A 116,954-nucleotide genomic window follows, 5' to 3' on the forward strand; every position below is an offset into this window, starting at 1 on the left:
ACTATCTCAAGAGCTGAGATCTGCAGAAACTGCAAAAAAAAAGTTTTGTTCAAGCTCTAGTATTTCCTTTAAACACAAGAAAGTCAAGAATCTTCAACCTAAAGCCTAATGCTCTATATTTATATTGTTCACACAAAATTTTTCCCAATTAAACAAATTCTCATTAGCCTCCAAGAACAATCTCTTTCATACTTTTTTTTAAAAAAAGGCTACACCCATAATTACAAGTTAATCATTAAACCTCGTCACATAAACAGAAAGCCCATGCCATGCATGCAAAAATCCAAAATATTGTATTAATATATATAATATTATATTATAATATTAATATATATAAATAACACACTTTTCAACATATTTTGGAAATGATTTTTGATTCTATGATTTCTTTAGTTCACTATTCCAAATGGCTTCATGAAGAGACAGTAGTCACCTTTTCAGAACTGAAACTATTTTATTACAATTTTAAAATCCAAGTACCTAACTGAATAATAACAATAATAAATTATACGCCATTATCACACCAGAAACTTCACATCCCCATCTCAGCAGCCAATTTCGCCCTCATACTATTACCCTCTTGCACCCATGTTACAATCACCATCCACAAATGTTGTCTTTCTATCCTATTCATACAAACCATTATGACACTCATAACTCTCTCTCTGTTAACTCACTCTGTTAACAGTGGCAGAGAGCACACAACCTCAGGGAAAAGCAAAAATCTGCAGGGTGACCCTTCAGTGATAGGCATCTATGCAATTACTGGCAATGCTTGTCCACCTGGTATATTGAGAAGGAGGTCTTGTTTTGGGAGATTCCAGTTGCCACTGGTGCTCAATCATGTTGGGAGAGTTGATAGTCTACCTAAAGATGCTGCTTTAGGGACCTCATTTCCATTTATCTCTTTAGCCCGTGAATTGGCATGTGACTGTGGTGGAGTCAACTGCTGCTGATATTACTCCATCAGGTAGCAAGGAGCAGGGATGCTTACACTACTCCCATTTTTTGGTGAAGTTTGGCAACTGTGGTTGACTGGAGCTGTAGTTGAGTGGCGTGCAAGACACATGAAGTTACCTCCAAGATCTTGGCAATTATGTGCCAAACACAGGAAGCACTTTGAGAGTGACTGCTGTGATCCAAAGCATCTCGCTTGGCCATGGCTGCAGTTCTCTAGTTTCATGGATAAAAGGCTTCCCAGCCTGCCAGTTTCACTGAAACTCTCCTGCCTCTGCAGTTGTCTTTGTGACCTTAGCGAGTTGACAAATCCAAGAGGGTTTCCCACTCACCTCCAAACCAACCCGTGTGAAACTCAAAAGAGGGTAAGTTGATTTTAGATTCCTAACCAGATGGTTCCTTGTTAAGTCATACCCTTTCTTGGGGGACTGAAACTGTACACAGTACTCCACGTGTCATGTCAACAATACCCTGAAGAGATGCAACATTACTTCCTTATTCATGTTCTTTATCCCTCTTGCAATGAAGGTCAAAACATCCTTTGCAATTCAATGTGTAAAGTAACAATTTTGATGCAATATTCCCACAAAAAGCAATGACTAGATAATTCATATTTTTAATGACGTTGGTTGAGGGATCATTATCAAAACTGTTGTTTCCCCTCCAATCCAGAAACTCTGAGAGAAAACACCCAAGTGGGACAAAAGAATGACAACTGATCACATTGTTGTGGGAGGCCCAATAGGATTATTGGCAGAACTACTAATCCGGCCACCCAGGAAATGATCTGGTGACCTGAGTTTAAATCCTGCCACGTCAACTGATAGAATTTGAACTCAATTAAAAAAAAATCTGGAATTAAGAGTCTAATGATGACCTTAAAAATGTTGTTAATTGCTTTACTAATGTGCTTTAGGGAAGAAAACTGCCTTCTTTATCTGGTCTATGTATATGTGACTCCAGACCATCAGCAATGTGGTTGACTGTCAACTGCCCTTTGAGCAATTATAATGGGCCATAAAATGCTGGCCCAGCCAGTAGCACCTATATCCTGAGAATGAATTTTAAAAAGCTCAATTTTGATGCCGTCTATAGCGTAAGAATTTGCTAGCACACTTTCTCTTGTGGGTATTTGCATAACAAACTGTACCCCTCTGAGAACTCATCCCTTCCAGAAGAGATAGAAATAAACAGATAAAAGAACAAAGGTAAAAATAACCACAGTGAAACCCCAGAGCACAGCAATACCTTATAAAAACATTTTACTAGATCTATACCCAGTCAGATATAAAATTACCAAGATATAGATTTCAGCATTACATAGTTGCAGTAAGATTGACCTTCATTATTCATAAAAACAAGATAAATCATTTATGATTCTGTTCAGGAGTCTCTTGCATTGCAAGTGAGATTGCTTCTTGAGTGTGCTTTCATCAGGCAGAAAATTCCTAGAAATTGGAATTGTTATCATGTCAACATGTTCCTAGTGTTTTTGTTATGATTACTTTGCTATACAGTAGGCTACAATGAATCAGTTGAACGTCCTTTCTGTCTGTACCAGAGTGCAAAACAAAGGAATGGATTGTGGCAATGTGACCCAGAGAGAGCTGTTTGTACAGTTTTTGCAGTCTGGTACATCTCCAATATACACTGACAGTTTTACCAGCAATCAATTGAATAGTTAAAAAATGAACTCATCACAAAATGTGATTTTTCATTTTTTGGGGGTGGGGGGGTGTGGGTGTGGAGCAGTAATAATAGAAAATTAAGCTGTGTTTCGAGGGTGAACAAGGGCAGCTTGGTGGCCAGTCAGCAATTTGTGGCAGGCAAATAAACTGAATCTGAGTGATGATCAGCTCAAGTATGAATTTACTTTTCCTCAAAAGTTAAGATTACTTTATTAGAGAAGTTTAATTGTGAAACTAAAGGTAAAGTTATAAAAATCTGCCATTATATTACATTCATACCATAATACTTCCTAACTTTAATTTTGATTATTCAATTTCAAAACAAATTGCCAAGAATGAAGAGTTTGAGAAGAATCTTTCCCAGCCTGAATGATGTAGACAATGGCAAGAAGTTTGGGAAAATTACATCAGAAGTTGAGTATAGCCTTTCTCAATGTCAGGAGCAATAAGCCACATTTTCCAACTAAGTTCTGGACATCAAGACAAGATTCTTTTGAGTGACCCACACAAAAGGCCTATTAACAAGGATTATCACCCAGCATCACTGTCATTACTACTTTCCCTTGGTTCTTCTCAGTGATGTCCTGAACTCATGGCCTCAGTGTGGACTTGGACTCTTGGCTTCAGCGTGGCCTCCAGGCCCGGTGTGGTGGTTTCCCGACCTGGCGTGATAGTTACTCATCGACCGGGCAATGGCAGTCTCTCAGCAGCCCAGCATGGCATTCTTTCAGCCTGGTTTGGCCTCGGCATGGAGTTACAGCCTCCAGATCATTCCAGTCTCCTGGCCTCGAAATGTAGCATGGCATGTTCTGGAGTATGGCATGGACTGGAAGCTCAGTGGTGGTATGAAGGTTTTGTATTCTGAGCTTTTTATTTCTTTATTTTTCTAACTTATTCCTATTATCTGTAATGTTGAACACTTTATTTCTTCAATCTTCTAATTCATTTCCCTGAAAACTTTGTACTTAAGTATCTATACCTAGGTATCTTTGTGCCTAAGATGACACCATAAGTGGTGACTTGTAAACTTTTCTCTGTAATCATTTGAGTACAAGTGACAATAAGTCTAATTCTAATCTTATCTCAGCTCATTAATTTACACATTCTGTTCTGCTACCCACCGGGCAGAAACTTGACTCAGAATTCCTGACATTAAAGTTCAGAGCAGGTACCTGGTGACTCCAGCTCACTCCAGACTTCCATCTTTGACACCTGGCACCAACATCTCAGAGTATGCTCCATGGCAGCACCTGCATACAACCTGTGTCCATGAATGGCAGCCTCTTCACATTATCATGGCACATCTCCGATGCACATTCACAACATTACTGCACTTAAGTACAGGTCATTCTGCTAATACGCACATTACTGCAAATTTGCAGTAACGCAATTGACAAATTGGGGACACTGTTTCTAAAGTACAAACTTTTAAAACATATATTGGCTGTACTTAACAGGCCAAATAATAGGTGTGTTGACAGGCCGAATAATAGGTTTTACAGTTGATCAAGACACCTGTTGACACTCCACTCACCATTTGTATGATCATTTGATCTCTCTGCCCATTCATCTCTGTGCCTATAAATTCTATGCCTGTATGCTTCTCTCTCACTTCAGCTGACAGGTAATGCTCCAAAAGCTTGAGATCTCAAAAAACCTGTTGGACTATAACCTGGTGTTGTCTGACTTCTACTTTGTCCACTCTAGTCCAACACTGGCACCTCCACATCTTCTAAGTTGAATCTATTGTTCTGTTTCAGTCCTACTCCAATGCTTCTCTATAGATGCAGGAAAAGTAGGTAGGAGTGGAAGCTCACTTTGCTTGGACAAGTGTTTTAGCAATGAATGAACCAAATCTCCCACTCAACACATTCTTGAAATGGACAGTAACCATTGTTAATGAAGACCAGTATTTTTGACAACATAGAAAGGGACAGCTGAGGACCACAATACCATGTCTTGAGCACTAAACCATAAAGACCGCAAGCAAACCAGCAAGAGGTTCAGTCCAGATTCTGAGATAATTCACACCAAAGTGCCCAATGTTCCAGTCAACTCCAGTTGAAGGGTAGGATACCACTACTGGTGCACCAGATTCACAACATACCTTACAGTGCCCACTGTAGCACCAGGACAAATTATCACAGAAATAACTTAATTAGAAGAAAGAGATACTTTCAGCAACTCAGAAGATGATCTGATGGGGGTTACAAATATTCAGAACCTATTTCCATCACAGATATTAAGTGGTGGCTTTCCATCATTTGTTTTCTATTTTTGTCTAAATATCGTTATCTCCACATACAAGGATTCAGAACTAGCATTCTTGTCTCTGTGCCAGGAGGTCGAGGGAGATGCTCTGGGCAACATTTAAACACCAAAGAAGCCAAGTGTGCAGATTGGAAGAATATGTCTGACTACTTGAACACAGAAGATAAAAAAAACTCACCAGATTATTTTTACTCGGTTTTCATTGGAAACAATAAAGAACGTCTGTTTTTTTGTTTGCAATTCAAATGAAAATTAATTACAGTCACTTAGAATACAGCAGGCAATGCAAATTCTGTTGTTATGATAGTGTTTTCAGGCTTCTCACTGTACATGAGATCAACTTCCACTCAAGGACTTTATTCATCCATTTCTGGTATTTTTGAAACATTGTTTTACTGTCAGTCATACTTGCATTGCATGATTACTATTAGTTGCTATTGTAAGCACTTAACATTATTTATAAAGTCTTATATTTTATTGAAGTTTACATTTAATTGGTTCAAAAATGGGTTGCTTACAGTCTAGGTCACTCTTGGGAATTTTGATATATAATTGTGATAAAAACATGAGTGATTGCCATTGCAGATATCCCCATGCTAGACGTTACAACAGTTTTGGAATGTATCTACCAGTGCTATGTGAAAGCAACTCCAAAATTAATTCCACAGTCCTGCTGTATCCACACAGTCCTGTTTCAAACATATATCCAACTTTCCTTTATGGGTTATAATTGTCTCTGTTGAAGAACTCTCTTGTAAATGTTCTCCATGATTCATCAATCCTCTGGATAAACAAGTTGCTCCTAACCTTCCTCCTTATTTTCTTACAACAGCTCATATGTATATAACTTTAACATATTAATACATTCCAAGGCAGTACACGAGTGTATTAGCACACAAAATTTGACACAGGCTGCATCAGGAAATATTAGGGCAGGTGATCAAACACTTTGCTGAAGAGATCAAGTAGCATCTAAAAGCAGCAGAGAGAGGAAGAAAGATTTAGGGAATTTCAGAGCTTAAGGCTGAGTTAGCTTGAAGGCACAGCCACTAGTTGTAGAGAAATTAAAGTTAAAGAGGCCAGAATGGAAATAGTGCAGTGATACTACAGGATTGTAGGGATGGAAGAAGTCACATAAATAGAGAGAAGCAAATTCATTGAAATTCAAACGCACAAACACTTTTCTTTAAGTCAAGTTGCTGCCAGAGAGTGAAGGTGGTTTAACAAGCTTAGAAGTGACAGGTAAATGGATCTTGGTGTGAGCTAAGATACAACGAGCTGAATTTTTGATGAGCTCAAGTTTGTTGACAAATTCCTGACCCTTTGTCACCATGATTAACCACCACTCAGAAGCAGTTTTTATCTCTATCAAAACTCAACGTTAAAATCCCCTTCAAAGATTTATTTGGTTCACATGGAAATACTAACAGTGTTTCAAGTCTCTTCTCATTAACACAGTCTCCATTCTCAACATAATCCAATTAATTGCTGTACCATCACTTCTGCATAGGGGACTGTAAAACTTCACCATCTTACTTCTGGCCTAACCAAAATTCAGTACACATTTTATTAGTTTATGCTTTTATTTATAGAGCTGAAATTTACTGCAGACGTTTTCTTAGTGGCTTTATCTACCACTTGGGTTAATTATGTATTTGAATTGCTGGCTATCTTTCCATTGAGTATATACTTCCGTTTCTTGTTTTTTGAATTAAAGTGGTTGAATTGCATCTCCACATGTATGTCTTCTCTGTTAATCTTTTTTTGAAGTCTTCCTTAAGTATTTCCTGGTCCATGTGAAGGTTGTCTGTTAAAGTACCCACTTTTGGATTATCAACAAGTAGGGAGAAACAAATTCATTGAGGGATTCACACTGCCATCCAGGAGATCCCAAATGCTGCAGCCATGACATACTATTCATCCTGTTATCTTTAATGTGGTTTAAGTAACTACTTAATTATTTATTGAATTATTCATTTTACATTTTTAAACATGCTATAAAGCTTGTCACCAGTTCCTATACTATTTTAAACTATAGGAATAGACTTTAATAACTTACTAGGTATGATGGCCCAATTGTATTATCATTAGACTATTAATCAAGATTCCCAGCTAATGGTCAGAGAACCTGGCATCAAATCCTGCCATGGCAGAGAGTAGAATTTGAATTCAATTGCAAAATCAAAAGTTAGAATTAAGTGCCTAAGTGTTGCTAATTGTTGAAGGAAAAATATATCACTCATGTCCTTTACGGAAGGAAATATGCCAACTTACCTTTTCTGGCCTACATGTGACTCCAGACCTCAGCAATGTGGGCAAATAACAATGGACATTAAATGGCAACATCCAAATTCTATGAATGAATAATATACTCAACAAAGAGTTAGCTACTTCTGGATCTAAGTTTGCTCAAAGAGCTAGAAGGTTCATTTTCAGATGTTTCATTACCATACTAGGTAACATCATCACTAAGCCTTCAATGAAGTGCTGGTGTTTTGTCCCACTTTCTATTTATGCGTTTAGGTTTCCTTGGGTTGGGAATGTCATTTCCTGTGTTGATGTCATTTCCTGTGTTGGTTCTGTCATTTGCTGTTCTTTTTCTCAGAGGGTGGTAGATGGGGGTCCAGGTCGATGTGTTTGTTGATAGAGGTCCGGCTGGAATGCCAAGCTTCGAGGAATTCTCGTGCATGTCTCTGTTTGGTTTGTCCTAGGATGGATACATTGTCCCAGTCAAAGTGGTGTCCTTCCTCATCTGTATTACAAGCTGCATTAGAACATTATTTCAATGAGCCACCACACACTGCAGCACAGAGGAACTACAAAGACAGAGGAAGATTACCTATACAGTGTATTCAAAAAGAACAGGTAACCAATGAATACAGTCCACTGATTTCTCAGCAACAAACTCAAACAAGCAGACAAAATATGTCCAGAAATCCCTGTACTCTCCCCTACATCAAAGACATCTCGGAAATGTCTGCCAGACTACTCAGATCTCTTGGCATTATGGTAGCCCACAAACCCACCAACGCACTAAAACAGCAGCTAATGAACTTAACAGACACTATATAGACAACAAGCAAAACTAATGTCATTTACAAAATACCGTGCAAGAACTGTAACAAACACCACATTGGACAAACAGGCAGAAAACTAACCACCAGGCCACAAGAACATCAACTAGGCACAAAAAAAAGACCCACCATCACTAGTATCCTTACATACAGATGAGGAAGGACACCACTTTGACTGGGACAACACATCCATCCTAGGACAAGTCAAACAGAGACACACATGAGAATTCCTAGAAGCATAGCATTCCAATTGGAACTTTATCAACAAACACTTTGACTTGGATCCCATTTACCACCCCCTGAGAAAAAGAACCGGAAATGGCATCACAAAAACAGGAAATGACATCGCCAACCCAAGGAAACATAAACACATTTTAAAAAGCGGGATATAACACCAGTGCTTCACCAGAGGTTCACTGATGATGTTACCTAGTATGGTGACAAAATGTCTGAAAATGAACTTTCCAGCTAAGCAAGCAAACTTACATCCAGAACCTCAACCTGAGCTATAAATCTTCTCAAGACTCACCAGGTAGCTAGTTCACTTGAAATACAGTAAGAACGAATTCATAAAGAGTAAAAAAGGCATAAGAGCACCACCTTTCTTATTTACCAAAATTTCTGCACTAAGATGCCTGGCTTTATAAAAATTTTTGATCAATGTGGAGCAAATTGGACTTGAACCTGGGCCATCTAGCCAGGGTTAGATACACTACCATTGTACTGCAAGAACCCCTACCTGGCTTTATATGCATCTGAAGAAAAACTAGTGGACCCAAATTACAGTGAAACTGTTTCAATGGCTGTCCTTAATCATCTAACTACTCTTCCACTGCAAACCTTGTAAAATTAGATTAGATTACTTACATTGTGGAAACAGGCCCTTCAACCCAACAAGTCCACACCGACACACCAAAGCGCAACCCACCCAGACCCATTCCCCTACACCTAACTCTACAGGCAATTTAGCATGGTCATTTCACCTAACCTACACATTTTTAGACTGTGGGAGGAATCCAGAGCACCCGGAGGAAATCCATGCAGACACGGGGAGAATGTGCAAACTCAACACAGTCAGTCGCCTGAGGTGGGAAATGAACCCGGGTCTCTGGCGCTGTGAGGCAGCAGTGCTAACCACTGTGCTACCATGCTGCCCACACGGTGCATCCTGCTTAAGTCTGGAAAATTTAGAATTGAAACTGTAGACTTCAGGTCATTGTGAAGTACAAACAAAAATAAAACTTATACGAAGAGATTATTCACAAACTGCCAGCATCCAGTCATCCCACAGGAGACAGTATCCTTTCCTCCAAGATGCCTCAGGATCTTGTATGTTTCAATCAAGTCACTTCTCACTCTTCCAAACTTGAGTTGCTAAAAGTCCAGACTGCTCAACCTTTCCTCAGAAGACAACTCACCTGTTCCAGGTAATAGTCTAGCAAACCTCTGAAATTAATCCAAACCATTTACATTCTTCCATTAATACAGGGATAAATACTCCAGATGTGATCTCAACAATGTCCTGTATAACATTCTTACTTTTGTATTCCATTCCTGATAAGATCTGTTAGCTTTCTTCATTATTTGCTGTACCTGTATACTAACCTTTTGTGAGACATGCGTTAGGACACCTGCATACTTCTGTATCACAGCACTCTACAGTCTCTGATGTTATACTTCCTTTTCTAAATTATTTCTGCCAAAATGGGCAATTTCACATTTTCCCACATTATACTCCATTTGCCAGATCTTTTCACACTCACTTCATCTCTTTATATTCTCTTCACAACTTACTTTGCTACCCATCTTTGTACCATCAGTATATTTAGCAACAATAACTTTGATTCCTTCATTCCCAGTCATTAATATTAATTGTAAAATGTTAAGGCCCCAGCATTGATCCCTGAGATAGACAACATCTTGCGCACATGAAAAGTTTAGGTATTCCCTTTTGAACGTGACATTGAATTGATGTTCCGCTGCTCTCTGGTGAACCTAAAAGTTCCAAAGAGTCATACGGGACCCAAAAATCTAACTTTGTTTTTTTCTCCATAGATGCTGCCAGACCTGCCGAATTTCTCTGCCACTTTGTGTTTTTATTTCAGATTTCTAGCAACTGCTGTATGTTGCTTTTATTCAAAAGATCGATGTTGCAGAACCGTAGGCCAGTCATCCCAGGCTCTGGCTTCTGGATTAGTGGTGCTGGTAGAGCACACAGTTCAGGCAGCATCCGAGGAACAGTAAAATCCACGTTTCGGACAAAAGCCCTTCATCACCCAGACATCCCGGACGTCCATCTCTCATCACTATTTTGAAGGATAAGTGAGCCATTCCTTAAACAAACAGACCAACAGATTCAAGAAGAGCTTCTTCCTTGCTGTTATGAGGCCTCTGAATGGACCTTTCAAATTGAAAATTTAATGTTGGGACCTCACTCTTTGTGCACCTTCTCCACAAGCACGGTGACTTGTGTTTTTTGCTCTGTTCTATCACTCTTCTGCACTTTGTATGGTAATGATTTGCCTGTACTGCGCACAAAACATGATGTTTTCACTGAACCTAGGTACGTGCGACAATAATAAATTAAATCAAATTCTGGTGTCCTGACCATCGCACCTCCCTCCTATTTTGAAGAAGAGTGAGTGAATCATTCCTGGTGTCCTGGCCATTATCACTATCCTGAAGAGTAAAGGAGCCATCCTTGTCGTCCTGGGTCATTATACATCCTTCATCCCTATTTTTGCAGAAGAGTAGGCGAGTCATTCCCCGTTGCCCCTCGCCACAAAAGAGGAATATCTCTCTGTCTGTTTATCACAGGAGAGCCTGCTACGTGCGAATTGGTTCTGGGGGGCTGGGGTGCGCGACCACACGGTGTGTGCCAGTGGGGGTGAGGGTGTAGTGTGTGGCAGTGAGCGCCGCTGCTTGTGTCGCTGTTGTCAAGGGCAGTGTTTGTGACAGCAGAGCGGATACATTGTGGCGGCTGGCGGTGGGGGATGGGGAGCAGTGCACCCCCTCCTCCGCACCTCCACACTGCCAGCACTAGGGGCGCTGGCGGGCCGGCCTCCGCCAGTTGGGAGCGGGGCGGCCGGGAGCGAAGGCAGTCCGCGGCAATCGGTTAACCGCTGTCACGGTTCAGACCCGGGGCCTGGTCGCCGGCTGCTCGTCGACGGTGTGTTGGAAGGCGGGCTCGATTGCTTTCCCCTCGCTGTGTGTGTGTGCGCGTGTGCGTGCGCGCGCCGGTCGGGGCGCTGCTGACGCCGCCGCCGCCGCCGCCTGGGCCCGGTCTCTAAGATGGCGGCCGGCGTGGAGTCGCTGGCCGGCCCGAAGCTGCAGCTCACCGAGGCGGTGGAGCAGTACCGAGGCCTGTCGGAGAGCGACAAGCATTGGAGGATCCGCCGGCAGTTCATCCTTCGACACATCCAGAATTACCCGGGAAACAGGATGGAGCAGCTGCTCGCCCTCTCCATGGTCTGGACCAACCATGTCTTCCTGGGCTGTAGGTGAGTGAGAGGGAGCAGGCCCCGAGCCCCGACCTCCAGTCCATCCTTCACTCCACACCATCCTTCACTCCACACCACCAGGATTTCACTATATGACCGACTACCGCCGCTCCTCCTCCTCCTCCTCAGCCCCCTCGCTTTCCCTTGAACCCCCTCTTGTCCCTCCTCATTCCCTAACTCCCTCTGATTTATCCTCAGCTCTCTCATCTCATGATCCTTCTCTTCCCCCTCCCTCCAGATACCCCCAACCCCAAATCAATCATTGTTAATCCCCTCACTGTCCCTGACCTCCCCCAAAACCTACCCATTCCTCTCTACCTTGATTCCCCTCAACACTCTCCCACCTTTTCCTCACCAACCCCTATCTTCCCTCTTTCTCACCACCCCCTATCTTTCCTCCTCTTTTCCTCACCACCCCCTATCTTTCCTCTTTTTTTCCTCTCCACTCCCTGTCTTCCCTCATCACCCCACCATAAGAACTAGGAGCAGGAGCAAGCAATCCGGCCCTTGGAGCCTGCCCTGCCACTCAATAAGATCACAGCTAATCTTTTCGTGGACTCAGCTCCACCTACCTGCATCTTTAACCGTATTCCTTTATTTTTCAAAAACGTATCTACCTGAGCTTTATAAGTGGTTACTGAACTAGTGTCAACTACTTCCCTGGGCAAGGAATTCATTAGATTAACTATCCTCTGGGTGAAGAAGTTCCTTCTCAGTTCAGTTCTACACCTTCCTGCAATCTTGAGGCCATGCCCTCTTATCCTACTTTCACCTACCAGTGGAAACATCCTATCTATTTCTATTTCTATTTTATCAATTTCCTTCATAATTTTATGTTTTTAATGATTCCCCCCTAATTCTCCTGAATATAATCCCAATCTACTCAGCCTCTCCTCATAAGCCAACCCCTCAACTCTGGAATCAACCTCCTCTGCACCCCCTCCAGTGCCAGTACATCCTTCCTTAAGTAAGGAGGCCAAATCTGCACACACTACTCCAGTTGCGGCCTCACCAGCACTTTGTACAGCTCTAATGTTATCTCTCTGCTTTTAAACTCAATACCCTTAGCAATGAAGGACAAAATTCCATTTGCCTTCCTAATTACTTGTTGTACCTGCAGACCACCCTTCTGCGATTCGTGCACAAGGACACCCAGGTCCTCTGCACAGCAGCATCTGCAACTTTTTACCATTCAAGTAATAATCTATTTTGCTTTACTCCTACCAAAATGTATGACTTCACATTTACTAACATTGTATTCCATCTGCCAGACCTTTCCCCACTCACTCAGTGTTCCTCTGCAAAGTTTCACAGTCCTCTGCACACTTTGCTCTGCCTCTCATCTTGGTGTCAAAATTTGCCGATGACACTATACATGTGGTCCCCAACTCCAAATCATCTACAAAAATTGTAAATAATTGTGGTCCCAACACCGATCCTTTAGAGACACCACTAGTCACTGATTGCTAGCCAGAGTAGCACTCATTTATCCCCACTCTTTGCTTCTTGTCAGTCAACCAATCCTCTATCCACGCTAATACTTTACCTCTAACACCATGCACCCATATCTTATGCAGCAGCCTCATGTGCAGCACCTTGTCAAAGGCCTTTTGGAAATCTAGATATACCACATCCACTGGGTTCCCAATTTCCACCTTGCTTGAAATGTCTATCAGTGCAATTATTGAATCCCTCCACCTTTGAGTAATAGATTTGTGAAGCATGGCCTACCCTTCATGAACCCATGCTGCGTTTGTACAATGGGACTATTTCTTTCGAAATGCCCTGCTATTTCTTCCTTGATAACAGACTGAAGCATCTTCTCCACTACAGAGGTTAAGCTCGTTCTATAGTTCCCCATATTTTGTCTACTTCCTTTTTTAAACAGTGGTATCACATTTGCTACTTTGCAATTTGCTGGGACTACCCCAGAGTCCAGCAAATTTTGGAAAATTACAGCCAGTACACCTATTTCTACCGCCATCTTTCTTAGTACCCTGGGATGCATTCCATCAGGGCCAGGAGACTTATCTATCCTTAGCTCCATGAGCTTACCCAACACAAGCTCTTCCGTAATAATAATAATTGTTTCCAGGTACTCATCTTACCTTCGCTTCTTCGTCACTGACTTGACCCATTATTAGTATCCTCCACTGTGAAGACCGATGCAAAGTATCTGTTCGGTGCCTCAGCTATTTCATTATATCCCATAACTAGCTGCCCTATCTCATCCTCTAAAGGACCAACATTTACTTGAGCCACTCTCCTTCGTTCTGTATATCTATAGAAATGTTTGCTATCTGTCTTTATATTCCATGCTAGTTTTCTTCCTCATACTCTATCTTACTTTTCTTTCTAGCTCTATTTGTGGCTTTCTGTTGACCACCTTCCCTTTTCTTTCCCTCATCACCCTACCACCTTTCCTCTTTTTCCTTCATTGTCCTCTGATCCCTTTTACCACATCTCTCTTCCTTCTCCCTCACATTGCCGTCCTTGCCACAAGTCTCCCAGGTGAAATGTGCCAGGGCTGGGCAATGTCCTTTTCTTAAAAATCTTTGGCTGGGCTTTTTAATAGGAGTTCTGTTTACCCTGACACACTAAGGGATAGGTGGGCAAGCATACATCCCAGAATGGGATGCTGTCGGTCCCTTGAATTCACTGGGTATGTTTTCAGTGTCTGTATTACAGTTTATCTAAAGCCTGCTTTGACATTCTGCTATTACTGAAAGGTGAAGGGATTCAATAATTGCACTTATTTTGTTCAGAGGTAACTCTTGAGGATAGTCATTCTGTTCTGAAGTGAAAAAATTTGCAGAGTTAGTTACCAAATGTCTCATGCTGTAGTTAGAAAGGAAGAAATTTTGAATTGCTTCTTTGCTGTTGTATAACATTGTAATTTAGCTTTGAGGAAGTAATAGTTTTGTTTCATAAATGAAAGTGTTTTTTCAGAGTTGAATGGAATTGGTGTACCTGTTAACTGAGGGCCAGGTATTGGTTGCTAAGTAAATCGGTCTTAATTTGATAATAGACAGTGGGATTTATTGTCAGAGAGCTGATCTTTCCAAAAACAATGTCTGCTTTTTGCTTTGTTATGATTATTGGTTCCCAGTGTTTCTGGGTATGTGTTGTAGTTTCTAAATGGAAACTATAAAGTTGGAGGACTAATTAATTAAAATTCAAGAAAAATATTTACAATACAAAGCAACAATCTCATTAAACATATACAAATCTTGCAAGGATCAGCAGGAAGGATCTTCACCCTGGCAGAGGGGTGTGGAAACGGGTTATACAGTCTCAGAATAAGGGGCAGGCCATTTAGAACTGAGGTGAATTTCTCTACTTGGAGGATTTACATGCACCAGAGGCTGTGGAGTCTCAGTTATTGAGTATATTCAGAACTGGGATTGATCTACTTTCACATGTTAAAAACATTGAGAGATAGGATAATGCAGGAAAATGATGTTGAAGAGGAAGACTAGCCATGATCTTATTGACTGGTGGAGTGGGCTTAAAAGGTTGAAAGACCCATTACTCCTCATGTCCAGATATTATTTTAACTCGGGTGCCTCAAGCAAAACAAGACTAATTGATTGAGATTTTGTCCCCCTCAACTTGTATTCATGACCACATTTGATGTCACCCAAAGCAAACTATCCAGAAACTCACAGGATTAGTTTATGCTGCTCTATGTTGCACCTGCCCCAAGTACAGTTGCGATGGTCTATGGTAGACACTACCTCCCTGGTCCTACACTCATCCCTGGAACATCTGGATAACAAGGACACCTACATCAGGCTCCTATATATTGACCTTATCTCAGCCTTCGATGCTATAATTCCAACCAAACCCACCTCCAGACACAGATCTAGGACTCTGACTCCCCCCTCTGCATTTGGATCCTTGATTTCCTGACCCACAGACTGCAATCTGTAAGGATAAGTGGCAACACATCCTCCTTAATAATCCTCAACACCAATTCCCTGCAAAGTTGTGTACTTGGATGCTTACTATACTCCTTATGCACTCACGACTGTGTGGTCAATCTCAGCTCTTATTCAATTTGTAAATTTGCCGATGACATCACTGTAATGGGTCGAATCTTAAACAACGACGCAACAAAGTACAGGAAAGAGACAGCTTAGTGAGATGGTATAAAGACAACAGTCTATGCCTCAGTGTCAGCAAAATGAAGGAACTACTCATCGACTTCAGGAAGTAGAATGTGGAACACGTCTCTGACTGCATCAATGGTGAGAGTTGGAGGTGGTCGAGTGTTTCCTAGGAGTAAATATCGCCAACAGTTTATCTTGGTTCATCCACAGCAACACTACAGTCAAGAAAGCATACCAATGCCTCTACTTCCTCAGAAGGTGAAGGAAATTCAGCATGTTCACAATGACTCTTACCAATTTTTATAGATGCACCATAGAAAGCATCCTATGCGGATGCATCACAGCTTGATATAGCTCGTGTTCTGCCCAAGACTGCAAGAAATTAGAGTTGTGAACGCTGCCTAGCCATCATAAAAACCAGCCTTCCTTCCATTGACTGTTCACACTTCCTGCTGCCTTGGGAAAGCAACCAACATGATCAAAGAGCTCTCCTACCCTGGTTATACTCTCTTCCATCCTCCATTAGGCAGAAGATAGAAAAGTTTGAAACAGATTCAAGAGCGATTTCTTCCCTGCTGTTACCAGGTTTATGAACGGACCTCTCATACTAGAGCTGACCTTTCTCTGCATCTTCTCTATAATTGTAACACGATATTCTTCATTCTGTTTTATTATCCTGATGTACTTACGTCAGGTATGATTTGTCTGATTAGCAAACACAGCAATACTTTTCACTGCATCTTGGTACATGGGACAATAATAAATTATATCAAATCTGAGTATCTTAAGTTAGCGAACCTACACTTAAGAACCAACGGTTGGTTCCTGTCAAATGTGTGCAGCAATAGCTGAAGCCTGACTAATATCCAGTCAAGCCTATAGCATTGGTGAATTTGGTTTTAGCTAAAACCACCATGCTCAATACAACGTTATTGGGCTGCTGGATTATTGAAAGCTGAATGGGAAGAATTCCATCACTTAGGGATTAATCTTTTGTTCTGGGTGCCATTAATCTTTATCCCATAGAATTCTAGTCTTCTCGTGGCTGTTTTTCCCATATGTTTCTATTTGCTTCTACAGTTATTGTGTATTAGAAAGTTACATTTCATATTTAATACAGTATTTCTGGAGTCTTGTTGGTTGTGTTCAGTTCCTTTTTGCTGTGAGAAATGCGAATTGTTGGTCTTGTCCAACAACAGTGTCCTGAAAAAAACTGTTGAATTACTTGATTCACTACTGGATAATGAGCCTGTCACAGATGGTTAAATGGATTCTAATTTTCCATCAACAGTCTTGTCATTTTGGAGTTATCTCAACCCCTAACGGACTCTGCTGTTTATCTTGTACATTAATCTTAAAACAAATGTAGATTTGAGTCCTCAGACTTCACTTAGCTTTCAGGAGCTTTTCACAAATTTAAACATCCACTGTGGCTGCAGTGTCTGTAGGGACCTCTTGGACTTGCTATTTAGAATAACAATCCAAGCTGGTTTTGTGCAAACAGCCTCACGTCCACATCCATATTTCCCATGAGAGCACATATCAACTTGTTTTGGACATATTTCATAATTCCTTCATAATTTCTGGTTCAAAGTCCTGGAACTCTAAACCAGATAGCAATCTTGTGGACTGAAGTGCTTCAAGATGAAGAGTCACCCTTAATTGTTTTTCCTCCAGGTTTTACATTACTCTGACAGAGGTAGTTTGACTTACATGTTCTTCTTAAAGACCAAAATCACGACTTTTCCTTTTAGTTATTCCAGGAACCTTTTAAAGCATTCAATATGTATGGTGTGCCAACCTGAAGAACCATTAATATTGTTGGTAGTTTCAGCTACCTGTATTCCTCCTGGGTGGGAACCGCCCATCACAGCTTTGAACCAATGGGTATCTTAGCATCAAACAAACTTGTTGTTAACTCCAAACTGATGTGACAGTACCTGAAACTTCTCCAAGGTGAAGTGGAGAATTGCAGTATGACAGCCTTTAAAGAGTACTGCAGGGTTACCATCTGCACTTCCAACTAAACCTTTTGCTTGAGAATGCAGTGCAAAGCTCTCTTCCTTCTGAACAGGTTAATTTATTCTTCTGATTGTGCGGCACACAGCATTCACTTTTCTAACTTCCGTACAGAAGGTTTCTTACCATGGCCTTCCAAACCAAATGCAGACTCGGCTGATGCTCCCATGTTATTTTTTGTTTTGAGCCCTGCAGTCGCATGTTATTATCTCTACCCAGAGGAACCTTTTTGAGCATGATTGACAGCATTTTTATGACAATAGGAAAACACAGATTTTTTTTTCATTATTTATAAGTTGAAAGTAATATTCAATGTAAATTACAAAGCGAGAGAATTTTTGATCACCTATGGAATAATTTAAATACACATTGACTTTGGAGGATGTTATTGATGGAATAAGGATGGCATGTGATTAGGGGAAATAAAATGGAATAGTCAATTAAGTGCTTTTTGTTCTTCATGCATTCTCCCTGTGATGTCTGAGCATTTCATCATTTGATGTTAAAGGGTGGAGCAACATTGGTGCTAAGAGCAGTGGGACCTGATGTCTTCCACATGGTGAATTTTTGGTTTTATATCTGTCCTGAGGTAATTGTAAAACAATTGAGCATCAGTTGTGACAACCTCCATGAAGACTGATAACTCTCAAAAAGAAGTTCAAACTTCAGTTAATAGCTGAAAGAATAACACCAGATTTCACATTTTAAAATATTTACTGTAACAAAGTCCAAAAGCTTTATTGATTAAGTATTATATTCAAAGGTAACTACCTAAAGCCACAGAATGAAATAATCATCTTCTTTTATCTTCAGCACAACTGAAAAACACATTTTGCACGATTCAGTATGTTGTTATTTAAGTATATGTTCAATTTTCCCAGAATCAGCCCAAGGTAATTTTTGTTTCAAATAAAAATATTGAAGTCATACTCAATACAAAGCATTAACTTGCTTGCCCTCTACACAGATGCTGCCAGACCTGCTGAGATCCTGTGCACTTCCTTTTTTAATTTGGATTTCCAGCATTCCCAGTACATTGCTTTTATTTGAATGATTCTTAACTCCTAAGGTTACTTTTGTTCTTTTCCTTTCCCAGCCTATTAGCTTGTAATCCTAGAATTGACCTTCATGTTGAAAGAGTATTATTGAAGATCTTCCTGTCATGGAAGCATGATGAGTCTTCCAGCTTCGATTCAAGTCCTTACAAATTTGATCTTTCAATCCAAGCGCAAGCTTCCCCTCCTGCTTTGACAGTAAACCATTGAGGCTTTCAGCCTTGAACTGTTCTGTCTCTGTCTGTCTTGTTTCTCATGCACTCTCTCTCTCTGTCTATGCCCTCCTTGTTTCTCCTCCACCCAGACAACTGACTGTGTGATTCAGTGATATGTCTCAAAGGAAAGCATGTCAGCTGACATCACAATTGCTTCCTCAATAAAGGTCCCATCTAAAAGCACTTTGGTTTGTCTCCTAGCATAAATATTTTGCATCCTCTTCTCAGGAGAAAGTGAGGACTGCGGGTGCTGGAGACCAGAGTTAAAAACTGTGGTGCTGGAAAAACACAGCAGGCCAGGCAGCATCCGAGGAGCAGGAGAATCGACGTTTCGGGCATAAGCCCTTCTTCAGGATTCCTGAAGAAGGGTTTATGCCCGAAACGTCGATTTTCCTGCTCCTCGGATGCTGCCTGGCCTGCTGTGTTTTTCCAGCACCACATTTTTCAACATCCTCTCCTCAGTAAAACAATCTAGATCCCCTTTAATCTGAAACAACCAAATCTCTCAGGCTTGCTGTCTGGCTGTCCCCAGAACAGGTCACATGACTCTTCATTTTTCAAATTAAAAATACAATCCCAAGAGCTTATAATTCAGCAAAATTGATTTGGGCTCCTTGCCTACTTTTCTGTATTCATAAAGTTAGTGTAGAGTTATTGCCAAGGAAGTTGGGTGGGTAGATGTTAGAGCGCATAAAGATTTGGTATCCAGTAGAGGGGTGAGTTCTTCTGCTTTATTTTTAAAATGACATCCATGCATTCAAATATACTCTTCGTACTTTCAAAAATTTTATATTCACAATACTTTTTAGACTTTGGGGTTATGTATAAACTTTTTAAAGTGACACCATTGATCAAGTTTTAATCAAAACATTTTCAGTAACAAAAAAAATCGTTGATGCAATTTTTTTTAGAATTAGAATTTCTACAATGTGGAAACAGGCCATTCGGCCCAACAAATCCGCACTGACCCTCTGAAGAGTAACCCACCCAGACCCATTTCCCTACATTTACCCCTGAGTAATGCACCTAATCTACACATTTCTGAATACTATGGGCAATCTAGCATGGCCAGTTCACATAACCTGAACATCTTTGGGTTGTGGGAGGAAACCCATGCAGACACCGGGAGAATGTGCAAACTCCACACAGACAGTTGCCCGAATTGAACCTGGCACTGTGAGACAGCAGCACTAACCACTGAGCCACCGTGCCGCCCCAAACAAAGATTTGTTTTGATTTCGAATAAACATCTTGGCTTAGTCACTGTGGAAGATTGTGGATTCAAACCACCGTGGACTTGAACGTAGTACTGATACATCTTTAGCATTGTATTTACGTAGCATATTCAGAACAAACTTGTGGACAAGGTATTAAGCCAAGCCCCTGTTAGTTTAAGTGCATATAAAAGATCATGTAGCACTATTTGCAGGTGATCAGTGCTGTCCTGGACAGCATTCCTTTCTCTCTCAATTTAAAGCAGATATCTAGTTATCTGCTAATTTATTGTTTGTGCACTTTTACAGTACACTTGACAACTGCTTTGCCCACATAACAATAGTGAAACTGTCCAGAAGTAATCTAGGATTTTCTGTGTATAGGCAATCTGTTAATCTATGGCTGTCTTTGTTTACTCCCATTTAGAAAGAATAGAAACAGTACTAACAAAATTACTATTATTCAGGAGGTTATAAAGAGGCATGTAGAAAATATCACTTTGTATGATTTTGGGAAAAGAAAATCATGATTGACTAGTTTACTGGATTTCTTTGAGGGAGCAAGTGGGACTAGATTAGGTTGGGATATCTTGTCAGCATGGACTAGTTGGATCGAAGGGCCTGTTTCCATGCTGTACATCTCTATGACTCTAAGTGATATATAAAGGGAAACCAGTGGATGGCTGTACTTAGATTTTTGGAATGCACTCGACAAGAACTTGTTGTATAGGGTTTACATGTCAGGATGATTGGAGAATTGGTTAGCTAACAGAAAGCATGAATAACTTAATTGGCAAGATGTGGCGAGTGGAATGCCCCAGGAATTGGAACTATTATAATTTATCTCAATGACTCAGATGAAAACCCTGAAGGTATGGTTGCTAAATTTGCTGAAGGTAGTAGAATGAGTTGTGAAGAGGCTATAAGGGGTTTGCAAAGAGAAATAGACAGGTTGAGTAAGCAAAAATTCAGCAAACGAAGTACATACTGTAGGAAAATGTGAATTTGTCCGCGTTGGCTGGCAGAAGGAAAAGCAGTTAATAATTTAAATGGAGAGAGATTGCAGAACCTAGATATGCAGAGGGATCTGGATGTCCTTATACCTGAATCATAAATTATTATTCAGGTACAGCAAATGATTAGGAAGGTAAGTGGAATGTTGTTTATTGCAAGTAGAATGGAATATGAGATATTTTGCTGCAGTTCTGCAGGGCGTTGGTGAAACTGCATCTGGAATACTGTGTACAGTTTGCATTTCTTTATTTAAGAAGGAATTTAAATTTGTTAGAAGCAGTTCAGAAAAGGTTTACTCAACTGATTTCTGGAATGAAGGGATTATCTTATGAGTAGAGGTTTGACAGCATGGGTCTGTGTCCTTTGGAGTTTACGACAATGAGAGAACTTGACAAGATAGATGCTGAAAGGATGTTTCATCGGCACTAGAACCAGGTGCCACACGTTAAAAATACGCCTATTTAAGATTGAAGGGAATTTTTTTTCTTTGAATGTTGAGCATCTTTGGAAATTGACTACAAAGGGCATTGAAGGGAAAAGCAGTCAATAATCATAAGGCAAAGGTAGATAGATGCTTAACTAAGAAGAGAGTCAAAGGTTATGGCGGTAGGACCACTGGCAGATCAGCTATGATCTTATTAAATAAATCGCTCATTCTTTACTTGCATTTTTATATCTAGGAAATACAGCAGACAACTTTTATGTCCATGTCTTGCACAAACAACAGTGATATTAGACCAAAGAACCAATTTTAGTAGACTTGGTTGAGGGATAAATATTGGCCAGGACACCTGGGCAAACATATTGTTTCTCTTTGAAGTAACGTCAAGTGATTTACTCCAACCATTTGAAGGAAAGGACTTTGGTTTGGCATCTCATTGGAAGGAATTTAAAAGATGCCTGTTTTGAAAGTTGTTACTTAGTCATAGGACCAAAAATATCTATCGATATGCATTTAAAGGTGTATGACACATGAATCAGTTGTAAAACACTGGATTTACAATTTACTGCAATTGTAATTGTTTAGTAGATATTTGTGCTTTTTATTTGATGAGCTATTTCTTGGTGACTTTCATTGGAAAGCACATATACTTTTCGTTAAATGGCAAGAGTGAAGCATTTGAATTTGGTCTTTGTTTGGGCTGTTGATATCTCACTTGAGACTCATGATTAAGATATATAAGGTTATGAGGGGCATAGATAAGTAGATGAGAAGGAAGGTTCCCCTTGGTGGAAGGATTGATCAACAGGAGGCATAGATTTAAGGCGAGGGGATGTGAGGAAGTATTTTTTCACCCAGAGGGTGGTGGGAATCTGGAACTCACTTGCCTGTAAGGGTGACAAAGGCAGAACCCTCATAACGTTTAAGAAGTATTTAGATATGCACTAATGATGTTAAGGCATATCAGACTATCAGCTGAGTACTGGAAAGTGGGATTACAGTAGTTAGATGCTTGTTTTTGACCAAGGCATGCTTGACTGGCTGAAGTGTGTCTTCCTGTGCTGTAGACCTCTATGTTTCACTCCTTTCCCCATGAAATCCCTACATATACTTTTTTATTATTCTAATTCATTATGTGTTGATACTTAATGCATAACTCTAAGTTCCCCTAAGAAGGGGGTGATGAACTGCTACCTTGATAGTTCCTGTAGCAAACAGTGCAACTACAGGCGGGTAATAAATACTGACCAGCTAGTGATGCCCACAGCTCTCAAGTGAATTTTAAAAAAGTACTCTCTAGCAGTGCTGTAAGGTGGGAAGTTTCTAGACTTTGATTAAGTAGTGATGATGTGCAGTCTGTGCAAGGTCAGATGGTGTGTAACAAATCTTGGGTCTAGTAGGTGTTGGCAATATCATTTACTGAAACATGAAAACATTGGACAAGATTCCCTCTCAGCTGCTAGGATGCGTTTGTCATGCTTTGGCAATTATTCCTGGTGTGTTCATGTTAACTTGCATGTGTGGTGGCGAAAGAGTGGGCCAAAACAAAGAGAAAGAATGTACTGTTGACCATGATATATTGATACACCTTTTATGTTCTAAATTTATTGTATTTTGCTATAATTTACCATGAAGTGTACTTATCAGATAAGAGGTGAAGGTGGTGATGGTGAAGTTATGCAAATAAATTTTGTTTGTTTTTATTAAAAGATACAGCCCAGACCTTTTAGAGAGAGTCTTTCGAATGGCTGAAGGTATTGATGTTGGTGATATTGGATCAATCGAGTTGGTTCCTGGGAGCGCAACAAACAAAAGATCCAATTCTGACAATGGTAAGTGAAAAAGACTGTCCTAATATGTTGGTATTTATAATATGGAAATAGGCAATTCAGACAAAACAATTAGTGCTCATCTTCTGTTCAAGCAGTATAGTCCTATTCATGTATTTTATAATAACTCCCTATTTTCATAAGAACATACAAACTCTGAACAATACTAGGCCATTGAGCCCCTGCTCTGCTGTTCCATAAGACCTTGGCTGATCTGATTGTAGCCTAAAATCTGTGTTCCCATCTTCCTCTGATAGCTTTGCATCCTTTGCTTATCGATCTACCTCCACCTTAAAAGGATTCAAGGACTCTCCTTCCACTGCATCAGTCCTTAAAACTAATGAAATTGAGAGCCCCTTTTTTTCAAGAGCTGTTTAAGAAGGGCGGTAAAGACAAGCCAGGGAACTACAGATCGGTGAGCCTGACCTTGGTGGTGGGCAAGTTGTTGGAGGGAATCTTGAAGGACAGGATGTACATGTATTTGGAAAGGCAAGGACTGATTCGGGATAGTCAGCATGGCTTTGTGCGTGGGAAATCATGTCTCACAAACTTGATTGAGTTTTTTGAAGAAGTAACAAAGAAGATTGAGGAGGTCAGTGCAGTAGATGTGATCTATATGGACTTCAGTAAGGCGTTCAACAAGGTTCCCCATGGGAGACTGATTAGCAAGGTTAGATCTCATGGCATACAGGGAGAACTAGCCATTTGGATACAGAACTGGCTCAAAGGTAGAAGACAGAAGGTGGTGGTGGAGGGTTGTTTTTCAGACTGGAGGCCTGTGACCAGTGAAGTGCCACAAGGATCGGTGCTGGGCCCTCTACTTTTCACCATTTACATAAATGATTTGGATGCGAGCATAAGAGGTGTACAGTTAGTAAGTTTGCAGATGATACCAAAATTGGAGATGTAGCGGACAGCGAAGAGGTTTACCTCAGATTACAATAGGATCTGGACCAGATGGGCCAATGGGCTGAGAAGTGGCAGATGGAAGGTAAAAACAATGACTGCAGATGCTGAAAATCAAATACTGGATTAGTGGTGCTGGAAGAGCACAGCAGTTCAGGCAGCATCCAACGAGCAGCGAAATCAACGTTTCGGGCAAAAGCCCTTCATCCTGATAAAGGGCTTTTGCCCGAAACGTTGATTTCGCTGCTCGTTGGATGCTGCCTGAACTGCTGTGCTCTTCCAGCACCACTAATCCAGTAAGTGGCAGATGGAGTTTAATTCTGATAAATGCGAGGTGCTGCATTTTGGGAAAGCAAATCTTAGCAGGACTTATACACTTAATGGTAAGGTCGTAGGGAGTGTTGCTGAACAAAGAGACCTTGGAGTGCAGGTTCATAGCCCATTGAAAGTGGAGTCACAGGTAGATAGGATAGTGAAGGCGGCATTTGGTATGCTTTCCTTTATTGGTTAGAGTATTGATTACAGGAGTTGGGAGGTCATGTTGCGGCCGTACAGGACATTGGTTAGGCCACTGTTGGAATATTGCTTGCAATTCTGGTCTCCTTTCTATCGGAAAGATGTTGTGAAACTTGAAAGGGTTCAGAAAAGATTTACAAAGATGTTGCCAGGGTTGGAGGATCTGAGCTACGGGGAGAAGCTGAACAGGCTGGGGCTGTTTTCCCTGGAGCGTTGGAGGCTGAGGGGTGACCTTTATAGAGGTTTACAAAATTATGAGGGACATGGATAGGATAAATAGGCAAAGTCTTTTCCCTGGGGTCGGTAAGTCCAGAACTAGAGGGCATAGGTTTAGGGTGAGAGGGGAAAGATATCAAAGAGACCTAAGGGGCAACCTTTTCACGCAGAGGGTGGTACGTGTATGGAATGAGCTGCCAGAGGAAGTGGTGGAGGCTGGTACAATTGCAAGATTTAAGAGGCATTTGGTTGGGTATATGAATAGGAAGGGTTTGGAGGGATTTGGGCCGGGTGCTGGCAGGTGGGACTAGATTGGGTTGGGATATTTGGTTGGCATGGACGGGTTGGACCGAAGGGTCTGTTTCCATGCTGTACATCTCTATGACTCTATATGTTCATAAGCTTTGTATTCTGAATAATTTCCCTTCAATGCTTTGCATCTGTCATTTGGGTAGGTTGCTGCGGACTGAATGTTCCGTGATTGCATGAAGCCCTTCTGGGTTTGTTAGATTACAAAACTAAATTGCACCAATAATTTCAATCTCTGAAGAGCAAAATTATTGAACCACCAAGGCACTTATTTCAAGTAACAGCATTCACTGTAATCTTTACTGAATTTTCAGTTTCTGCCAAATTGTGGGCAGTGTTGTTTCCTGGCCTGAAAATAATTATGGTTTCATGGTTGGAAGACAGAAAGAGAGGATGTTCTCCTCATTTTTTTCCACCACTTCCACCATATAATAAGCATTTTGGATCCTGCAGTAGACCTAGGTTCTGTCCTTACTCCATTTATGACATTTGGTTATTTTGCCATAATTGATTTTCTTCAACACCTGAATATGCTACCTTTTGAAATTAATTTCCCATCAAAAATTAATTCTGAAGTGTGTTGTCTGCAATAATAATGGTCTCCTACATATTTAAGCAGAAACTGATGCATTTAATGGGCAATTTTCAATTTTCATCCGAGTGCATGCTTATCCATAAGTGAAACATATTTTGCCAGTTGATTTATTAGGTCTGTGTAGGAATTCCACACAGTTTTGAGTACTGAGGGAGATTAACATTATTCTCCAGTTGCTGATCTTGCTTATGATCAAAATCAAAGTTGTGACATCAATGCTTCGGTATCTATTCTGTAAGCATCAGTCAGCTTTATTGCATTCATAAGTTCTGCTTCTCAGAAATTCCCACATCTAGAGTTACTAAAACTGTTTGGCTTAGTGAATGCCTGATAGTTTAAATACTAATTTGAGAAAATGTAATATTCAAAAGTATGGGAAAGATCCTGCTGTATACAACAGGAGTTGAGGTTTAATCCAGCATCTAGCTAAGTGCAGTTGCATGCTAAATGGAAGAAATGTGCAGCAAGTAACTTTGCAGCGTTTCTTTAAGTTTAACAAATAGCAGTTTTAATGAGGGAAATATTAACTGAATGATAGAACTATCAAAGTGTTTATTCTAAATCTCTGGGATTGATGCAGTGTTCCTAATAGACATATTATAGAAGAGAGATCATAAGAGAGTAGGGGTAGGCCATTCAGCTTTTGAGCCTGTCCTGCCAATCAATGTGATCTTGCCTGATCTGCACCAAGCCTCAACACCTCTTTTGTGCCATCTCCTTGTAGCTCTCACCTCAATATTTAAAAATTCTACTTCCTCTTTAAATACTTTCACTAATATAGCCTCCACAAATTTCTGGGCTTGAGAATTCTAGACATTCTGTACCCACTGAGAAAAGTAATTCCTTCTCATACTTTTAAATAAGTGTCGCTTTAATTTGTAACTATGTCCCCAATTTGGGATTCTGCCACTAGTGGGAATGTAACATAGAAAATAGGAACAAGAGCAGGCCATTCGGCTCTTCGAGCCAGGTTTGCTATTCAATACAATCATGGCTGATTATCCAACTCAGTGCCTCGTTCTGGATTTCTCACAAACCCTTTGATCCCAGCACCTTCCTGAAAACATCCAATGTTTTGGCCTCCGCTGTTTTCAGTGGTAGGAAATTCCACAAGCTCACCAGTCTGGGTGAAGAAATTTACTTCATCTCAGTCATAAATGGCCTACTGCAGATCCTTAGAATGTCACTTTGGTTCTGGGTTCTCTCAGTCATCAAGCATTTTCTTCCTGTTTGGTTCTGTTAGAATTTTATAGATTTCTATGAGATCTTCATTCTTCTCAACCCCTGTGGATATAATCCTAAATAATCTAGTCTTTCTTCATACATCAGTCCTGCCACCTCAGAAATCGGTCTGGTAAATCTTCATTGCTCTCCCTCTGTAGCAGAATATCCTTCCTCTGACAAGGAGATCAAAACTGCATACAATACTCCAGGTGTGGTCTCCTCAAGGGCCCTATACAATTGCAGAAAGACATCCTTGCCCCTATACTCTAAACATTCTATCCTGTCAAGTCCCCTCAGAATCTTGTATGTTTCAATAAGGTTACATTACATTCTTCTAAAATCACATGAATGAAGGTCTAACATGTTCTTGATAAATCAATTCCTTCATTTCCGGAATTAGCCTAGTGAATCACTTTTGTACTGCCTCCAGTGCCAGCATATCTTTGATTAAAAATGGGGACGGAACATTACATGTACTTCTAATGTGGCCTTACCAACACCATACAGTCGTAACAAGGCTTTCCCATTTTTAAACTGCAAGCCTCTAGCAATAAAGTCCAAAATCGCATTTGTTTTATTTAATTGCTACACTGCATGCTAACATTTCTGTTTCATGCATAGAAAGAGTCTGATCCCGTCTGTGATGCTCACTTTTGGAGTTTCTCTTTATTTAAGTTTTAGTTTGCTGTTGGATTCTTCCTGCCAAAGTGTTTGTCTCTCACTTTCCTAAATTAAACTCCGCCTGCCAAGTTTTTTGCCCAATCACTCAACCTATCTAAATTCTCTTGCAGTTTTCTTGTGTCCTTATCACAGCAGGCCTCCCCACTTATTTTTGTATCATCAGCAAATAATTACACATCACACTTTGCAACCCCCTTCCAAATCATTAATATAGATAGCAAATAATATGAGACCATAGGACTGTTCCTTGTGTCATTCCACTAGTTATTTCTTACCAAACTGAAAATTTCCCATTAATCCTGACTCTATCTCCTGCCCATTTGCCAATCCTCAATCTGTGTTTATACATTACCCCTAACACCATGAGTTCCTATTTTGTGCAGTACCTTTTTCTATGTGACACTTTCTTGAATGCCTTCTGCAAATACAATACAGCTGCAGATTCTCCTTTATCAGCTCTGTTTGTTACATGCTCAAATGACTCTAGTAAATTTGTCAAACATAATTTCCATATCCTTCATCTCCATGTCACCTGGCATATCAGATCATTTAGGAGTCTTATTCCAGAGTTACTCTTAAAACAAACTTATGCAATTTGACTGCAGAGAAAGGAGTCTGCACAGACAGACCCCAACAGGCATTGTCAAAATAGATATTTCCTTGACTCTAGCTTTTGTGTTCTGTTTGAAATGGTTTTAGCAATAATTGCATTAATACTAGCTGATGAGCAAAAGAGCAAGGAATATGTAGACGAATATGTATTGCTGAAGTTTCCAGACTTAATTCTTTAGAAATAAAAGATATAACTTGTTGATGTGCAAGGCAGGCAATGTTTTGAAAATATGAACTAACACGCTCGCTATCTGTGTCCATCTTCTTAGGTGAAAATCCAACAGCAAAGCGGAAACCGCCTTTATTTCGCCCTCGGTTTCGTTTTGAGCCAGTTGCATTTGTTAGCAGCAGCACCAAGGAGGAGGATGAAGTGAAGAAAAAGCCAAGTCAATCAGACAAGCCACGAAGGTGGGCAGATTTAGATGAAGATAATTCAAATTGTTTGATTAGAATGGAGGAGAAATCGGTAAAAGCAGAGTCTCAATCCACCTCAAAAACAAGCAAATCTAGCAAAAGTTCAAATGGCCCACTGGATCCTGCCACTTCTCAGAATTCTAACACGTGTGATTATGACTCCTTGTGCAAAACCATCTTCACAGATGGAGAGCAAGCCAAAAGTGGAAACTGCGTTAATGGGATAAGCTGTTTAAGCACTTACATGTCTAAAATACAGCAGAATTATTCTGCTAAATATGAAGCTTATCATTCCAATCCATCAGATCTTTATCCAACAATGAGGGGACCGGATTTTTCCAAGACCCCAGTTGCCAATAAACAGGGCTACAAGGGCCTGGGTTTCACACAGACCAAACGGTCGAAAAGTAGAAAATCTTCTAAGAAGAATGCCAGCAAGTCAGTCCTTCCAGAACCTTTGTCAAGCAAGGAATCTCCATCTGGTGGCTTTTCTCCATCTGCAATAAAGAGCAGACAGACTTTCTTTAATATGCTTCAGATATCTGTGTCAAGAAAGCTTAGTTCTATTGGAGGTTTCAGTAACCAGCTAAACCATAGTGACGTGCTAAGCAGCTGTATTCAGACATGTAAAACAAATCCTCAGTATTTCTACGTATCGCTGAAGGAGATCCCTCCAGCTGATGTACCAAAAAATAAGAAAGTCTTGACAGATGGCTATGCCTGTGAGTTGAGATGTCAGGGTGTCTACTTGGCTACAGGTTATGCTGGCAGCAAAATTGGAGCTCGCGATAGGGCCTCTGAGCAAGCCTTAAAATTGTTCCTTAAAGATGTGGTGGTTGAGGTTGTGAAGCGCAAGTGTAAAAGTAATTGTATTGATGATTTAATATTATGTGAAAAAAACACCCCTCGAAATGACATTCCTCCTGCTCTCAAAAAGCCAGATGAGAAAATCCCAAGCAAAGATACTAAAGATACAGCCAATAAAGGGAATGAAACAACTAAACAGAACAATCGGAATTCGAAGGATCTCAAAAAGAAGCACTGGATGGATTTTGTCATTTTGGAGACCGCAAAAAATGCTGTCTGCATTCTGAACAATTCAGCCCAATTTAACAGAATGACCGTGGATTACAAGTTTCAACTGACGCCCAGTCAGATCTGGCAATGTCGTGTTTTTGTTGAAGATCACTTTATTGCTGAGGCTTATGGAACCAAGAAGTTGGTGAAGCATACAGCGGCAGAAAAAGCTTTGACAATACTGAGGGAAACGCAACCTGTTGTAAAATCAAGCAAACCAGGAAACACTGATGCAGCCATCTCTCGAAGTGCAATTCTTGGAAGATCGGCTGAGGAAGCTCTTAAACAAAAGATCACAGAGGACAACATTGGCAATCAGCTTTTACGGAAAATGGGGTGGAAAGGAGGTGGTTTGGGGAAAGAGGGTGAAGGTATTGCAGAGCCAATCATTGTAAAAGAACAGTTCAAGAGAGAGGGCCTGGGTTTAGAGATGAGCAAGAGTGGTTCTAAATTAAACAAGCGTGATATAGAAGATCTTATCAAAAACTATGCCCGCTCGGATAAGCAGGAAGAACTGACCTTTTCCAAAGAGCTAACCAACGATGAGCGAATGCAAATCCATCAAATGGCTGCAAAGTATGGCCTCAAGAGTAAATCCTATGGAAAAGGAAAGGAGCGTTATTTGGTTGTGAGCAGAAAGGTCCGTGTAGATGATATTATGAACCAGCTTGCACAAGAAGGACAAGTTGGCCGATTTGAACTGGTAGTGCCCGGTTCTTCAACTTGATGCAGAACTCTGCCCAATTTTTCATTTTTATTTATGTGCAGATTTCTTCCGAAGTGAGACTTTCCCCCTGTAATCTGAATTCAGTTAATGTAAATGGTTTCTCAATTGCAATAGAAGTTTATCTACATCTATTATTTACAGTTTTGAAATCGTCATCAGTGAGGTAGATGTTCAAAACAAGGCATCCAAAATGAACTGTCTCAGTATTTCTGCATCACCTTTTTCCTTGTATAAAGATAACTGTCTGTGTTATTTACAAAAAATGGTAATAAACTGCCACTGTTCAAATTACTAGTGAGCTAATAACTGTTTTGATGTGGTTCATCTCAGTTAGGAGCAAGTGATGAGATACATTAAAATTATGACAGTTAAATCTTAAAAGTTAGTGTATATTTTTAAATCCCAGTATTTGTTTTTGATGGGGGGAGGGGTCTCTTGTTGATGTTCATGTTGCGCTAGGTTTTTGATTCTTATCACCATCTACACCACAGAGTGGAATAAAATGTAAGTCAAGACCTCAACTTGCTTCATCCTTTGTAGTCCCTAATCATTAATGTACTGGTGGAAACTGTTTGTAAAGAAATGATATTTTGGAACAGTTCTGTTTTGATTGCTCCACAGTGCAATATTTAAACTCCTAACTGCCCTTTTACAGTAATTCTCCCACAACATCCTGTATTCGTCCTGTTTGATATGTCAAGCAGCATTCTTTCTCCTCTGCTCATCTCCTTGCTAGAATTTGGGTGTTGGGTGCCCAAGTACCTTGCTGAACTGACCATTCTTCATGTGAGCCCATGTACTGGGTGACTGTACGCTCTTTGAATATAGTTGATTTTGGAGCCTGACCAGTTATGCCCTCGACTCATGTACATAACAAATGCACTTTCCAGCTGGGTTCCTGCACCCCCAACTCCTCCTTAACTCAGAATGCTAAGGCCAATTTTAGTGCCTTATTCCAGCCCTGAATGAGGATTTTTGGAACCTTGATTGTTTGTGGCCAGTAAGATGTACATGAACATCCCTATTTAGAACTTTCATTTTCTTTTGAGGACTACAGTGTGTGTTGAAGGATTAGATTCTGACCTCTTAGTCATAATGAGCTTCATTTAGTTCTGCACTAGGACACTCTGCTGAGATTATCACTATATGAGTAATGCTGGTGTGACGAAAATATCTCTTTCTCTTAATGCTCCGTCATCTGCCAGCTATGTCAAAGCAGCATTGAGCGATAAGGTGGACAGAATATTGGTCTACTTGCCAGCTGACATTTCCTTTGAGGGAAAAACAAGGTTCTAGTTGGTGTATTTTTGGTGTATTAAATGGCAGTCCAGAATGTCCTTTTGTTTTAAATGGAATAAAATATTTTTTACAATAAGCCTGTTACTGAAAAATAGTGGATTAAATTTGCATTGCTGCTTATGTACCTGATAGTAACTGTTAGCCAATGTCTTTGTCTGTTTTCATATTGAATTAATTCAAAGAAGAAAGGACAAATGTTTTGTTTCCCATGAACTGAGCAGCACACAATGTGTGCACTTTGGAAATTTAAGAATATTTGGCTAAATTCAGACTGCTTTGAAAAATAAAAAGATGTCATCAAAGTGATGGAAGGTGTCATCAACAATGCAATCAAGTGGCATTTGCTAACCAACAGCATGTTCACCAGTACACATTTTGAGTTTTTCAGGATCTCCTGGCTCTTGACCTCATTACAGTCTAGGCCCAAACATGGACCAAAGAGCTGCACTCTAGAGATGAGGTGAGAGGGACTGTCCTTCACATCAGGCAACATTTGATTCAGTGTGAGATCAAGAAGCTGGAGCAAAATTCATGTTGGGAATCTGACAAATTCCACTGGTTATAGAGTTATGCCTTAAACAAAAAGAAACGTGGTTGTTGCAGACCAATCATCTCATCTCCAGGATATCTCTGCAGGAGTTCTTCAGAGCACAATCCAAGGCCTAACTGTCCTTTGCTGTTTTCAGTGGTGATGATTGCAGTGTGTGTCGCCTATTTTCAGCTACTTGGAAAATGAAGCAGTCTGTGCCCTTATGCAATAAGACCAGGTCAGCAATTAGCCTTGACTGAAAGGAACAAGTAATATTTGTGCCATGCAAATCCTAGGCAATGACATTCTCCTATAAGAGAAATCTAACTTACTCCCCATTATTTAAATATTATTACCATCATCAGATTTCCCCATAATTAACACTTTGGGGGTTACCATTTATGAGAAAACTATTTGTACTGGCTGTAGACATCTGTAGCACTAAAATAGGTCAGATTGGTTAGTAATTCCTGACTCCCTAGTGCCTGTCCACAAAGTACAAGTCAGAAGTGTAATGAAATGCTGTCTGTTTGCCTGGATAAGTGCAGCTTGAGCAATACTCTTAAGATCAATATCATTACAAGAACAAAGCTGATTACTTGATTAGCATCCCATCCACCATCTAACTTTCACTCACTCCATCGCCAACAACTGTGGTTGGTACAAGATGCACTACAGCAAAAACCCATTGGCTTCTTCAACAGCACCTTCTAAACTGAGGAGCTCTACCATTAAAAAGGCAGCAAGGATGTGTGAACACTACCATCTCCAAGTGTGCCTTGAATTATGCAACAGTCTGATTTGGAAATGTATTGTTGTTCTTTATTTGGTCAAAGTCCTAAATCTCCTTACGTAATAGTATTGTGAGAGAGTATTCCTATGTACTGCAGTGATTTAAGGTGTCTCACCATGATTTCCTTGAGGATAATTAAGGATGGTTACTTGATACTACCTTGCCAGTGATGCCCACATTGTGTCAATGCATAAGAGATGTTCATAAACTGTATTTGTGATAAACCTTGGAGATACTATGTAAAGGTGTTTTAATTTTTGATTTAAAAAAAAACAAACTGAATCGCTGCTGTTTGAGATACTCATGCTGGGTATGTACTATTTTGTTTCTCCCCTGTTTTCCCCCTTCTTTCTAGATGACGCTTAAGGTGTTTACTCTTGGGTTTTGGATCCCTAGGTACCAGCAGCCCTTTGGCATCTCCTCCAGCCATTTTGTGTGAACCAGTGAGTATCAGCAATGTATTTGAAGAGTAGGGCAAACAAGTCCAATCCTGTTCTTGGCAGATGTAAGCAGCCATGCAGTTTCCAGCAAGTAATATGATCACCCAGTTACTATTTCCCAGCCCCTCTTACCGACATCTCTTGATCCATTTGGACTGAGGTCATTTGTAATGATCCAGCAGCTTCTTAGCTAATTTAATCCTGTCCAGTAATTGAAGGTAGGGCTTTTTAGCTTGAATGGTTTAATGGTTAATGTTTATTTGCTAATTCTTCAGGTAATACACAGGTTATTAAAACTGACTGACTGGTTCCAAGGGTTCTGGCTGCCGCAATACTGTTCATGACAAGACTGCACCATGTCTGTCAGCAGACGCTTTCACACCAAGGGATATTCCAAGTATGGGACAAATGGGGACTATGATACATTCCTCTCCACCAGACCAAGCTGAGATTAATTGCTGCATTATTTCTGATGCTAAGTTTGTGATCATTTATTTGTGTTCATTCAAAGTGAGCATTTGGTTTCCCTTGGGCTAGAGAGTGGAATAAAGGTTTCCTTCCAGATTTATACCTAGCTCAAGACAAAAGCTGAAATATTTCTGCCATATGAGTTGGTTTAATCAATTGATATGCCTTTAAAGTTCAAATCAATTCATTAGATTAGGTTCCAGGTGGTCTTGCCCTTCCTTAGCTCAGTAACCTCCAGCCTTGGAGCTTTTGAGAGCTCTTAACTGATATTATTCAAGTTTTATTTATGGGCTGATCTGCTTTTCTCCTAGCATTCAAATTCTAAAAGACAATTAACATAATCAACTTTTAAAAATCAATTTAATTACAACTCCTACTCCTTCCTCACTGTGAACGACTATTGCAGAGCTTCATGTATGCATGTCTACAGTTGCAAGTTTGGTTTTCACAGTTGTGATAGAAAGAAATCAACCATGCAAACTCACTTGTTCAACTATGTGTAAGTTAGGGAAACTATTCACTATGCAATTTAAAATGAAAGAACACTCCACAAGCACTTCTGACTGAACTTGTTAACTATATTCAACAGAATATTCTCAGGAAGTTTGTAATTTGAGTTCCTCTTGGTTATTTATGCTCCATGCTATAATTTGTCCCTGGTGGTCAATTTAATTTTTTTGTATTTTGATAATGTAATATTAGGAGATTGAACAATAAACTGTGTTTGGTATTTTTTCCTGTCAGTAGTGGGGGAAATAGAGGTGATGGTGTAGTCCTGTTTCTAAATTTTAACTTAGTTTGTCCCTTTGTTCTTCTAGTAATTTCTTGAAGTATCTCACCTTCATACCTTTCATTTAAAGTTCCTCTCTCACATCCAGATGTCACTCCAATTTCTAATGGAGGTATCTTCTCTGCCCTTGCAGAGTGTCGTCTTTTCCTATAATTCCAACCTCCATCTCAGCTCTTATTCCCTCTGAAGTTTTGTCCTGTTCCTTCTGAAATCTCTCCCCTTCTAAACTTTGATAACACCTACAAAACAAACCTACAAAAAATAGTTCCCAACTAGAAGGACAAGCTTAGCAGACATGGGAATAAAATCAGACATAAGTTTCCTTCCAAGCCATACACCATCCTGACTTGGAAACTACAGTGCTTTTCCTTACATACTGCTAGGTCAACAGCACGTGGATTATAGTGGTCCAAGAATGTAACTGACCAACACCACCTCAGCAGCAATTAGATATGAACAACAAATGTTAGTACTCATCCTGTGAATGAATAAAGGAAACTGTCATGCATGGACATGTCATTTGTTTCCCTTTTTGTTTTTATCACTGATCTAGAATTGTTTTATTGTATCATTCTCTATTCTCATTCCCCCTCCCAAGCCTCTTTTGTGTTTAGAACATAGAACAGTACATCACAGGAACAGGCCCTACGGCTATGATGCTGTGTTGAACATGAAGCCAAATAAAACTAATCCCTTCTGCATGCCCTTGGTCTGTATCTTTCCATTCCTTACATATTCATGTGCTGACCTAAAAGTCCCTTAAATGCCCTAAACTTTGCTGCTTCAACCACCACCTGTAGCAGTGCACACTAACTCCTCATGTCTCCTTTGAACTTTCCCCCCTCACCACTTAAATACATGTGTTGAGAGTGTGGTGTTGGAAAAGCACAGCAGATCAGGCAGCATCTGAGGAGCAGGCGCATTGATGTTTTGGGCAAAAGCCCTTCAGGAATGAGGCTCATTCCTGATGAAGGGCTTTTGCCCGAAACATCAATGCTCCTGCTCCTCGGATGCTGCCTGACCTATTGTGCTTTTCCAGCACCATACTCTAGACTCTTATTTCCAGTAGCTGCAAGCCCTCCCTTTCACCTACTTAAATACATGCCCCTAGTATTAGACATTTAAACTCTTGGGAAAATGATTCTGACCGTCAGCATAATTTTTGCATCTCATAATTGTTTGGACTTTGATCAAGTCTCCCCTCAGCCTCTGCTGCTCCAGAACAAAAAACCTGAGTTTTTCTGGCCTCTCCTTCTAGCTCATACCCTCTAATCTAGGCAGCATCCTGGTAAACCTCTTTTGCATCCTCTCCATGTCCTTCCTGTAATGTGGTGAACAGAATTGAATACAGTACTCTTAAGTGTGGCTTAACTAAAGTCTTATAAAACTGCAACATAACATCCTGACTCTTATACTCAGTTCCAGACCAATAAAGGCAAGCATGCCATATGCATTCAATACCACCTTATCTACTTGTGTGGCCACTTTCAGGGAGCTATGACTTGTACATCAGTGCTGTTCAGGGTCCTGCCTGTATACTCTTCCTTAACATTTGATCTCCCAAAGTACAGCACCTCACACTTAACCAGATTGAAGTCCATTTGCCTTTTCTTCACAATATCTGCAACTGATCTACATCCTGCTGTATCCTTTGACAGCCTTCTACACTATCTACAACTCCACTGATCTTTGTATGTTCTGCAAACTTACTAACCCACCCATCTACATTTGCATCTAAGTCATTTACATATCTCGCAAACACAAGAGGCCCATGCGGAACACCATTAGTCATGGACCTGTAGTCTGAAAAACACTTTTACACCACTACCCTCTGTCTTCTTTGGGCAAGCCAATTCTGAATCCATGTGACCAAGTCACCATGGATCCCATGCATCTTAATCTTCTGGATGAGCCTACTGTGAGGGATCTTGTTGAAAGCCTTACTAAAGTCCATGTAAACAACATCCATTGCTGTATCCTCATCAATTATCACCACCTTGAAAAATTCAATCAAGTTAGTAAGACAGTACGTGTCCTGCACAAAGCCATGTTGACTGACCCTAATTAGGCCAGGCGTTTCCAACTTGTATAAATCCTATCCCTAAGAATTCTCTCCAATACCATCCCAATCACTGAAGAGAGACTCACCGGTCTATGGTTTCTTGGATTGTTCCTATTTCCCTTCTTAAATAGCGGAACAATATTAGGTACTTGCCAGTCCACCAGGATCTTTCTAGTGGCTAGCAAGGTAACAAAGATCTTGGTCAAGCTCCTCGCTTGCATCTCTCTGTAATCTGGGGTAGATATCGTTGGGTTCTAGGGAATGATCCACCTCAATGCTCTTCAAGTGGTCCAACACCACTATTGGGGAAACAAAATTCTACTGAAAGTAAGTTTACCAATCAAGTTCTCACTGTGCTGCCTTTTGCCTTTAATTCAGCAGCTATTGATGGTCACATTCTCTGCACCAGTTTTTCCCTTGACCCCACGAGAGCTGTTGATAGTTTCTTTCCCTTAATTATTCCCCAGGGTATACCACACATCTATTTTCTTAAACCCCAGGATGCAGATTAAACAGCTTCAGTGAACAACGGTTTAACCAATTGGATCTGCCTAGATCACCTAAAGCTACTGCCTGTAAGTTGGGGAAGGCAGAAACCCTCATAACATTTAAGAAGTATTTAGATATGGGCTTGTGATACCAAGACATGAAAGGCTATGGGCCAGACACTGGAAAAAGGGTTTAGAATAGTTAGGAGGTCTGTTTTTAAACTGACACTGACTCAAAAGGGCTGAAGAGCTTTTTTTCTATGCTGTATAGACCTCTGTTATTTATCTGGCTGTGGTCTCAATGACAATATAACTGACCACTATTCAAGGATCATTCGGGAAGAAAAAACAAAAACTTCTACAAACAACTCCTAATCTCATCAAGCCGTTCTCCCATCCATGCCTTTGCTGCTTAATCTATAGAGTTTCCAGTAAACCAATTGTTTAATGTAAAATTTTTGTCTGTTTTCAAATTTCTCAAAATCTCTCACTTCGTGCAGCCCCATTAATCCTGCTAGATCTATATGCACTTTAAATTCTGGATTTTTGGAGCATTCCCAGTTTTAAATGCTAGATTATTGATGATCCAGACTTCAGTTGTCTAGGTCTTAAGAACTGGAATTATTCCTTAAATATCCCTGCACTGTTGCTTCTTTTCTCCTCTAAAACACTCATTTTAAAAAACACTCCTGTAAAACGGGGCTGTTTTCCCTGGAGCGTCAGAGGCTGAGGGGTGACCTTATAGAGGATTATAAAATTGAGGGGCATGGATAGGATAAATAGACAAAGTCTTTTCCCTAGGGTAAGAGAGTCCAGAAGTAGAGGGCATAGGTTTAGGGTTCGAGGGGATGGATATAAAAGGGGCATTTTTTCACGCAGAGAGTGGTATGTGTATGGAATGAGCTGCCAGAGAAAGTGGTGGAGGCTAGTGCAATTGCAACATTTAAAAGGCATCTGGGTGGGTATGTGAAGAGGAAGGGTTTGGAGGGATATGGCGGGTCATGGCAGGTGGGACTGGATTGGGTTGGGATATCTGGTTGGCATGGACAGGTTGGACTGAAAGGTCTGTTTCCATGCTGTACATCTCTATGACTCTATGATTAAAACCTAACCTCTTAATCAATCTTTGCTCCTGATATCTTTTTATGTGTCTCAATGCCTAATTTCGTCTCATCACGCTCTCAAGAATTTCCTTGAGTCATTTTATTCCATTAAATGGGTTAAATACATGTAAATTATTGAAATAGTATCCACATACAGGTCTAGTGACACTACCTGAGAAGAGTTTGGGCAGTCTCATGCTGTCTTGTCAGAGGGGCTTCACACTATAAAGCTGTCCTCACTCTATCAGGCCAGAATGTGAACTGGAAATTTCGCATTGATTCAGTTGAGGTAAGTTGCAATAATGAGCAGAGTAAAAGGAACTTTACTCACCTGCCTGTGTTAAACATGTTTGGATGCAAGATGCAAAAACTGGGACAATGTTCTTTCATTCCAAAGACCAACTTGTACTCATGATTTTGTGCCAATTGATGCAAATTCTGTGGATGGCCCTGTGTAGGAGCAACTAAACATTGGTAATGCAGCTGGCATTAGATTGTAGTTGGAACCAAGACTGAATAGGGAAAACATGATAGACAGCTGAACGCGGAAGGTGATGGAATTTAGTTCAAAGTTGTTAGTGAAAATGAAGCTTCCAAGAAATACAAACTGCTATAGGAAAATGAGATGGATTCAAATTCTTTTTTTTTGGAAAAGCAGTTGAGAGAACGTGGAAATTATTATGATAGGAATTTCAATTTAAGAAATAGAGTCATGCAGCATGGAAATAGACCCTTCGGTCCAACTCATCCACGCTGATCAGACATCCCAATCTGACATAGTCTCATTTGCCAGCATTTGGCCCTTAAACCTCTAAACGTTCCTATTCATATACGCATCCAGATGCCTTTTAAATGTTGTAATTGTATCAGCCTCCACCACTTCCCCTGGCAACTCATTCCATACATGCAGTATCCTCTGCAGAAAAAATTACCTCTCAGGTCCTTTCTTAAATCTTTTCCCTCTCACCTTTAAACATATATCATCTAATTTTGAATCCCACTCCAGGAAAAAATACCTTGGCTATTTACCTTATCAATGCTGTTCATGATTTTGTAAATCTCTGAGGTCATGCCTTGGTCTCTGATGGTCCAGGGGAAAATAGCCCCAGCCTGTTCAGTCTCTCCCTATAGTTCAAATCCTCTAATCACAGCAATGGTTTGTAAATCTTTTCTGCACCCTCTCAAGTTTAACAACATCCTTCCTTTAGAAGGGCAACCGGAATTGAACACAGTATTTCAAAAGTGGCCTCATCAAAATCCTGTACAGCCACAACGTGACATTCCAACACCTATACTCAATGTTCTGACCAATGAAGACAAGCGCACCAAAGCCATCTTCATCTTAAGAATATGTTCCTTTGGAGCTACTGATCACCCTGGAATGCCATGGCTTATGATGTTGCAAAACCTGTTAACAAAAACTGATCATTCAAAAGCTATATTTCTGGTGAACGTCACAAGGGAATTGCAATGATGTATTGAAATAATGCCAAAGTCTCCTGCTTGTCTCAAGCTGAATGTAATTTCTTAAATATAAGATGCTGCCTAAGATCAGTATTAGGCCATTGTCTACACCAAGACATTTTCTTCATTCAGTTTGACTAGCTGATTTATGTGTCAAGTTAATTTATTTCAAATCCCTCGATATTAATATCCAAAAGGATAATTTGATCAGTCTCAGTCTTGAAAATTTAAATTTACTCAGTCTTCTACTATCTTTTGTGGGAGTTTGTTCCAACCATCCACTACTCCTCCTAAGTGGCCTGATCTTATTTTAATATTGTTCTGAATGCCCCTTGCTTGTAAGCACTGAATTTATAAAGGAATCATTTCTGCTTGCTTGTTCTTCATTCTGATTCTTTGTTCTTTAATACTGTTATACTGACTGTTATGTACAGGTTACAATTCTTTGCACATTAAGTACCTGTCATGAGTAAGGGTACTACTTCAATTAGATCATTGCTAAACCTTGAGTGAGTTAGAATACAAGTCAAATTGATGAAAGCTGTCCATATAATTTAACTTATCCAACTGCGTGTTTGTGCTACTTTCTCTGTCTCTACCCTACCAAGTTTTGCTTTTCTGGAACTGAGTGTCAGAATCTCTCTCATCAGGTTTCACCCCTGCAATGGTACCAAAAAGATTCTTGTTGAAATCACAATGAAATCCTTTGTGAGTGTGATAAAGGTAAATTATTCTCTGCTCATCCTTATTGATCTTTCAGGCGTGTTTGATATGGTTGAGCACACCATCCTTCTCCATTATTTCATCCTTGTTGGTCTATTTGGGTGTAGAGCTACGTTCCCATGGTTCTGTTCTTATCCATTTAATCATAGTCAGAGGATCGCTTGCTATGGCTTTTCTTTCTGCTGTCACACAATTGCTCCTGATGTCCTCCAAGAATCTACCTTTGGACCCCTCTTGCTTTTCATCTATGTGCTGCTAGTTGATGGGATCTTCCAAAAACACTTGTCAATTTTCACGTGAACAATGCTAATGTCCAACTCAACCTTATCAACTCTCTTAACCCTTTCACTGTCCCAAAAAAGATGTTAGTCCAACATCTAGTTTGGATGATCAGACGTTTCCTTCAATTAAATGTTGAGTAATGTACAATCCTTATAATGTGGAAGCAGGCCAACTGGTCCATTGACTCCACACCTACCTTATCCCTGTAACCTTGCATTCCTGTGGCTAACCTGCCTATCTTTGGACTGTGGGGATAATAAACAGAGCACCCATAAGAAACCCATGAAGAAAGTGCAAACTCCACACAGTCGCCCAGGGGATGAATTGAATATCAGTCCCTGCCATTGTGAGGCAGCATTGCTAACCATTGAGCCACTGTGCCACCCATTCTCTTTGGTCCCTGCGGCAAATTTCACCCTTGAGCTGTAGATACCATCCCTTCTCTATGGAAATAGTCTTGTGGCTGAATCAGATAGAACACCCAGGGCTGTGAACAATCTTCTACACCAAACCCGCAATTCTGAAAGGTATCTGCTCTGACCTTAATCCCTCCCACAGCTGCCTAAATTCAGGAATTCTCTCTCTAAATTTCTCTCCACATCTTCCTTGCATTCCTCCTTTAAGACATTCCTTAAAACCTACCACTGTGGCCACCCTTATGGTTATTGGATCTAATGTCTAGTATTATTTTATTATGCCTCTGTGAAATGCCTTTGTATGTTTTATTGTATTAAATGTGACGTAATTGCAACTTGTTAAATCCTGCCTCATTTAAATCAGTCCCACCAATTTAAACATACATATTTAATAGGGACAGTTGCTGATATAAGTGAAAAAAATGATAATCATTCAAACGTTCAAAGTTGCTGGTTGTTGTATTTAAAGTGCTCCATATATTTTGTGTCAGAAACGGCTATGCTTATTCAAATTTTTATGTTCAATTAAAAAAGCAATCACATCTGTTTTCCAAATTACAATATTGCAGTAACGCAATATACTTGCATATGCAACCTCTGAACAACTGAAAACACGTTATAGTCAATGAAGTAGTTTTTGAAGTGTAATCAATGTTAGGACACAGCAGCTAAATTATCTCAGGCAGAGTGGCAATTATTGGATAATTTGGTTTTTGTGGTTAACTAAGAGTAATTATTGATCAAGAACACAGGAAATAACTCCTCTGCTCTTTGTGTTTGATTATTTTATGGCAATATCTTCATCCACTGGTCTCCTTTTTTTATAAAGAAGATTATTTACCAGCTGAGTTCCAAGGTATAAATGATGAGCTTGGATGCTAAGATTCATGGGTCCAGTGGCTGACCTTCAAGCCATACATTTTTCTGAGTCTATATGCCCTCTGCAGGTCGTTTGATAATTCACTTGTTCTTATATTTGGAGCAAGCCAATGTGTAAATTTTGAGTTAAAGTCCTTTGTCAAGGACGTCAATTCCATGGCTCAACATATAAATTCAAATGGTTTCTCAAATGTTTCTTTTTCAAATCCCAAGTACATAATTTTTTTGTTCAGCATATTGAACACAAGGGGAAACAATGGCCTTAATGATATTGTTAGACCATTAATCTAGACACACATGTAATGTTCTAGGTTCATAGTCCCATCATTACAGGTGATGGAATTTAAATTCAATAAAAATCTGAAATTAAGAGCCTAATGATGATCATAAAGCCATTGTTGATTGTTGGGTTTAAAAACCCATCTGGTTCACTGATGTCCTTTAGAAAAGGAAACTGCTATCCTTACCCAGTCTGATCTTCATGCAGCTCCAGAACCACAGCCTCTTAACTACTCTCTGGGCAATTAGGGATGGGTAGTAAATGCAGATCTGGATAGTGATATACTCTCATCCTGTGAATGGATGATAATAAAAATACTCCTGAAGACTTTGTTATTCACAAGGGATGGCTGGAAAATAGGAAGCCTTCAGAAATGAGAGTCCAGAGACAGTATATTCCTGTTAGGGTGAAAGGAAAGGTTGGTAGGTGTAGGGAATGCTGGATAACTAAAGAAATTGAGGGTTTGATTAAGAAAAAGAAGGATGCACAAGTCAGGTATGAAGAGTATAAAAGCAGGAGGAGTATACTTAAGAGGGAAATCAGGAGGGCAAAAAGGGGACATGAGATAGCTTTGGCAAATTGAGTTTAGGAGAATCCAAAGGGTTTTTACAAATACATGAAGGACAAAAGGGTAATGAGAGAGAAAATAGGGCCCCTCAAAGATCAGTAAGGCAGCCTTTGTGTGGAGCCACAGGAGACGGGGGAGATATTAATTGAGTATTTTGCATCAGTGTTTACTGTGAAAAAGGACATGGAAGATATAGAATGTAGGGAAATAGATCCAGGTTTGAAAAATGTCCATATTACAGAGGAGGAAGTGCTGGATGTCTTGAAACACATAAAAGTGGATAAATACCCAGGACCTGATCAGGTGTACCCTAGAACTCTGTGGGAAGCTAGAGAAGTGATTGCTGGGCCCCTTGAGATATTTGTATCACTGATAGTCACAGGTGGGTGCTGGAAGTCTGGAGGTTGGCTAACATGGTTGCCACTGTTTAAGAAGTGTGGTACGGACAAGCCAGAGAACTACAGACCCAGTGTGCCTGACAAACCATTTGGATACAGAACTGGCTCAAAGGTAGAAGACAGAGGGTTGTGGTGGAAGCTTATTTTTCAGACTGGAGGCTGTGACCAGTGGAGTGCCACAAGGATTGGTGCTGGGACCACTACTTTTCATCATTTATATAAATGATTTGGTTGTGGGCATAAGAGGTATAGTTAGTAAGTTTGCAGATGACACCAAAATTTGGAAGTGTAGTGGACAGCGAAGAAGGTTACCTCTGATTACAACGGGATCTTGATCTGATGGGCTGAGAAGTAGTAGATGGAGTTTAATTTAGATAAATGTGAGGTGCTGCATTTTGGGAAAGCAAATCTTAGCAGGACTTATACACTTAATGATAAGGTCCTGGGGGGTGTTGCTGACCAAAGAGATCTTGGAGTGCAGGCTCATAGCTCCTTGAAAGTGGAGTTACAGGTAGATAGGATAGTGAAGAAGGCATGTGATATGTTTCTTTATTGGTCAGAGTATTGAGTACAGGAGTTGGGAGGTCATGTTGGAGCTGTACAGGACATTGGTTAGGCCTCTGTTGGAATATTGCTTGCAATTCTGGTCTCCTTCCTGTTGAAAGATGTTGTGAAACTTGAAAAGGTTCAGAAAAGATTTACAAGGATGTTGCCAGGGTTGAAGGATTTGAACTATAGGGAGAGGTTGAATAGGCTGGGACTGTTTTCCCTGGAGCATCGGAGGCTGAGGGGTGACCTTTATAGAAGTTTATAAAATCATGAGGGGAATGGATAGGAAAAATAGACAAGGTCTTTTCCCTGGGGTGGGGGAGTCTAGAACTAGAGGGCATAGGTTTAGGCTGAGAGGGGAAGGATATAAAAGAGAACTAAGGAACAACTTTTTCACGCAGAGGGTAGTACGTCTATGGAATGAGCTGCCAGGGAATGTGGTGGAGGCTGGTACAATTACAGCATTTAAAAGGCATCTGGATGGGTATATGAATGGGAAAGGTTTGGAGGGGTATGGGTCGGGTGCTGGCAGGTGGGACTAGATTGGGTTGGGATATCAGGTCGGCATGGACAAGTTGGACCGAATGGGCTGTTTCTGTGCTGTACATCTGTGACTCCATGACTCTAACTCTGTGTCCATGCTTCTTTTTAGTATCTGGCTCCCATCCACACAATTTAGTATTTCCTCACTTAGATTATGAAATCTGATTGCAAAACTAAGTTATTAAATATATATGGAGAAGCTGACCATGTGGATAAAATCATGTTACAAATAAACTGAATTTTCAGAACAGAAGGAAAGTTCATTGTGAAAGAATTCTTGATCAGATAAAATGTTACGTTTATATATTTTACAACCCAAAATGCTTTAGAATGACTGAAGAAATTTGAAGTGTCACTGTTGAAATAAAATTAAGCAAAAAAATACGTTCACCTTTTGAAACTCTTAGACATGGAGAATATTCCATGTCTCCCTCTTGTGGATGGGATGTCTGTACTGCAAAATCTTATCAGGTGTTCGTACATCAGTGAGTGAACACGCACTTAATTTTATCGTGTGTTTAAAATTTTATGACTATTGGATTAATTTTGAAGTGCTGTCACAGTTATGTCAATAAATGTGGCAGATATTTTCTACACGGCAAGGTCCAAAAACAGCAATTAAACAGACGATGGATGATCTGTTTTTGGTGTGGCTGGTTGGGAAAGAATCTTGGATGGAACCCTCAAAGAACTTCATTCTCTTCTAGGAGTAATGCCAAAGTTGTTTTACTTCAGCAGGTAATGAGAATAATTTTAATATCATATCTGAATTAATTTATATAGTAACCAGTTAAAAAGAAAGTATCTTTGAAATAAATTGAAGGGAATAACTGAATTAATCTGTGTAATTACTAATCAGAGAGTCAATTTTCTTGCACTACAATACATTAAGTATAAATCTTGTATTATGAACAATTGAAGATATTATCTATCTGAGAAATAGTTTACTTGATTTTCAAATTAAAATATAATTTACAATTAATTCAAGTGTCACAATTGTAATTCAGAGCTTGTGAATTGAGTGCTCAGTGTTTGACATTCATATCTTTTCCTTTTTTTAAAATCATTTTGTTTATAAGTAGAAGCTGAAAAAGAATTTTCAAGGCAGAATTTCTTTTCTCAGAGGATTGGTAAATTCTCTTTCCCAATGATCTGTGGATCATGGAGTATACTCAAAGCTGAGTTGGACAGATAGTTGATTGGCATTGGAGTCAATGGTTATGGGAGTCAGGCAAGAAAGTGAATTTAAGGCCAAAATCAGATCAGCCTGGATCTCAATGAATGACCTAATCTGTCTCCTATTACTTGTGTTCATAATGGATACTCATTTTAAACCCCTGATCAGATCGTCCTTGGGATTTGTGATGATCTTTTATCTTGGTTCCCCGAATTATTGGAACTGCAGAAGAGCCTATATAATTTAATTTAGACTTGCACACAATTTACACTTGTATATCTTCTTACTTTGGCAGCTGGTTTATCTGAGGCACAGGAATTAATCAATATAATTGTCCATATTGGATAATCATTCACACATTACAGGGATTTGGGTTAATGACACACATGGTTAGACATTATCTAGGTAGTAGGATCTTGATGGTCATCTTTGCCTCTTCTCATATTTTGGTATGTACAGTCATTTGTATAGAAAGCCAGAAAGGCTTGGTAAACATTAAACTCCAATTGCTTGTCAGTAAACAGGTTGAAGACTCATGGAAACTCGCAGACAAACCTGTTGCAATGAAAAGTTACTATAAACAGAATGAACTTTTCCAATTTCAGTTCTGCTGAGAACACTTTACTAGTCATTTTGTCAAGCAATCCAGTAATTTAGGTTCCTGCAGAAATTGAGCAATTTAACTGTGAACCTAAAGCAATGAGAAAGTCTGTGAGGTGATTTGTCACTATGCCATCAGTTTATCAATGTCACTGGACCAGTAAACCAAAGATCCCAGGCTAGTGTTCTAGAGACATGAGTTCAAATCCTACCAAAACAGATGGTGAAATTTGAATTATATAAAATTCGGTAATTAAAAGCCAGCCTGATGGTAACTGAGATACATCTGTTTCACTAATACCTTTTGGGGAACAAAATCTGCTGCCCTACTGAGTCTGGTCAACATGTGACTCCAACAAAGGGGTTGAATCTTAACAGCCTTTGGGCAATAAATGCTGGTAAAACCATTTGATACTCAAGTCCTCTGAGCTAATTTTAAAAATATACAATCTGAATATGCAGGAGTGATGTTTTCAGCAAATTAATTTTAATGCAACCATCAATTTAAAAAGCAATTGTCTGTTGAGTTTGTGTTCAGCTGATAATGGTTATTGGTAAATCTCATTCTGTTTTGAGGATGTAGTAATACATAGTATGAATTTTCCATTGTCAGTATATTATGATGTCACTGCCTTTTTTTGCTAGAATTAGTAAATATAGGAATTAAGAGTTGTTCTTGTATGTATTTTTTATTTGACAACATTAAAGCAATAAAAATAAAACAACAGGTATGGATTAAGAACGTCAATTAGGATCAAAATCAAGGGCCATAATTACCTTAATTCTGCTGCATATGATTCTCCCCATACTCATTCCCTTTAAACCAATCAATCTATTTACAAAGCATTCGGGATACCGAACTGGCACAAAGGTAGAAGACAGAGGGTGGTGGTGGCGGGTTGTGTTTCACACTGCAGGCCTGTGACCAGTGATGTGCCACAAGGATTGGTGCTGGGTCCACTACTTGTTGTCAATTATGTAAATGATTTAGATATGAATATAGGAGGTATAGTTAGCAGATGACATCAAAATTGGAAGTGTAGTGTACAGCGAAGAAGTTTACCTCTGATTACAACAGATCTTGATCGGATGGGCCAGTGGGCTGAGGAGTGGTAGATGGAGTTTAATTTAAATAAATGTGAGGTGCTGCATTTTGGAAAAGCAAATCAGAGCAGAACTTATACACTTAATGTTAGGGTCCCAGGGGGTGTTGCTGAACAAAGAAACCTTGGAATACAGGTTCATGGTTCCTTGAAAGTGAAGTTACAGGTAGATAGGATAGTGAAGAAGGCGTGTGGTATGTTTTCCTTTTATGGTCAGAGTACGGAGTACAGGATTTGGGAGGTCATATTGTGGCTGTACAGGACTTTGGTTAGGCCACTTTTGGAATACTGTGTGCAATTCTGGTCTCCTTCCTATCAGAAGGATGTTGTGAAATTGAAAGCGTTCAGGAAAGATTTACTAGGATTTTGCCAGGGTTGGAGGATTTGAGTTATAGGGAGAAGCTGAATAGGCTGGGGCAATTTTCCCTGAAGCATCCGGGGCTGAGAGGTGACCTTTTGGAGGTTTATAAAATCATGAGGGGCATGGATAGGATAAACAGACAAAGTCTTTTCCTTGGGATGGGCAAGTCCAGAACTAGAGGAGAGGGTGAGAGGGGAAAGATATAAAAGGGACGTAAGTGGCAACTTTTTCATGCAGAGGGTGGTATGTGCATGGAATGAGCTACCAGAGGAAGTGGTGGAGGCTGGTACAATTACAGCATTTAAAAGGCATCTGGATGGGTATATGAATAGGAAGGGTTTGGAGAGATATGGGCCAAGTGCTGGCAAATGGGACTAGATTAGGTTAGGTCAGCATGGACGAGTTGGACCGAAGGGTCTGTTTCTGTGCTGTCCATCTCTGTGACTATTATAAAATGGTAACAGCACAGAAGGAGGCCATTTGCCGAAATGTGTCTGTACTGGCTCTCTGTAGGATATTTGAGCTAGTCACACTTCCCCATCCTTCCTCCATTCTTCCAATACAACCCCCCAGCCCTTACACAATCTTCTTTTGAAAGCTTTGATCGAAACGGTCTTCAGTACACTCTGCGAGGAGCGATATCCTGATCCTAACCCTTGCTGCATCAGAACGATTATCTTCTTGTTGCCTGTGGGTTTTTTTAATGCCAACCATCCTAAATCTGCATTTTGGTTCTCAACCTTTCTGTAAGTTGGAAGTTTCTTTCCACCTGCTCTGACTAGACTTCTCGTGATTGAGTATATCTATCAAAGATCGTCTTGAACATTTGAAGCGAGAAACACAACTTCTCTGATCTATTCATATACTGGAAGTTCCTCTGATGAAACCATTCTTATAAATATATTCTGCATCCTCTCTCAATCTAATTCTTTCTCCTGTTTTTCCAAGAATAAATCACAAGATTTCAGTTGCGGCTAAACGCAATTTCCTTGATTTTGTCCCACTTCAGAATTTTTAAACAACTGTGTCATTAGTTTCTAGGTTCATTCTCCATGGCAAAACCTCAATCAATCAGCAGTCCTTCTCCAAGCAGTATAAATTGTTGTTCCTTTTTGAGATTTATAGCAGAAAATTGGAAGTAATGTTCTACAAGGATCACTGCTGCACAATTTACATTTAACAATTTGGATTTTGGAATCAAAAATAATTTTCAGATGAACCTTTTGTTTGGAGGGAGGGGAAATCGAATGTCAAACTCAGTACTGAGGATTGACTCAAATTACGTGAGAAGATTTATAGATGGAAATAAAATGAAGGTCAACACAAAAATGTGAGGTTTTACATTTTGATAGGAAGGATGAGAATTTATTACTTGCAAGGTGCAAGCCTTGGTGGGGTACCAAAACGAAGGGGATTTCCTTTTAAGATAAATGTTCACAGCTATAAAGCACAACACATTAATGTCAATTACGCCCTTTTGCTGGCTCCCCTGTAAATAATTTCAGTACAAATATTGAGAATACAGAAATGGTAGCTATAAGTGTGTACTCAGAATGCAAATCTTCCACACCTTGGAAAACAAATTTAAAGGTCACATGAAGTAGTCAGCAGGCCCCAGAACTTGATGCCTATTCATTTAAACAAATGGAAAATCCTGAGTAGCGTGAATACCTGTACCTAAAGTAAAAGGTAAAGGGTTCACACCAAGAGTGCTAATTTCTGACTTTAGCTGTGAAACACACTAACTTACGTCAAAAAGAATGTGAACTTCTGACTTATGACTTGCCCAATAAGTAAATGCATTTTGTTGGAGTGCAAAAAATTTTAAATATGTTAGAATAAAAATACAAAAATAGTCAACGCTTAGCAGGTGAGGCAACATTTTCAAACACAGAAACATAGTCAATGTTTCAACTGATCTTTCAAACGATCAATTCTGCCATCAGATGGAAACATTTGCAGCATTTAATTTCAAATCTCCAGCTATGTACCTGTTTCTGAGTTAGTTTTGGCTTACCTGAACAGTCTTGATATCATGCCAGCCTCTAGGATTAGGAAACAGATTGAGCTTTTCAGAAATAACGTGCTGCTACAGTTGATCCTGAAATATGGTCACTTCTGCCATATATTCATTTTTGACAAGATGTTTGTTACTTTTGGAGTCAATTCTGAAGGAAACCTGGTTCCACAGAAGAGGAAAATTCAATGTTCATGTATTGCATTTTAAGCATTGGAAATAGGGCAGGTGAAAATCATTACAATTATCTGGTAACTTTACTGGTAAATGTTGACAAATGGTCAGGCTGCACAATTTATTTTTAAAAAGTTATTTTCCGTATTCTGCTTAATGTTTCATATTCTCTCTGCATTTGAAGAGTAGTCTTCTATTTGTTGATCATGTTTTCAAATTGGTACAAATGCACATTTGAGAAGTTGGTATTAAAGGACCAGGAGGCTGCTTTTAGTATGATTTTGGGAGCAATGTGCAGGTTACACTCGAACCAAGTTGCCACACATAGCTACATGGAATATAATACCACAAATTGCATTATACAGTGAAAGTGGTGATACGCTACATCTTAAGGGGAGTGTAAGGTAGTATTAGAGCCAAGGAAAACAGAGGGGTGGTATAGTTATACATAGGTTGTGTAAGTGTGCAAAAAAAAAACTTTGAAGATTTGAGTTTTAATGTAGGAATGTGGGAGTTCATGCACTTTGATAGAATGAATCAAAAAGCAGACAATTATTTTAAATAGAGACACTCCAATGAAGTGCAGCTCAGAGGAATCTGGCTGTTCTTGTGTATTATTCACAAAAGGTTCATATGCAGGTGCTACGAAGTAAAAACTAAGAGTTTTGGCCTTTATGAGCAGGGGGTTGGAGTTTTAAAATGGTGAAGTCTTTCTCCAACTATGCAGGGTATGAGGAGGCCACATCTGGAGTAGTATATGAGTTTGGTTCTCATTTAAGAATATATTGACGTTGAAGGCATACGAAAATAGATTCACTAGGCCTGGTTCCTGAGATGAAGCGGTTGACTAACAGGTTCATTAATGTTTAGGTGATTTTATTGAAACATGCAAGAAAAAGCTCCACATCATAAGTAATGAGCTGTTTCCAGCAGGGGTATATCTCAAACTAGGCAATATAATTTCAGAATAAGGGAACACTCATTTAAAACCAAGGGATGTGAAGGAATTTCTCTTCAGAAGGTAATGCATGTTTGGAATTCTTTAGCTCAGAAGATTGTGGAACACAGATTAGGGGGTTAGATAGGGTTGACAGTGAGAACCTTTTTCCACGTATGGAGTCAGCTATTACAAGGGGGCATAGTTTTAAATTAAGGGGGGGGTAGATATAGGACTGATGTTAGGGGTAGGTTCTTCACTCAGCGAGTTGTAAGTTCATGGAATGCCCTGCCAGTAGCAGTGGTGGGCTCTCCCTCTTTATGGGTATTTAAGCAGGCATTGGATAGGTATATGGAGGATAGTGGGTTAGTGTAGGTTAGGTGGGCTTTGATCGGTGCAACATCGAGGGCCGAAGGGCCTGTACTGCGCTGTATTCTTCTATGTTCTATGTAAAAGGTATTTATAGAAGAGTGGAGTTCTGAGATGGATTAACTATGATCTTATTTGAATGGTAGGGAAGGCTTGAGGTTTTGCATGTTCCTTTGCCCGATTCCTATACTGTTTGTACTTCCCTACACAACCTTGTACAAAATAAAACACTGTCCTCTTGTATTTAATTTCTGAGGCTAATTCTTCACGCAAGCCCAAAAAATGGGTATTGCAAGTTAATTATCTGTTTGGATGTTATAACTGTTCTCTCAACACTTATTAAAACAAAAGACAGTGGAGAGAAGAATTCCAAATTACACATCCTTTCATGAATGAATTACCAACGGCAAGTTTAGTGCACACCTATCTGACACAAGCTAACTTTACAAAATCTGTGGGGAAATCACTGATTCAGTCCAGTGGTACAAGATGTTTTTAACTCCTGTCAATTGCAAAATAGTCAATAATTTTCTGCCTACTACTCAGTATTCTGCAAGTTGTCTTTGTCCCTGCTGATCAGTTGCAAGTCTTGAGAATATACTCAGGCTGTAAATGCAAGTTAATGGCTGAATGATCTGCAATTTAGCCTCGATCTTCTCATTATGCAAGTTTGTAATCTGATACAAATGATTAAAAAATGCTCCCATATCCATAATATTGCAAGTTCCAAATATCTAGTCCAAAGTTAAAAGGGTCTGTTCAGCAATAGTAATTTTCAAACAATGCCTTCACAATATACTGAAATAATTGCCCTAGAAATAGTTGACAGACTTATGAACTAAGCACCAATGTAACCACTCGTAAGTACAACTATAAACTACCCACTAGATCTGAAATAAAACAGTTTAGACCATGGTACAGCATGAAGTGAATCTTTGAGATATTTAACTTAAAAAGCAAATAACCAAGTCTGCTGCTTCAGACTTCCCAAAACCTTTCCAGTTATATTTTACAATTGTGTGCTTCAATAATTAAAATGGAAGCTTGCTGAGCAGTTCAGTAAGCTAATGTCCAGTCACACAAGACACAATATCAAGGTTGCAGTTTTATTTACAAGTAGTGAGAAAATGTACAGTTTCTTACATGGGTTACTATAGTGCAAAGTTATACTGTCACTTCAAAAGACTAATGTGCAGGGAAAAAAAAAAGTACTTTAGAACATCAGACAATACAAGGTACAGGTCTCTTCCCATATCCCACATCACTGCATTAGGTATCTGAATATACAAGTTTGGTCTAACGCAACTAATGGGATTATTGATGGCTGTAATTCTCGACAAAGTGAAAAGCACTTCATTTAATTAGAGGAAATTAAAACAAAAGCATGCAGCAACAGCTCTCTCACACACACGCACACACCTACACTCAGAGCTACAGAGAACTAGAAACACAGTCACAAGAGTGACCACCCTGCTAAGCTCCAGTACCCCGGACATTTTATCAAAAAGTTCAAAAATTGCCTTTTTTTAAATATATAGACTAGCACCTTCTAGTAAAAGTTCTTCTGGCCAAGAACTAGAGTGCTGGCTTCAGAGAAGAGGCACACATCTGTTACATAAACAGAAGTGACCCACTGGTAATTTATATTTAAGACTTCACTGTTATGGTGGATTTTGGTTGGGGCAGATCAATGTTCTTCCAACCTTAAAATCCATTCACTGGGCTATACACAGAAGCTGCACAAAATATGCAAAGCAAATGACACTGTATCTGTTACAGCGCACCTTTATTCTTTTTTTTAATGTGCCTGATACTGCCCAGACAGACTATGAAAGACCATCACGAAAGGTGGATGACCATAGATGAAAGTCAAATTAAAAATTCCTTGGCAAGTGCCCCAGGTACAGTGCATGCACTTCAACATGTGTTTTGACTCAACGTCCAGGGAAAAAGGCTTCAGACGGGTGGCAGCATTGTAGCAGTTTAGCTTGCAAAATAATGCGATGATGCTAGAACGAGAAGGACTCAAATGCTTCATGATTCTCATGGCCTGACAGTGTTCGTAGGCACTAGACAGGGTCAACAGTCCCGCCAACTCTGTTCCACTATTGCAGATACCCGCTTTTCATATTCCCGTTTGTTCTCCTGGTACAGCTGTGCAGCCTGACTGTTCGCTGGACTATTCGGATTTGGCTCATCCAGTAAAGACTATAGAGAAACAAAAGAGGAGATTTAACAACAGCAAAACAATCGTGTAATTACACACAAAATATTCACTTTCCTTTTGAAGTAGAAGCACTTAAGATGATCTACCTTTGAATGCATTTACCATTCCCCCCCATTAAGTTCTCAACCTCAATATACAAATAAATTAGTCATTGATATCAAATGGAAAAACAGTAGTACAAGATAATCTGTCACCATAAATAGTCACGTTGGACTTGCAGTGGAAAACACATCAGAACACAAGTGAATTTCAATACATATACAGGAAATAAACAGGCTACAATGCAAAGGTAGATTCAATCATCATCAGAACAAGACGCTCATGAACCAATTGGCCATCTTGCAGCAATAGACACAAAAGCCGTTCCTCATCCACCGCCCAGACACATCCATTTACCACTGGGCAGTGGCACCACCCCTCACCCCCCAGTGGAGGGCTCTCTACGCGGGAGTCCTCCCCCTTTCTCTCGGGGATCTGGGGTGGAAGGTGCTGCACGCAGCAGTCCCCTGCAACCGCAGATTGCGGTGGTTCACGGACTCCCAGCCCAACTGCTTGTTCTGTGGCACCGTGGAGTCCGTGGACCATGTATATATTGGGTGTGGGCATTTGCACTCCTTTTTGATTTTCTTAAAAACCTCCTCCTCTGCTTTTTGGTTGCACTCCAGTCCCATGCTCCTGATCTTCGGGCACGCAGTACGGAGGGAGGGAGGGCGGGTCCGAAGACCTCCCCGTGGGTCTGCTCCTGGGCCTGGCCAAACTGGCCATCAACAGGTCCAGGCAGCGGGCCGTGGAGGGGGTCGTTAGGGCCGACTGCCTGCCCCTCTTCCGCGGTTACGTTAGGGTCCGGGTATCCTTGGAGAAGGAGCACACTGTGTCCACCAACACCCTGGAGTTGTTCAGGGAGAGGTGGGTGCCGCAGGGAGTGGAGTGCATTATTTCCCCCTCCAACTCTATTTTGATTTAGTCCCTGCCCTCCCGTTCACTGTTTGATCACACAGCATTGCCCTTTGATGTGAAGGGCACTGCTTGTCACTGGCCACTCGGGTGTTTTCCTATCTTCCTGGTGGTGGAAATTGAATAAAGATTCGTACACCTTGTGTCTCACCCCAAGACACACACCATGGGTGCTGGGGAAAAAAAATAAGCACTACCGCAGTTAGGTGGTAGTGTGGGGGTTAAAGGAAAGGAAAAAAAAAACAGGAGTTGATTACACAGCATTATAACCAGGAGGTCCCTTTGATGTGAAGGGCACTGCTTGTCACTAAAAAAGAAAATAAAACAAAAGCCATTCCTCATCCACCACCCAGACACGTCCATTTACCACTGGGTAGTGGCACCACCCCTCACCCGAGTGGAGGGCTCTCTACGCAGGAGTCCTTCCCCCTTTCTCTCAGGATCTGGGGTGGAGGGTGCTGCACGCAGCAGTCCCCTGCAACTGCAAATTGCAGTGGTTCAATGGACTTCTGGCCCAACTGCTTGTTCTGTGGTGCTGTGGAGTCCATGGACCACGTATATATGGGCGTGGGTGCTTGTTCTCCATTTTTAGTTTTCTGGAAAACCTTCTGTTTTTGGTTGCACTTCAGTCCTGATCTTTAGGCACCTGGTGCGGAGGGGGGAGAGTAGGTCAGAGGACCTCAGCGTGGGTCTGCTCCTGGGCCTGGCCAAACTGGCCATAAACAGGTCTAGGTAACAGGCCGAGGAGGGGGTTGTTACGGCCGACTGCCTGCCCCTCTTCCATGGCTGGGTGTCCCTTGAGAAGGAGCATCCTATGTCTACCAACACCCTTGAGGTTTTCAGGTAGAGGAGAGCACCGCAGTGAGTGGAGTACTTTATTTCCCCCTCCAACTCTATTTTGATTTAATCCCTGCCCCCCCTTCACTGTTTGATCACGCAGCATTGCCCTTTGATGTGAAGGGCACTGCTCGTCACTGACCACTCCAGTGTTTCCTTTCTTCCTGGTGGTGGAAAATGAATTAAGATTTATATACCTGTTGTCTTTTTACTGTGTCTCACACCTGCACACACATGGATGCTGGGGAAAATAATAAGCACTACTGCTGTTAGGTGGTAGTGTGGGAAAACAAAAAAGGAAAAATATAACCAGGAGATTTAGAATCTCCTCAGTTGAAGGGACTGACTCTGTCACAGTGTTTCTGCTACTGTTGGTTTAAGAGGAAAACAAACAAAAGCCATTGGCTCCAACTTGGGTTTGCATCAGATGTACCATACCTGACAAATCCCCACTAATCCAATCAATAGTTCAGCTTGACATTTCAATCAATCAGAACAATTGCTCAGACCGAATGCCCTTTGCTTGGCAGTGGAGTGCAGTTCAGTTAGCCACCTGCTTCTGTTCATTATCAAACTGGAAGTGAACTTCAGGAATGGAGGGGAAAATAAAAGTGATAACTGACATCAACTGCTGATGCAAATGAAGCATGTTCACTTGAGTAAACCAACAGACATGAAAAACAACTCCAAAATAAAAGGTAAAATCGCAATCAGAACATCCATATATCCTGACAGGTTTCAGGTTGACTTAGGGTTCAGGGGTTTTCAGATTTGTAACAGTGGCCCACCTAAGCAGATTATCTGTATTCATATCTACAAAAGTAGGAGTAGTTTGATTATCCTTAAAAAAAAAAATAGAATTGAAACAAGATTGAGTTGGGCAAGTGAGGAGTATCTTAAGCTCGAGAAAGTGAATTGTTTGTATTTAACATTTCAGTGAAGTTAGATTAGATTACTTACAGTGTGGAAACAGGCCCTTCAGCCCAACAAGTCCACACCGACCCGCCAAAGCGTATACCACCCAGACCCATACTCCTACATTTTACCCCTTCACCTAACACTACAGACAATTTAGCATGGTTAATTCACCCAACCTGCACATTTTTGGATTGTGGGAGGAAACCCACACAGACACTGGGAGAATGTGCAAACTCCACACAGAGAGTCGCCTGAGGCGGGAATTGAACCCAGGTCTCTGGCGCTGTGAGGCAGCAGTGCTAACCACTGTGCCACCCACTAAGTTTACTATTTAAATTCTAAATTTAAACCAGAATTGTACAAACTGTCAACTAGAAAGCAGATGAAATCAGATAATTAAAGGAAGCTAGCTTAAACTTTATTTTTATCTGAGGTGGAGCTAGATCCTTTAGTTTCGGAGCATATAAAACAGGACCTCAGTACAACTTAGCACAGAGTGCTAGCGTTGAGCGAATGAGAATTTTAGAAGAGGGAAAGGGGTGCCATTTTGCTTTCACTATGCATCGATTCGGACTCCACCACAAGAGGGAAAACCCAACTCTGAGTATCTCGTAAAGAGTTAATGTGAATCCTATTCATAAGATTTTGAGCTGTAGAGGAACTAGTAGCAAGGTTAATAGAAACAAATAATTTCATCAAATTAATTATTTTCCTTTTAAGTAGTTAATTAATACATTAAAGACAATAGGAGAAGTGATGTATCATGGCTACAGCACACGGGAGATCCTGGATGTGAGAGTGATCGGGCAAATATGCCTGCTGCATGTATTTACAACTCAAAGAACTTTGGCTTAGTGTCACTGAGCTAGAGGCTGCGTTGTTGACAGTGCAGCACATTAGGCAGGGGGAAAAGGTTACTTGGATATTTCATACCAGAAGAAAGTCTCACTTGTCAGCAAAGGGTCTTCTGATTTGATCAATGTGGAAAGACAGGAAAGAATTAGTAGGCAAGGGAAAGGAACAAGAACTTCAGCCTTTGCAATGATCTGGACGAGAATAAAAAGGAGGTGGTGTGCTGCAGGATGGATAACTTTACTGACCATGACACGGATAAGAGCGCCATGAGGCAGGGGTGAGTGCACACTGAAACGAATATTCTGGCAGTCAGGGAAAGTACAGTGAGGGGGAATTCACACTTCTTTGCAAACAGAAATCAAAGGGTCAAGCCAAGATAGGAAAGTGGAAAATGGTAGGAGAAATGACAGAAAGGGATAGTCAGTATGAATCCAAGTCACTAAGTCAGTCAACATAAGGCAAGGGGGCGCAAAAATAATGAAAAAGGTCACAGCTAAATGCTCTGTATCTGAATGCACATAGCATTCAAAACAAAACAAAGGAAGTGATAGTGCTAACAGAAACAAACAATTATGACCTGATAGCTTTTAAAAAGAAATTGCTGCAGGTAGTGAGATTGGGACCAGAATATTAAAAAAGGTACATGACATTTAGGAAGGACTGGAAGCTAGGACAAGGAGACATAGCTCTTAATTAGTCATAGTATTAGCATAAGAGAGAGAGAGAGAGAGAGGGAGAGAGAGAGAAAACTAAGTTTAGGAAAGCAGGATGTATAAACGTGATTGGAGTAGAAATTATAATGGCAAGATATCCCTTGTGGAAGTGGTACACAAGCCACCTAACAATAACCACACAGTAGGATACAGTATTTAAAATAAAAATGGAGCAGGTCAGAAAGATATAGTTAAAGCGTAAGGTACTATAGACTAAAAAAAATCAGATAGGCTACTTGAGGAATTCCTAGAACATTTTCAGTATAGTTTCTTAGAAAAGCAGGTTCTAGAGCCAGATATGCTGCAATGAGAAAGGAATTAGTGACTGCATAATGAAGATGTACCTAGGTGACAGCAAGTGTTATTGAATGACCGAATTCTAAATTCAGTTTGAAGGAGAATTATTAAGTTAAAGTATAGTCTATAGAGATGCATTGACAGACTTAAGATATTTCAGAATACACAGGATAGATGAATTCAAACAAGTAAAACTCCAATGTGAGGACTCAGCATCTGTTGTTGGCTTAAAATGTTTAAGACAGTATCAAACCTAAAGATGGCTGGTAGGTTAGATTAGAAATATAAAAACAAACTATAAAAAAGGTGGATTGTTTGGTTGTCAAGCTGCAGGCTTACAAATTCCTGGGTTCTGATGGACTTCATATTATGGCCTTAAAAGAAACAGCCAATAAGAGAGTTGATATGTTGAATTCAATTTTTCAAAATTCCCTAAACTCTATTAGTGACAAATCTATTAAATTAGAAAACAGCAAATTGCTCATTCAAAAAGGCAAACTATGTAACAGGGAAAAATTCAAATCAGGTAGTCACAATGTTCTCTGAAGGGGACAAAATTATGTTTGGCCAACTTATGAGTTGTCTGACAGTAAAATGCAGTGAACAAAAGGAGAACCAGTGGATGCACTATAGTTATATGTCAGTGAAGGCATTTGACAAGGTGCCACATCCAAGGGTTTTGTGGAAAACAAAAACTCTTGGTATGGATAGTAACATTGATTAGCATAGAAACAAAGTGGTTAGCTAACAGGAAATAGCAAGCATAAATGGATATGTTTCTAGCTGGCAAGATAGAAAGAGTGGTGTGCCATAGGAATCAGTGCCAGAACCTCAAAACATTACAACATGGAGGCAAGTACTGAAGATATGGTTGCTAAATTTGCCAATGAAACAAAAGTAAGCAGGAATATAAATTGTAAAGAGAACACCACACATTTTATTATGCCAGTGGGCAAAGATCACACAAATGGAATGTGTAGTGTGGGAAAATATGAAGTTGGGAATTTTGGTAAGAGGAATGCAAAAGGAAGTGTATTATCTAAATAGAGAGAGATTGCAAAGCTCCAAGATAGAGGGATCTCTGTGCCTAGTCATGAATCATAAATATTAGTACATAGGCACTAGAAACTAGAAAAGCCAACAGAATGTCATTGTTTATTAAAAGGGAAATTGAATATAAAAGTTGGCAGATTGTGCTTCATTTATAAAAGGCATTAGTGAGGCCACATTTGGAGTACTGAGTACAGTATTGGTGTCCTTATTTAAGGAAGGATGTAAATTCACTAAACAGTTCAGAAGTTTACTAGATTAACATCAAGAGTGAGCAGATTTTATGAGGAAAAAGTTAGACTAAGCTTGAATCTACTGGCGTAGAGAAAAGTAAAGAGCAACTTGACAAAAATACAAGTTTGAGGGGTTCTGACAAGGTGGATGTGGAAAGGAAGTTTCCCCCTTGTGGGAAAATCTAGAGCTTAGGGGCACTTTGAAAGTTACCCATTTGAGAGGAGATGACTACTTTCCAAGTTTCTCAATTCTTTGGAATGCTTTCTCAAATGGCAGCAGAAGCAGACTCCTCAGAGGTAGATGGATTTTTGATAAGCAAGTGGAATGAAAGGTGTTGGGGTTGGGAGGCAGGTGGTGTAATCTGACCTTATTGAATGGTGGAACAGGATCAAGGGACAGAGTGACCTACTCCCAATTCATATGCAGCTTACAAACATTAGGAGTTATCGACTGGCTGGGAGCCAGATGGCAAGATGAATTCTCACTCAAGCCTGGGTTCAGCCAAGACTGACAGGATAAAAATCTGTATTTACGAAGGATTCTTCTGAAAGAAAGATTGAGAAGTCTGATTCCTAGCAGGCTTAGCTTGCAACATGAAAAATTGTCTTTAACTCAGTACCAACTACCATTTAGATACCAGTCCTCCTGTTGCTGGGAGGAAAAGTATTATATCTGTGCCACCCTTTTCAAAAAGGAAGGTTTGAGATATACCAAAGTGCTTTCTGCTCTGCCCAGCATGACTGGTTATATTGTACCCAATCTGGATTAATATACTTGGCAGAAATACAATATTGTTTCACTACTGTACAAACATCCATCAGCTCACCAAAGAATAAGTTCTTTGCTATGGAAACTACACAGGATTTCATTCAACTCATCACACTTGCACTAGATTTTACACTGTGGTTGTCTATTCTTACCCTATTTCCCCAGTTTTTCCTCTATCCCTTAATATTGTGCTGAACTGCTGGTGAAAACAATTAAGTTGAAGTCTTAACTTGCCAGCCTTCCTGCAAACAAACCAACCATTTGCGTCAAATCCCACTCTAGAACTTAAGCACATAATGGAGGTCAACAGATCAGTGAAACTGAACGAGTGCTGCATTATTAAACTGGCAATCTTTCAGAAGAGCTGTTAAACTAAGGCCACTGTCTGCACAGTAGATTATCCCACTGCAATAGTACAAGAAAACCAGAATTTCTTCACTAATCATAGGCAACTATCCTCTATCACTATTATGGGACATGTTCATTGTTTAATTATCTTTTGGATATAATCATACATGACAATATTTTGTGACATTTTAGGTCGTGAATCCAAAATCTTTTTTTCCTGAAGTTGATGGTTTGCTTTGTGTTCGAGGTCTCACAGAGCAGGTTTCTGACCAAGATCACAGACCAAGGTGCCTCTACATGGTGCCAAACACAAAAATTAAGTTTCCAATAGTGGTGCTCCCCATATTGGGACCTCATTCATTTATTTCATTAATATCAAATGAACCAAATTTCTCAATGGCACAAAAACATTTGGAAATTGCAGAATGCATACTTTAAAATAGTTTCATGGAATGTGGGCAAGGCTAGTATATGTTACCCATCCCTAACTGCCCTTGAACTGAGTGGTTTGTTAGGCTATTTCAGGGGTAGATAAGAGTCAACCACATTGCTGCAGACTCAGGTGGACCAGACCAGGTAAGAATGACAATTGCCTTCCTTAAAAGGCATTAGTGAAAAGATTGTGTGTCTTTAAACAACTAAGTTTCGAAGTCACCATTACAGAGACCAGTTTTATTACAGATTTATTATTCAAACTTAAGTTACAATAGCTGTGATGGAATTATGAATCCGTGTGACCCAAAATTCTCAAGTATAGTCCAGGAAAAGTATTACCATGCTGTCTTTCCTAACTACTTTGGCTATGTCAAAATAGACTTTTCAAACATCTTATGATCACACTTTCAATCAAGCCAACATAAAATTCCCAAATTGCTCCAAAATAATTACTTCCCCTGCAAGTTTCACCTTTACAAAAAAAAAGCCATCACAAATATAGAAAATAATTTTAAAAGTTATTTTATTCCAGAGAAGTGTAACTCAAATGTTGAGCGTTTTAATCGACCAGATTCCCTGCTATGGGTCTGCCATCCGAAAATGATCTGAACTCTCAAAAACAGCTACAGAAATGTCCTTCTCCAGGTTCAACATGTAGCTGGCAAATCCATGATCATCAGAAGAGGGCAGACATATGGAATTGGATGTCTACCTTAATTGAAAATCTAGCAACAACAGAAGCACAAGGTTTGTATTCACTGTAATTTAGAATTGTGGAGGGATCTTGATGTAGAATTTTGAGGGGCTGGACAGTTTAATTGCAAAAGGGATGTTGCCTCTCACTAGGGTAGTTAAGAGCAAGGTATCTCAGGATGCTGGGTAGGGTATTTAACCTGAAGAGAAATTTCTTCATTTGGAGGGTGGTGAACTTGTGGAATTCTCTACTCCAAGGCTGTGGAAGAGTTGAACGAGATCAACCATGATATTGAACACCAGCATAAGCTTGTTGGGCTGAATGGTGTTTTGCCCCAAATTCCTTTGTTTCTTTGAGAAGTCATCTCCTACATGCTCAATTCTATAAAATTGAACAGTAAAATACTTCAACTGCTGACAGCACATTATTGCTGAATTGAAAAGCTTAAGGGCACATTCCCAGGATTGTCTAGTTCGGAACGACAGTATACAGTATAACACAATCCACAAGAGGCCAGGTTTAACATCACTGTGCAAATTTGAATCAGCTAAATTGATGTTGTGAAAAGCAACTCAGGTCACATTTAAGAATAGAGTCAATGGGGGTCAAAGGCAAGAGTGATAAAAGGATAATAGAAGCAGGGTGCGTGTGCAGGGCTATACCTGCTGGCTGTAGGAAAGATGCACAGACAGTTTGAGCTGGACATGGTGGTACCATGTTGTAATTTATAGGTGGATGTACCGCCTTACCTCAGTTTCTAAATAGTGAGAAGACAGCCAGCTAAGGCTTTTCCAGTCAATGTCCAACAGGTTTAGTGAACATCGAGTGATGTGAAACCCAGGAGAGCTAATTGCTTAGCTTCAGTCATTTCAGAAATTGAGAGAAGGCCATTGGAGTCAGAGTCTACGATTGTTGTAGAGCAATTTAGTCAGAATTAGCCTCTCCTTATAACTCAAGCCCTCCAGTCCCAGCAACATCCTGCTGAATCTTTTCTGAACCCTGTCCAATTTAATAGTATCTTTCCTGGAGCAGGGTGACAGTAACTGTACACAGTACTCCAGAAGTGGCCTCGCCAACATCCTGTACAACCTCAACATGATGCCCCAACTCCTATACTCAACAGTCTGAGAAATTAAGGCAAGTGTCCTTAACCACCCCATCGACCTGTGATGCAAATTTTAAACAACTATGCACCTGAACCCCAAGGTTTCTGTTTGACATTATCCAGGGCCTTACCATTATCTACGTGTCCTGCCCTTGTATGTTTACCAAAATGCAACACCTCACGTTTATCCAAATTAAACTCAATCACTGCTGGCAAATTTTGAAAGTTTACTCTGTATTCGAAGATCAAATATTAAAAAAAATAGCAAATGACAATTACCCTTGGGAACTCCAAGGATGAGTTGACAAGGGCCATTAGACCACTTGAGAAGAGTGAAACTCCTGAAGGTGATCAGTTTACCAGCAGTGTAGTAGTCAGCTGTTAATCCGCACAGACCTGCTGGAAGTGCACGAAGGTACACATTTGGCCAATACATAACAATCCACAAGGAAAGGATCAGCACTCATCTGCAAGTGGAAGGAGGGGGACGAAATTCAAAATTGGCAGCCCAATTCACTGCTTAATATGGACTACAAAATATTGTAAAAGGATCCCGTGCTGGGGAGCTAGTGGTCAACTGATCAAACATGCATCAGAAAGATCCAACTATGCCTCGGGTATTGGGAGGCCATGTGTAGTGCAAGGAAAGTGGATGTATGCCCCATCATTTTGCCTTTAGCAGAATACTGCACTCTGACACGATAGCTTTGCTGTCCAAAAGTTGCTGTGGGGAGAAAATCCACAATTGGACCAACTGCCCCACATCAGCATCAGTGTTTAAAATCAACTCATGTGAATCTGAGAGCTTTCTGACGAAAACTGAAGTCAGGCATGGGTGCCCCATCCCATTCAGGTGCTGCCACTACAAAGTTTGCTGAGTCAGGTCGGGAAAGATGCAGACATACTCAGGGGTGTCCAATGCCTTCTGACAAACAGCAGGATTAGAGGAGACATTTAGACTGGAGAGATGGACCTGGTCACATTTAATTGGACTGTGCCACTCCACCCAGCCCCCTCAATCTATGTTACAATCTCACGTGTCAATGAAATTACTTGTTGTACTAAACTAAGCCTCAACTTGTCTGACCTTCTTCAATACAATAATTACTTCAATCCCAGGAATCAGCCAAGTGAACTTTCAGAGCTGCTTCTAATGCAATTATAATTATTGCTGAAGCCATGAGATCTGAACTGTACACAATACTCCAGAATGTGGTCTCATCACCTCCCTATACAAGTACAGCAAACATTTAGCTTCATGGTCACAACCCCTCACAATCCACATTCTATTGGCCCCTCACAATTCCTGGATACTAGCTTTTGCTGATTTGTTCTAGGATACCCAGATCCCTCTGTCCTGAAGAGAGTTTTATAAGAACACATTTGAAGAAGTGTTTCTTTTATGCTCCCTGTCAAACTGGGTAAGTTACATCTTCCCACATTAGTCCACCTGCCAATATTTTGTCCTCAGTCTATTTACTTTCCTTTGCAGACTCCCTATCTACATTTTATAACTTACTCTCCTACCCAGAGAATGCAAACAGGACCAATGCTGCCTTTAGTTTTTTTTTATTAAAACTTCACTCATGGGATGTGAGGTCACTGGCTAGCCAGCATTTATTGCCTAGTTGCCCTTGAGAAGGTGATGGTGAGCTACCTTCTTGACCAGTTTCAGTCCATGTGCTGTAAGTAGACCCACGATGCCTTCAGGGAGGGGATTTTCCAGGATTTTAACCCAGTAACAATAAAGGATCAGTGATATCCTTCCAGGTCAGGATAAGGAGTGGCTTAGAGGGGAACCTTCAGGAATAGTAACTTGTCCTTATTAAATATGGGTGCAGAAATTCTTAACCACAGATTTATTTATTTCCAGTTACTATTAGTTTCTCAAGTTGCGCAATCTTCTGATCATTCAGAAATTTTTGAAGAATTGGACACTTTCCTTTCAACTTGATTCTATCCTTAATTCCCTTCATTAACCACAGGCAGCAAACATCTATAATCCTACAGCCTCTCTCTCTTACTGGAACGTATCCGTGTTGAGCTTGATGAAATATCTCCTTTAATGTCTACCGCTGCATATCCACCGACCTTTAACCTCATCTCCCAGTGAGTTTTAGCACAGTGTTACAAACTAAATTAAACAATTGCTCAGTTTTGCTTTTTAAAGGATTGTCAATGTTGAAATGTAATGCCAAACACCTTTACATACTTTATGAGTAAAGCACATTTTTGGAACATAATAATTGCCATTTGATCGCGATACCCAAGGGTTGCCACATCTCATCGAGTCAGAGAAAAAGTTTCTCTTTTCAAAAACAGAGTTACAACATGCATTTGTTTCTGCAATTTCGAAACACATTAAGTTCCAGTCTGAACTGGGACACAGTGTGCTGGCGCAGAGGCAAATACATCCTAACAAGGCAAAAAAGCAGTGTTGCTGGTGGGGGAGGGAATAAAGAATTTTCTGCACTTCAAAATGGTGAGCTACAGACTGCTGAAAGATTGGCAGAAGACTTCCTCCACAGTATCAGTCAAGTAGGAAGAGTAAAGGGTCATATTCAACAGGATACATAGTATACTTACCTGTATAGATGTTAAGATTGAAGACACGTCATATGTTGGACTCCAGCGATTCTGCAGTATATCCAAACATATACTGCCATCTGCATAGACTACAGAATAAAAAACAAAATAAATACTCCATGGTAATGGATTCAGTCTCCTTTAAACTATGGAAATTCAAGTTTTGTTTAGACAGCTTCATATATCCAAAAAAAAAATCAGAAGTTTTTGAAATTAAGCCACATACTCAAAAACACCTTCATTTAATAAAATAACAGCACTGAACTCAGCAGCATTTCTGGCCAACGTGAGATACAGTTGAAACTCCAATCTGGATGACAACATTCCTTTTACTTACTACACATTAAAGTGCAAAAGTGTATTTTGGCAACAGAACTGAAGGCAGCAAAACCCATCTGTCTTTCGAAGTAGTTTGTCCATGGAGACTAGAATTTCATGAGCTGAGAAGTTCATGTCACTGCTGAAAACACTTCAGCTTTTGAACCCGATCTCTAAGTTAAGCACCATTCCAACAGTCTGACACAAATGAAAGAATTACAAGTATCAGGTCTCAATAAAGATAACAAGATATTGTGGGTCTTTCTAATTTAGGAAAGCAAAGCTGTCACATAGGTATGATCAAAAATCACCCATCACAAATGTAAAAACAATCACTTTTCACAGTCCCTTCTGAAATGGTACATTTTTTAAAATATGGTCTCAACATATTTTTGGCAACATTTTTAATTTGCTTGATTGTCACTGACAGAACATTCAGTACGGATGGAATTAATACAATGAGTTGGCTAGAAGCTGAATTACAGATGCTGAGGTCATTGTTCCATACAGTTCATTTTAGACTTTAGAACTGCTTTCAGAGAAATTTCAAGAGACATTTCTTTCCACCAATTTTTCACTACTTCCCAGCTAACCAGATTGGCCAGCTCGTGGCAAACTTGGTTAGAGACAAAAAAACCTGCAGATGTTGGAATCCAAAAGTAGCCAGGCAGGAGGCTGGAAGAACACAGCAAGCCAGGCAGCATCAGGTGGCAGGGTAGTCAACATTTCTGGTGTAACTCTTCTTCAGTGGCAAACAACAGAGGAGTGAAAACCTGAAGAGACAGGCTACAGTCTTCAAGATGAAGCTCTTGCTGAAATGCTCATTTTCATTGCAACTGGAGGGACTAGGTCTCAAGCCAATAATCTTCACAAACTAAATATAAACTCTATTTGAGTCAAAGGAGAACTGTACCATTCTGCCCATCAAGTCAGCTCTGCCATTCAATATTCTCCTACTCACTCCCATATATTCAATGACTTGACCTCCAAAACCTTATGATACAGAATCCCAGAAAGTTCTCAACCCCCTCGAGCAAAGAAATTTCACAACTCCATCCAAAATGGCTTACCCCAATTCCAGAGCAAGACACTCCTCCTTCTAGACTCCCCCCAATCCCTGCACATCACAATTGGGGGAACATCATTCCTGCATTGTTTTGTTTAGTCCTGTCAACATTTTACATATTTCAACAAAATTCCCTCTCATTCCTCTAAATAAAGTGGATATAGGCCCAGTCGGACTCAATCTCCTCCTATAATCCTACCATCCCAGGAAACACAGTCTTGTGAACCTTCACAGTACTTCTGAGGTAAATATATCCTTACTTAAGAGATCAAGACTGAGTGGACAGCAAAGAACGTTCCCTCAGAGTACAATGGGATCTTGATCAGGTGGGCCAATGGGCTGAGGAGTGCTAGTTGGAGTTTAAGTTAGATAAGGTGCTGCATAATGGAAAGGCAAATCAGGGCAGGATTTATACATTTAATGGTAAGATCCTGGGGAGCACTGGTGAACAAAAAGATCTTGGAGTGCAAGTTCCTTGAAAGTGGAGTCACAGGTAAATAGGATAGTGAAGGCAGTGTTTGGTATGCTTTCCTTTATTGGTCAGAGCAATGAGTATAGAAATTGGGAGGTCATATTGCAGCTGTACAGGGCATTGGTTAGGCTACTTTGGAATAGTGTGTATGATCTGGTCTCCCTCCTAAAGGGAGGATATTGTGAAACTTGGAAGGGTTCAGAAAAGATTTACAAGCATGTTGCCAGGGTTGGTGGATTTGAGCTCTAGAGGGGTTGAATAGGCTGGGGCGGTTTTCCTTGAAGCATCAGAGGCTGAGGGCTGACCTGATAGAAGTTTGTAAAGAGGGGCATGGATAGATAAAATAGAGTCAGATGTACAGCATGGAAAGAGACCCTTTGGCCCAACTCGTTCACACCGACCAGATATCCCAAACCCACCTGCCAGCACCTGGCCCATATCCCTCCAAACCTTCACTATTCACATATGCATCCAGATAACTCTTACATGTTGCAATCGTACTAGACTCCACCACTTCCTCTGGCAGCTCATTCTATACACGTACCACCCTCTGCGTGGAAAGATTGCCCCTCAGGTCTCTAATATCTTTTCCCTCACCCTAAACCTAGGCCCTCTAGTTCTGGACTCCCTGACCCCAGGGATGAGACTTTGTCTATTTATCCTATCTATGCCCCTCATTATTTTATAAATCTCGATAAGGTCACCCCATAGCCTCCAACACCGCAGGGAAAAACAGCCCCAGCCTATTCAACCTCTCCCTATAGCTCAAATCCTCCAACCCTGGCAACATCTTTAAATCTTTTCTGAACCCTTTCAAGTTTCACAATATCCTTCCGATAGGAAAGAGACCAGAAGTGCACGCAATATTTCAACAGTGGCCTAACCAATGTCCTGTACAGCCACAACATGACCTCCCGACCCTTGTACTCAATACTCTGACCAATAAAGAAAAGCATACCAAAAGCCTTCTTCACTATCCTATCTACCTGTGACTCCACTCATGAACCTGCACTCCAAGGTCTGTTTGTGCAGCAACACTCCATACGACCTTACCATTAAGTCCTGCTAAGATTTGCTTTCCCAAAATACAGCACCTCACTTATCTGAATTAAACTCCCATCTGCCACTTCTCAGCCCACTGGCCCATCTAATCTAGAGCCCACTGTAATCAGAGAACCTTCTTCACTGTCTACTCCATTTCCAATTTTGGTGTCATCAGCAAACTTACTAACTGTACCTCTTATGCTCACATCCAAATCATTTATATAAAATGAAGAAAAATAGTAGACTCAGCACTGATTCTTGTAGCACACCACAAGGCACAGGCCTGCAGTCTGAAAAACAACCCTCCACCACTAGCCTCTGTCTTCTACCTCTGAGCCAGTTCTGTATCCAAACGACTTTCTCACTGTATTCCATGATATCTAACTTTGCTAGTCTCCCATGGGGAACCTTATTGAATGTCATACTGAAGTCCAGATAGATCACATCCATTGCTCTGCCCTCATCAATCCTCTTACTTCTTCAAAACATTCAATCCGCTTTATAAGCCATTATTTCCAATGCACAAAGCCATGCTGACTATCCCTAATCAGTCCTTTCTTTTCCAAATACATGTACATCCTGTCCCTCAGGATTCCCTCCAACAAATGCCCCCCCACCTCTCCCCCTGTCATCAGGCTCATGGTCTATAGTTCCCTGGCTTGTCCTTACCTCCTCACTTAAACAGTGGCATCACGTTAGCCAACCAAAAGAGCCAAGGTCTTTTCCCTGTGGTGGGGAGTCCCAAACTAGAGGGCACAGGTTTATGGTGAGAGGGGAAAGATTTAAAAGGGACCTAAGGGCCAACTTTTCCACAGAGGGTGGTGTCTGTATGGAATGAGTTACAGGAAGTGGTGAGGGCTGGTACAATTCCACATTTAATAAGCATCTGGATGGGTGAATGAGTTAGGAAGGGTTGAGGGAGATACAGGCAAAGTGCTGGCAAATGGGACGAGATTAGATTAGGATATCTCGTCGGCACGAACGAGTTGAAATGGTGTCTGCTTCCATACTGTACATCCCTATGCCTGTATGATCACAATATGGCAGGTGTGGTCTCAAAGGCCTGATGGAGTAAGGATTCTTGACTTCTGAACCTAAATTAAAGGAAGAAAGGTCTCTTCCTGTTCTTGGCCAGTCTTAATCCACCTGTTGTGGAGTAGTCCAACACAAAAAAAAACTTATGCCAGAGGAAATCTAGCATGGGAAATAGGAAGGATGTCTCACAGGTACAATACAGAAGGGTACTATACCGGAGAGATGTTCTATTCTACATTTAGCCAAGAAAGTGACCACAGATACAGCTTTCTACAAAGAAGTAAGCCATTCTCTAGCATGAGCATTCTGTTAGCGATTCTGACGTTCAAAATGCACATTTAGAACATGACTACTTGTATTTATTTTCTCCAAATGTAATACTAGAATACATGGCAGCAGGGACATGATCAAAGCTCGGTTCTGTTAGGCTGGACGTATCAGAATAGGCGACGTTCCACTGTTTAAGCAAGTGTGCTGGAGAAATGGCAACTCACAGAGGAATACGGAGACTGTGGCACTTCAACGTCACACAGAGGAGATCCTCTCAAATGAGAGCTGTCTCTCAGGAAAACGGGAAGGAAGAATGTGGACACAAGAATGGGTGCCAATGTGGACGCAAGACTCAAGGTAAAGAGACAATAACAGAAATGAGCAAAACTGCCCCAGTGATCGTGAAGCTGATGGCAAATAATACCAGGTATAAGGTCGCATCCATCTACCATGAGCTTGGTTTATCAATTATTCATGAGACACCCACAATTAAGCCACATAATTATATTTCAATAGACATAAATATATTTATTCACATACCATTTGGGTGAAACATTTTTGAAACAAATCTAACTGTGGGAGGCTTGTTTGGGTATTCTTCTGTGAATTCTATCGTGAGCTTAAAAGTACCTGGAACGATAAGGAGAGAGAGAGAGAGAGAGACAGGATTCAATCACTGATGTTAAATGGAGAGAGAATTGGTAGCTGTACATAACTAAGAATTCTGCAGTTTCCAAAGTTAATCCTCCATGATGCAACAGGGTCTTGGATCTCAATACATAGAAAAAGTGAATCTTTTCCCTAAGGGCACCTGCATATTCCAGTAAACAAGCAGCCCACTGGCTCCTGCCTCTATAGGATGGGCTATACGCATGCAACAGGGAGAAAGTGAGGAACCGCAGATGCTGAAGATCAGAGTCGAGAGTCTGGTGCCGGAAAAGCACCAGCAGGTCAGGCAGCATCAGAGGAGCAGGAGATTCGACGTTTTGGGCAAGAATTCTTCAACAGGAATGAGGCTTGCGAGCCAAGGCGGGGTGGGGAAAGAGGGAAAAGGGAAGAGGAGAGAGAGTGATAAGTGGCTACAGGTGGGGTGAAGGTGAAAGTCAGAGGGGAGGCTGGAGCAGATGGGTGGGAAGGAAGATGGACATATAGGACAGGTATTGAGGGTGGTACTGAGTTGGAAGATTGGAACTAGGAATTTTTTTTGTTGGGGGGGGGGTTGTGGTGATGAGGAGGAAACTGTTGAAATCCACACTGGTGCTCTGTGTGGTTGGAGGGTCCCAAGGCAGTAGATGTGGCATTCTTTCTCCTGGGGTCACGTGGTGAGGGTGTAGCGATGAAGGCGGTCCAGAACCTGCATGTCCTTGTCGGAGTGGGGGGAGGAGTTGAACTGTTTGGCCACAGAGCAGTGGGGTTGGTTGGTGCGGGTGTCCTGGAGATGTTCTCCGAAGTGCACCGCAAGTCGGTATCCCATCTCCTCCCCCTCCCCCCCCCCCCCTTCTGCCCAAGGCCCCAGAGGAGCCTTCCACATCAGTTTTACCTGCACTTCCACATGTCATTTACTGTGGATATTGCTCCCGACGCGATCTCCTCTACAATGCAGAGACAGGATGCCTACTTGCATTTCTCCTCCCCCACTACCTTATCCCAATTCCAACCTTCCAACTCAGCACCACCTCATGAACTGTCCTACTTGTCCATCTTCCTTCCCACCTATCTACTCCACCCACCTCTGACTTATCACCATTAGCCCCACCTCCATCTACCTATCACATTGTCAGCTGCCTTCTCCCCCTCCTATTTATCTCTCTACCCCCTCAGCTCAAGCCCCTTCCTGAAGAAGGGCTCTTGCCCAAAACATCGATTCTCCTGCTCCTCGGATGCTGCCTGACCTGCCGCGTTTTTCCAGCACGCCACTATTCTCATGCAAATGATAGAAAATAAAACCTCTCCAAGGAAGTTGCCAGGGTTGGAGGATTTGAGCAATAGGGAGTCCTCAACAAGCTGGGGCTGTTTTCCCTGGAGCATCGGAGGCTGTGGGGTGACCTTATAGAGGTTTACAAAATTATGAGGGGCATGGATAGGATAAATAGGCAAAGTCTTTTCCCTGGGGTCGGGGAGTCCAGAACTAGAGGGACATAGGTTTAGGGTGAGAGGGGAAAAGATAAAAAAGGGACCTAAGGGGCAACATTTTCATGCAGAGATTGGTACGTGTATGGAATGAGCTGGTACAATTGCAACATTTTAGAGGCATTTGGATGGGTATATGAACAGGAAGGATTTGGAGGGTAATGGGCCAGGTTTTGGCAGGTGGGACGAGATTGAGTTGGGATATCTGGTTGGCATGGACGGGTTGGACCGAAGGGTCTGTTTCCATGCTGTACATCTCTATGACTCTCATTTCAGTTTAGAAATTACAATTTAGTTAGGTAGTGCCAGTTTTAATAATCTGAAATAACCAAATCAGATCCAGCCTACAGACTAATGGAATAAAATGTAAGCAATATTAAAATACTCAGCCCATGGACCACCGATGCAAAGCCACCATCTTAATCCCATGTTGAGCTAACTGACCGTGACACCTCTGAGCAACAGTCTATCAGCTCGAAACTTTACACAGTGCTTCTCTCTCTCCCTCCAGAAATACTGCTAGAATTGTGGGGTTTCTTCAGCCCTCTATTTCAGATCTGCAGCATCTGCTGTATTTTGCTTTAGGTGATTGTAACACCACGCTGACTTGAAACCGTGTTGGTATTCCTTTACTGTCAACAGGATCAAAATACTGAAACTCCCTAACAGCACTGCTGGTGTTCCTGCACCAGATAGAATAAAGCAGTTCAAAGTAACAGCTCTCTACCATCTTCTTAAAAGGGCAATTCAGGATTGGCATCAAAAACAAGGCCGACCATTTTAACCCACATCCCCTAAAGATGAGTGAAAAATAAAAATCAGGGCTGAATTCAGACATCTTAGCTGGGAGTGGGAGAAGACAAAGCCAAAATATAATCCACCACTCTCTACCATGATATCTGTTTAGTGACTGTGCTGAAAAGGTATCTCTTTGCTCACTGGGCACAGTTGGAAATCTGACTCAATAATAACACCTCCTATTCAAATGGCTGGCCAATATTCACAGCAGTCATAAACAAAGTGGAATCATTTTGCCAGCAACTGCTCTTTGGTAAGAATCAAACTTGAGGAATAAGAAAAAAAACTTCCTGCCTCCCAGCTAGTAATACACAGAATCTTAGAGCCCAGAAGGAAGCCAGTCTTAAGAAAAAGTCAGCTCTTAAGAAAATGTTTACAATTGGCATCATACAGAGACATGCATATAATTAACAGTAATACCATAAGACATAGGAGCAAATGAAGCTGATCTAATTATCCTCAACTCCATTTTCCTGCTTTTCACCATAACTCTCAATTGCCTTAATAATTAAAAATCTCTCCCCACAGGGTTGATAAAACGTTAAAAAAGGTGAAACCAAGCATTGGGATTCACAAAGAACAACTGAAATGCAGGAAATCCATGGTAAACTAGAAAAACCTCTGCTGGAACACACTTGGAGGAACAGGGCATTATTCTGGTCTGTGTTATAAAGACAACTTTCAAACAGTGGCTATAAGTTACAAAAAAAAACACTTGACAGAACTGAGAAATAACAACTGTCTGAATATGCTGTCCAGAAAATAGAAAACTGAGAGGCAAGCGTTAAAAGGTAATGAAAAGATTCAGTGGGGTAGACATGGAGTAAACTTCAACATCTACTTAAAAGAACAAAAATTAATAGACAGAGATAAGACAGTCATTAATAAAGTATGTACCGTAATAACATGAAACTCATACCATAATAAGTTACCGAAACAAAAAAAATAAACAGATGCACTCAAGAGGAAGGTGGATGAGCATAAAACGGGGAAAAAAAAAGTACACATGCACGTCAATAAAGTTGGATAAAAACAGCAGTGTGCTGGCAAACAGAGTATAAACGCAAGCAGGAGCCAGCCTGTTTACATGTTGTGGAATTTCTGTAAGTAATACCTCACCCCTGCTTCCCAACAAGTTGTCATCTTTCACATGCATATCCAATTTAATAATATGGCTCAGGAGTCAACTGCAATAACTTCTCTTTCAGCCCTGCTCCTAACTCTTGTCTACTGACCATTTGGCTGCAGCATGGTGAAATAATGAATTCTGTTAACCCTTATTGACTTGTTCACCAGCAAAGAGGATGCATGCAACTGTCAAAAATGAAGCATGGCTACTTCCAATTCCACACAGCCTGTGCAAAAGGTCCAGAGGGAAAAATTTTGATTCCCTCTTATCTTTCTCAACTATTCAGAATGGCATAGCCGAGACCCAGAGCTCATCACTGCTGATGTGAGCCCGGCTTCCATCAAACTGTGACACAACATATACATTATGCAAGTGGCCCATCATAAAAATTCAGAACAGTTAACAGTATTCTAGTCAACTGTATTTTCAAGCTTTAGAAATATTCATTTTGATTTATAAGAACTCCAATATATCGACATCTGAAACCCAGGCTGAAAATTTACACCATTTGTTCTGTTCGTAAATGGAGACCCAAAGGTCACTGCAAATAGAATACAGTAGTTCATTCCCATTTTCCAGCTCCTCACTTCTAACTTTAGAGTTGAACAAAAATTTACAGACTCTCAGCTGAACTTAAATTTGCAGAGATTGTATTCAGTTGCTGTTTGAGCACACTTACATATTGCACATAGGAACCCACAAGCTGAGTTGTCAAATACACAACGTCCTGCATCACAGCACACATCTCTATCAAGTTAGATTTACAGAATCCTACAAATACAGGATTATACTTCACTGACACCAATCATTTTAATCCAGTTTGGTCAACATGAGCTGCACATCCACATTACAATCAAAAGAGCTTCACTGCTGTTTGTTTTTGCTTCAAAGCCACACTTCTACATGGTATTCTGCTCCAAGGCTGTGTTCCTGTCAAGTTACAAGGACGTAGGTGAGCAATGAGGTACCACAAACTACATCCCAAATTTCCATCTCTAAACTAGTCATGGTAAGTAAAAACCTGAATCTGTAACCCAACTGAAGAAATGTAGCTACTTAACAATATCCCCATACTCTGCAACACACAAAATCAATTTATTCTAAAATACACTTAACCTTGCAAGAAAACTGCTTCCTGGATGACAACCACCCAAACCAGGAAGTTGCTATACTCAAACTCTTAAGTTAGTGTTAAAGACTGGCTTTGTTTGAAAACACAGGAGTGATCTGCATTTGAGTTTAGAAAATCAACAAGAGGCATCATTTCCACAAACAGGAAATATGGCTGCTGCAAAACACAAATACGCACTTACTACCACTGTCCGAACATTATCCTTTCCCCCCCCCCACTCCCGCTGTACATTATTCCATTGAATTATATTTGCTCACTACCAAAACATAAGTACAAGTCTGGCTATCTTTTTTTAAATAGTCCCGTTGCCTTCACAGACACGGGCAAAAAAGAAAGTTATTTCACTGGATTTCAGGACAATGTTGTATTCATCAAGCAAACTTCACTCATTTCTTCAAGATGTTGACTTACCATCTTCGAAAGGGGTTCCCTCTGGCCTGCATGGAATGGAGTGGGGGGGGGGGTTAAGGAAAGAGAGAAAATAACATTATAAATGCGTAATAATCCTTCAAATCAATACTTTAAAAAGTCGATCTAACACACGGGGATGTACTAATTAAACAGGGACAGTAGTTTCCCCACAGATCCCGTACCGTCCTGTTTTGAAATGGATAAACAAATGTGTGCAAATAAAGTGTTTTAGAACAAGTCTATAAACCACCACCACCACAGCAGCTTAGTAACACCACTACACGAAGTTGGGAAGTATTTGATGGGCCAGGCGTTGACCGACATAGCCAGGCAAGAGGTGGGGGAAAGGGAGAGACAGAGGAAAAAAAGAGAATCTATCCCCCAGATCTCAACTCCTCCGGGAGGGGAGATAAAGAGAGAAAGGAATCAGTCCTTACTCACCCAAATATCACTGCATTCCACACCATGATGTTGTTTTCCGAGGGCGCTCCACTCACACCGGCTGGGGGATCCTCTTGCAACCTGAAATCCGGGGGGGGGGGGGGGGGGGGGAAGGGAGGGAGGGGAGAAGAGAAAAGAGAGCGGTTTAAACATGAACAGCTAAAGCGAACACATCTCCCTCGATTCGAGCCAGCAGGCCCACTGCGCTTCCATATTTAAAAGTCAAAGCAGCGCCATGTTAAGTGAGAGGGGAAGAAGGGAGGGTGGAAGACGAGAGAGAAAAAAGAAATTCCTACCCCAGCCCAGCCACCTTCCTACCGTTTAAAGTCCCTCATTAGACGCCTCCGAGCTGGGGTGGACATCTCTGCCGCGGTTTGTGGGTTAATAAAGGGACATAAAGAGCGGAAGGAACGCAGCGGCTTTTTGCAACACTCGCCGCCGACACGTATCAAAGAATATTCTTACTGAACGTTCGATCCGGCTCTCTGAACGTTCCATGGACAATCCCATTACCAGCGCGGGGGAGGAATAAAAGGGAGGCGGGGGGACACCTGACATTTATTTCATCCCATCCGACAAACGACCCTGACAAAACTAATATTCACCTTCAAATCGAACCCTCTCGAGTTTCTTCCCATTGCTTAGGGAGACTGGCCGTCACCTTGTTGCGAAGTCGCCTCCGTCAATGACACGCTGGTCCCACACTCCACACACACCGACGGATTGCAATGGTACCTTCCGCGGGGCTAATTATTGACGGTCACGTGAGTGAGATGGGACTTGACAAATAAGTTCGTCATCATCCGTTCCCCAGGCCCTTTCACAATCTTGTTTCGGGGTAACGAGAACGCGCCCTGAAACAAACAAATACCGCAGAAAACCTGCTTTCAAGCTCGACTGCCGTTTTTAACCATCCATCTTACCTTCGCCCAGTCTGCAAAATTAAAACGAGTGAGGGGAAAGTGATCCGGTTCATTGCTTTAAGCACTTCCCGTGTTCGGGTGCAAATCACCTCATGTTTAACATTGAAAACCTGTGCGAACTTGTTCCTTTTGCAGGCTCCAGACAGCCCCTCCCAATAAAACCGGCCACAAAGACAAACAGTAGTGTGCAAGTCCAGTAGATATACCTTTTCCATACAACACAAAGCAGTGAGGTAGGAAGTGTACACTCAAATAAAAGCAAAGTACTATGGATACTGGAGACCTGAAATAAAAAGTGCTAGAGAAACTCAGATCTGGCAGCACCTGTGGAGGCAGAAATAATGCTGGGAGTCTAGCAATGAAGAAGGCTGGCAAGGTGATGGCTTTCATGCTGTAACTAGAACAGATGGTGAAGGTGACCCACAGCACAAGGCATAGAGAATATTTCCTCTCCTGCTAACATTTCTGTCCTAGGCCTGGTTCCACTGAAGCCCACAGCCAACTGGAGGAACCATGTCTCATTTTCAGCATAGACATTTTACAGCCTGTAGATTTAGATTTATTTAATATTGTCATTTGTACCTAGATACAATGAAAAGTATGTAATGTCACTACAGTCTGGCACCATCTTGGATTACAGAATAAATTGCTGAATAAGTTTATAAATTGCTGAATAAGTTTATAAATTGTAAAATACTGAACAACTTAGTATAAAATTGATATTACTGAACAACATTGAGTTGAACAACTCCAGACAACGAATTCTGTCCTCCTTTTTGATGGCACCTCTTCACCTTCCCACCCAAGGCTTTTTTGCATGGGTTTGCTCTTAATAGAGCTGACCTATTTTCTCCTATAAACACCTACCCTGAATACCTGCACGGCATCTAAATTTCTCCTGTTTTGGGCACCTTCACCATTTGTTCCACTTGCTCCTACACAGTTTGAAAAATGGTTCTTACTGGACTCGCAACATTAATTCAGTTTCTCTCTCTATAATTTGGAGATGCTGGTGTTGGACTGGGGTGTACAAAGTTAAAAATCACACAACACCAGGTTATAGTCCAACAGGTTTTATTGAAAGCACACTAGCTTTTGGAGTATCGCTCTGAAAGCTAGTGTGCTTCCAATTAAACCTGTTGGACTATAACCTGGTGTTGTGTGATCTCTCTCTATAGATACTGCCAGACTTGCTAAGTTTCTCCAGCACATTTTTTTATTTCAGAAAATAGACACAACAGGTCAATTAGCATCTGGGAAAATGTGTTGCAACACGTGAGCGCAAGCAACATTTAACCTTTACTAAAAGTTAATATGCAGTTCATTGCCTTATGACTAAATTGAAAGTTTTAAATTAAATATTAACTAACTTCCTCTGAAAATATCTGGTGTTAGTTTCAATCTCCCCAGGCAGCCCAATTTAGACTGGCCTGCTGCGCTTTTCCAGCATCACACTTTTCAACTCTGGTCTCCAGCATCCGCAGTCCTCACTTTCTCCTAGCCCAGTTTAGACCCCAACATCTGTTGAATGAAAGTTGGGGGGAGGGGTGAGTTAGCTCAGTTGGCTGGATGGCCAGTTTGTGGTACAGATTCATGAGAAAAGCTTGGGTTCCAGTTCCCACACTGGTTGAGGTTACCATGAAGGTCTCAACCTCTCCCCTCACCGGAGGTGTGGTGACCTTCAGGTCAAACCTCTCTCTAATGAGAAAATTTATGCTCATCTTGTACTAGGTGTTGAGAAAAAAGAATTTGTCAATTTAGCAACAATGGAGAAGTTAAAGAAAACACATTTGATTCAATCCATTTGATATCTAGAACAGCTGAGAACACGAGGTAGCAGAACGAATATGGGCCTACCGAAATTCTAACTATGCATAGAAAATAGGATCAGGAGTAGACCATTCGGCCCTTCGAACTTGCTCCACCGTTCTGTGATCATGGCTGATCATCCAACTCCATACCCTGTTCCCACTTTCCCCCCCCCCTACCCTTTAATTCCTTTGGCCTCAAAACTATATTGAACTCCTTCTCAAATATGTTCAATGTTTTAGCCTCAACCGGTTTCTGTGGCAGAGAATTCTGCAGGCTCACCACTCTCCAGGTGAAGAAATCTTTCCTCATCTCAGTCCTAAATGGCCTACCATGTATCCACAGCCTGTGACTGACTGTCACAGACTCCCCACTCATTGGGAACATCCTTCCTGTGTTTCCTCTGTCTAGCCATGTTAGAATTTTAAAGGTTTGTTTGAGATTCTCCCCTCATTCTTCTATATTTGCTGGAATTTAGTCCTAAACCATCCAGCCTCTGTTCAGATGTCAGTCCTGCCCTCTCAGGAATCAGTCTGTTACCACACATTTATGCGGCGAAAATGAGGACTGAAGATGTTGTAGATTAGAGTCAAGATTAGAGTGGTGCTGGAAAAGCACAGCAGGTCAGGCAGCATCCAAGGAGCAGGAAAATCAACATTTCAGGCAGGAGCTCTTCATCAGGAAACATCTATTTTTCTGCTCCTCGGGTGCTGCCTGACCTGCTGTGCTTTTCCTCTATCACACATTTATCCATATTGTACTCCTGAAGACTGGTGTTCCTAAACTGCTCGAGAGTAGCCTGGCTGTTCCACTACAGTGACAACACTAGATTTACCTAACAAAATGGAACATTTCCCAGGTATCTACAGTTCACAAGAAGCAGGAGGATTTCAAACCAATTAATTTCTTGTGCCATTAGCTGACTCTTAATCATCAGTAAAATGATGGAAAAGCAACAGTTATTCAGCAACAGTTATTCAGCAACAACCTGATCATTGAGGTTCAGCAAAGATTCCACCAGGGAACATCCATATCAAATTACAGCTTTAGTCCAAACATCAAAGATCCTGAGACAGCACCTTCCAAACCCACTACCATTTTAAACCAGAAGGTCAAGAGCAGCCGATACATGACAACACTACCATCTTCAAGTTCCCCTCAAGCCAATCACCATCCTGACTTGGAAATATATTGTCATTCCTTCTCTGTTGATGCGTCAAAATCTTGGAATTCCCTCAAAGGCACTGTGGGTCAACTTACAGCATGTGGACTGCAGCAGTTCAAAAAGGCAGCTCACCACCACCTTCCTTAGGGCAACTAGGGATGGGCAATAAATGTTGGCAAATTACTTTGATAAGAGAAGTCAATGTCCTATCATCAAATTTGCCGATGATACAAAATAGGTGGAAAGGCAAGTGTTCAGGATGGCACAGAATGTCTGCAGAGTGTTCGAGATACATTTGGAGCATACATCATCATCACAAAGCCTTGCTTTTGTGAACGTTTATAAGACACTACTAGTTAGACCTCAGCTGGAGTATTGTGTACAGTCCTGGTGCCATATTATAGGAAGGTTGTGAACGCACTGGAGAAAGTATAGAGGCAGTCCATAAGAATGAACAAGAATAAGTTTGCTTCAACTACACAAGGCACTAGTCAGACCAAACCGAGAATACAGGGACCAGTTTTTATCCCCTTATTGAAGGAAGGATATATTGGTTGATCTCAGTTATGAATGGGTTTTCCTATGAGAAGAGGTTGAGTAGGTTGGGTCTGTAATCACTGGAATTTAGAAGAAAGAGAGGTGACCTTATTGAATCATACAAGATTTTTAAGGGGATTGAGAGATGTGAAGAGATTAATTGTTCCTGTGGGTGATTCCCGAACCAGAGGACATAATCTCAAAGCAAGGAATCACCCATTTAAGACAATGATAAGGAAGAATTTCTTTTCTTAGAGAGTAGTAATCTGTGGAATTCTTTCTACAGAGAGCTGGCGGTGCTGGGTCATTAAGAACATCCAACACTAAAATTTTTAATCAGCAAGGAATTCAAGGGGTTTGGGAAACAGGCAGAAAACTGGAGTTGAGGAACATCAAATTAGCCGTGATCTCTCAGAAAAGCAGAGCAGACTCAATGGGATGAATGGCCTACTTCTGTTAGCATGGCTTATGGTCTTCACATCTTAGGTGTCCTAGGTCCAATCATCTTAAGGTGCTTCATTAATGGCCGTCATTAGACCAGAGTGGAAGCATTCACTGACGTTTGCACGGTATTCAGCACCTTTTGTGACTTATCTAGTGATGGCACAGTCCAAACCTACGTTCAACAAAGCTAGACAACATGTATGCTTACGTTGACAAGTAGTGGGAAGTAACATTCACAGGAATGAAGACAAAAAGTGCAGTTTGGCTAAACCTATACAAGGGCACTAGTCAGGAGAAAGTGAGGACTGCAGGTGCTGGAGACCAGAGTTGAAAAGTGTGGTGCTGGAAAGGCGCAGCAGGTCAGGCAGCATCCCGAGGAGCAGGAGAATCGACGTTTTGGGCATAAGCCCTTCTTCAGGAATGAGGCTGGTGTGCCAAGCGGGCTGAGATAAAAGTTGGGGGGAGGGAATTTGGGGGAGGGGCGCTGGGCGCTGGTGGAAGGAGGTGAGGGTGATAGGCCAGAGAGGGGGTGGGGGCGGAGAGGTCGGGAAGAAGATTGTACGTCAAGAGGGCGGTGCTGAATCCAGGGGTTAGGACTGAGATAAGGTGGGGGGGAGGGGAAATGAGGAAGCTGGAGAAATCTACATTCATCCCGTGTGGTTGGAGGGTTCCTAGGCGGAAGATGAGGCGCTCTTCCTCCAGGCGTCGTGTGGCCAGATGATGAGACAGTCTTCCTCCAGGCCAAGGGCACTAGTCAGCCCACAGCTGGAACACTGAATGGTTTTTGGCCCTTTATCTAAGGAAAGACATGTTAACATTGGTGGCATCCCAAAGAAGGTTAACTAGGCTGATAGTTTTATTAGATGAGAAAGTGAGAACTGCAGATGCTGGCGATCAGAGCTGAAAATGTGTTGCTGGAAAAGCACAGCAGGTCAGGCAGCATCCAAGGAACAGGAGAATCAACGTTTTGGGCATAAGCCCTTCTTCAGGGCTTATTAGCAAAGATAAATAAGAGACAACCTTACACAAGGTTTTTAGTGAACGTGACAGGGTAGATGCAGAGAGTTTGCTTCCCCTTGTGGGACAGTCTAGGACCAGAGGGTAGCATCTCAGGATAATGGGTCACATGTTTAAAGAAATGAATTATTTATTTATTGTTACTTGCATTTTACAGTGAATAATACAGCAAAATGCAGCAAAAAGTTTCAACAATCACCACGATCCAGCACCATTTTGAATAGTTTAAGAATAAAAAGGATAAAAGATACAACTGAAATAGAGACCTGAGCTGCCTCACCAACAACAGCTGTGCTGTATTTAAAACAGAGACAAGGAGGAGGTTCTTCTCTCAGGGAGAATCTGTGGAATTCTTTACTGTAGAGCAGAATCCAGGCTGAGTGATTAAATACATTCAATGTTGAGATAGACCGAATTTTACTTAGTGAGAGAGTCAAGGGGTATGGGAAAAAGGCAGAAACATGGTGTTGAGGATTCAGATCAGCCGTAGTCTCAATGAATGGCAGAGCAGATTCGATGGACTGAGTGGTCTGACATCTCTGGGCTTACATCACACAAGTGCCAGCCAATGATCATCTCCAATGACAGAACATCTAACCACCTCCCACTGACATTCAATGGCATTGTAGCAATCAAATCTCCTATCGTCAATATCCGAGTAGTTACTATTGACCAGAAACTTAATTGAATCAGCCACAAAAATATTGTGGTTACAAGAGCAGGTGAGATGCTGGCACACAGCTGCATTTTGTCTTTCATTGTACTTAGGTGACTGCAGCATGTAGAAAAAAATTGTCCTTCCTGTAAATTGATAACTAGATCACAATGACCTGTAATTTGTTTTCTACTTTGTATAGAATATCTATAATACCTTTCACATTTTTAATTTGTCCTAAATGGGTTCGTCACCAATTAATTACTTTTGAACTTTTAGCCTCCATTTCACAACCTGTGATTTGGGTCCTATCCATGTACTTTACAGCCTAAGGATCTATTTGCATCACCTATTCCTGTGCCAATCTGGCAGATGGTCTGAACAGCAATAGCCTAAATCCCTTCCCTGTGCTATATCCTGCAGGTGATCACCTATTGGTTTACAGTTCCAATGGTTAATGTTCTTCAGTCTCTTTTTTTTTGGATGGTCATTTAATTTTAGTTGCTATTTCTTCAGCTAATTTCCCAATCTATTTAGGTCCATTTACCTTGATCTTCTTCCCTTCAATGTGGATACAATCAGCAATATTGTGTCTATCTTCAATTCCCAGTTTTTCATGCAGATGGTAAATAGCAATATTCTGGATTAGTGGTGCTGGAAGAGCACAACAGTTCAGGCAGCATCCAAGTAGCAGTAAAATCGATGTTTCAGGCAAAAGCCCTTCATCAGGAATAAAGGCAGAGTGCCTGAAGGGTGGAGAGATAAGCTAGAGGAGGGTGGGGTGGGGAGAAAGTAGCATAGAGTACAATAGGTGAGTGGGGGAGGGGATGAAGGTGATAGGTCAAGGAGGAGAGGGGGGAGTGGATAGGTGGAAAAGGAGATAGGCAGGTAGGACAAGTCCGGACAAGTCATGGGGACAGTGCTGAGCTGGAAGTTTGGAACGAGGGTGAGGTGGGGGAAGGGGACATGAGGAAACTGTTGAAGTCCACATTGATGCCCTGGGGTTGAAGTGTTCCAAGGTGGAAGGTGAGGCATTCTTCCTCCAGGCATCTGGTGGTGAGGGAGCGGCGGTGAAGGAGGCCCAGGACCTCCATGTCCTCGGCAGAGTGGGAGGGGGAGTTGAAATATTGGGCCACAGGGCAGTGTGGTTGATTGGTGTGGGTGTCCTGGAGATGTTCCCTAAAGCACTCTGCTAGGGAACATGTAGAGAAGACTGCATCAGGAGCAATACATACAATAAATGATATTAGTAGATGTGCAGGTAAAACTTTGATGGATGTGGAAGGCTCCTTTAGGGCCTTGGATGAAGGTGAGGGAGGAGGTTTGGGCGCAGGTTTTACAATTCCTGCGGTGGCAGGGGAAGGTACCAGGATGGGAAGGTGGGTTGTAGGGGGGGGCATGGACCTGACCAGGTAGTCAAGGAGGGAATGGTCTTTGTGAAAGGTGGAAAGGGGTGGGGAGGGAAATATATCCCTGGTGGTGGGGTCTTTTTGGAGGTAGCGGAAATGTCGTCAGATGATTTGGTTTTTGTGAAGGTTGGTAGGGTGGAAGGTGAGCACCAGGCGCATTCTGTCCTTGTTACGGTTGGAGGGGTGGGGTCTGAGGGCGGAGGTGCTGGATGTGGACAAGATGCAGGATGTGGACGAGATGCATTGGAGGGCATCTTTAACCACGTGGGAAGGGAAATTTCAGTCTCTAAAGAAGGAGGCCATCTGGTGTGTTCTGTGGTGGAACTGGTCCTCCTGGGAGCAGATATGGCGGAGGCAGAGGAATTGGGAATACGGGATGGCATTTTTGCAAGAGGTAGGGTGGGAAGAGGTGTAATCCAGGTAGCTGTGGGAGTCGGTGGGTTTGTAAAAAATGTCAGTGTCAAGTCGGTCGTAATTAATGGAGATGGAGAGGTCCAGGAAGGGGAGGGAGGTGTCAGAGATGGTCCAGGTAAATTTAAGGTCAAGGTGGAATGTGTTGGTGAAGTTGATGAATTGCTCAACCTCCTCGCGGGAGCACGAGGTGGCGCCAATGCAGTCATCAATATAGCAGAGGAAGAAGTGGGGAGTGGTGCCGGTGTAATTACGAAAGATCGACTGTTCTACATAACCAACAAAGAGACAGGCATAGCTGAGGCCCATACGTGTGCCCATGGCTACCCCTTTGGTCTGGAGGAAGTGGGAGGATTCGAAGGAGAAATTGTTAAGGGTGAGGACCAGTTCGGCCAAACGAATGAGCATCGGTAGAAGGGTACTGTTGGGGACGTCGGGAGAGGAAAAAATGGAGGGCTTGGAGGCAATAGTCCAACCACTGATACCTGGGGCATTCACTAATCATTTCCCATTGCTTTGAGGAGAGTCCTTGCAAAGCCATATTTTATTTCTTTGGGCACAGCTAGTTTTCAATTCATTTCAAATTTATTTGTTTCACAGATAAAGATTCTACCTGATTCTGTACAAAAAGTGTGGATATTTGATATTTCTGATTCTTTTCTTTATTCTTTCATGGAACGTGGGCATCGCTGGCAAGGTCAGCATTTGTAGGCCATCCCTAATTGTCCTTGAACAGAGTGGCTTGCTAGGCCATTTCAGATGGAAGTTAAGAGTCAACTGTATTGCTGTGGGTTTGGCATTACATGTAGGCCACAGCCGGTATGGGTGGCAGATTTCCTTCCCTAAAGGAAACCAGAGAACTGGGTAGGTTGTGACAACATTTGCTAATAGGTATCATGGTCACTATTTCTGAGTCTAGCTTTATATTCTAGATTTTATTATTTGTAAGCGATCACTTCTCTGCTAAAGTACCCCTATAAACAGCTTCTGAGGAATCTTTAATCTGATGAATATCCACCATGAAAGATGACTGTTCTGATGAAACTTTTTTTTTTCATTTCTAGTAACTTAGACTTGTAGACCAGGAAATTTAGTTTTGATTTTAAGAAGGTTTTTTTTTCGCAGTATCCTCAACGTTCAGAACAGATCATTTCCTTTTTGGAACCATGTCCTGAATCTGTGGCTATTGATCTGGTTTCCCGTGGAGTTATATGCAGATAATCTCCATTTTGTTCAAGCAAAGCTTTACTCTCAGCATACTGATAGATCTGTTTTGAAGGGTATAAGTTCTTTGCTTTAACTTTTTGAACTGATTATTGTGACATTGTAAACTCCACAACTTCAACAACTTCATGGATTGAAAGAATCAGCAACACTCTTTCTGGAATAAAAAGTTTCTCAAGATGATAGCGACAAGGAGGAGCCTTTATAAAGGAATTAAAAGTAACATGTTAATCAACCGTCCCTGGGAAGAAGCAATGTACACAAGCTGTTTCTTAGCAATGAGGCCATAATAACTGTTTAATAACCTACTGCCTCATGCCAAATGGGCAATTAAGACTGCCTGCAGAAATAATGTCCTGCAGTAAAGGTGTTAATTGCAGGAAAAGCTGTGTTTTAAACAGACCCCAAATGTAATAAGGGACAGGGGAGCTACTTCTGACAAAAAGGCAAACTTCAGATTTGGAATCTCCTGGAATGTAATCAATACACTGAAATAATCTATTGAATCATCAGAATGTCACAGTACATATTTGAAAGAGAGAAATTTTGTATAAGAATCCAACAATTCAATAGCAGAATTTCGAAGAACAACACTGCACAAGGATTGAACCCTGAACACTTCAAGAGACAGACATGATTGGTTGGAATCCTGGCCAGATTCCACCATTAATTCGGTAATAGTTTGGTTGGTTGTATGGTTTAACTTGCTTACTTGAGGGGTCTTATTTTGGTTACTACCTATAATAATGTTTAAACATTGTTTCAGTATTTGATTGTCTATGAGACTTCTTAATATGTAGCCAAACTAAAGGTAATTTGAGGTGATTTCCCCACAAACATATACATTTATTGGTTGAGTATAAGGGTTGGGAGGTATTATTGCATTGGTTAGGCCACTATTGGAGTACTGTGTGCAAATTTGGTCTCTCTTCTATAGGAAAAAACTTTGTGAAACTAGAAAGGGTTTGGAAAAGACTTACAAGGATGTTGTCAAGGTTGGAGGGTTCGAGCTATAGGGAGAGGCTGAATTGACTGGGGCTATTTTCCCTGGAGTGTCAGAGGCTGAGGAGTGACCTTATAGAGGTTTATAAAATCATGAGGGGCATGGATAGGATAAATAGGCAAGGTATTTTGCCTGGGTGGGGGAATCCAAAACTAGAGGGCATAGATTTAAGGTGAGAGGGGAAAGATATAAAAGGGGTCTAAGGGGAAACATTTTCACACAAGGGGTGGTAGGTGCATGGAATGAGCTGCCAGAGAAAGTGGTGGAGGCTGGTATGATTATATGAATAGGAAGGGTTTAGAGGCATATGAGCCAAATGCTGAAAAATGGGACTAGATTTTATTTTTAAATAAATATTTTTATTGAATACCTTGTAAAAATCTTTTACAAAACATTTATATATAAAAAAACCCATCAAAACAGGAAAAAGTACAAAGAACAAAGCCATAACAAAGTACCATTGTTACTAAACAACCCACTATTCTACCAAAACAAACCTATCTACTTAACTAAAACTAAACTACAAACATATTGAATAAATACTAGCTCAAATTACATTCAAGTTATTTAAATTAGATAATGTCTTACTACTTTATTCTATCTTACTCATTACACCTCCACCGACGCTCCCATCCCTGAGAATACCCCCACAGAACCCATATTCTTTTCCTTCCGGTCTCCTCCTCCTGGGGCCCCACGGACGCCCATAACGATTCCCATGGCTATACGACAGCTCTGACTAATATTGCCAACAAGTCAGTTTCAATATAATTTTAAAAGGGCTGCCATGTCCTATAAAACTGTTCCATTTTGTGGTGCACCATATTTGTGAGGCAATCTTGGGAAAAATGCTCCATCACCAGCTTACGCCACCCCAATTTAGTAAAATGTCCTTTCTTGTGCAACAGGCAAGGATATTACTCTTCCATGTTCCCCCAGAGAGGGCAAGTTTGGCAGCCCCAAAATGGATCCACGTTAATTTCAATCCACAGAATGTCCTTTAACTCCCTCATGATAGTACTCAAATATCTTTGGATCTTGCAACATGACCAATAACAATGTGTGAGCGTACCTATATTAATTTGACATTTGGGACATTCTGGTGACACTCCTCTCTTAAACTTAGCTAGACTTTCTGGTGCCATATGAGCCCTGTGTAAGATCTTCAATTGCATAGCCTGTGCTCTCTGTTACATACTGAAATTTTCCTTACATTCTCCCAGATATCTGGTGAAATGTCCTGTCCTAACTCTCTGTTCCACATCTTACAGAGTCCTTCCATATCCCCCAGAGTCCCTTATCTGGAGGTATCAGAAAAGGTCCTTATTGGATAATCCATATTTCGGACTTAACTGACTGAATGACATCAGAGGACTAGACTTATATAGGATATCTGATTCTGGATTAGTGGTGCTGGAAGAACACAGCAGTTCAGGCAGCATCCAAGGAGCTTCGAAATCGACGTTTCGGGCAAAAGCCCTTCATCAGGAATAAAGGCAGTGAGCCTGAAGCGTGGAGAGATAAGCTAGAGGAGGGTGGGGGTGGGGAGAAAGTAGCATAGGGTACAATGGGTGTGTGGGGGAGGGGATGAATGTGATCGGTCAGGGAGGAGAGGGTGGAGTGGATAGGTGGAAAAGGAGATAGGCAGGTAGGACAAGTCCGGCAAGTCAAGGGGACAGTTACTGAGCTGGAAGTTTAGAACTAGGGTGAGGTGGGGGAAGGGGAAATGAGGAAACTGTTGAAGTCCACATTGATGCCCTGGAGTTGAAGTGTTCCGAGGCGGAAGATGAGGCGTTCTTCCTCCAGGCGTCGGGTGGTGAGGGAGCGGCGGTGAAGGAGGCCCAGGACCTCCATGTCCTCGGCAGAGTGGGAGGGGGAGTTGAAATGTTGGGCCACGGGGCGGTGTGGTTGATTGACAATAGACAATAGGTGCAGGAGTAGGCCATTCAGCCCTTCGAGCCTGAACCGCCATTCAATATGATCATGGCTGATCATTCCTAATCAGTATCCTCTTCCTGCCTTATCTCCATAACCCTTGATTCCACAATCTCTGAGAGCTCTAGCCAACTCTTTCTTAAATGAATGCAGAGACTGGGCCTCCACTGCCCTCTGGGGCAGAGCATTCCACACAGCCACCACACTCTGGGTGAAGAAGTTTCTCCTCATCTCTGTCCTAAATGGTCTACCCCGTATTTTTAAGCTGTGTCCTCTGGTTCGGCACTCACCCATCAGCGGAAACATGTTTCCTGCTGCCACAGTGTCCAATCCTTTCATAATCTTATATGTCTCAATCAGATCCCCTCTCAGACTTCTAAACTCAAGCGTATACAAGCCCAGTCGCTTCAGTCTTTCAGTGTTAGGTAATCCCGCCATTCCAGGAATTGACCTCGTGAACCTACGCTGCACTCCCTCAATAGCCAGAATGTCTTTCCTCAAATTTGGAGACCAGAACTGCACACAGTACTCCAGGTGTGGTCTCACCAGGGCCTTGTACAGCTGCAGAAGCGCTTCTTTGCTTCTATACTCAATTCCTCTTGTTATGATTTCCCGAGCCACCTCCTTCAGTACCCTGGGATGTAGACCATCAGGCCCCGGAGACTTATCAACCTGCAGATCTAACAGTCTCTCCAACACCAATTCCTGGCAAATATAAATTCCCGTAAGTTCAGGTCCTTCAGCCACTGTTACCTCAGGGAGATTGCTTGTGTCTTCCCCAGTGAACACAGATCTGAAGTACCAATTTAATTCTTCTACCATTTCTTTGTTCCCCGTAATATATTCCCCTGTTTCTGTCTTCAAGGGCCCAATTTTAGTCCTAACCATTTTTTTGCCTTGCACATACCTAAAAAAGCTTTTACTATCCTCCTTTATATTATTGGCCAGTTTACCTTTGTACCTTATTTTTCCTCTGTGTATTTCCTTCTTAGTTATCCTCTGTTGCTCTTTAAAAGCTTCCCAGTCCTCAGTTTTCCCACTTATCTTTGCTATGTTATACTTTTTCTCTTTTAACTTTATATGTTTCTTAACTTCCCTCGTCAGCCACTGCCGCCCATGCCTCCTCCTGGGATCTTTCTTCCTTTTAGGAATGAACTGATCCTGCAACTTCTGCATTATACTCAGAAATATCTGCCATTGTTCCTCCACAGTCATCCCTGATAAGGTATTGCACCATTGAACTTTGGCCAGCTCCTCCCTCATAGCTCCATAGTTCCCTTTATTCAACAGAAGTACTGCCACTTCCAACTGTACCCTCTCCCTCTCAAATTGCAGATTGAAGCTTAATGTATTATGATCACTACTTCCCAATGGCTCCTTCACTTCGAGGTCTCTGACCAATTCTGGTACGTTACACAATACCAGATCCAGAATTGCCTTCTCCCTGGTTGGCTCCAGCACCAGCTGCTCTAAGAATCCATTTCTGAGGCACTCCACAAAGTCTCTTTCTTGAGGTCCAATACCATCCTGATTCTCCCAGTCTACCTGCATGTTAAAATCCCCCATAACAACCGTAGTAACATCTTTGCGACAGGCCAATTTCAGCTCCCGATTTAACTTACATCCAGCATCCAGATTACTGTTTGGGGGCCTGTAGATGACTCCCAAGAGGGTCTTTTTACCCTTAGTATTTCGCAGCTCTATCCACACTGACTCTACATCCCCTGACTCTAGGTCCCCACGCGCAAGGGACTGAATATCCTCCCTTACCAACATGGCCACCCCACCCCCTCTGCCAGTCAGTCTGTCCTTACGATAGCACGTGTAGCCTTGAATATTCATTTCCCAGTCCCTGTCCACTTGAAGCCACGTCTCAGTTATCCCCACAATATCATATCTGCCAATTTGCAAAAGAGCCTCAAGCTCATCCATCTTATTTCTAATGCTTCGTGCATTCATGTAAAGTATTTTTAATTTGATACTGCTCTCACCCTTCCCATCAACCCCTATTTCACTCAACTTTACAGCATGATCCCTTTCCAAGTTTTCTGCCTCATTGATACACTTGTATTTCTTGACTTCTCTTGTTCTAACTTTCCTTTCAATTTTCTTTTTAAACATCCAGTTTGTCCCCTCCCCCCCGCTACTTAGTTTAAATGTAGCTGTGTTGCAGTAAAACACCTGCCTGCCAGAATGCTGGTCCCGAACCTATTAAGGTGCAAACCGTCTCTCTTGTAGAATTTATGCTTGCCACAAAATATACCCCAGTGATCCAAGAACTTAAATCCTTGCTTCCTGCACCAGTTCCCCAGCCACAGGTTCAAGTCCATTATCTCCCTGTTTCTGGCCTCACCAGCCCGAGGAACTGGAAGTAAACCGGAGATAACCACCTCGGATGTCCTGCTTTTCAGCCTTCTTCCTAGTTCTCCGAAGTCCCGCTGTAGTATGTTCCTCCTCTTCTTCCCGACATCATTTGTGCTGACATGTACCACCACCTCTGGCTCTTCACCCTTGTCCTTGAGGATTTCCTGCACTCTGTCTGTGATGTCTTTCACCCTGGCACCAGGAAGGCAACACACCATCCTTAAATCCCGTCTGCTGCCACAAAAACCCCGGTCAGTTCCTCTCACTATGGAGTCCCCTATTACCACGGCTCTGTGCGATGTCCGACTCTTCCGCTCTGCCTCTGCACCAACTTTTGATTGACAGACCTGGCCGCCTTGCGAACTGGCAGTGTCATCAGTCTCTACTGTTTCCAAAAGCTTCAGCTTGTTCCTGACAGGTACTTCACCCGGGGTCTCTTGCACCTGTCTCCTCTCTGCCTTCCTCATTGTCTGCTCTCTTCTGGTATGGTTGGTGTAATAACCTCGCTGAAGGTCTTGTCCAGAAAGATCTCATTCTCTCGGATGAGCCGAAGGTCCTCAAGTTCTTTCATCAGTGCTGCAATATGCTCTGTCAGTAGCTGAACGTGCACACACACACTTTCCACACATATACGAGCCAGACACACCAGAGTCGTTGACTTCCCACATCAAGCACGTAGCACACTGAACCAGCTTGGCAATCATGTCTTCACCCTCTTCAACTGTGGCGTAATCACTTCACTCAACCTCCTTGTCAAAGACTCCTGAGCTGAAGCCTCACTCTTCGATCCAAACTTCCTTAGACCCTCTTTTTGTGGCAAGTCTGTGGACTCTTAATTTAGGTTAGAGGAGGGAGGGAAGGAGACCCTACCTTGTAGGACCTGGGGTTTAGAACACACCCACTCTAATAGCAATCACTTACCTTCCCAACCGGCTTTGCGCTCCACCTGAACTTCCGCCCAGCTCCCGCCGCTCTCTGCTGCGAAAAAAATGATTGGTGCGGGTGTCCCGGAGTTGTTCCCTAAAGCGCTCTGCTAGGAGGTGCCCAGGCTCCCCAATGTAGAGGAGACCGCATCGGGAGCAATGGATACAATAAATGATATTAGTGGATGTGCAAGTAAAACTTAGATGGATGTGGAAGGCTCCTTTAGGGCCTTGTATAGAGGTGAGGGAGGAGGTGTGGGCGCTGGCTTTTATCTGGTCGGCATGGAGGAATTGGACTGAAGGATCTGTTTCTGTGCTGTAAATTTCTATGACACTATTTTCATTCACTTCTGTATTTGTCTTTCTCAGGTGAACTAGACATCATCGAGCACCATTTTTGCCATTGATACTGATAAGTAATGATTACTGTGTTTTTCAGAGAGGCTGGGAATGGAAAATTCCAATATTCCCATAAAATCTCTAACTTCCTTCCAGTTTAGAGAGTGTAGCTTTTCTCATTTACCCCAATGCTGGTAATCTAGATTCTTCCTTCAGATTGGGCTCTTCAATGATTTGTGAAAGCCTAATGAAATGTCCTATCAGTTGTCTCTTGACCACTCGGTTGACAGTGGTATATTCCTGAAACTAATTGAGCTCCTAGTTCTAAATAAGGGTGTTGTGACCAAGCCATGTATTTAAGCTCAAAAGCGAGGTGCATTGATTGTGAACCAACTCTCCATATGCTGTTTCTAATGTTCTAAGTATTCTAATGTTACTTGAAGCATACCTTCAATTTTGGGAGTTGCTGCACCTGGACTATGCAGTTGCTGAGAGTTGGGAGCTAACCCCTTGTAGGATGTAATATCTCTTTACTCAGCCATGTTATTTTATCTAACAGGATAGGAACACATTCCTGCATCAAACTTAAAATTAACAAGATATCCATTGACAAATATAAATGAAATTTGGGTCTATTAAGTTAATTTTATTTGAAGCAATAAATTAACCTAAAAGTGCTTTGGTTACCTTTTCTAATGGAGATATTTTGGTTCCTTTGGATGTGCATCTTTTCTAGCAGAGTGTGGGCAGTCCACATTAACCTCTTTATAAGGGTAAGCATTTGGGTTTTTGCTGATTCAAAATCATGTTCTACTTTGACACATCTTCCAGAAGTGACTTACAGTCTTACACATGGAGCAATGTTTCATCATGGCTGGGCATTGCCTTTATCTATAAGGCGTTGTTGTTCCACAGTGTTTACATTGACTCTTACATCTGCTGATTGACTTACTGCCCGTGTTGGTATGTCACATACCTCGACAATGTGTTGGTCATGTGTCGGGAACTGTCTGAGGGTTTTTCTGATTTCTGTTTCCTGCTGATTTGAACAGCTTTCTTTAAAATTAAATTGTCCTTGTACAAGAAGAAATTGGACAGTCATTAATGATTCCAACAGCAATTGTGTCTTATGAATTCTTACTTCAAAAGCCCATAGTCACGGTTTTCTACTACATGTGGAGCTTACTAAATTATAGACAGATTCCTTTGGAAGCTGAACTCTTCTGTTAAATATTGCCATTTTAAAATTGAATTAAAAATGAAAAGATTTTATTATTTTCTCAAAGGTATCACTATCTTCTATGATATTTTTGATTTATAACATCATCTATTTTAGGATCCATTGAATATAATAAAGTAATCATCTCTTCAACTGGAGACTTGGTGTTTAATTTGAAGTAATTCTATATCTTAAGAATGATTTTCTCCAAATTGTCCAATCCTGTATTCCTTTTGGCCTGTTTCTGACATTAACTGCTTTTGGAACTATCATTTTTCCTCCCTTTTCTTCTAAATGTATTTATTTCTTCTTATTTATATAAAGCTTTAAATCAGTAGTAAATCTCAATTTTTTATCTGCTGTCTTCAATCTTACATTCAATAATGTTTAAACGTTTCTTAAAAGTTTTAACCTCTATTTTCAGATTTTAAACTCAATTATACAGCAATATTGTATGGTATTTTTCCAAAAAAAAACACTTTGAATTTGTTTAGGTAGCAGTACTGTACTCTGTTACATCTTTTGAAGTTACAAATTCTGTCTTACAGCAAGAGAGTATCTCTGTATTGCTGCTTGGGGGTTTCCTACCCACTAAATGGATTAAACTGTGGGTCACGAGTCTGGACAGTTTTTTCAAGATAATGGCTTCCCGATTCTTTCCAGGTATAATGTTTGCTTTCCCACCTCTCATGGAACAAACACAAAGCATTATCCCATCTGACAATTTTTAGAAATAAACTTTTATGGCGGTGTTCTTAATAACTCTTGTTGCTGAAAGTACAGTTTAAATTACAAACATCACAACCTTGTAAAACGCTTTCAATTTTTTTTTCTGTCAGACACTTTCTTCAAATATTTTTATAATTTGACCTTTATCCCCTTAAGTAAGTGTGTACTTTTCCAATACTGTGGCGCCATTATAAATTACTTGTTGCCCTTGCTATATTTGCTGTAGCTGTTCAAGATGGCGGCAAAGTTCATTTGGAGGGTGAGCATTTCCTTTCACATCCTTCCTTTCCAGCCTAATCTTTTACCACTTAAGGTTTGCATCTCATTGCCCTCAGGGATCTCTAACTTTTCTCCCAGATGCTTCACCAGAACCTTCTTCTCCAAGGTCTCTCTCTTTTTTTCAATATCGCTAGTTTTAATTTTTTTCTTAGCCTACACTGTTTTCCGTGTCTACCAATTCTGAGGAGAAGGTTTTCATCTGGTGTGCTGCCTCATGGCTGTTGCCGCTCCTATGACTGCTGCTGACTGTTGGTAATCACATTTTGGCTTCTGACTGACTGTCAATTTCTTATTTGAAAAGAAATTTCTTCTGGGTTAAATGAATTCCTGCCATTATTATCTTCAGGTACGTTAGCAATGGTGTCCACTGCTGAACACCATGTTACATTGGTCTCTGAGTAACAACCACTGACAGCTAGCGGTCAGAGTTTTTCTGCCACCAATCCTCCTTACTACCCTTTGAAAATAAATACTAACGGTTGAAGCAGCCCATGGTAGGGGCATGCTAGCAAAAACATCAAAAAGTTAAATGGAAAGCTATTAGCATTAAATTAATATATCATTACCAGGTGTAACGATGCATCCCAAACTCTTCAATGCCCATAGGTGAACTCTGCATGTTTCCCCCTCCATGGTTCACAACATTACTATGGAGAAAGGGCAGTCAGTTGGGTGCTCCAATCTCCCTCCACAGCCAGTATATCTATTATGGCCACTTTGGCCAGACCAACGGTGAAATCTTATGATCCGTCCGCCCAACCTCCTGCACTATGAGGCTGTAATTATTATCTCATTGTCCTGCATTACGCAGGAAGAGCAAGAGGGGCTGAGTGCCCCACTGGGGGAGGTGGGGTGACCTCCACTTTCTGTTGCTGTAGACCTGAATTTCATGTTCTTAAAGATTCTAGCTGATGTCAAACTCAAGTTATGACATGGTACCATCTCCTGAACATACTCCCTACCCATAAGTCATTCAATTATCTTTAGTTTGTGAAACAAAACCAGTTCCAGAATCAACCCCTCCTGTGCCCCTCAACCATCTATGTTAAAGTTCAAGAAGTAAATTTCTTTCCAGCTGTTCCCACTGTACTGTTCCCAGTCACTTACCAGTAGATTACAAATTTTCAAGCTTTGTTCCAAAAGATTCTGACAACATTTACCCGATAGTATGAGTGACATTTAAGCCATGAGTGGTGCTGAGGGAGTGGAAGGAGAGGGGAGATGTTGGGAGGCAGAAACTGGGGGTGGTGGACTGGGAAAGTGATTGGGGGTGGTATAATCGGAGAAACCTGAAGCATCACATTATAACTCTGATGTATGAACATATGAATTAGGAGGAATAGGTCACACTGCCCCTAAAAAGCTAACCGCCATTAAATAAAATCATATCTCAGAATTCTGGGTAATCCAAGATGGAGGACGGGAAAACATTTTGGTTGTAACAGCTCCTCTTTTTTTTGAGGTATTTTAAGTGCTGGAGGTGATTTCCTCAAATTGCAGGAGCAGCAATTACTGTTTCATATGCTGTTGCATTGTTTTGGAACTTTGGGAAAAAAAAGTCAAAACAACAGGTTTTAAAAAGGAGAAGAACAGACAAAGGAGACACATGGTGAGATCATTGCAGGAGATAGAGAGATAGAGAGAGAGAACCTGCACAGTTACTGCCTTTGATGTTTGAATTCGTGTATTGCTGGACATCGGAGTGCATCTAGGAAAATTATCAGTGACATTCACAACTGATCTTGGAGGAACTATAGGGGGAAGTTCACAGCACAGAATCAGATAAGTTAATCTTTGTTTTAAGTGTGGCCTACAGATATTCTGCAGTAGTGAGTAGAGTGGGTTCTTTCTTGATTATATGTTTTTGGAGATATGTCTCTTGATTAAACTTAAAATATGAACCACAGCTATTAATTTAACCTGGGGCAGTGTTTGTACTTCTTGTCAGATGTGGGAGTTTAAAGAGAATTTAAGGATTACTGCAGATTATATCTGCCATAAATGCTGCTGGCTGCGAATCTTATCAGATCGAATGGATTGTTTGGACAGACAGTTAGAACCGATGAGGAATTTGCAACAGCAACAGTATATGATGGATGGCAGTTATAGGAAGTGGGGAAAGTCTCAGATACAGTCAGTTAGATGGCTTAACTCCAGGAAAGGGAAGAGAGGTAGACACCTAGTGCAGGAGTCTTTTGTGGATATACCCATTTCAAACAGGTATGCTGTTTTGGAAAATGTAGGGGGTGATAGATTCTCAGGGGAGTGTATCATGAATAGCCAAGTTTCTGTATGGAGACTGGCTCTAATGCAATGAGGGGTACGTTGGGTTCCAAGAGATCAATTGTGTTAAGGGATTCTCTAGTTTGAGGTACAGACAGGTGTTTCTGTGGCCAACAGAGAAAAAGCAGAATGGTGTGTTATTTCCCTGATACCAGGATCAAGAAGGTCTCAGAGAGGGTGCAGAAAGTTCTCACGGGGAAGAGGGGCCAGCAAGAGGTCATTGTCCACATTGGAATCAATAACATAGGAAGAGAAAAAGGTTGAGATTCTTAAGGGAGATTACAGAGAGTTAGGCAGAAATTTAAAAAGGAGGTCATCGAGAGTAGTAATATCTGGATTACTCCCAGTGCTACAAGTTAGTGAGGGCAGGAATAGGAGGATAGAGCATGGCCGAGGAGCTGGTGTATGGGGTAAGGATCCACATTTTTGGATCATTGGAATCTCTTTTGGGGTAGAAGTGACCTGTACAAGAAGGACGGATTGCACCTAAATTAGAAGGGGACTAATATACTGGCAGGGAGATTTGCTAGAGCTGCTCGGGAGGATTTAAACTAGTAAGGTTGGTGGGGGGGGGACCCAGGGAGATAGTGAGGAAAGAGATCAATCTGAGACTGGTACAGTTGAGAACAGAAGCGAGTCAAACAGTCAGGGCAGGCAGGGACAAGGTAGGACTAATAAATTAAACTGCATTTATTTCAATGCAAGGGGCCTAACAGGGAAGGCAGATGAACTCAGGGCATGGTTAGGAACATGGGACTGGGATATCATAGCAATTACGGAAACATGGCTCAGGGATGGGCAGGACTGACAGCTCAATGTTCCAGGATACAAATGCTACAGGAAGGATAGAAAGGGAGGCAAGAGAGGAGGAGGGGTGGCATTTTTGATAAGGGATAGCATTACAGCTGTGCTGAGGGAGGATATTCCTGGAAATACATCCAGGGAAGTTATTTGGGTGGAACTGAGAAATAAGAAAGGGATGATCACCTTATTGGGATTGTATTATAGACCCCCTAATAGTCAGAGGGAAAATGAGATACAAACAGGTAAGGAGATCTCAACTATCTGTAAGAAAATAGGGTGGTTATGGTAGGGGATTTTAACTTTCTAAACATAGACTGGGACTGCCATAGTCTTCAGGGTTTAGATGGAGAGGAATTTGTTAAGTGTGTTCAACACAATTTTCTGATTCAGTATGTGGATGTACCTACTAAAGAAGGTGCAAAACTAGACCTACTCTTGGGAAATAAGGCAGGGCAGGTGACTGAGGTGTCAGTGGGAAGCACTTTGGGGCCAGCGACCATAATTCCATTAGATTTAAAATAGTGATGGAAAAGGATAGACCAGATCTAAAAGTTGAAGTTCTAAATTGCAGAAAGGTCAATTTTGACAGTATTAGGCAAGAACTTTTGAAAGCTGATTCAGGGCAGATGTTCGCAAGTAAAGGGATGGCTGGAAAATGAGAAGCCTTCAGAAATGAAATAACGAGGGCCCAGAGAAAGTATATTCCTGTCAAGGTGAAAGGAAAGGCTGGTAGGTATAGGGAATGGTGGATGACTAAATAAATTGAGGGTTTGGTTAAGAAAAAGAAGGAAACATATAGACAGGATAGATCGAGTAAATCCTCAGAAGAATATAAAGGAAGTAGGAGTATACTTAAGAGGGAAATCAGGAGGGCAAAAAGGGGACATGAGGTAGCTTTGGGAAATAGAATTAAGGAGAATCCAAAGAGTTTTTACAAATATATTAAGGACAAAAGGGTAACTAGGGAGAGAATAGGGCCCCTCAAAGATCAGCAAGGCGGCCTTTGTGTGGAGCCACAGAAAATGGGGGAAGATACTAAAGGAGTATTTTGCATCAGTATTTACTGTGGAAAAGGACATGGAAGATATAGACTGTAGGGAAATAGATGGTGACATCTTGCAAAGTGTCCATATTACAGAGTAGAAGTGCTGGATGTCTTGAAACGCATACAAGTGGATAAATCCCCAGAACCTGATCAGGTGTACCCGAGAACTCTGTGGGAAGCTAGAGAAGTGATTGCTGGGCCTCTTGCTGAGATTTTTGTATCATCGATAGTCGCACGTGAGGTGCCAGAAGACTGGGGGTTGGCAAACGTGGTGCCACTGTTTAAGAAGTATGGAAAGGACAAGCCAGGGAATTATAGACCAGTGAGCCTGACGTCGGTGGTGGGCAAGTTGTTGGAGGCAATCCTGTGGGACAGGATGTACATGTATTTGGAAAGGCAAGGACTGGTTAGAGATAGACAACATGGCTTTGTGCATGGGAAATCATGCCTCACAAACTTGATTGAGTTTTTTGAAGAAGTAACAAAGAGGATTGATGAGGGCAGAGCGGTAGATGTGATCTATATGGACTTCAGTAAGGCGTTCCACATGGGAGACTGATTAGCAAGGTTAGATCTCATGGAATACAGGGAGAATTAGCCATTTGGATAAAGAACTGGCTCAAAGGTAGAAGGCTCAAAGGTGGTGGTGGAGGGTTGTTTTTCAGACTGGAGGCCTGTGACCAGTGGCGTGCCACAAGGATCGGTGCTGGGTCTCTACTTTTTGTCATTTACATAAATGATTTGGATGCGAGCATAAGAGGTACAGTTAGTAAGTTTGCAGATGACACCAAAATTGGAGGTGTAGTGGACAGCGAAGAGGGTTACCTCAGATTACAACACGATCTGGACCAGATGAGCCAATGGGCTGAGAAGTGGCAGATGGAGTTTAATTCAGATAAATGTGAGGTGCTGCATTTTGGGAAAGCAAATCTAAGCAGGACTTATACACTTAATGGTAACGTCCTAGGGAGCGTTGCTGAACAAAGAGACCTTGGAGTGCAGGTTCATAGTTCCTTGAAAGTGGAGTCACAGGTAGATTAGATAGTGAAAAAGGCATTTGGTATGCTTTCCTTTAAATGTCAGAGTATTGAGTACACGAGTTGGGAGGTCATGTTGCGGCTGTACAGGACATTGGTTAGGCCACTGTTGGAATATTGCGTGCAGTTCTGGTCTCGATCCTATCAGAAAGATGTTGTGAAACTTGAAAGGGTTCAGAAAAGACTTACAAGGATTTGAGCTATAGGGAGAGGCTGAACAGGCTGGGGCTGTTTTCCCTGGAGCATTGGAGGCAGAGGGGTGACCTTATAGAGGTTTACAAAATTATGAGGGGCATGGATCGGATAAATAGGGAAAGTCTTTTCCCTAGGGTTGGGGAGTCCAGAACTGAGGGCATAGGTTTAGGGTGAGAGGGCAAAGATATAAAAGAGACCTACGGGGCAACTTTTTCACGCAGAGGGTGGTACGTGTATGGAATGAGCTGCCAGAGGAAGTGGTGGAGGCTGGTACAATTGCAACATTTAAGAGGCATTTGGATGGGTATATGAACAGGAAGGGTTTGGAGGGATATGGGCCGGGTGCTGGCAGGTGGGACTAGATTGGATTGGGATATCTGGTCGGCATGGACAGGTTGGACCGAAGGGTCTGTTTCCATGCTGTACATCTCTATGACTCGATCTGATTACTCCACATTCCCATCTACTCCAATAGCCTTTCACACCCTCGCTTATCTACCTGGGCTTTAAAAATAGTCAAAAAGGATCTATATATCCACTACCTTGTGTGGAAGAGAATTTGAAAGACACATTACCATCTGTGAGAAAATAATTCTCTGTCTTCAGTTGGGTGACCCTATAGTTTTAAGCATTGACCCTTAGTTTGAGATTCTTCAAGAAGAGGAAATGTCCTTTCCACATGCACCCTGTCAAGATCCCTCAGATCTTATACATTTCAATCGAATCATCTCTCTCATGTCTGAACTCCAGTGGATACAATCATAGTTTGGAGTGGTGCTAGAAAAGCACAGCAGGTCAGGCAGCATCTGTGGAGCAGGAATATCGACGTTTCGGGCAGAATAAATTGCTGAATAAGTTTAAAAATTGTAAAATACTGAATAAATTAGTATTACATTGATATTACTGAACAATATTGAGTGGAACAACTCCAGACAATGAATTCTGTCCTCCATTTTGATGGCACCTCTTCACCTTTTAGATTAGATTAGATTAGATTACTTACAGTGTGGAAACAGGCCCTTCGGCCCAACAAGTCCACGCCGCCCCGCCGAAGCGTAACCCACCCATACCCCTACATCTACATCTACCCCTTACCTAACACTACGGGCAATTTAGCATGGCCAATTCACCTGACCTGCACATCTTTGGAGTGTGGGAGGAAACCGGAGCACCCGGAGGAAACCCACGCAGACACGGGGTTCCCATCCAAGACTTATTTGCATGGGTTTGCTCTTAATGGAGTCAAGATTAGAGTGGTGCTGGAAATGCACAGCAGGTCAGGCAGCATTGGAGTACCCGGAAAATCGATGTATCAGGATTCCTGATGAAGGGCTCCTGCCTGAAATGTCGATTAATTCCTGTCCCTTGGATGTAACTGCATCACTTGTTACATCTTGCCAACCTGAAAAGAGCCGTTTATGTGTTCTGCCAGTTTCCTGTTCACCAGCCAATCTTCTATTCATACTGTTATGTTCTTAGCTGTTGGTAAGACTGGATAGATCAATCCCAAAATGAAAATTGTCTTGATACATCTTTTTTTTGTTGCAGTTAGTTAACATGGTGCCAAGTCACTGAAACACATTCGTATGAGGATGGAGATGTTCTCTAACAAAAGAACATAACTTTATTACACCAAAAGAAGAAATAAGCTAACAAGCTTTAAATTTATAAATAACAATTCAAAAGTATTAACACAAACATCAAAATAAAGTTCCAACTTATTTCCTAATATGGTTCATTACAGACGGTCAATCCAGAGAAATATCATTTGTATCACAGCTTTTTAGTTAATTGGCACTATTCAGTTCATTTTAAATGGACTGCAGAGACCATTGTTGCAAGTTCATTTATGAAGATTTCTTGCTTAACTCTCTAGCTTAAAAGCTCTGTAGACTAGTAACCATTACTGCGGGGATGAGGGGTACATCCATGGAGTGGCTGGCTGTTTTGTCACAGGAGTTTCCTGGATTGAACATATTCCAATAACAATTTATTTATTTTTTTTTAAAAATCAATTGGGGTGAATCCATCTTAAAATGCTCAAGATTCCACCTCCATTTTGCATGTTTGGCACCACATCCACAAACATCTATACCCTCCACCACCGACCCTCAGTAGCAACAATGTGTGACCATCTATACTGCAGTAATTCACCAAAGATAGTCAGACAGCATCTTCTAATCCCATGACCACTTCCATCTAGAAGAACAAGGTCAACAGAGATAAGGAAACACGACCACCTTCAGGTTCCCCTCCGAGCCACTCACCATACTGACTTGGAAATATATCGCCGTTCCTTCACTGCTGCTGGGTCAAAATCCTGGAATTCTCTGCCTAATGGCATTCTGGGTCAACCCATAGCAGGTGGACTACAGCGATTCAAGAAGGCAGCTCACTACCACCTCAAGGGCAACTAGGGACAGGCAATAAATGTTGACCAGTCAACAACACCCATGTCCCACAAAACGTGTGAAAAAAAGTGCAACGACAAGTGTGGGACTGACAGCATATTATCATAGAGATGTACAGCATGGAAACAGACCCTTCAGTCCAACCAGTCTCTGCTGACCAGGTATCCTACATTAATCTAGTCCCATTTGCCAGCACTTGGCCCATATCCCTCTAAACCCTTCCTATTAATATACCCTTCCAGATGCCTTTTAAATGTTGTAATCGTACCATCTTCCACTACTTCCTTTGGCAGCTCATTCCGTACATACCCCATCCTCTTAGTGAAAAAGTTGCCCCTTCAGTCCCTTTTAAATCTTTCCCCTTTTATCCTATACCTATGCCCTTTAGTTCTGTACTCTCCCAACCAGGTTGTTTATCGTACCCATGCTCCTCATGATTTTATAAACCTCTATAAAAGGTCACCCGTCAGCTCCAGGAAAACAGCTTCAACATTTTCAACCTCTCCCTACAGCTCCAAGTAATTTTGATAGGCTCGTATGTGGGACCATCCCTAACTCTGAGCCAGAACGATCAGGTTCAAGTCTCACCTGTTCCAGAAGTGTGCCATAACACGTTTAAACATGTTGATTAAAATCTCTCATAATTTTCAGAAAAAAATAGAATTGAAACGTTAATTCATAGGAAACCGAAAGCTATTTCTCTATCCACCTAAACCCACACCAGCTGCTCCCATCTGTGATACTGCACATGAAACTGTATGAAACCAAGGATGAATTACTGAAAATGAAACAGGGACATGACCTAGTTTCCTGATACCAACTAAATCAGACGCTGCACGTTGAACAAAAATAGAAAATCTTGCATTCTGCCAGGCAACACAATATTTCCACTGTAGAATAACAGCCTTTTAAGCCAGTGGCTGATTGAATCCACATGATGACCAGGTACTGGAATATGCCAGTGACCTTGAACAATGCAATTCACCTGAAATTGACCAAACCAGTTAAATTTCAATTCCAAGCACAAATTGTCTTCTCTGTACAAATTAAGTTTCCACAATCTTGTGGATTGGTTGGAGAAGCATCATGCTAAAAGACCCAACCCACAAAACTGCTCACACATCCCAAAATCAAATTAAATCATTATGGGAGTTTCCCTTAATTACAGCAATTTGGTTAATACTCTGAGGTTTGCAAGAGTATGCTTTGTTTCCAGTATAAAATAAACCAATATATAAGCTTTGAAAAGCTTTTGCATTCTTTTGCTTTACAGTTGAACACTGTAAAGAACAATTTACTAGCTACAATGATGGGTTGTTTTGGTTTTTTTTTGAAAAGTAATTTGCTGTAATTTAAGGTCAGCTTATTCACAGATTGCGGACATTGACCAAAATGCTTATTGTTTTTTGATAGACCCATTTTCAACCAGTTCTTGTCCAAATGCAGCAAGACCCGAACAAAATCCAGATTTGGGCTGACAAGTGGCAAGGAACATCTGTGCCACACAAATGCCAGGCAATGAACATTCCCAAAATATGACAGTCTGAACACTCACCTACCGCTCCCGCCCCACACACTACCAAATACAATAGACAATAGGTGCAGGAGTAGGCCATTCAGCCCTTCAAGCCTGCACCGCCATTCAATATGATCATGGCTGATCATTCCTAATCAGTATCCTCTTCCTGCCTTATCTCCATAACCCTTGATTCCACTATGTTTAAGAGCTCTATCCAACTCTTTCTTAAATGAATCCAGAGACTGGGCCTCCACTGCCCTCTGGGGCAGAGCATTCCACACAGCCACCACTCTCTGGGTGAAGAAGTTTCTCCTCATCTCTGTCCTAAATGGTCTACCCCGTATTTTTAAGCTGTGTCCTCTGGTTCGGCACTCACCCATCAGCGGAAACATGTTTCCTGCTTCCACAGTGCCCAATTCTTTCATAATCTTATATGTCTCAATCAGATCCCCTCTCAGTCTTCTAAACTCAAGGGTATACAAGCCCAGTCGCTTCAGTCTTTCAGTGTTAGGTAATCCTGCCATTCCAGGAATTGACCTCGTGAACCTACATTGCACTCTTGACATTCAATATCTTGACCATTGCTAACACCCTCATCATACCCATCCTTGGGGTTGTCCATGAGCTGCACCAACCATATGAATGTTGTGGCAACAACAGCAGTTCAAAGGTTGGGAATTCTGTAGTTTCTCTCTTCCCGATTCCCCATAGTGTGTTCACTGTATACAACGCACAGATCAAGAACCTGGTGGCAGACACTTTCCCTTTTCTAAAGCAGTACAGCTGCAACAACTCTCAAGTTCAACACCATCTCGGACAAAGCATGGTGCTGGAAAAGCAGAGCAGGTCAGGCAACATCCGAAAAGCCAGAGAATCAATGTTTTTGGTATAAGCCCACCGTCCTGATGAAGGTGTATGCCTCAAACATCGATTCTCCTGCTTATCGGATGCTGCCTGACCAGCTGTGCTTTTCCAGCACCACACTCTCGACTCTGATCTCCAGCATCTGCAGTCCTCACTTTCTCCTATAATGAGGCAGTCAAATCAAATCAACCTCCCTATCCTTGTATACACAACAGATTAAAATTAACACATTCACTGGCCCTCAAAATTGCCCCAATGATTGCTAATCAGACTTATTGAATCACCAATACCAAACCTAGACTTTAAATAAAAGAATTAAAGCACTAGCTTTTGAAGCACTGCCTCTTCATCAGGTAGACAATCACCTGATGAAGAAGCAGTGCTTCCAAATATACCTGTTGGACTATAACCTGGTGTTGTGTGCAATTTCCCTTCCCACATGGTTAAAGATGCCCTCCAATGCATCTCGTCTACATCCCGCACCTCCGCCCTCAGACCCCACCCCTCCAATCGTAACAAGGACAGAATGCCCCTGGTGCTCACCTTCCACCCTACCAACCTTCGCATAAACCAAATCATCCACCGACATTTCGGCCACCTCCAAACAGACCCCACCACCAGGAATATATTTCCCTTCCCGCCTTCCGCAAAGACCGTTCCCTCCGTGACTACCTGGTCAGGTCCACGCCCCCCTACAATCCACCCTCCCATCCTGGCACTTTCCCCTGCCACCGCAGGAACTGTAAAACCTGCGCCCACACCTCCTCCCTCACCTCTATCCAAGGCCCTAAAGGAGCCTTCCACATCCATCAAAGTTTTACTTGCACATCCACTAATATCATTTAATGTATCCGTTGCTCCCGATGCGGTCTCCTCTACATTGGGGAGACTGGGCGCCTCCTAGCAGAGCACTTTAGGGAACACCTCCGGGACACCCGCACAAATCAACCACACCGCCCCATGGCCCAACATTTCAACTCCCCCTTCCACTCTGCCGAGGACATGGAGGTCCTGGGCCTCCTTCACTGCCGCTCCCTCACCACCAGACGCCTGGAGGAAGAACGCCTCATCTTCCGCCTTGGAACACTTCAACCCCAGGGCATCAACGTGGACTTCAACAGTTTCCTCATTTCCCTTTCTCCCACCTCACCCTAGTTCTAAACTTCCAGCTCAGCACTGTCCCCATGACTTGTCCGGACTTGTCCTACCTGCCTATCTCCTTTTCCACCTATCCACTCCACCCTCTCCTCCCTGACCTATCACCTTCATCCCTCCCCCAGTCAACCATTGTAGTCTCTGCTACTTTCTCCCCACCCCCACCCTCCTCTAGCTTATCTCTCCATGCTTCAGGCTCACTGCCTTTATTCCTGATGAAGGGCTTTTGCCCGAAACGTCGATTTTGAAGCTCCTTGGATGCTGCCTGAACTGCTGTGCTCTTCCAGCACCACTAATCCAGAATCTGATTTTTAACTTTGTCCACCCAGTTCGACACCAGCTCCACCAAATCAGACAAAAAAGTTCAAAATGTAGTTGCTCTGTTTTTTCTAAACATTCTCTTTGTTAACAAAGAGAAGCATTGGCTTCTCTGTGATGGTCCCCGTTAACATCCAAACATCTGCCAGCACTTTAGCACAACACATCTCCAGAGCCAATATTCTTTGATCTAGTCAATTTGCAATTAACTTCCACAATAAATGCTATAAACAAGTATCAGTTCATTTGTTGTCCTTTTTTATAAACTGCTGTTCATAGTGCAAATGTCACCTTCAACTCTCAGCTCACACTTTCAACCAAAAATGATTTAAAAAAGAACAGCAAGGATTTTATTACCTTGTCACCTTATTTATCAACTTCAACATTCAGTCTCTCTATCAGTAATGCACAGATGTTACAGTGTATACCATTTCTATGAAGCAATACAACAGCTCACCAAGACTCTTTCGATGGTCTCCTCCAAACCTGTGACCTCTATCACCGAGAAAGAAAAGGCAGCAGATTCATAGGAATGCCACCACCTGCAAAATCCTTCTGAGCCACACACCGTCCTGATTTGAAAGTATATTGTTGTTCCTTCACTGTCACTGTGTCAAAATCTGGAACTCCCTCATTCTCAGCACTTGTACTGCATCTGTTCAAGAAGGCAGCTTGCCATCATCTTCTCAACTTAGAGGTTAATAAAATCAAAAGGGGCATAGATAAGATGAACAGCACAGGTCATTTCCCTAGGGTGGGGCAGTTCAATACTAGAGGGCATATTTTTAAGGTGAGAGAATAAAGATTTAAAAGTGACCTGATGGGCAACTTTCACTCTGATGATGGTTCATATGTGATATGAACCACCAGAAGTAGTGATAGATGCAGGTACAGTTACAACACTTTAGAGAGATTTGGACAGGGACATGAAAGGAAAGGTTTAGAGGGATATAGGCCAAACGCAGACAGTGGGACTAATTTAATTTGGAAAACTTGGTTGGCATGGATGAGTTGGATTGCAGGGTCTGTTTCTGTGTTGTATGACTCTTAAGTGCATCTAGGGACGAGGAATTAACGTTGGCCCAGCCAGTGAAGCCCACGGCCCATCACTAAAATGAAAGAAAAGGACCAATCATGGTATGGAAACCAGGGAGCGAAATGAATGAAATTTAATTAAAAGTGAAAAACAGAGAGCTAAGTGCAAGATTGGGCCATATTGGATTAAGGTAGAAGCTTGAGCATTGTGAAAGAAAACTTAAGAAAAGATAAAAATGTGGAACCTTTTGGAAAATGTTGACTTTCTACGACATCATTATTTAATAAGTGAACAATAAGACTATTCAGCAGTAATTTTGAACTTAGGATACCATTTAAAAAGCTCATGATTTGGAGACACCGGTGTTGGACTGGGGTGTACAAAGTTAGAGATCACACAACACGAGGTTATAGTCCAACAGGTTTATTTGGAAGCACTAGATTTCGGGATGCTGCTCCTTCATCACAACCACCTGATTAAAAAGCTCAATAAGATACAAGATTTTCCGATGATTCTTACAGAGCAATGAACAGTGTAAAATGACAATGTCTCATCAGATCAGTGATTCCTCATGATAACAGACTGTGGAGCTTTCAAGGGTAGAATCACTGAGAGCAACTCTGGGACGTGTCACTCTAGAAATGGCTGATAGTAATTACAGCAAAACTATCAAAATCCAAATCCACACGGGAGAATACAACTAGATGAACCACTAGATGGAGCAGTGGGTGACAATGGACAGCTTCGGTGTGAGAGACAAGAAAGGTTGGTGAACTTTAGACACCTTGGACTAAGTGCTACCAGAAATCAGCTAAACACATTTTTGACAAGTTTAATGGAGGGTCTCTCTCCACAAAGCTTAGTGAAATTTCTCTCACTATCATGCTTCACACACCTCATTACTTAGGTACCTCACCCCTTTGGAGCTCTGCTTATCTGATTCCAGCCCTATTTTGGCCACAGACTGAAGCACTCAGGGCTGCTGGGATACCCCAGGACCCCTGAAAAATAGGGCCTCAAAAGTTGTAAATCTCTGGATTACCCCCAGTGCCAAGTGCTCATGAATAAAGGAATAGGCAGCTAGAACAGATGAACGTGTGGCGGAAATATTGTCGCAGGTTGGAATTTTAAATTCCTGCATCTGTTTCTGGGGAAGGCGGGAACCCGCAAGGTCCAACAGGTTGCACCTGATCCGAAATGTGACTAACATCCTTGCAAGGACTGGGAGGGAGAGGGTTTAAACTAATCTGATATTGAAATGGGGTGCAGAGTGAAGTTACAACAGTTGATGGACTGGCAAATGTTGAAAGAAAGCCAAGTCAGTCTGGAAGTTAGAGCATATATGGCATGTTAAAGCACAAGTGATAACAACCAGGCTAGATTGCATTTATTCTAATATAAAGGGTATTGCAAGTAAGGCAGATGAGTGGAGGCTTTTGATTAACCCAGGGGGGAGACAGTGCCCCACTGGTAGTATTGCTGGACCGTTAATCCAGAGATCCAGATAATGTTCGGGGGACCCGGATTCGAAACCTGCCATGGCAGATGGTGGAATTTGAATTCAATGAATATCAGGAATTAAGAATCTAATGATAACCATGAACCCATTGTCAATTGTTGGAAAAACCCATTTGGGTCACTAATGCCCATTAGAGAAAGAAACTGCCATCCTTATCTGGTCTTGCCTATGTGTATCTCCTGACGCATAGCAATGTGGTTGACTCTTAACTGCCTTCTGGGCATTTAGGCGATGGGCAATTAGTGCTGCCTAGCCAGCAACACCCTCATCCCATGATTGAATAAATAAAGCATATCACAGTAAACATGGCTGAGGGAGGGAGGGACAGGACTGAAGAGACATTTCTTCAGCCAGAGAGTGGTGGGCCTGTGGAACTCATTGCCACGGATAGCAATGGAGGCTGGGATGTTAAATTCCTTCAAGGCAGAGATTGACAAATTCTTGATCCCGCAAGGAATTAAGGGCCATGGGGAGAGTGTGGGTAAGTGGAGTTGAAATGCCTATCAACCGTGATTAAACGGTGAAGTGGACTCAAATGGGCTGAATGGCCTTATTTCCACTCCTATGTCTTATGGTCTTCTGGACTGGCAGCTCAATATTCTGGACTATAGAATCCTACAGCAAGACAGGGAGAAGTGCAAAAGACTAGGTGGCATTGCAATATTGATCAAGGAGTCATTTATTGATATGAGGATGGGTGAGAACTTAGAAGGATCCTAAACTGATGCCATATTTGTAGAACTTAAAAACAAAAAGACAGCAATCTCATTGTTAGGAGTTAAAAATCACACAACACCAGGTTATAGTCCAACAGGTTTAATTGGAAGCACTAGCTTTCGGAGTGACGCTCCTTCATCAGGTGATTGTGGAGGGCTCGATTGTAACACAGAATTTATAGCAAAAATTTGCAGTGTGATGTAACTGAAATTATACATTGAAAAATTGATTGTCTGTTAGAATACAGTGATAGTTTCACTTCTTTCATGTGTAAATCACAAAACCCTTTTTTTAAAAAGTTGCATTCTCGGGTTAGCTGTTAACAATGGTGATAGCTAGACAATATGTTGAAGGAGGTAAAAACAATGACTGCAGATGCTGAAAATCAAATACTGGATTAGTGGTGCTAGAAGAGCACAGCAGTTCAGGCAGCATCCAACGAGCAGCGAAATCAATGTTTCGGGCAAAAGCCCTTCATCAGGAATAAAGGCAGTGAGCCTGAAGCATGGAGAGATAAGCTAGAGGAGGGTGGGGGTGGGGAGAGAGAAGCATAGAGTACAATGGGTGAGTGGGGGAGGAGATGAAGGTGATAGGTCAAGGAGGAGAGGGTGGATTGTTGATTGTTGTGCGGAGCCCATTCATCTGTTGTCGTAGCTACGACAGGAGGGTTCCCTCCCAGTTGGGGAACAGTTCAGTGGTCCAGGACATTCAACCTCGGACCTTCGGGTGACCATCCTCCAAGGTGGACTTCGGGACAGGCAGCAGAGGAAAGTGGCCGAGCAGAGGCTGATAGCTAAGTTCGGTTCCCATAGGGAGGGCCTCAACTGGGACCTTGGGTTCATGTCACATTACAGGTGAGCACCATTGCACTATACACACACACAGATACTCCGACACACACACACACACACACTCTCTCTCACATACACATGGACACAGGTACACACAGACGCGCACACAGACACCCACACACACACCCTTATAGACACACACACTCCCACACATGCACCCCCTCACAGACTTAAGACACTCTGCACTCACTACACACACACACACACACACACACACACACACACACATTCTCACACTCACAACCCCCACCCCAGACAGACAGACAGACACACACACACACAGACAGACAAAGACCCACATGCACACAAATATTTTGTGTGGTGAATTTGTACTTGCAGAGTTACATTGCACTTTGCTCAAAAACTGCATACATTCATGTAGAACTCTGAGCTCAAAAACTGCATGAATTTATGTAAAACTCGGTTATCTCAGTTTTTAAGATTAGAATCAATCTAAACATCAAGTCATAGACAGAGAACACAGGGGGCTAACACCTTCAACATATTGTCTAGCTATCACCATTGTTAACAGCTAACCCGAGAATGCAACTTTAAAAAAAAGGGTTTGTGATTTACACATGAAAGAAGTGAAACTATCACTGTATTCTAACAGACAATCAATTTTTCAATGTATAATTTCAGTTACATCACACTGCAAATTTTTGCTATAAATTCTGTGTTACGATCGAGCCCTCCACTACCACCTGACGAAGGAGCTTCGCTCCGAAAGCTAGTGTGCTTCCAATTAAACCTGTTGGACTATAACCTGGTGTTGTGTGATTTTTAACTTTGTACACCTCAGTCCAATACTGGCATCTCCAACTCATTGTTAGGAGTGTACCATGGACCCCAAAACAATCAAAGATATAGAAGGACAGACATGTAGGCAAATTTCAAATAAGTATAAAAATAATAGTGTATAATAGTAGAGAATTTCAACTTGCCCAATTTGATAGACAAAGTGTGAAAGGCTTAGAAGGGGTAGAATATTTTAAAATGTATCCCAGAGAACACATAGAAAATCATACAAGAGACAGAACAACGCTGGATCTCACTTTAAGGGATTGAAGCTGGGGAAGTGGTAGAAGTGTCAGTGAGAGAATATTTCGGTGATAGTGACCATAACTCAGTTGGATTTAAGGTAGTCATGGAAAAGGACAAAGATGGATCAGAAATAAAGGTTTTGAATTAGGGGAAAGTAGCTTTTAATTGGATTAAACTGGATCTGGCAGAAACTGTTTGGGAGTAGCTACTGTAGGAAAATCTACAACGGAGCAGTGGTGGTCTTTAAAAACCGAAATCTTGATCAATTGGGTCAATGGGCTGAGTGGCAGATGGAGTTTAATCTGGATAAATGTGAGGTATTACATCTTGATAATACAAACAAGGACAGGATGGACACTGTTAATGGTAGGGTAGTGTTGTTGAACAGGGAGACCTAGGGGATCAGGTACATTATTCATTGAAATTTGTGCCACAGGTAGACAAGGTAGTTAAGAAGGTGTTTAAGCATGCTTGCCTTCAATGATTCTTACAATAACAATGTAAAATGACAATGATTACAGATTGATTACAGACTGTGGAGCTTTCAAGGGTAGAATCACAGAGCAACTCTGGATGTGTCACTCTAACAGTGTGTGATAGTTTTGCCGTAATTACAATCAGAAGATCCAAATCTACATGGGAGAACACAGTTGTTTCTGTCTGAACCACTAGATGGAGCAGTGGGTGACAATGGAGAACTTCGGTGTGAGAGACAAGAAAAATTACTGAACTTTTGACACCTTGGGCTAAGTGCTACCAGAAATCAGCTAAACACCATTTTTGACAAGTTTAATGAAGGGTCTCTTTCCACAAAGCCTAGTGAAATTTCTCTCACTATCATGCCTCGCACCACTTAGGTACCTCACCCCTTTGGAGCTCTGCTTATCTGATGCTAGCCCTATTTTAGCCACAGACTGAAGCACTCAGGGCTGCTGGGATACCCCAGGACCCCTGAAAATAGGACCTCAAAAGATTGTAAATCTCTGGATGACTCCCAGTGCCAAGTGCTCATGAATAAAGGAATAGGCAGCTAGAACAGATGAACGTGTGGCTGAAATATTGTTGCAGGTTGGAGTTTTAAATTCCTGCATCTGTTTCTGGGGAAGGCGGGAACCCGTAAGGTCCAACAGGTTGCACCTGATCCGAAATGTGACTAACATCCTTGCAAGGACCGGGAGGGAGAGGGTTTAAACTAATCTGATATTGAAATGGGGTGCAGAGTGAAGTTACAACAGTTGATGGACTGGCAAATGTTGAAAGAAAGCCAAGTCAGCCTGGAAGTTAGAGCATATATGGCAAGTTAAAGCACAAGTGATAACAACCAGGCTGGATTGTATTTATTCTGACATAAAGGGTCTTGCAAGTAAGGCAGATGAGTGGAGGCTTTCGATTAACCCATGGGGGAGACAATGCCCCACTGGTAGTTTTGCTGGACTGTTAATTCAGAGATCAGATAATGTTCTGGGGACCCGGGTTCAAAACCCACTGTGGCAGATGGTGGAATTTGAATTCAATGAATATCAGGAACTAAGAATCTAATGATGACCATGAATCCATTGCCGACTGGTGGTAAAACACATTTGGGTCGCTAATGCCCCTTTGGGAAAGAAACTGCCATCCTTACCTGGTCTGGCCTACGTGTAACTCCTGACCCACAGCAATGTGGTTGACTCTCAACAGCCTTCTGAGCATTTAGGAGATGGGCAATTAGTGCTGCCTAGCCAGTGACACCCTCATCCCGTGAATGAATAAACCCAAGATATCACTGTAAACACGGCTGAGGGAGGGACGGACAGGACTGAGGAGACATTTCTTCAGCCAGAGAGTGGGGCCTTGTGGAACTCATTGCCACGGACAGCAGTGGAGGCTGGGATCAAGGCAGAGATTGACAAATTCTTGATCCTGCAAGGAATTAAGGGCCATGGGGAGAGTGTGGGTAAGTGGAGTTGAAATGCCCATCAGCCATGATTAAATGGCGGAGTGGACTCGATGGGCTGAATGGCCTTACTTCCACTCCTATGTCTTATGGTCTTCTGGACTGGCAGCTCAATATTCTGGGCTATAGAATCCTACAGTAAGACAGGGAGAAGTGCAAAAGACTAGGTGGCATTGCAATATTGATCAAGGAGTCATTTATTGATATGAGGATGGGTGAGAACTTAGAAGGCTCCTCAACTGAGGCCATATTTGTAGAACTTAAAAACAAAAAGACAGCAATCTCATTGTTAGGGGTGTACCATGGACCCCAAAACAATCAAAGACGTAGAAGGACAGACATGTAGGCAAATTCAAAGAAGTGTAAAAATAATAGTGTATAATAGTAGAGAATTTCAACTTGCCCAATTTGATAGACAAAGTGTGAAAGGCTTAGAAGGGGTAGAATATTTTAAAATATATCCCAGAGAACACATAGGAAATCATACAAGAGACAGAACAATGCTGGATCTCACTTTAAGGGATTGAAGCTGGGGAAGTGGTAGAAGTGTCAGTGAGAGAATATTTCGGTGATAGTGACCATAACTCAGTTGGATTTAAGGTAGTCATGGAAAAGGACAAAGATGGATCAGAAATAAAGGTTTTGAATTAGGGGAAGGTAGCTTTTAATCGGATTAAACTGGATCTGGCAGAAACTGTTTGGGAGTAGCTACTGTAGGAAAATCTACAACGGAGCAGTGGTGGTCTTTAAAAACCGAAATCTTGATCAATTGGGTCAATGGGCTGAGCGGCAGATGGAGTTTAATCTGGATAAATGTGAGGTATTACATTTTGGTAATACAAACAAGGACAGGATGGACACTGTTAATGGTAGGGTAGTGTTGTTGAACAGAGAGACCTAGGGGTTCAGGTACATTATTCTTTGAAATTTGTGCCACACATAGACAAGGTAGTTAAGAAGGTGTTTAAGTCTGCTTGCCTTCAATGTTCAGACATTTGAGTATAGGAGTTGGAACGTCATGTTGAGATTGTACAGGACATTAGTGAAGCCTCTTCTGGACTAGTGTGTGCAGTTCTGGTCACCGTGTTAAAGAGAGAAGATTATTAAATTGGAGAGGGTTCAGAAAAGATTTACCAGGACATTGTCTGGAATAGAGGGCTTAGTTATAAAGTGAGGCTGAATAGATTGGGACTTTTTTCATTGGAGCATAGGAGGTTGAGGGGTAACCTTATTGAGGTTTATAAAATCAAGATGAATAACAAGGATCTTTTCCTTAGAGCAGACAAGGCTGAGGGGCAAATAATTGAGACATAAAAATTATGAGGGGCAGAGATAAGATAGAGAGAAACTTTTCCCCTGGTAAAGGGATCGACAACAAGGGGGCATAGATGCAATGCAGAGGATAGAGACTTTGAGGGGATTTAAGGAAGATTTTATTCACCCAGAGGGTGGTGGGTGTTTGGAACTCATTGCTTGAAAGAGTTGTAGAGCTAGAACCATCACAACATTTAGCAACCACTTGAAATGCCACAACACACAAGACTACCGACCAAGTACGGATAATGGGACTAAAGTGGATGGGATCTTGATGACTGGCACAGACACAGAAGGGTCTCTTTCTGTGTTTTACAACTCTATGACTGCTGCCTTTTGCTATAATAAGCAAATATATACCCACTGCACAGAAAAGCAGGGTACTTAGTTTAACTGAAATACTTTCTAAATTCTGAAAAGTTAGGAAAAGTAGAGGTCCAAAAATACTGAGACATTGCATTGGAGAGTTCATCAAAATGTCACAGAATCGTAGAATCCCTACAGTGCAGAAAGAGGCCATTCAGCCCATCGAGTCTGCACCAACCCACTGAAGAGCCAGATTTCAGCCTTCTATTCTACCCCATAACCTTGCATTTACCATGGTTAATCCATCTACCCTGCCCATCTCTGGACACTATGGGGCAATTCAGCATGGCCAATCCACCTAACCTGCACATCTTTGGACTGTGGGAGAAAACCAGAGCATTCAGAAGAAACCCTCACAGACACAAGGAGAATATGCAAACTCCACACAGACCATTGTCCAAGGCTGGAATCGAAGCAAAGTCCCTGGTGTTGTGAAGGCAGCAGTGCTACCACTGAGCGTCAGTGGGGGTGGCACTAAGTTACTAAGAGTCATGATTAGATACAAAAAAAAAACACTTAAAGGTTAAGGGAATAAAGGCCTTTCTATCTAAGGGACAGAAATAAAGAGGTAGAAAATATACTCCAAATATTCTTTGAAAAGTCTGGGCACCACACCTCAGGAAGGATATATTGACCTTGCGGGAAGTGGAAATATAGTCTTTCCAGATTATTACCAGAATTCTAAGGCCCACATTATGAGACTGATTAGACAAACATGGGTTGCCTTTGTTACCATTTACTAGGTTAGGAATGATTTAATTTAGGTTTTCAAGATTTTAGGGGGATCAGAGAGGGTGGATGGAGAAAGAATATTTCCACTGTAACTATTTCCTTTGGGAGTTTAGGACTGAGCAGCATGATCTAAAAATTAGAGACAGATGTTTTGGGAGTGGAATAGGTCACATTTCTCCCATTTTCAGGTCTGAAGAAAAGTCTTATTCAACTCAAACATTAACTTTTGCTTCACTCTTCCCAGATGCTGCCAGCGCTTCTATGTATTTCCAGCTCTTTGTTTTTGTATCTACCAGCATCCCATCACTAAATGTCCTTGAGAAAAGGACAGTGAGTGACCTTCCTGAATGCAATGGAGTGACATGATGGGTCATTTCCATCTCCAAAGGGATGGATTCCTTATATTAGCATTTTATTCCCGATTTATGTTAATATCTGAATTTGCATTCCCTAATTGCTATGATGAGATTTTGACACACACTTTTGGATCACAGAATCATTGAATCCCTGCCACACAGAAGCATGCCATTCAGTCTATCAAATCCACCCAGATCCTAACTCTGTACGTACCATGGCTAAACCACCTAGCCTGCACATTTCTGGACACTATGGGGCAATTTAGCATGGCTAATCCACTTAACCTGCACATCTTTGGACTGTGAGAAGAAACCAGAGACCAGACCCCTGGGTTATGAGTCCTGTAATACGACACACCCACAATGTTTAGACATCGATAAGTATGATATTTAGATAAATAATTAGGTAGCCAAATGAACATTTTCATTACCCCCAAAATAGTGATACATTTTATCTTGAGCAACACAAATTTAATTAACTATTCCTTGAAAAATAAACACTAATTGGAATATTCTGTGCTGCTCATTTACTTATTTTCATATAACAAACTGAAATGCTGGTGTAGCAAGAACCTTAAAGATATCTTCTATTTTTGTACCTACATTACTGTCAACCACTCTGCTCATCTTTGCGTCGCCTGCAAACTTGCTTATTCCCCTCCACCTGACATTTTCTTCTATATTTTTGGTGATATATTTAAAAAATAAGGGACAGAGCACTTAGGCAATCGGGGTGAGAAGTTAAATTGACATTGCCAGCAATGCTCACAACCAAAGAACAAAAGCACAAATCCCAAAATTGTGTGATTCTTTTAAAAGTTGTGTCTGGAGGTGACATCACTGGAAAAGCAGAAATTGTTACCTACACCTTGAGCCAACCTCAGTAGGATGACACTAGGCTTTTCTGACAAGGTCATCATGTGATCCCCATCCTGAAATACTTTTGAACGGAATGGCTTGTTCTGCCATTTTAGACAGCAAGAGACAACCCAATTATTTTCAGATCGGGTAAGGATGACAAACCTCCTTCTCTGTTGGGGATTAATGAGCCAGTGTGTTTGGATGACAGTTGATATTAAGTTTGTGATCATCCCTGAAACTAGCTTTCATTCGCAGATTTTCAGGGTATAGTGTCAAATTTTGAGGTTCTACTGATCTAAGAAATGTGATGTTCATCACATTTGAGTGCACTATTACATTGTTTTCCCATGTATTCATCATTTGTGACCCCAAAATGATTGGCAAGTGAACATTGCAAATTTTACCAAGATAAACAAAGGAATAACAATTACAGACTCTTATACTCTCAATTCCCTGTCAC

At 41.4% G+C, this 116,954-nt stretch overlaps 2 protein-coding genes across 4 annotated transcripts; one reads left to right on the forward strand and one right to left on the reverse strand.

The window, feature by feature from the left end:
- The first annotated feature begins 11,025 nt into the window (after positions 1–11,025).
- nkrf (NFKB repressing factor) lies at positions 11,026–31,188 on the forward strand. The gene is made up of 3 exons (XM_072595517.1): positions 11,026–11,490; positions 23,272–23,393; positions 28,719–31,188. Exons 1-3 carry the CDS (start codon positions 11,282–11,284, stop codon positions 30,665–30,667), a joined length of 2,280 nt encoding a protein of 759 aa, XP_072451618.1. The 5' UTR covers positions 11,026–11,281; the 3' UTR covers positions 30,668–31,188.
- Positions 31,189–52,571: 21,383 nt separating this feature from the next.
- ube2a (ubiquitin-conjugating enzyme E2A (RAD6 homolog)) lies at positions 52,572–76,480 on the reverse strand. 3 transcript variants are annotated; one of them, XM_072595520.1, is made up of 6 exons: positions 76,352–76,480; positions 75,747–75,827; positions 75,306–75,331; positions 70,246–70,335; positions 65,501–65,589; positions 52,572–53,687 (listed from the first exon to the last, which is right to left on the reverse strand). In XM_072595520.1, exons 2-6 carry the CDS (start codon positions 75,770–75,772, stop codon positions 53,559–53,561), a joined length of 360 nt encoding a protein of 119 aa, XP_072451621.1. In that variant the 5' UTR covers positions 75,773–75,827; positions 76,352–76,480; the 3' UTR covers positions 52,572–53,558. The 3 variants fall into 3 exon arrangements, with proteins under 3 accessions (XP_072451621.1, XP_072451619.1, XP_072451620.1); XM_072595518.1 differs by lacking the exon at positions 76,352–76,480 and adding an exon at positions 76,065–76,240; XM_072595519.1 differs by lacking the exons at positions 70,246–70,335; positions 76,352–76,480 and adding an exon at positions 76,065–76,240.
- Between the last annotated feature and the right edge of the window lie 40,474 nt (positions 76,481–116,954).

The sequence above is a fragment of the Chiloscyllium punctatum genome, chromosome 25 (genome assembly GCF_047496795.1).
Source record: "Chiloscyllium punctatum isolate Juve2018m chromosome 25, sChiPun1.3, whole genome shotgun sequence".
Lineage (NCBI taxonomy): Eukaryota > Metazoa > Chordata > Chondrichthyes > Orectolobiformes > Hemiscylliidae > Chiloscyllium > Chiloscyllium punctatum.

Excerpts from the sequence above, each read along its gene's own strand:
- nkrf (XM_072595517.1), top strand. The coding sequence starts at position 11,282 with ATGGCGGCCGGCGTGGAGTCGCTGGCCGGCCCGAAGCTGCAGCTCACC. Across the intron at positions 11,491-23,271 it reads CATGTCTTCCTGGGCTGTAG|ATACAGCCCAGACCTTTTAG; the intron begins GTGAGTGAGAGG and ends TTTTATTAAAAG. Across the intron at positions 23,394-28,718 it reads AAGATCCAATTCTGACAATG|GTGAAAATCCAACAGCAAAG; the intron begins GTAAGTGAAAAA and ends CCATCTTCTTAG.
- ube2a (XM_072595518.1), bottom strand. The coding sequence starts at position 76,108 with ATGTCCACCCCAGCTCGGAGGCGTCTAATGAGGGACTTTAAACG. Across the intron at positions 75,828-76,064 it reads CTAATGAGGGACTTTAAACG|GTTGCAAGAGGATCCCCCAG; the intron begins GTAGGAAGGTGG and ends CCCGGATTTCAG. Across the intron at positions 75,332-75,746 it reads TGGAATGCAGTGATATTTGG|GCCAGAGGGAACCCCTTTCG; the intron begins GTGAGTAAGGAC and ends CATTCCATGCAG.